General features: G+C 40.1%; 4 protein-coding genes and 1 long non-coding RNA gene across 9 annotated transcripts in view; 3 read left to right on the forward strand and 2 right to left on the reverse strand.

Annotated features, from left to right (window-relative positions):
* The window catches only part of GSTK1 (glutathione S-transferase kappa 1), a 6,200-nt gene extending 735 nt beyond the window's left edge, over positions 1-5,465 (forward strand). Inside the window, exons 2-8 of one of the 2 annotated variants that reach the window (XM_062593914.1) lie at positions 244-325; positions 1,136-1,264; positions 1,615-1,715; positions 2,138-2,173; positions 3,049-3,165; positions 3,653-3,746; positions 4,997-5,169. In XM_062593914.1, the coding sequence (XP_062449898.1) occupies positions 244-325; positions 1,136-1,264; positions 1,615-1,715; positions 2,138-2,173; positions 3,049-3,165; positions 3,653-3,746; positions 4,997-5,046 (609 nt within the window). In that variant the 3' untranslated portion in view covers positions 5,047-5,169. Of the gene's footprint in view, positions 1-243; positions 326-1,135; positions 1,265-1,614; positions 1,716-2,137; positions 2,174-3,048; positions 3,166-3,652; positions 3,747-4,996 lie in introns of both variants that reach the window. The other variant, XM_062593905.1, reaches the window with a different exon arrangement.
* A 12,582-nt stretch (positions 5,466-18,047) lies between these two features.
* On the reverse strand, positions 18,048-53,548 carry LOC134150221 (rap1 GTPase-activating protein 1-like). Its single transcript, XM_062593946.1, has 18 exons — positions 53,474-53,548; positions 52,978-53,013; positions 44,586-44,633; positions 43,383-43,421; positions 43,100-43,291; positions 35,422-35,525; positions 33,924-34,002; positions 33,558-33,611; positions 33,376-33,459; positions 33,032-33,132; positions 32,238-32,367; positions 31,824-31,979; positions 28,348-28,419; positions 27,935-28,021; positions 27,147-27,281; positions 22,074-22,220; positions 20,749-20,852; positions 18,048-18,357 (listed from the first exon to the last, which is right to left on the reverse strand). The coding sequence occupies exons 2-18, from the start codon at positions 52,993-52,995 to the stop codon at positions 18,237-18,239; spliced, it is 1,671 nt and encodes a 556-aa protein (XP_062449930.1). The 5' UTR covers positions 52,996-53,013; positions 53,474-53,548; the 3' UTR covers positions 18,048-18,236.
* Positions 53,549-57,849: 4,301 nt separating this feature from the next.
* On the reverse strand, positions 57,850-79,844 carry LOC134150228 (uncharacterized). Its single transcript, XR_009960616.1, has 3 exons — positions 79,729-79,844; positions 61,183-61,338; positions 57,850-57,944 (listed from the first exon to the last, which is right to left on the reverse strand). It is a non-coding gene; the product is annotated as an uncharacterized LOC134150228 (long non-coding RNA).
* On the forward strand, positions 75,610-77,662 carry TMEM139 (transmembrane protein 139). Its single transcript, XM_062571239.1, has 2 exons — positions 75,610-75,892; positions 77,254-77,662. The coding sequence occupies exons 1-2, from the start codon at positions 75,645-75,647 to the stop codon at positions 77,660-77,662; spliced, it is 657 nt and encodes a 218-aa protein (XP_062427223.1). The 5' UTR covers positions 75,610-75,644.
* A 200-nt stretch (positions 79,845-80,044) lies between the features above and the next one.
* Positions 80,045-95,431, forward strand: CASP2 (caspase 2). 4 transcript variants are annotated; one of them, XM_062571269.1, is made up of 11 exons: positions 80,045-80,113; positions 80,461-80,611; positions 83,644-83,811; positions 84,611-84,686; positions 86,154-86,242; positions 87,717-87,893; positions 88,063-88,191; positions 88,923-89,013; positions 92,587-92,736; positions 92,831-92,940; positions 93,560-95,431. In XM_062571269.1, the coding sequence occupies exons 2-11, from the start codon at positions 80,462-80,464 to the stop codon at positions 93,692-93,694; spliced, it is 1,275 nt and encodes a 424-aa protein (XP_062427253.1). In that variant the 5' UTR covers positions 80,045-80,113; position 80,461; the 3' UTR covers positions 93,695-95,431. The 4 variants fall into 4 exon arrangements, with proteins under 4 accessions (XP_062427253.1, XP_062427262.1, XP_062427244.1 ...); XM_062571278.1 differs by lacking the exons at positions 80,045-80,113; positions 93,560-95,431 and adding an exon at positions 89,119-89,198 and having other exon boundaries at positions 80,131-80,611; positions 92,831-92,919; XM_062571260.1 differs by lacking the exon at positions 80,045-80,113 and having other exon boundaries at positions 80,139-80,611; positions 88,929-89,013.
* Positions 95,432-120,333: the final 24,902 nt, after the last annotated feature.

The following is a 120,333-nucleotide window of genomic DNA, read 5'->3' on the forward strand; positions in this document are numbered from 1 at the left end:
GCCTGATCTTTTGCTTATTTTGCTCCTGCTCAGAGTTACATAGTCTTAAGTGTGGTCCTTTCAGTTTTCTGAGATCAGATTTCAGTGGCAGGCTCCAGAAAAGGAGTTTTAGTGCTATTACCAGTAAGATAATAAAGGGTTTTATTTGCAGTGTCCATTTCATGCCTTAGCTTATTTCCTGGTTGCATGCAGCTCTACAGACATCTCAGACTATCCATCTGTCCTTACTTTTCTTTGTTGCAGGTACTCTGCCGATACCAGCACATCTGGAACATTAACCTGCGTTTTCGTCCAGCTTTTCTTGGTGGCATAATGCAGGCAACTGGTAGGCATCATGGAGAGGTCAACTCTACAGGGAAGTACTTCTCTAGTAGGATACTGCTGTGCGAGAGCTCTCAGTGGATCCTACTGAGTGCAGGTCCTGCAAAGCCAGCTTTAAATGCAGTTTTGGCACTAATAACAAATTAACTATAGGATTGTGTAGTTAAGCAGTGGTTGAGAAATCAGCTACAAGGAATATGACACCATTAAAACTATACTGCCTCTAATTCTCATACTATTTGCAGCACGTACTGTCCATGCTGCAGTTCCTCAGTTCTAAAATAGGATAATAATAATTTGATATGTGATGTTTTTCTAGAAGTTTTTTGTTAGGTTCAAACCAAAATTAATTTATGGAACACTTTCAGTATAGGAGGGATCAAAGTATGTCATAACATAGCATATGTGACCCTGTTAGAACAGCTGACTCACTGAGATTTACAACTCATAAATCAGAAAATTAACAAGTCTAATTACACACAAACATGTGTAAATAAGCCTAGAGACTTAGAAGCATCTGTCTGAATCAACATAAATTCCTGACTGGATTGTACTTTAGTACCTGAACTTTGTACCTTAGTTAAAACTGATTCTGCTAATTGTTTATCTGAACATTGCAAAACCAAAATAAATTATGTTCAAACCATAGCATTAACTTTGGAAATCTGCACATTTCACTAAAACTATATGAAATTGCGGTCTTATGTTTGCATATGTTTGAGAAAGGTCTAATCTGTCCAGTGTTGTTTTGTCCAATATTGTTATAATAATAAAACTGAAATCTCCTGCTTATCACAGAACCTTTCTTTGAAAGGTAACAAGCCCCCAGCAATGTTGCCAAAGCGTGCTGAATATTTACTGAAGGATATAAAAAGGATGGGAAAGTATTACCAAGTCCCTGTACAAATTTCAGCAGATGACTTCCAACGTATCCTCAGTAAAGGTAAGTAAGAAATGCAGTTCAGCTGGTGATGTATGTTTCATCTGTAGTGCTTCTGGTTCAAACTCTCCATGAGAATAAAGATGAAGGTGAAGGTGGGCTTCTTCCTGTATTTGTGAGCACTATGAAATCTGTGCATTTTTAATCATAAAGGTAACTTCTGAACTGGGCAGATATGCTTGTGAGTAATACTAGCATAGAAGATACTGTGAATCAACATAAGCTCTACCTTTTCAGGACCCATTGCAGAGAAGATCATACTTTGTTTAAGTAGCATTTCTGCAGACTTCATCCATTTTTGCTGATCCCGTGCATTGTTTCAGTATGTTTCTCTGTCTTCTCACCAATCCCAGGCAGTCTTGGTGCCATGCGCTTTATCACAGCCATTGATATGACACAACCACAGTTTGTGGAAACCATATCTAGAGAGTTCTGGATACGTTTTTGGTCACAGGTCAGTCTCCTACAAAGCCAGCTTCTTGTTCCTTTGTCTGTCTGCGCTCCAGCCCTACTTCATGCAAATGTGCAGTATAAACAAGAGAAAGGAAATGTGTTTTAATGAAGTCATGGCAGGAAACTTAGGATGTTAGTGGTTTGGGATCCACTATGAGAAAAGAACTAACTTCTAGTCAGCTTAATTTGCAGTGTCTCTTGTTAGGTATGTATGGTGAGTCTTGTGTGAAGGCAGAAGGCAGTCCTGTGCCAGAAGGCACTTAATACATTTCTAGGTTATGTGATGTAAATTTTTTCTAAGAAGGTTTCTCCAGCAGGATCAACTAATCTTTCTATTTCTGTTTTCTTAGAAAATTTGCTTTCAAGTCCAGAATCAAGCTTTTATTCATAAATACTGAATTAATCACTTTCTTCTTTCATCAGCGTGAAGATATCAATCAGCCGGCAAGTATATTGGCTGTAAGTGTCTCCTTGTTAGTGCTTCTGCATTTGTTTGTTAAAGGATGGAAGGATAAAAATTTGTTAGTGGCCTGAATCAGTAATAGTACTTGTTTGCATTTTGGCAACAGAAAATATGGGTATTAACTGAAGGAAAAGCAATTGAGAAATAAGAATCTGAAAAAAGACCTGCATATCCAGAATTACTGGTCCATGTTGAATAAACAGTTTTTTAAAAAGGAAGAGGGGATGTCATTCACATAAATGGCATGGAAGTTAACATTCTTTGTGGGATACTTTATTAAAAACAGGTATTTGTAACTTAAAAGTGACCCAATATATTATATAGCTTTTTCTTTTGGCCACTTTATCTTATGCCTGTACTGCTGGTGTTACAGTCTCACAGGCGAGGGTAAAGAAGTACAGCAGTAGCACTAGCAATTGTTTAACCTCTAAGAGTTAGTCTCTTTCATAGAGCATCATTTGTATTTCCTCTGTGGCTACATTTGTCATACATACTATCCATTTTTATTTTGGCAGACTAGTACAGTAAAACTTTTTTTTTTTTCCAGAACAATCCTTTTTTACTAAGTTATGTGATAACTCCTTGGAACGGAGGCTAAACTCATTATTTAATTTTTCTATTTAAGAACTCCTGCAAAAAGTCTAGATTTGGGGGTTGGAAGAGTTAAAATATTATATTCTATCTACTTTCTGTCTGGGAGCTGATAAATGAAAAATGGGTTGGGAATGCAGCCAGAGAATTGTAGAAGTGCTTCCAGAGTGCCTTTAATTTTTTTTGTAATAGATTTTGAGTGATCAACACTGAAAATTAAATTAATTAGTCCACAGTAGAAACTAAAATACTTAGAATATTCTTAACTATGTCTTCTTAGGTTGCAAAACAGGCTGGGCTATCATCAGAGGAGGCCCAGAAGCTACTTGAAATGGTTTCATCCCCTGCAGTGAAGAACCGTCTGAAAGAGACAACAGAGGATGCAATAAAATACGGGGTGAGATGTTTTAGTGCCGTTTGGGATCACTGCTCTGCAGTCTTTCCCTGTTAAGAATACTGGTGATGAGGGTGATTATTAGAAAGCACTAAATAGACCATTTCTCTTAGTCTCTTTTGCTTTTTGAACATGTGAAAGCTAACTCGTTATTACTTATTGTATTGTAATTTGGGAATCAAAAGTTGACCCCCTTACCCATTCCTGTTGGATGACAAGGATGGGAGGCCTTACCCATTACAGGGCCAGTACCAAGAGACACCGTTTATCACTACTTGGGTTTAGTAGGTTGGGGTTTTGCTCAGTCATAAGGCTTTGGAAAGTCTTCTACTGTGTGATGACTACATTAGACTGGTGTTTTAAGAATGAAGAGGGGGAAAGGAAGGAAAAAAATCAGTATTTTTGGTTGTTATTCTGGAGGATTGGTCATGTATCTACAAAAACTTCTTTCATTATAACATTCTTTATTTCATCTCCACGGCATTGATAGGCATTTGGGATGCCTGCTATTGTGGCACATTTTAATGGGGAACAGCATCTCTTTTTTGGCTCTGATCGTTTAGAGCTGCTAGGAAGTGTTATAGGTGAGTGTACTTAAAACTTCACTTTGTTTCATGTTTTTGCCTTCATTTAATGAAATATGGAATACAGTTAAATGAAACACTCTTAATGTCTTTTAAATATTGACTTATGTTTATATCCTTCTTGTGGGGTAAAACTATTGAATGGAATGTCACACAGTTGTAGTGACCGAAGATGTAGTCCTCTTCTAGACATGTAGTAGCTTGAGTGGAGAACTCCTATTGGTATGTTTTAAGGCTTTGTTTTGTACATGTTATTTTCAAATAAACAATTTGTTACTGGGCATTAGATCTGGGCTCAGATTAAGACTATGGTTGATAATCCTCTACTTGTGGCTTTGTCAACTTAAATCTGTTCCTTCTTAATAAAAGCACATTATCATAAGTCCCCAGTTCATAATTATAATTATATAACTGTACAATTCCTGTATTGACTTTCCTTTTGGATGTGTATGTCCTTGTTTTCATTCTTCTGTTAAGAAAATCCAAATTTTTCATCTTTTAAGAGAATGTGAATGGGTTGTGATAACTAGTACAACTCTGTAACCCACTGTTACTTGAGTTAGAGGGAATTTGACAGTTGATTTCAGATTTGACAGCACTTGCAGACTAGGAAAGCAGCTATGAGAAAGAGTTACAAACATAACTAGTTCTGATGCATTGTTGAAAAGTTTCAGCAGAAAATTAAAATTAGTTTTAGGATTCACAGAAGGGGGATTTTTTTAGGCTTATTTTCTTTTCTGGATGGGTCTACAAAAATATTCTTGATGAAGATAGGAGTGAGGAAGATTCACTCCCCATCAGTCACTACCAGAGTCACTAATCCTAACTGAATTGTCATGACTCAATTTCTAGTCCCCACTCCAAACAGAGCAAGGACTTAAACAGATTTTCTTCTTGTTCCTCTATCTTACTCCTCAGCCTTCCACTCTTCCCCTCTTCATCTTCAGCCCTTCAGAAAAGGATCCTAGAAAGAACTGGCCTCCTCATCTACAGGGCGACAGACTTGCAGAATCTCTTATCAGTGACAGAGGAAAAAAATTCTTCTGTACAGCTCCAGTTGTGACTGGACAGAGAAAGATTTAGGAGATTGGCTGAAGAATTTCAAACACAATAAAAATCTATATCCCATCATCAGTAGTTACCCTTCAAAAGAGGAGTAAGAACAGTCATCCTGCTTCAAAAATGTGACTGCCCAATCACTTCTGTGTATTAAATTTTAACTTCCTCTTTTGTGCTGGTTTGTCTTGCAGGAGAAAAATGGCTGGGACCAGTTCCTTCACTTCCAAGCTCCAAGATGTGAAAAGGGAAAAAATATAAGGAGAAAAAAAAATATGTGTGTGTATGTAAACATATATAAAAAATGTTTATATACATATATTAAAAATGCATGTGTGTGTGTGTATAAAGTTTTCCTTACAGAACATCCCAGAGATGTCAATCTCTGTTGATCATTTGAATGTATACAATTTATGCATAGATGTATTTCTCTTCCTTAACTACTAATTTTAGTGTTCAGTCTCATCTCCAACTAAGAAACTTGAGGTTTGCCAATATTATACCTGTCTGGTTAGGTCTTTACAAACACCAGTATGCTTCTTTTCTCTCAGCAGATTTGTTGAACATTAATGATTTCTTACAGATTAAACATTCTTCCTCTTTGATTAGTTTTCCTTTCTGTTACTCTAAAAGCATGAGGATAAACTGTTGTTACAGCACTGAGATCTTGACTGTGTAGAGATTTCTTGTATCTTGATGCACATTCATATGTTCAGAAACAGACACAGACACACAGCCTAAGAGAGTTTGGTCATGTTCTCCTTTTAAGTCTAAGATTTATATAGATACTTCAAGCACAGAATAAGGCATTTATGCTTCCTCTGTAACATGACAATTGGAGGGGACACTAGAGAGAAAACTGTAAGAGGGACAAATCAATCCCAAAGGAGAATCTGAGTAGTTTATACATGTTGCACTGCAACGACTGACATCTGAAGTGACCTCCATGCATTCTCAGGGACCAGGCCCAGCCCTTGCATGGGGGCTTTTATTAATGCCAGGTTTACAGTAATGTCCTTGGAGGACACAGACAAATACCATGTATATTTAGTTGGTAATGGAAATAGACTGTGGTTTTCTTCCTCAAGGATGGTCGAATTGCTGCCTATCCAAAGGTGATTCTAGGATATGGCTATGGTGGACTTTGTAAGGAGAATTTAGTCCGTAGGGAGAAAGATAAGCAAACAATATAAGTAAAACCGAAACGCTTAATTTTTCACTTTCTGGCTACAGCAGTTAGTTCACACTGAAACAGCTTGAACCTGGCTCAGTACTAGTTGAATTGGAATGATACACTGCAACAAGTATGTATGAGGCTTCATTTCTCAGTGATTCCTGGCTGCCTTTGACACATCACTGGAGAAAGGAGAAGGACTAGCAGCATCTAGAATTCCTGTTTTGTTTCTTTCTCAACTTCAAGGTGAAGTATCTCCACACTTGCTCAATTGAACAACAAATCTTGGAACAAAGCAGCAAAAAATACCTATTTATTTCCTCCATGTTCTTGTAACAGTTCCTTACATCCCTTTCTGCTTTTATAGGCTGAAATATCCTATAATTTGAGAACTCCATTCTCTCTTCCACAAATGCATCCATTAGTCTCTGGGTAAATCCAGCCTGGAATTTAAGGAAATCTTTGTGAGGTATAAGAGGCTAAATTCAATTAGGAGTTGGAATGAGAGGAAAGTTGTATGTATTTGGATGCCATAAGTACAATTTCTTTGAATCCCTTTAAGTCATGTCAAGAATTTTTTGACTATTTTCCCTGAAATTTGCTGCAACTCAAATTGAGCCTCAAGACTAATTCTGAGGCTGTGATAAAAACTGACTGAGATAACATTTTTAGCCAGATCACCCCTATGACCACAGTCTCAGAAATGTTTGGAAAATACATTTGTGGAGGTAATGAACTGCGGTATGAATGTGAGCAAAGTGCAAAAAACAAATTAACCTCATAGTCAAAACCAGGATCTCGTGAAACTTCATTCTCTGAATCAGCTTGACTGAAAAATATTTCCCTTTGTGACAGAACTTGTTAATGGCAGATGGCTCAACTGGGATGGATTATGCATACTGATACATACTTCTCAAAATGGTCTTCAAGGCCCTCAGACCCATCTGAAATCAGGAGGAATGAAAACACTCAATGCCTTAGGTACTAAAATAATAACAAAATCAAAATTAGCTTCTTTCCTTAAATTGCTTATTATCTGTGATGACCGCTGTTAAGTGATGACAGTCTTTGCAGTTCTGCTGGTGAACATGCACATTGCTGCTAAGCTCATAACTTAAAACTGTGTATTTAGTGCCAGCAAAACTTGCCTGTTTGGGAGACAGATTTGAGCTAATTCTGTTTCTTCTTTAGGTAACCTTACTCCTGTGTTACAGCAGAGTACTGATTAAGAGCACAAGCTCTTGGCAGAGACCTTGCTGATTACCCATGGGAGTGCTAGCTGGCTGCTATCCTATCATTCTCAATGCGTATCTTCGGCATAGCAGGCATTTAAGTTGTCTCAGCACTGACTGCTAGCTTCCTTAACTGGCTTCCCTTTCTGATCTGGCAATGTCAGTCTACTGGAACACCAAAGGCAAGCACTATATGAGGAGTCCAACTGTTTATCTCACAGCTCTGAATGTCACCAGATGGCTGAGCATTATTTGAAAAACCATTAAGGACCTAATCAGTTGTGTCTTCTTTTACCAGGCACAGAGGTAAGTGCCATGCACTAGAAGGAACTGGCAGCTGTTTAGGATACAGTCTAATGTCTTCCAAAAAAATGATACCTCCTCTATCTACCTAATAGCAAACTGATTCCTGAGAGCCTTACATCACTTACATCACGGTAGCATGCTGTTTTGCATGCTGCCAAGCTGTCAAGCCAGAGAGAATAGTGGGCAGGGAGAGGAATTTTTGAGTTTAAAGAAACAACGCAAAGATGCAGGCAAAACTGGACTTAGAATCTAGGGAACAAACTTTGCAGACTGTGTTCCCCTTTGTCCTGTTGCAGACCTCTACAGCAGGTAGATACAGTCCCACTCCCTTCCTGGAAAAGTTGTCCAACTGAGCCAGAGAATTAGGTCCCACCATGACTGGAAGCATGCCAAGTGTAGAAATACGCACAAAGTCAGAAAATGAGCAAGAAAGAAAGTGTTATACTAAAAAGCCAAAACAACAGGAAGCAGAGGATAGGTATAGAGAACACAGTGATGGCATCTGAGCAAAGGAAACAGAACAATGGAAGAAAAAGAAGAGAGCAGAGCTGAGTATAGATTACTGCAGCTAGAGAGCTCTCAAGAAGGAATACCGTTCACTGAGAAGGAGCAGGCAACAATGAAAGGCAGAGTTTAGGTAGATTAAACAGGCCAAAGTCAGCTGGCCATGAAAAGTCATTTGGGGGAGAAGGAATAAGATTAACTGTATTTACTGTGAAGTTAAGTGTTCTTTTAATGATGGGCCAGAAGCCTGCTTCCACTCTGAACCACTAGCCTACAATTCTATGTCAGTTACTTGTGCTTCTTACCCAGTATGCACTGAAACAATCCTCCAGCGATGAGGGTTTTCGCACACAGCACAAAATGGAGACCTGCAGAAGAAGGCAGTTATTTAACCTTCCCCTGCAAGCACTTTCTTATGCTTTGAACCCTGAGCAGCAAAGCTTCCTAAATTAAGTACCTCTCTTTCTCTCCTATCCTTATCTCTGTGCAAATGAGAAGGAAAGATACTGTATTAAATCACTTTTTGGACTATGGTGCTGAGCATTTGCTTTGCTGCCTTTTCCTTTTTTGATGCAGCCAGTAACACTGCTGGAAGGAAGCAATCTGCTTCCTGGAAGGAAGCAAGCGGAAAACAATGAAGAGATAATCAGAAGATTATTGCAGGAGCAGCACAAATAATAGCTGTTTTGATCCCAACAGTGGCTTATCCAGTTACAGTAAATGTTACAGACAATGCAGTTTATCCATACCCAACTCAAATAATGCTATCTCGAGCTCCTTATCTTTCCAACCTGAAACACAAAGAAAATGACTACCTATCTTTCATTTAATACTAAAAATTACTGAATTTGGCCACTAGTTCCAGACCATGTTTCAATTCCACAGCTGTTCCGCTACAGCCTTCTATCTAAAGAAGCTATAGCTGTCTAACAATTAATAAAAGCATTCTCCAACTCTCCAAACATTTCCATCAGTCCCTTCTTCAATTTCTTTATCAGTCTACTGTTACACACAAAACCTAGTTTAAAATAATACAGCAGCTTCCTGCTGTAACATGTAATTAAGCTAAGAAAGGCCATTACTGGCTATTTATATGCAATGCGAATCCTTATGAATTTACTTTATCAAGCTGAATTAACCTTATGATCTCACACTATTTCTCTTCCCTCTCCTCACTCTGTTCCCTCTCCCAAGACTCTCACATCTAGCTCAGGGCTTAAGGAATTTGCCTAACATCACCTGTCAACACTGTGGTAGAAACAGGGATGAAACATACTGCAGACTTCAAAACGTAAAACCATTCTTTAGCTTTCTGTAATAATCTGCTTGTTTTCACCATGCACATTCCACAAGAAATTAGTATGATGTTCTTCAGATAACAGTCCTCTTCATTGCACAGTTCTGGTTTATTCTTAGGTGACTCTCCATCCTAAGTACTAAAGGTGGTTTAAAAGTATTAAATATTATCATTTTATAAATTAGATCATTTCTAGGAGTTGCATGCATAGCTGTAATGCAACAGTAAATCTGTATTACTACTCTTTTCTTCAAATCAAAGAGAGAAATGTGGAGAGAGATGAAGTTGAAGAGCTGTTACTGTTGAATGTGCAGAAGAAGCAAGTAAGAATGAATTTAATTGTACAGCTATCCCCCATTCAATCAGGAAAACTAAGGAGGCTGTAAAATTTAGTTAATAAGGGATTCCTGCAGTAAGAGGGTAAGCCAAGATGTTCTTGAAAGGAGCTTCTTCTTTTTGAACATTGCATGATCATACCAGTGTTTGTTAGGGGATAGATAAGATGAAGTCTTTCAGCAGTATTTCAAACGTAGACTTTCCCCCACTCCTAGCTTCATGACATAATTCAAAACTCGGAGGAAATGAAGAACAAAACTGGTAAATCACTGCGAGCAATACTTTGCACGACTGGAATGTCATCACGGATGGCTATGTGCTTTTTAGGAAAGACAGGCCAGGAAAGCGAGGTGGTGGAGTTGCTCTTTATGTGAGAGGGCAACTGGAATGTATCGAGCTCTGTCTAGGGGTGGATGAAGAATGAGTGGAGAACTTACAGGTGAGGATTAAAGGGCAGGCTGACATGGGTGACACTGTTGTGGGTGTTCACTACAGGCCACCTGATCAGGAAGAGGAAGTCAATGATGCAGTCTACAGAAAAACTCGGACAAGTGGAAGTAGCCTCACGATCACAGGCCCTGGTTCTCATCGGACACTTCAACCACCCTAATATCTGCTGGAAAGACAACTCAGCTAGGCACAAACAGTCCAGGAGGCTCCTGCAGAGCACTGATGATAACTTTTTGAAACAGGTGGAGGAGCCAACAAGGAGGGGGTATCCTCCTCATTGTCAGAATTCCTAGAAAAGGCCCCAATGTATCCTCAGAAAGGCTCAACACTGCTACCACATGTACCTCACACACACAATGACCCTTTTTTCCTTCCTTTCTCCCCCTTCATCTATTGCCAGAGAAACATTCCAAAAATTGCAGATGGTGAGATCGCCAAGTCTTACTACTGCAATCTACAAATGGCACTCAAGACTACTTCTCTATGGTCTCCTGATTAGGTGAGTTGATTCCATTTAGTTAGAAAAATATCTGCAATGTTTATTCCCTTTAACCACAGCTCTCCCAGCAAAAGTCAGAAGCCTAAGCACAAATCTACACGTTTGTTTGCATATCTTCATATACATCTTCATATATCTTCATATACACCTTTTAAGAAAACATCTCTGCATGGAAAACCTATGGATACATATGATAAAGCACTACATTACTAATCATGCAATGGTGCAGCTGTGCAGCTGCTTCACAATGCCAAGATACTGAGAAACCAGTGAAAGTTTTGATCTGTCAGTGTCAGACCACTGCCATTGACTATGGACTATCTGGCACTATTTTCTGGAAACAAAAGGAATGCAGAAAAGAAAATACTGTACAGGCAGTTAGAGAGAAACAGGAGAGAGAACTCAAGCCAATACAGTAAAAAGTCTAGAGTGGATCAGTGAGGTTAATCCCACTGTGCTTTATGTTAGGTAGGTAGGTAACAGTGGTAGGTTGATTTGTGGAAAGATCACAGCTGGATTAAACTATGGGCTATAGCAGCAGAGGCAAAATTGTAGGTGAAAACATCACTGCTTTATGTATGTGTCACTCACAACCATCCCAGTGCCTGGGAGCGCTCTGGGAGAAATGGAAGGCAAGGGAAACCAACATCACCCACAAGGTCAAGAAGGAGGTTAATACACTTACTGATGACATTAGACAACTTTAGACACACAAGCAAAAAAAGTTAGTTTGCATTTACATTAGTTTTCTGCTCCCATTGGTATTTCTCTGTTACAAGTAGACACAACCTGTCCACTTTTCTCCAGGAAAAATCACTCATATCTGCTTGGTCTCAGTGTTGTGGCTAGAAGAGTAGATAAAGCTCACATGTTTGTGATGGGGCTGTGGCCTGCTCTCCCATAGGACAATCCCAGACCTGTGGAAATGGCACCCTGAACAACGCCCTGGCGATACAGTGAAAATTCTCACACCACCAGACACCATGTAGATAACACTTGCATGGTGGCAATTCTCAATCCCTTCAAAAAGAGACCTTTCACAGTGTTGGACTTCCTGGTCTTTTAGTATTTATCACTGCTGCTCAAGAAGTGATGGCACTGAACATTTTCGCCTTGGCCTTTAACACAAGACTGAGGAAACTCATTCCCAACTTCTGCTTCTCAGTAGTAGCTCTTTAGCTGTTTTCTACCATAAAGGTTCCTGATATGCTGCATCTTTATATCACCCCATATAACACCTTTATCTCTCTCCCTCAAGACAAGCAGGCTCAGTGTACAGCTCCCTATTTCCTGATTATAGCCTAAGGTATGGCTGCCTTCTTCCCCTGCAGTATCAACAACTCCACTTCTTCCTCTTCTTCCAGAGTATCAGCCCCTTACATTCTCTTGTGCCTCCAAGCATATAAGCAGTCATGCTCTGTGAGGCTCCAGTTTTGCAGAACATCTCACAGTATCACATATTCTTTGCTATTGCTATGATACAGACAATTTTAAGCAGGATCCTGATGGCCAAATTTAATATCTCAAAGAGAGGGCTGCTACAGAGATTGAGACATCTAGCTCTGTTTTTCAAGTAAATTGTGTCCCCTTCTGAATCCTACTCCTAAAATTTTCCAGCACTCTCTTTTCCCACAATTCTATAAAGGTTTCAATTTTTCCAACCACTCTCTTTCTCACCAACCACACAAATCTCTTACCATCTTGGACTCCTCCAACTTGAGAAACTTTTAGCAACAAATACAAGTTCTGCCTTCCACAGATCCCAGTGACTTCCCAATCTCAGCTCAGTCTTTTCAATCATACTGTCCCAAAATATTACCCAGGCCCTCCAGGCTCAGATGCCCAGCATGAAATGTTTCAATCTAAAACAGTTCATTTTAACAAAATGAAAACACAACTCCAAACAGGGTCTGAGATCAGGATGGCTGACACAATCTCAGCAACAGACAGTGCAATAGTTCTACCGGCTACAAGACTAAGGAGAGATTATAGTAACTATAAGCATCTCTGCACTGTGAACAGGTCCAAGTTCATTTTAATCAAGTACTTTGACTATCACGAAAAGGCCAACTGTAGCAGCTGAACAGCTCAATGCAGATCAGCTCCCTGGTTACCCATACTGTATAATGTATTGAGCAGGGAGCACTGTTTCTGTTGTGGCTGCAGTAATGCCCATAACCAGACTCTATAGTTTATAAATGAGAATGGGTATATGGCACTGTAGTTATATCAGTAATCAATGCATCAAGATATATGCTCTCTGCAGAGACCTACAAACACATTACCTATCTACAATCAGCTGTAACTCCTTCAGTGTGTACAGCACTATTTATTCATTCTGCTGAAATACCTTTCTCCTCGCCTCATTCCCTTCCTTTTAAAGTTTGCATACTAACTTCTCTCCTCATTTCTCTGAACCTGTCATTTCTCTATGCTCTTCACATCCTCAGTATAGCATACAAAAGTTTTTGCCAAAAGGTTATGTAGCTCTACCTGTCGTGTTTCTAGATGCTTAAGTAAATGATTTTTTTTTTCTTTTTTACCTGGTAAGCTGGATGTAGTGGGTGTGCAGTCACTTTCATCCAGCCACATACTCTGAATCAATGGCCTTTGGAGGGCCCTCAAGAGAGCACGTCAGCTCCTGGAGAGGGCAAAAGACTTATTTTAATAATGCACTCTGTAAAATCAGGGAGGGTAATTGCTGTATGTTAGAGATCATGCATCCTCTCTGTCATTCTCCTCTTCCTCAGATGTTTCACCTTCCCTCAAACCACTACAACTGCTTACACTGGATGAAGAACATGAGAATGGCTGCATCACATAGTATCCTGAAGTTTTACTCGTGAGTATTCTGTGAAATGCAAGCATTCAACATCATCATGCTTATTGTTAGCATAGGCTCACACTTTTTATGACATAGCTTTATTACAAAGAAGTCAGAAACAATAAGAAGAAATTACTCATCCAGTTAAGTTTTCAACTAGGAAGAGAATTCAGGAGAACTAGCTCATGTTCCTTAATTTCTAGTATTTCATTTACTAGAAACACTCCTCGTTACTTCCATTCAGGGTAACTGTATGAAAGAACAACAGCCAAATTCTGATTAGCTGAATTTTTAATTTACAGACTTAAGTGTCTTATAGTAAGTCAAACCACTTACATTTAAGCACTTTACCTCTAGACTTTCCTTAAAATCTACAGATGCCTTCACTTTGGAGATCAAAGATTTTAGGGGCCTAAACACAATACAATCAGATTTAAAAATGGATATATAGGGTAGGCATTATCCAGTGTAGGCAACTGACTCCCACAACCACGAGCAACCATGTTTGCTCTTACATAAAACTCCAGGCAATGTAACAGTATTATAACGACGTTTTTCTATTCATGCACTCGTAAAGGGTAGCCACTGGGTTTCTGAGTAGTTATAACAGGAAGAGTCAGGAAGGCATATACACATTATACAGCATTACAGAATGGTTAATTAAGAAGAAAACAGAGAGAAGGAGAAACAAATTACCAATACTTGCATTATTTTGGAATGTCTCAGTGCCAAATTACTATGATCAAGTGCCAAACTCTTACAGAGGTAGGTCAGAACTCTCTTCCTGCTCACACACACAAACATCCCCATGTCAGAGTGCCCATCCTGGTGATTTTGCATGTGCCCAGTTGCCACTAGACTGGCTCTTGTAGGTCTGTTCCACTAGATTTTTAGCTCCTGCAGGGTGATTATGAAAGGAACATCCCAAGTGTTATATACGAAAACTGTATCGAATGACTTGATTATCAATCTCTCAGATGTCATGTACATCAAGGTAGTCTGCTGCATGTTTCATATCCACCAAGATAAGACCTTTAAGGTCAGCTTCCACCAGCTTAGAATTTGGGATCCACTGCTTGCAGCCAGCCAGGACAAAGAGCAGTCTATGAGGCTCATGTGCTTACATGGTACAAGGTACAATGTGTATGTCAGTGTAACATTTATGCTGAAATATTCACTGACTCTACAAGAGGTGAGTCAATAACAGAGATGAAGGGCTTAAAAATGCTAAGAAACCCTGAAAAGCTACGAGAGGCAAGAAAGATAAGACAATTTTAACATACTAAATATATTTATTTCTTCAGAAATACTGCAAAATATTGCCAGTCTTGACCTACAAGCAGTTATGAAACCTAAAGTCCCAGGCATATTACATGCCAGCATGCAACAGGGAGAACACTAAGGGCAGGGCCAATACAGGCCAAAGGTATTTCCTCAGGAGATTAGGAAATATATTTTGGAAGAAATGAAGGCCAGCATGCTTCTCCCTTAGCACAGCAAATCAGTAACATGAATTTAAGTGAACTGGGACCTAAATTTCAATGAAGTGTCCCCTTCTCAGCATCTTTCCTCAGCAGATTTTTCCATCCTCATTCTCTGCACTGCCCTTCTTGACCTACGTCATCCAAAAGCACTAGAGACAGAGAGGGCAAGGTGTTTTTCTGCTCCTGGCTTTTGTAGGCCAAGTTGTTCTCTTTTTGCTCATCTGAGGGGAGGAGAAGAGGAGCACTCAAGGTAGCCTCCTTCCCCAGTCATTAGTAGAAGTTGGCTCAGTGACTGCTGGTTGGGCATTGGGAAAGGCCTAGAGCCACAATGCTCCAATGGGAGCTGTCTGTCCATCTCCCTTTCCCAGGATTCCCACTCCAGGAACTGCCACATTACGTCGTGCCACTTGGTCTCTGCACAGTTCTTGAGGTCCTCTAAGTAAATTCATGCTCCTCTTAACCAGGGCTCTCTTTTCAACCCCAAAGTCTTGCCAGTATCTTCAGTGAGGTAATCAATGACTGAGTAGCATCCGGTCCACTCCTGATTGGATTGATGTCCCCACTCAGATGTGTCTGAGGAGGGAAAACATATACACAAAAGAAACATGTACTTTTCCTAAGATTTGGACATACACAGTACAGTGCTTGATTTTCAAATGCAACCCAGAAAGATATCTGGTCTTGAGGAATTTTAATACCTAGTTACCTAGGCTGGGTTCATTCTTTTGAGACTGTTCCTTGGGAAGAAGGATTATTTGGAGGGCTACCAGTAAAGTAGAGTAACTAAGAATAATAGTCCTTGCACATGGGAGAGAAGACAGGATTAGCCCAGGCAAAAAATGCAGTTTTGTAGATTGCAGGCTGATCACTGCAGAAGGGTTGTGTTGGAAATTAGCATGTGAGGAAGGGGAGTAAGTGCTAGTTTAACTCTACTGTATAACAATTTATCTGTTATTTGTGTTCCATTTGTATTTATTTCTACCTATGATCACAGCAGAACACAGATGAAGAATCAAGTCTGGAATCTGAAATGATTATTTAAGACAAGTAGTGACATGCTGGGCATTTTTGCAATAGAGAAATTTTCTGTGATGCTTGTTCCTGGAGAGAACCAGAAGTGGGTTGATGGACTATCAGGAATGGTATTTTCACTATGGATTGCCCAAATAACTCTAGAAAGAGCTAGAGTTCTTTAGCATTAGAAATATGTCTATATCATGATCCTGATTTGTGATTCTGCACTTAATGCACAGTAAATAGAGTGCTCCAGTAGAACTTTATGGAGCTCTGAGAGAAACTGCTGGAATGACACCCCTAATCTGTTCCGCCAATACTGTGCTAACACTGTTTTGGTGTAAATGGTCTGTTTTGTATGGTGAAATTACCTGTCTGTGATTACCTGTTCTGGATATGATGCAGAAGGTATAGTTGCAGTTGAGCTGGTCCCTGGCTCTGAAAGACTGGATAATCACAATTTTTGCAAAACTATATATTACACCCTTCTTTGTGAGCAAACTGTCCAGGAATGGGCTAACCCACCAGAACTGTGCACAGACATTTTCTGGGGTTTGTACAAGTGATTTTGAGTCCATGATTAAAAAAAGATGCAAAGAGAGAATCCCAGCGACAGAGGTACAGAAACTGCAGAATCAGAAAGACCATGTCTTACTTGCATAAACAATAGCCATGCAAGTATTGTTAATGAAAACCCATGATACGTTTGCTCTTCAAAAGAATGTGATACCAATTCGAAACAGCTCACCTGCCAGCTGATGAACACAGAATGAGAGTTGAGAAGTAGAGGAAGCCCACAATTAAATACAGAAATCAGGAACAGATACAAAGAGCTTCAGTTTTCCAAGACACGCACACATTCCATAATAGAGTAATCAGGATTGCCCCAGATATAAGATACTTTCTTACTAGGCAGAATTCTAGCTGATTATGATGACCTCAGCTACCTAATCAGAGCAAGAGTCCCTTGTATTTGCTAGTGAAGAACTTCTAGTTCTCTATCAAGACCCCAAGCAGGATGAGGGAAGGGATGTGGAATGATCTGGTAATGCTGAAAGGAGGGTATTGCTGATCAATCAGCAGTTCCGTGTCCTGCAGTCCTTCCTGTTCTTGGCTGACAACGCTAACATATCAAATGGTTTGCTTCTCCTAAGTATGCTTCCAACCTCCTCCTCACCAAAATTTTAGACTCCCATCCACCCCATCACAAAAAAATACTCACCAGAGCTCTGCACCTTGGCTGTGACAATAGTCTGGGCAGTCCCAGAGCATACAAGTGGATAGATGAAATTCTGCAGATAGTCACTAGCCTTTAATTCTTAAGGAGGACTGAGTCTAGCTGGAAAGAAGTCCCCTCCTTCACAGATCTGGCATCTAGAGCAACTACAGCCATAGAGGGGTGGCTCTAGAGCACCTCCTTGTTACAGCAGGCTCAGTCCTGCAGAAGGACATGGCCTAGTAGTAAGTGCTCAGGATCCCTTCTGCCACAGGTTGCATTTAAGTTTTTTTGAAAAAGTCTGATGTGCCAAGCTGTTCCAGAAAGTCAGCTGCAGGCTTGAATTTTGAGACAGGCTGCTCTGGCATCTTAGAAATGTAAATGTGTGGTTTCTCTAAAGTCCTAAAGTATCTAGATAGGATCACATCCTAGCAAATGGCCCGATAATACAGCTTATCAAAAACAAAGCTGTATTGCCACGGAGATGCGTTTTTCCAGTTTTTGACCACTAGAAAGTGAAGAGCTATTGTGCAGCCCACTTCATGAAGTGTATTGCAGGAGAACATTGAACGTGCAATGAGATGTTTTACAAATGAAACAGAGGTGAGACACATGAGACCATAATGCCTCCTGGAACACCTTGGCACAAGTGAACACAGGCTTGTTCAAGCCAGTTGAAAGCAGCAGCATGAATCCCACTTAAAGGGGCAGAACTTGAGTACAATCCAACATCCTAACACACCCTAGTCCAAAAACTCCAGAAAGATCCAAAATCATTCCAGAAGAAGCTACAAAGGAATCATACACACAAGCACTGATAATTGGACAGCTAGGGTGTGTGTATCCTGTTGGATACAAGCTAGCACGACAGGAATCAGGCCAGAATCACCTTTGAGCAGTCCCATTTTTCTTCACTGGCAGTATAAGAAAGCTGATTCTCTTACTTTCATGCTCTCAATAACAATGCCAGGGCCAGACATCTATTTTTTTAGATGTTGCACAATCTTAGTAGAGCCTCCAAGAGAACAAGATATGCAGCACACTTAAGTCAATGCCAGAGACAGCTAGCACCTTTCAAATATTATAATTATTTTCAACTTACTTGCTCTTCCTGCTGAGGAACTCCGGGGAGTTGGGATTAGATGATCCATCAGACTTCAGGTCAAAGAACGTTCCTGGACTGTCCAGCACCTCTTGTATCCTCTCTGCAGTGTCCCTACTGGAATGCAAGGAACACCACCTATCCCCCAAGGTCAGGGTTCACCACTATCTATTCTAACATTTCCCAAGAAGTCACAATATAAAGCTGTATCTCCTTGACAGGAGAAGAGGAAGCAAGCGCAGCTGTGTTGAACAGGGTAGACTGCCTAGATATGACCTGTTGAGAGCTATATAGTAGAACTGGCCAATTTCATGCTTCTTTTAAATTAATATAAAAGCCTAAATTAATTTCAATATTTTTATTTAATTCTTCAGCTTGTTCTCCCACCCATCCTATTTCATTGCTCATGAGAAGCTTTATGATTGGAGCGCTAATATATTTATTGCATAAAGAAAAAAGGATTTTCTGATTAACTGAAATCAGCAAACATTCCTTTTCAGGATGGTTACAGTACTTTTATTTGTACTGGTACTTGCAAAGATACTTTTGAAAAAAGCTGTCTGTGTGAGTACCTGAACAGTGAGGTATGTTTAATTAAGGACTGGGAAACTACTACTTCTTGCCTCAGTTTTTATTTTCATGGTATGTGGTTTCAGTGGTGCAGTTTACAGAGTTCCTTCTCCGTTTTTTGGCAAGTTGATCCTATTCTTCACATCACAGTTCATCACTCTCCCATTTGTGCTAATATAACTGTTTGTAGGGCTGAAAATGATCCTGATAAAAAACAATCCTGAAAATAAAAAACCTTGAAACTTCGACAACAAAAGAACAAGCAGGATGGACTGAAACGTGGGTCACCTCTGTCACCAAAGCCTACATATCATTAAACTACAACTTCAGGGTGAAGTCACATATGATACTGTGAGTTGACTGTTGCAAAACAAAGCCTGCTGGCTTTGTAAAAAAAAGTACGCTGTTGCTGGGTGTACTTTTCCATTAGTCCTGGTACTCATCAGACTTCTCCATGAGACAACTAAAGCAGAACGATAGTTCTTCTGTTATTAATAATCTGAATCAGCTTCATGGAGGGTACAACAGCATCTGAGCCATCATAAGGAACAGGGCAGGATTATGTAGTTAAAGAGATACCATAAGAAAGTATGATATTTGCTTTTCAGTAGCAGGGAACTGTTAGATCAGGCCACCTGCTAGTGAAACTGCACCTTCAAGAATCACCCAGAATGTTTCCTAGAAAACAAGAGAAGATAAAGCTCATCATTCCTCTTATCTAAGATTAAAAATAAGCAGAAGAAAAACTAAATAAACCCAACAGCTTTCCAATTCCCTCCTAGCTAAGAGCAGTGGAAATAAAAAAAATAAATAAATTAAGTCTTCTTTTTCCCCCTTGTTGTAGGAAGCTTTTACAAATTTCTGAAATGGATAGGGAATAACGTAGTATACAAAGTAATATATTGATAGTACACGAAATAATAGATTGAGAGTTATAGCTGCATAAGGTGCAAAACTAAGGTAAGCAATGAGTAACTGTGGCTACTGTGTTGGCTTAGACTGTTAAAGGGAAGTTATCTCAGAATATTTTTCTTCTCTCAAAAAATGTTTTAAATTATTTTTATTCAAGTAAGAATATAGGTACCTCATTAAGGAAAGGTCCAACATAATAAAGAACGAAAAGAAGGTGAAATGTAATAGGCAAAAATTCTTCCTGTTGTAAAATCATTGGTTTCTACAATAAAGATGATTTTTCTCCTTTTACACTCTTTCTTTAAGCTATTTTGTGGAATTCTGGGAACTAGAAAAACTGTATACTAAGTGCAGAGCACCCCCATGGCTTTTGAGATTCTGTGTACTCTTAAAAAGGTGTTGTATAAATAGATCTGAGAGGCACATTTATTCATTTAACCAAATAATCTCTGGTAACCAGTAGACAATTTTTGAATGCTTGTAGTTCAGTCAAATACACTTAATTACTCCTTGAACCTGTATGTTATCCCTTAATGAAAATTATTTCTTAAATCATCTGAACTCTTAAATGTTGGTCATTTTGAGTTAAAACTTTAGAAAAAGAAAAACCCTCTTTTTTAATATGAACGCAAACAAATAAAAAAGCACCCCTTCCTTCCTCAAATAAAAGCCTTTCTCTTATCTGTTACCTAAAATTGGTGAATGTAGAACAGGAGAACTAGGACTCTCGGATCATACTTGCAGTTTAAGAGTGTATATGAGTGATCTGACTATATTCCTGCACTCATCTCATCCTTTCTTCCTTAAATACTATCCTCCCCATTTCCAAATGTCCCTTCTTATTCTTTTTCTTTCCATGATTCTTCCACTTATCCATTAGCTGACAGGCATTTTTCCTATTCCAGTCATTTCTATTCGGTTCTCATTCCTACCGATTCCCGTTCTGTCTTTATACGAGCTCTTTTATCTCCCTTTTCTCATCTTCTCTTGTCTTTTCTCTCTGCCTCACCTTCCCATGGCTCATACCTTTTTTCCTCCTGTATGTTCTCAATGCCAATGGCACTACTTCGTCGGCCATGGAAGCGGCTGGCTCGAGTACGTGATGGGCTCCTACCAGGCATGGCGAAAGACTAGAAAAAAAGAAAAATGTGACAAAAAATTGCAAGAGCAAGTAGACAGGAAAAGACTCTGAAGAACTGGAAAAGTGTAAGAGAGAGTTTGTTATGTGGATCCCAGATCCTCTCCTTTACTCTGGCATGCTATAGCCCTGCCCAGCTCCACCAATGCAAGAAAGAATACTTTCTGTCAGTGAGAAAGAGAAGCAAAGTCATACAGAAATGGTAAGAGACAGAGAGATATAGAAAAAAAGGGAGAACAAGACAGACAGACAGTCAGTGTGTAGAGAAAGGGGATCAGGAAGAGAGGTATCCCCATATGAAGAGAGGAGAAGAAGCATCAGAAAGAGGCAGAGAAAACTAGAAGTTAAAGGGCAGAAGGAGGCAGCAAGCACATGTCATTACTATTCTGTAGCTCTGTCGTGAAGACATGAAGAACACATACAACTAATTAAACTGCCACCAAGAAATTCCCACACTGAAAAGCTTACTCAGAGATGCTCTTTTGAGTTTGCCTATATTGACATCACTAAGGCAGAGACTACAGTCAACTGGATGCAATTCAGCCAAGATGACCATACTTTCAACATCAGGAATAGGGATACTTTCCTGGAAAATACTTGTCATGGATTTATCATGTCCACACTGATCACATATCTTTAGTATCTCTATTAAACAGTACCCATAATTACTCACTTTTTTTCTCATCCCAAAGTCTATTTATTCTGCTATTTGTTCCCAACATGCAAATTCCATTTACAGTAAACAATGTCTTGAATAAACATTGTGCAGTTATTTATATTACAGATAAAAAATTTGACTGGTGAAATTGAAAAACAAAACAGTACTAGTATCCCAACATTCTTAGCTCTTGTCATTACACAAATACTGTATAACTCCAGTCAAACCACAGTGCATGATTTTTTTTAAGTTACGACATCTTGCAGGATCTAACCCAGGATAGCAGAGATAGATGTTTGATGTAAAGTCACATTTGCCTTTCTCTTCACGGTCTGCATCAATCTCAATTCTAATTTATGGATGAACTGGGGCTGGAGACAGGCATAGACAGAACAGATAGATTGCAACACATGCTGTCTAAAACCATTTGTGAAATGGAATGAGAACCAAAAGAGGTTCACAGAAAGAAAAACTAATAGGAAAACAGAAACAAAATGTATGGTGGATCCCAAAGGTATGCTGCATTCTTTCTTACAGTCCACCCTAATACCTTACCGCAGCAATGGCCTTAGGGCCCTCGGTGATACTCTGGCTGAGGGCAAGACCAGCTGTGCTTGGACGGTTGGGCAGCAAAGCTGGCTGCTGTTTTCTCATGGATATCCCCACTGTATCCAGGCTCTGGCTGCGGCCTCTGATCACTCGCTGAACAGAAAGGAGGCAGGGAAACAGACAAGCACAGATACAAGTATAGACATGCACACAGTAGGGCAGAATGAAAAACACCACAAAAAGGGTAGAAAGCTGAAACAGAACAACACCAGTACCGTAGAAATCCTAACTCCTAGAAGGCAGCATCCTAGATATTACCAATTTCTGGTCCTAGATGATTCATGAACCTCACTGCCAGGGAAGAACTCAAGTACATTCTCCGCTTTCACCTCCCTTGTCTTACTGCAACAAATAAAGATTCCCTACTAGTATCACAACTTTCTGGATAAGACAGCATCATCTGGAACAGTCCTGACTAGTATAGGCTACAAAAATCAAAATCAAACTCCTATCCGTGATTGCATGGCTCAATCTTGCACAAACTTGAGTGTTGTTCCCAGAGAGAAAGCAGCAATATCAAAATCTGCAGTATTTTAAAAAGTCATTTTCTGAGTTTATTTAGTCTTCTCCAGCCTGCTACAAAGGCCATCTGTGTACAATGACACGCAGATCACAGCATCTGCTAGAAGTCAGAAGAGCACATTTTGGAATAATTAAAGACAGACATGGAATGGGTATGAAATTTCTGGTCAACAGGAAAGGCAACATAGGCATTGTACGTATAAATTTACACCAGACCAAAGTATCCCAGCTCTGACTAAAGCTACGCAGATATGCAAATAGACTAGTTCCAGAGTCCTTAGCAAATCTAACCAGTCCACTAGACAAAGCACAAGGTTAGCTGAAATAACGCACATTTAACAGAGGCAGCAAACAAACACAGTAGTTTGGACAGCAGTTTCTGCAGAAGGGCGCAAAAGGCACCTTCATTTTCAGTCCTAGGAGTGTACACTTCCTCAGGTATAATCATGACATGCCACAGAGCACACTCCCCAGCAGCTGTTGGATTCACTGCATCAGCTGTCGACCCAGACAGACTCTCTGACAGCAGATGCAGCTCTACAGGTATCAGGCTGCAGGGAGTCCTTGGGGCCTCTCTGTGACGCCTGGGCTGACAGTCAGCTCACGTGTAGAAGGTGGGTTGTTGATGAGTTGTGTCATCAGGCAAAGCAGTTATGGGAGGAAGCCAGTAGGCTGCATAGCAGCCATGACGACGAGCAAGAGATATACAGGGTTTTCCTGGAGACCATATGGCTCCAGAAGTCCCAACCACCCACAGCAGTTGAGTTATTGGAGGACTGTGTGCCATGTGAAAAGGTACATCATAACACAGTGGGAGAAGGCTGGAAACTGATCGCTTCTTGTAGGAGGAGAAAGACAAGATCTTACTCCTCCTTAAGACCTGCAACTGGGGAACAGTTTTAGTGCCCTTCAGGCTGAGGTGGAGTGGGAAATGGCTTTACAGGAAGCAACTGGGCCAAAACACCCTGTACTTTTGTAGGAATACCTGGAAGAAGCTGTGAGTGATAGTTGGGGATGATTTCCTGCTGCAGGGGACAGAGGCACCTATCTGCTGACCTGACCTCTTGTCTTGAGAGGTTTGCTGCCTGCCAGGGACTCAAACATGATAAATCATGGAAAGACTGCCAAGGTTTGTCCACAAATCTGACTATTACCCTCTGCTGCTCTTCCATGTGGGCACTAATGATACCAAAAGCAAATTGGAAACCATCAAACAGGATTTCAGAGCTCTGGGCATGGTGGTTAAGCATCTGGGAGCTCAGATCATTTCCTCCTCCATCCTGCCACTGAGGGGAAAAGATGGGAGGAGGAGCAGATGGATTTTCCAAGTTAACAACTGGCTGCGCGACAGGTGTTGGCAACAGGGATACAGTTTCTATGACCATGCAACCCTGTCTGAAGATCAACAGCTGACAGGGAGAGATGGGATCCACCTCAGAGCAACTGGAACATATCGAACTCTGCCTAGGGGTGGATGACGAGCGAGTGGAGAGCTTATAGGTGAGGACAAAGGGCAGGCTGACATGGGGGACACTGTTGTGGGTGTTCACTACAGGCCACCTGGTCAGGAAGAGGAAGCCGATGAGGCCTTCTACAGACAGCTGGAAATAGCCTCATGATCATAGGCCCTCATTCTCATGGGGGGCTTCAACCGCCCTGATAGCTGCTGGAAAGACAGCACAGCTAGGCACAAATACTCCAAGAGGCTCCTGCAGAGCATCAATGATAACTTTTTGAAACAGGAGGTGGAGGAGCCTATGAGGTGGGGTGTCCTGCTGGACCTTCTCCTGACCAAGAAAGAAGGACTGTTTGGAAATGTGAAGGTTTGGGACAGCCTTGGCTGCAGTGAACATGAGATGGTGAAGTTCAGGATCTTGCATGCAGAAAGCAGGGCAATAAGTAGGATCGCAACCCTGGATTTCAGGAGAGCAGACTTTGGCCTCTTCAGGGAACTACTTGGAGGAATCCCATGGGTTAGGGGCCTACAAGGAAGAGGGTCCAAGAGAGCTGGTTAATATCCAAGGATCACTTCATCCAAGCTCCAGAGCAGTGCATCCCAAGGAGAAAGAACTCCAGCAAAGGGGGCAGGAGACCTGCATGGACGAACAAGGAGCTCCTGGCAAAACTCAGACAAAAAAAGAAAGTTCACAGAATGTGGAAGAGGGGACAGGTTACCTGGGAGGAACATAAGAACGTTGTCAGAGTATGCGACAACAGAGTATGCAGAGCAAGAGGAAGATTAGGGAAAATTTGGGCCCACTGCTGAATGGGGTGGGAGCCCTGGTAATGAAGGATCCAAAGAAGGAGGAGTTACTGAATGCCTTCTTTGCTTCAATCTTTGCTGCTAAGACTAGTCCACAGTATCCCAGAGCCTGGAGATGAGAGAGAAAGTCTGGAGAAAGGAGGAGATTCCCTTGGTCAAGGGGGATCGGGTTAATGATCTTTTGGGCATATCTGGGCCCTGATAGGATGCACCCATGAGTGCTGAGGGAGATGGTGGATATTGTTGCTAGGCCACTCTCCATCATCTGTGAAAGGTCATGCAGAAAAGGAGAGGTGCCTGAAGACTGGAAGGAAGCCAGTGTCACTCCAGTCTTCAAAAAGGGCAAGAAGGAGGACCCAGGGTACTACAGGCTGGTCAGCCTCACCTCCATCCCTGGAAAGAAAATGGAGCAGCTCATCCTAAATGTCATCTCCAAGCATATGGAGGAGAAGAAGGTGATCAGGAGTAGTCAGCATGCATTCACCAAGGGGAAATCCTGCTTAACCAATCTGATAGCCTTCTGTGATGGAATGACTCGCTGGGTAGATGAGGGGAGAGCAGTGGCTGTTGTCTCCCTTGACTTCAGCAAAGCTTTTGGCACTGTCTCCCATAACATTCTTAGAGGTAAGCACTTGGAGGAAGTGCAGGCTAGAGGAGTGGACTATGAGGTGGATTGAGAACTAGCTGAAAGGCAGAGCTCTGAGGGTTGTGCTCAGTGGCACAGAGTCCAGTTGGAGGCCTGTAGGTAGTGCTGTCCCCCAGGGGTCGGGACTGGGTCCCATCCTGTTCAAATTACTCATCAGTGACCTGGATGAGGGGACAGAGTGCCTTCTCAGCAAGTTTGCTGATGATACCAAGCTGAGAAGAGTGGCTGGTACAGTTGAGGGCTGTGCTGCCATTCAGAGGGACCTGGACAGGCTGGAGAGTTAGGCAGAGAGGAACCTCATGAGGTTCAACAGAGGCAGGTGCAGGGTCATGCATCTAGAGAGAAATAACACCATGCACCAGTACAGATTGGGTGTCGACCTGCTGGAAAGCCACTCTGCGCAGAAGGACCTAGGAGTTAACCACGAGCCAGCAACGTGCCCTTGTTACCAAGGAGGCCAAAGGTATCCTGGAGTGCACTAGGAAGAATGTTGCTAGCAGGTTGAGGGAGCTGATTGTCCACCTCTCCTCAGCCCTAGTGAGGAGGGCTACAAATACCTCAAGGGAAGCTCTGAAGGGAATGGGGTCAGACTCTTTTCAGTGGTGCCACGAGACAGGACAAGAGGCAACGGGCACAAACTGAGGTACAGGAAGTTCCACCTGAATATGAGGAAGAACTTCTTTACTGTGAGAGTGACAGAGCACTGGAACTGGTTGCCCAGACAGGTTGTGTAGTCTCTTTCTCTGGAGATACTCAAAACCTGCCTGGACGTGATCCTGTCTAACATGCTCTAGGTGACCCTGCTTGAGCAGAGAGGTTGGATTAGATGATCTCCAGAGGTCCCTTCCAACCTCAACCATTCTGTGATCATATTAAGACTCTGTACAGACAGATAACATGTTATACAAAAGAAACACAGAGATAGAACTGGGAACAGAAACTAGTCAGGCAATTGATGTAAGATCCTTCCTATCTAATCAGTTCAAAACTCATTTGCCTGCTTATGCACAAACTCCATCTTCTCACATCATATTACATTTGACTAAGTTCTGTCATCTAATCCTAATTTAAAAATATTCTCTAAACTAAATAATGAGAAATTAACTCTGTTTTTCAGAAGGAAAGCAAAATATCACAGTTTTCTAGACAGTATACTCCTATGTTTTACAAATAATCATTAGATGTAATTCTCGTAACTCCCAGTCATAAGGAATGAACTGAAAGAGATCTGCTGCTTCCTACTAGTTTTTACAATTCCTCTTGCAAGCAACCCACTCTTTTTTCTGTACATTAGTGAGTGAAACTCCACCTGATACTAGATACCAGCATGAAACAAAGAGTTTGATCCTTAGGGACAGTATGAGATGTTACACTGGACCAAGCTGTAACTCTTCAGAGATCAGAATAGGAATGTCTTTTCTTGAAGGATATGGTAAAGAACAAGGTGCTCTAAAGAAAGGCTGCTGTAGGGAAAGATGTCTTTTCTGTCTCACCCTAAGAATAGCTGCTTAGCAGGGTCAATATTCCTTGAAGGGACATACAGTGCGAGCAGCTGGCTAAGAAACTGCCACAATCCACCATCGCTCACCTTGAAATTCTCAAAGAAACCTCCACTGCCATTCTCCATCTTGTCATCCTCCCCTATGGGCAAGCCCATCATACTGCGGCTGCGAAGCTGCAGCTCCTCAAAAAGGCTCTCCAAGAGGGCACTCCGGGTTCTCTCCTGCACCAAGAGTGGAAATAAAAAAAAACAGCTACTGTTTTGGGATTGGGGTTTTTTTTTATGCTGTTTTCCCAATGTCTCGCATCTTCCCTTAAAAAAATAAATTAATTTAGACAATATGAAGTAGCTTCAGTTTTGTAGTTATAGTAATACTCAGTCCTTTTAAATTCTCTCTAATCAAGACATTTTTACAAGGCATAAAGGCCATAAAAGTTTTTTTAAAGATATGGAAACTGAGGCATAGGTTGAGGGCAGTTTTTTACAAGATCATCCATAAAGCAAGCAGCAGAGTTTGGAAGAAAATTTTGGTACCTTGAACCAAAGTAAATGGTATCAGTACACTCCCTCTAACAACACTGACTCTCACACTAATACACAATTACCTCCAGCAATATGTACAAATCACACTCCCACTCTTATTAAGGATTAAATCTTTACATTAGAATGTACCTGTTCATATCACGTCTGCTGTAAAATACTCATGCTGCTGTGCTGAGCACAACTACATTTAATCTTCCTTTCTTAAGAAACTCGAAAGAAGAAAGTAAAAAATGATACCCTACATTCTTAATTAAAGTTATACTCTATGTTCTTAATCTGGCAGTAGCATAGCTTTATCATTTTTAATATGAACAAACAGGCAACAAACCCACCTCTAATTTAGCAAATTTTTCTGATCGGTAGCAGCTATACTCAGCATTGATGAGCTTGGCCAGAAGGAATTCACGAAACTTCGCACTCTACAAGATAAGATGAAGGCTAGACTGGAGATGAAGACCAGACTGGAGATGAAGACCATAACATAGATCTCAGATGTGAAGAGCTCTGCCTTACTACTCTTTAGATCTCCAAAGTCATCTAGCCAGACTGAAAACAGTGATTCAGAATAAAAGTAATAAAAATAAATATTTATATAAAATATATAAAAATATAAACTAAAACATATATAAAAATAATAATGTAAAATGTATAAAATATATAGAGGTAAATAAATTTATATGATATACATATACCATATATATTCATATATATTTTTGCCATCTAACACCAGACCAGAGAAACAAACCTTTCTAAATATGGCTGGATTTGGAAGAGAGGGCCCAAAGAAGGGGACATCATCTCGGGCTGTGACTGAAACCTGAAAAAATATAAGAAAAAAATAAATCAGTGCCATAACATAAGTGAGACTTTCAAAGCTTCCCATAGCAATAAGAACTGGAAAGTACCTTGTCTTAGTCAAAAAATGTTGTTCATTTTTGATTCTAAAAGACTACATCTCAAAAATAACAGGTTAAAACAGTAAAGCAAAAAAAAGGCAGTGGCTGAGGGGAAAGGAGCAGCTGAACTCACAGCAGAAAAGAAGAAAGTTAATACTAAAAAGAATAAATTAGATAAAAAAGAGTAAAACCAGAAAATTAATAAAAGGTAGGAAGGCCTCCAAAGGAGAATTCATTAAAAAACAGTTTTTAATTGAAAATCAAAATCCTGTTTATTTGCACAGGAAAATGAAAGGAGCTAAGGGATGTTTAATACATTCCACCCTATATCTCCTATATGAGCACTCCTCCAGCTCCAAGTGGTAGTAACGCAGACAGTCAGAGTGTGAACATCATCAGAAGAAAAAGAAGAAAAACAGAGCCTTCACCTATACTGTATGGAGATAAGAAAATACCAGACAGAATAAAATCCATCATCCTCTACATGACTTTTTTGTCAAAACCTTGCCATTTTGCAAAAAGACTTCAATCTATTATGGTACTTCTGACCCTTCCTGAATCATTTACATATTTGACAAAGACAATGCAATTAGAAATACAGTATGATATCCACTGTAGATACCCAAAGAATATCTAATATGCTATCCATTATCTGTTCCTGGTCTCAGTAAATGGATGTGCTGACTTAGCTCTCAAGAATTCAGTTAGCTAAATGTGCACACTGTAATAGCAACAAAACCTAGCCAAGCCAATTAAGCTAACCAGTATATTGAGAATAAAAAAAGTAGATGATTCTATTTGGTCTGCAATATTTATCTCCACTAGAAGAAAGAAGAAGCTTCTGTCACTGAGGCTGTATTGACTTTTTATTTTTTGTGTGTGTGTGTGTGTCTGTGTGTGTGTGTGACAGAGACTCCTCACTGGAAACATACTCTATGCTGAAAGCAGTTCAGTGAGAACATCTCTCTGAACTAGATGTGTTAAGCAGACAAAGTCTTTTTGTCTTTCCCAGTAAGAGATAAACACTTCAGTGTTTTTCATTTTTTTTAATATGTTCCTACCTGACACATTCATGCCAAAAAAATAACCGTAATGAACTACTGGACATCATCAGGGTCCAGTAGCACTCTCAGTCCAGTGCATAGCCTATCTAGATTTCTGTACAGCTCTTCAGAGCATATACCTTTAAGTGGATGCAGCTATGTTACTCGACACAGAGAGCACCTAGAGTGTTTCACAGTTACAATTTTATCTTTGTGTTTGAGATGAAGCAATACCATTCTCTGCCATTTCATGCAATAGGGAACAGTGTCAAAGCAGTTTAACAGAGACTTCTTCAGAATAACACTGGAAATGTTCCAGAGCCAGAGGTATGGGTTTAATGGGGGAAAGAAGGAAAGAAGTCTTCGACTTTGTTCAAATTTCTCACATTGTAGGTAAGCTCCTCTAATTACAAGGTCTCCCTCTCTTTCCCAACAGATATTCACCAGTTAAAATCCTGTACCACACTTCTAATTTTCTGATTGCAAGAATTGATTCAAAATAATAAATACCATGAATATATCAATCTAACCATTGAACATCTAAGCTTAAAAACATGGAAAAGATGGGTAGGAAAAAAATCTTCCCAAACTGAAATCTCATCTGTACCAGAATGCTCTTAAGGCAGAATTAGTTCCCAAGCTCTAAAGGCTTGGGAAAAGCCTTTAGAGAAAACTCTGTATTGGTGCCAGCATCACAGTTGGGATTATTTCTTTTTTTATGAAATGATATAGGAAATCCTATTACAGTGAGGAAAACAATGCCATTGCAGATAGGCAAAGAGGAGACCAATAGTAGGAAGGGATAAGATAAAGGACAAGCTTCCCCAGCTCCTACTCTTTTAATAAAAGAAATCCACTGAATTTCTGCGCCCTACAAAATGGACTGTGAGAGAAGTCAAACCCCATGACCCTGATCATGATAATGCTATTACGTTGCTATAGACCTGGCTGCCAATAGTACAGGAACACTTGCAACTGGTAGTTTCACCTCCAGCACCCTATTTGGTGGAAGATGTGATAGGATCCTGTTCTAAATTTGCATATTCTTGGCATTCCATAGATCTAAAAGGTAGGACTCTCTACTCTTTATCATCACCAAAATAGAATTACCACACAATGTAAGACATAGGATTTTACTGCATTTTCTGCTTGCAGTCCAACCACTGTGCTTGAACTAGGTTTTTTTAAAGAAAGTATTCCATCTTGATTAAAATGGAAAATCCACCACAAAATCAAATTTTTAAACTTTCTGCTGTCTCAGGATGGTTGAAAGCTGAGTATAAAGCTATATAGATATTCATATAGTGTCCCGTGACAAAGAAAAAGCTATGGAAAGAGGCTGCAGACAGGAAACCTATGTTCTGTTAGGATTCCCTTCCAGTGGGGAGCCTTAACATGTAGCACATCCCTGCCAGATAGGCATGTGAAATAATCAGTTGAAGCTGGTTAGTTCCCACAGATCAGGTCAACCAGCTGTATTTGCCATGTGTAGTCTTAGGATGGGAAAGCTCTCAACACTGTGCTGTACAGCATGAACAATGCAGACATGACTGTCAGAAAGTGTCACTCACGTCAACTGAACAAGTTTCATTCAACATATAAAATACAAGCAAGACATATTCCTGAATCATTTGCTACTTATGTTCTTTGATATAAACACAATTTTTTAATCTAAATTTATCCGACTTGAATTCCCAAGCCTCAAGCTTTTGACATTTGTCAGCTATTTTGAAAAGCATACAAGTACATTCTAGTTTCACATGTAGATACTTACAGCTTGATCAAATCATTCTTTGACTTTCTCTATGCTAGGCCATAAGCAGTCCTGCATTCCCTTCAGTAAAATATCTGTCCTCCAAAATTTTAATCATTCTGAGCCTCACCTCTTAGCCTTCTTCAGCTTACCAATACCTTTACGAAATCCGAATACTCATCAAACATGAACACAGACTAAATAGTAGCAATTACACAAAACAGAGGACCTCTGCAAACCTAGAGAATAAAGAAAATAGCAGGAAGGAGATTCCTCATCAGAGATCAAAGAGTGAGTGAAGAGGAAGAAAAGTTGCTGGCAGCCACTATGTGGCTATGTTTATTGATAACAGATTTAATCTCACATATAATGTTCACTTTCACTGATAACGTTGATAACATTGACTGACATAGGAAGCAAAGCTGTTGGGATTACGGTTGGTTGAACTTGTACCTCTCCCAAAGGCTCAAGAACAGATTTCCACTTCAAGGATCAGTACTACTAAATCATCATTATTGGCGCCATTTACCTTGTAGAGAGTTTCCCCACTGGTACTGTGACTGAGCTGAATTACCACATAAGCATGTAAGAAATTAGAAGCAATCATATCAGGAACAAAAGGTGTGTTTTCATCCTGGAAGATGATGGCTACAATGTCATTCCCAATGTGACGCTTCCGCTGAAGCTGGAGAGAAAAAAAAAATAAAATGGGGATGAAGGGGAAAAAAAGCAGAACAGTAAGACAGGGCCTCCCTCCTCAAACATCTGTCTAGTATCTCCAGCCCATCCCATCTCCTCAATCAAAACTCTCATCTCTTCTTTTACCATTATTCCAGTTATAATTCCCAATATTTAAGCAGTCAAGCATTCTCCCCCTAACTAGCCCCTCATCAAATACCCCTCTCATCCACCCTGTTGAATTCCTCAGCTCTCCTTACAATACCTGCTGAGAATCTCCCTCAGTGAAAGGCAGCTTTGTAGACACATGAAACATGATCTCCTTGCCCCGGAAATTTGTATAGACCGATTCAGTGCCTGTTTGACCCCTAGTGACATCCAAGCCTCCCCGGAACCTGAATAAATCAATACCATGTGATAGGTTGGGCAGGACAGAGGTGAGAGAAATAAGAATGTGGAGAGAAGAAAGAAGATATCAGAAACACTAGCTCATATATCAATATTATCAAAGGTAATTTTTAAGAAATCAGTGATAGAGGGGCACCACATCTTCCCAAAATGAATGCACTGACTGAAGCTGCACTATGTTTCTGCTGATGAACTCCCTTGCTTACTAAAAACCGCAAAGTTAAACTAGGACTCCTTAGAGGAATTCCTTTCTTTGGCATTCTCGTGAGAAACAAAATTTGTATTTGAGAAATACAGCGTAAGAGAGAAATATAGATTGCCATACAGAAACAGACCAAAACTATGCACTGGTATTGTGAAACACAGTAACATTCACACAATGAAAATAAAATTCTTTGCTGATGCTGTGGGCCAGACTGAGATCCTATCAGACCTGTAAATGAAAACTACTAGCAGAGGTCTGAACTTCAACTGGCTCACAGAAAGGATGGTAGACCAAAGCATTCTGGGCTCCTGCACCTACACTGGGATTCCCAGAACACAGTACTTTCATGACAGTAGTGCTTTAACAGAGTTGCTCATTCAGAGATGAAGCCTCATAAGCAGTGTTCCCTAACTCATACTGACTTTTGAACTGTGCTGGTTACACACCCACGGAAATCTTGCAGCTGAATCCTGTCACCAAGGAAATCCAGGAACTCCAAGAAGCCTAGACTCTCTTCTGTGTTACTGAAGACTTCTTCTTCAGTTGTCTTCAAAAGGAAAGGAAAAGCAATACACAAACAGTACAAAGAATAGATAATGATTTCTACACAGTCCCAACAGCTTTGAGACCCTACACAAAGAAAATAATAAACGTAAGGCAAGCTTGTATCCTTTCTTTTTATGGAGCCTGTATTTTCCCCAGGATAACAGAGCTTGTTATCATGTCTAAGTTAAGCGACTGACTGTTTTGCCTCAAGTACCTCGGGATCTGGAGTAAAGAAGAAGATTACCTGTCCAGGTTTCTGGTAGATGACCCCAAATTTGAAGTTATTACTTATGACATGTTCATCAAATGCCACAATAAGCTGTGAAGCCTTAGGGAATGAAAGGGGGAAAAATGCAAATTATGAATTAATCTCATCAGCCAGCCCTTGGTGGTAAAGGGACATACAGACATAACAGCACATTATACCTTAGGATAGAGGACAGGAAAGAATCGTTCAACATTCACATCCTCACACAGTAGCTGCCGAGAAGAGAGGAAGAGAGAAGTTTTATCAAAGTGTGCTCTTGTCTGTTGCAGTCATGAGTATGGGGACATTGTTTAACAATTATTTGACAGGAGTCCTTTCAGGAGACAATTCTAAAGTAAAATTAGAAGAAGAGAAGAGAAGCTAAACAGAAGTATAAAAGGGAAATATTTGTCAGTACTGGTGGAGAATAGTAAAAAAGACAGAAATGGAAGGACACAGGTGTGACAATAGCTTGAAGGATAAAGGTTGGGAGAGGCAGAGACAGACTCATGCTGTAAGAGTGAACAGGAAAGCACAGATCTCACCTTTGCCATTTGGACAGCATTGGGAAACTCATTCAGACAGGAAATGGGGATGAGATCATGCCTGGTGCCAGTCCGAGTCCTGACACAAAACAAAAAAGAGGTTAGCGCAAACGTTGGAGGAGACCTAAGTAACTCTAGCTCTTTAAAGAAACACCTATCCTCAAAGCAACTAATTCCAGAGGATTAATTTTAAACCTAACATTTAAAACACTAAAAGGGGGAAGCATTTATGCTTCTTATTGCTCAAGATTAAAGAAATGCTTAGTCTATTGCTCCTTTGCCTTTGTGCTTTAATAAACATTTTGCACTTCTATTTTTTATATAAATCTGAATGTTGAAATACGATTAATGGATACAGTATTATGATGGATACACAAGACCATACAATGAGGGTTTGCAGTACTGCTAAAAGGTCTGGTAGATACAGCCTAGGTCAGTGTGTGTAAACAGGGAAGTAGAAACTGGTGTAGCGCTTTCCCAGAAAACTGATGGAGGAGTTTCCTTTCTCTATCCCTATATTAAAGGAGAGATCTGTTTCTAGAGGAAAAGATATATTTGGCTGTCATAGTCATCTTCCATCTATATAAACAAGCAATTGGAAGGGTGTCACATATAATAGGGTATTTTATCAATTTAATTAACATAATCAATACAGAAATTGTCTGGTGAAGAACAAGCGGGTATAAGATTTCTGGGCTCAAACTTCCCCTGGCATAGCTCACAGGCAGGCTGTCTGTGGGGTTTGTTTCTTTTTGATTTTTTTTTTAGAAGATTATTCTCTGCCTGGCACTCTTCTCTATCGACAATAGAGGAAAAACATCAGTGACTCTCTTGCAGCTGACTCCTACACAACCAAAAGTTTTCTGCTAATACTCGATGAGAGATTTAAGTAGCATAATTGCCTACTGGAAGTGCATCCAGCCAACAGGGTGCTAAAAAGCTTTTCTACAACATGCCTATACAAGACCATCTCTGCTCTTCCTGTAGTTTATTCAGCATCTCTCTCTGGGTAATGTCCCTCTGTGAAATAACCCCAAAGGTTATGGTATTCTGTAAACTGTCTTGGAAAGCTAATGAATGTTCCAGCTCATTGTCAGGTGAGCCTTCTTTTCGAGAACAAAGTATAAAGTTCAAAGTTAGGCCTGAGTTAGGCTGCCCTCTACTAGGGAATGTATCTTCTCCTCCTAGACAGTACTCACATGTCTCTAAGTTAACCAAATGAAGATAATTTAGGGTTTTTTTGAGGGAAGAGTACATATTTTTCTCACAGGAACTCTGAAGATGTGCCTGAAAACACCACTTCAGCTTCCTGAAGGGAACTGCTGAGAGATGCTCAGAATAGAAGGCAAGAAAAGAAAGCTTAAAGGTTATTTTGCAGTCTTCCCAAGGATAAAGACATTAGATCATGTAATTCACACTCATATCTATGGGAAGCGAGTTACTGGCAAGATGAGAGAGATAGCACAGTACCAAACACTTCAACAAAAGACATTGTTACCTCAGCAACAGTCGTAGGTTTTCCTGTTTCTCAATCTGTTCGTATTTCACAGAAAGTAACAGGTAGCCCAAGGATGTATCACTGGAGTAAAAGTTCTGGTGCTCCTGAAAATAGGAAGTCAAAATAGATTATTCTGAACATGCTTCCCAGAGAAGTTTACCAGATTTTTTGCATATTTTGCATATAAACTATCATTTAAATCTTTTAAGGGGCACTAGTACATGTCAATTTTTGGTCTCCAAACCAGGAAATAGAATAGAATGAGATTGGTATTGTACTTCTGAGTTACCAATGATGAGATATGGGGGTAAGAGTCCTTCTCAGTAAAGTAAAAGTCCAGCAACCAAACAAATCAACAAAATCTTGAAAGCAAAATCATCTCAGCTGCACTACAATAGACAGAATTATCAGTGCCTTCTTATGCCTTGGAACCATGAAAATCCAAAGAAAGCCATATTGCAATCTGCAGACAATACAATCAGGAATGTATCCACAGAGATCCTCAGCACAGAACAGAAAATAAAGGCTTTCTTTTGGTATCTTTTGCAGAGAAATCTTGAATGTTCCAAATCCCAGATGATGTACCTCAAGATATCTAGCTGGATTTCTCACTTGCTCTTCTGTCAGAAAAGAAACCCTGCCCACTCATTGAGATGTTAAAAACTCCTAGGGGATATACTGCACACACCTTAGTAAGCAACTTGATTCCCAAATTCCATTCGTAAACTATTTCATAGAGAAGAGTATCAAATGGCATCTTATTTGCTGATATACTTCCTAATGGTAGTGTTGTCTATCATCTGTTGACTTGAAAAGTATAATCAAAATAGTCCGCATATATCTCATATTGCTTAGATTCTGTTCTGATGCACACCAGTGGTTTTATGCTGTATAGCTGTAGGAATGAGCTTTACATCACTCTGATCAGTACATCTGATTCTTGTTTGTCACATATATTTATTAGTATCCCTGGAGTAATGCTTAGAAGAAATACACTCTAGTATACCTGAAGCCATACTTGGGAGAAAGAAACCATCTTCTCTGCCTTTGTGGCTTCCTTTGCTTTCAACTGTTCTTCCCTTGTACAGGTGGGTTCAGTCACTACCATTGACTTGTGTGACAGATCACATGGATTTCTGTGATTTAGATGCTGCAGCTAGGATCAGTTTGCACGTTTGCTGCTCTATACTTACACCTTGTCTTTTTCAGTACCCACTTCTTGAACCTATTTCAGCAGAAGATAGACTATACTAGCACTGGAACCATAAAACTTTTTCCCTGTAAGTCAGTAGCAGCGAGGATCTTGGTGTCTTTTTTCTATATTGAAGAGGAAAAGAGGACAATGATATCTCTAATACTTACAAGTGTTCAATAGCTTCACCTTTACATCCAAGTTCAGGGTAGTGACTGAAGTCTTAGTTATTCCTTTTCTTTACCAAATAAAGGATTGTTTTATTTCTCTTGATTTCAAAATACCTACTTCCATGTAGATACCAGAGTGTTCCACTAGTCCTATCACAGTTTCACAGCAGGTCAGAAGTACTACTAATTCAAAAATTTGCTTAGATTTTTCCACATCCAAAAGAGATTTTACCGATAAGTTGGGAGAGCTTGTGAGACACCCAAGACACAACAGATATTCTACTATATTTTTTAGGCAAAAAGGTGAGGAATGAATTATTAGAAGGCAAGTGTCTGCCTACTGCACAATGGCTCTTTCTGATCAAATGACACAATGCTCCCATTCAGTCCTTAATTAATTGTGTCCAGAGTATTCCTTTCACAGTTCATGCAATTCTGACTGTGCAACTGGGCACTCAGCTTACTGCCCCAGTGCACACCACTTCCATGTCATGTGCAAGCATGCATGTATGCTACCTATGATGCTTCCTCTGCATCTTGTAGAAAGCTACAAAAGCTGTGGAATTCATAAGTGCAAGGAGCAAAAAAAGAGTGTGCTCAATTACCAGGTTAAAGTCTGAAAACAAAGAAGCCCATAAACCAACGCTATCCATACGCTAAAGGAGATGCCTAAGACAGGCTCCATCATGAAAAGAGAAAAGGCAGAACTGTAAGGAGGTAAAAAGGAATAGGAGCCAAAGTCTTAGCTGCAGCTGAATGTCACACTGAGCTGCAAATACCAGAAAACAGAATGCCACACAATGAGACTTCTGAAAAGATTGCAGCAGGTCTGACTTACTGGGATCCCAGATGCTCAGGAGACTGAGTTATATCAGATCTGCAGCTGGCCATAGCCAGACAGAGCTGCAGAAAGGGGTGCAATCTTTATCTGGGGACCAGACACCAGTATTAATGGAAGTCTTAAAATAATCGATTTTTTTTTCACCTTTCAAGCTACTCTGGCTGCCTAGGTTTATCCTGAATGTAAGCCTGGGTTATAAACTGAGATCTGTGTAATTTTAAATATGAAAAAACCTGTAATTTCCTCCTTATGACTTTTTTTCCTCTGTGAAAACACATAGGGAGCAAAAGGCAAAGTTCTTCAACATACAACAGCATTTATCTCTGTCTGTCAGTGTTAAACAGAGATGAACCATCAAAAAGCTAAATAGTTTATATGGAAGATTGTAACTCAATGGTGACAAGATACCCTGAAGCCAAGATGACAATGTTGGTCAGAGTCATAAAAACAGTTTGTGCAACACCTAAGGTAGTCTGAAACAGTTCTGGATGTCAAATGGGATCTGTTAAAAGCAACTAAACATCTTTCATGAGGCCAAGAGAAACAATTGAGAAACAAGGCCAAGCTGAAACTGACATTTCGCTTGCAAAGTTATAAATTTATTAAGGTATCAGTCATATTCTCAGCTGCTTGTTTTTGTTGATGAAATAGAATTGTTTTGACTACACAGTAGGAGCAACTGCACTAGGGATGAACAAATTAAGACAAAAGTAAAGGAAGTCTGCCCCCTGGAACCTGGTAAGCTTCATCATTTCTTTTGACAATAGGAGCATATTAAGCCACAGAACATCAAAAGATCTTTATAGGATTCAAAATGAGTTCATTAGCCCATTCTCTTCCTTCAAGAGATCTAAACCGCCCCCCCCCCCCAAAAAAAAAAAAAAAAAAAAAAAAAAAACTTGGAGAAAACTTGGTAACCTTTGGTCGTCTGGTAGGTGACCAAATGATTATGTGAAGTTGAACAGGAAGACAAATACACTGGAACCTCCATATCAACAGTGGTAGATATCTAATAAACTTACAGTAATGGTTAGACAGCATCATTATTCCAGCAAGTTGTCACACTGTAAGGGTGTAAGGTGTGGTTTGCCAGTCAAATAACAAGTACCTAGAAACTGGCAAGTGCACATTGCACATTGCTGGCAAGTGCAGAACATACAACCACTAAGGCAGGGCTGGTACCAAAATAACACCTGATAAGGTTGTATCTGTTCAGGCCTTCCCTGCATCTCTGCTTGGAGAAAACTGAAAAAAAAAAGAATCTTGTGCTGATGTCAGCTTGTTATGACACGAAAACAGTAACAAGCTCCTAAACACATGCATTTGCATGCCAGAAAGAAATGATCCTAAATATGAGAAGCCCTGCAGTCTTGGCAGGTCAGAGAACATGTTTACTAGAAGTATAGACCAGCAGTAATGACAAGAAGTTACAGAAACCTTAAAATAGCAAAGGATATCTTTAAAATTACACCTATTCAATAAAGATGCCCTTTGAGTGCTTCCGTATATCCAGTAGTTTCCACCTTTTTCTCCTAGGTTAAGCGAGAATTTCCCACTAATAATTTAAGATGGAGTTTCTTGCCATTATTTTATTGGGCAGTTTTAATCTGAGTTAGTTCCCCAATACAGTTCACAGCATTGCAGCACTACTTTCAACTAGCTCAAAGAAAGCACAGCATAATGGAGAAATACATGACCACTTGTAAATTTAAGGCAGGAATGTCTTCCTTCACCAACTGTGCCAGCTTAAAGTGTTTATGAAACTGCATCCTAAGATTCTTAGACTGGCATTTCCATTGTGTACCATTACTAAAATTTTTCCTGCTTCAGGCTACCTCTCTCTACTATAGCCTTCAGAAGACAACTTACACAGTTAGTATTTTCTGCAGTATAACACATAAGCTGTTACAGTCATCTTCTTACAAGTAAAATGATTCTTACTGCGTAATCATCATATAACCAAACACAGACCATGAAACAGAAAAAAGGAACTGAGTTACAACTTCTATGTCTTAGCATTTTTTGTTTGTTTGTTTTGCACAGTCTGCTGTAAGAAGTTCTGTAAAAAAGGTCAAAAGAATTGTCTGGGTTTCAGTGATTCAGCATATGCATACCCACAACAAAAGTATGCATACAGACTACGGTTTTAATTTTGTAATACCAGCCATACTCTAATCTCTCCAGTCACTTAAAGGATATTTTTTAAACAACTGGCTGTGCCTCTCCCATCATATCGTCTTTATGGGCTCTTTTCTCAGACTAAAAAATGACCATAGTTATTCAGAACATGCAATAGCGCTTTTTTTTACCTTTCTGAAATAACCTTCCCAAGTTTTCAGCAAGAAGGGAACTCAGGCCATAGAGCATCAGAATCACTATGAAGTGAAGAAATAATTTCCTTGTAGAAAAGCTGGGAACTCTTTCCTTACCTAAGCCTTTCAGCCATGCATACTGCCATATTTACATAAACAGCTTCCATAGTCCAAGTCCACTCCAGTGAGTATCTGCAATTTTTCATACTCATGACATCTAGTAGAGTTTTCTGTGATGGAGACAGAAGTCCTGCTCACTTTGTTCTTTTGTGGTACAGGCTTGCTCACTGATTTGCATGTTTAATGAGACATACATTCATATTCTTTTCAACTAAGATTAATACCACTTCTTGCCAAAAAGTTCAGTCTACTTCTTTTTCAGTTGCTTGTATTTCTCAAGTGAAAAATAGTGCCACTTCTTTCCTATGCACAGATGCTGTGTAATATTCTTCCCTACAAACAGTGAGTGACAAACTATATTCTGTTCAAAGCTACAGAACATAACTTAATAATGACTCAGTGATTTCTTCACAGAATAGGCCAAAGTCAGCATTAGCGGACATTCAGTGTACTTTATCTTGCACAGTGCCTTAACCTCTGTAATGTTAAGAGTCTTCCATTTGCAGTTCTATAATGTGCCTTTCATATTTACCTCTGTAACCTTGCACCAAATTGCTGTGGCAAGTTTTTCCAAAGTTATTGTTGTTACCTTCTTCCCATGCTGCTGGTTTTGTACCGTTGTACTCATGTCTTGCACCTGCAAACCCCTCCACTCTCTTCTCAGCCCAGTGGCAGGACAAGAGGCAGTGGGCACAAAGTGAAATACAGAAAATTCCATCTGATTATAAGAAAACATTTTTTCACTGTAAGGGTGGTTGAACACTGGAATAGATTGCCCAGAGAGGTTGTGGAGCCTCCAACTTCAGAGATGTTCAAAACCTGACTAGACACTGTCCTGGGCAATCTTCTTTAGTTGACCCTGCTTGAGCACAGGTGTTGGACCAGATGATTTCCAGACGTCCTTTCCAACCACAGCTATTCTGTTATTCTGTAATATTGTTGTTCTATGAGGATTCCTATAAAAAGGAATTGATCCTGGTGTGAGAATGACCCTTTCTACTCTCTGCCTCTTTTTTATCAGTTGTTTGCAGTTTTTAGTCTAAATTAGAGGGAAAACAAGTTTTCATTATTCACGAACATTATTCATTACTGAATAATGAAGTCATTTAAATGGCCAGTAATGCTTACCAGTAATATGCATGCACAAAGTTAACAATCATTCAGCATTTAGCATTCAATACCTGCTCTTGATCAAAATGTATGCCAGTCAGCATTATTAGAATCACAGAATCGGTAAGGTTTGAGGGGATCTCTGGAGATCATCTAGTCCAACCCTCAAGCAAGTGGCCCATACAGGGACTGAACCCGCAATCTTGGCACTATTAGCACCACACTCTAACCAACTGAGCTAAACCTAGCAGCCTAAGTAACTTCTGCTGTTATAGTCAACGTTATATATCAACTACAGACCCCACAAATAAATATTTGTGCATGTAAAGCTTGTTTTAACACTGTGCAACAACTGGTGTCTGTTTACACCAAAAATATCTATCTATATCTGATATCGTCATTCAACTCAAAAGAGTCTCTGACAAAAGAGGACCTGATGGACTTGATATTTTGAAAGGTGGGAGGAGAATTCTGGTAAGCTGCAACCGAAAAGCAGTGTTACATTTGCACTAAGATTTCCGGGCCTAGATTGGTTAATTTATGTTGGAAGAATGAAGGAAGAATGTTTTGTTCACTGCTGTAGAAAAGGAAGAATATAGGAGGAAAAAGTAGTTCTGTAGTACTCAACCACAGATGGTTATACTGCTAGTTATTTAATACTCTTCATTAGGACACTTTGCAAACTATATAGACTCTGATGAAAAGGGAAGTCCTGGATCTTCACTTCGAAGAAGCAATGATGTCAGCCAGCAGTGAATTCTACAATCAGACCAAAAATCATATCCCAATTTAACTTGCATGTCGCTACCTCTAGAAACCTATAGGCTCAATCTTAAATTTACTATGACAGAGAAATAATTACAGTTGGCATACTGAAGGCTTCCAGAATGTCCCAGGACAATGTCTATTAACAGGCTGTACAGCAGACCTGTCAGTCCTGAGAGGAAGCCTTTGGAAACAGTACTTAATATTTACTGATAAACAATATTAACATTGGTCTGCTTCTAGTGTTACATACTACATAAGATCATTCAGACAAATCTGACTACTGCCAAACAGGTCTCTAGCACAGCTGCCCAAAACTCCAACTCTTCCTAGTTTTTAACTTTTCAAGCAGTCACAGAGACAGCTCACTGAATAAGCTGTAGCATGAGTGCATCTGCCATGATTTCTTATCTCCTTATGCCATGAACTGAGTCTCAGAACAGATGGTGGTTTTTGTTCTTAAGTGTTCTTGATGATTACTATGATCTCGAGATTCAATCTGGGAATCAACTATTTCCCTAAAAAGGCCAATGCAGATGGACATATGTTCATGTTCTGAGGCCAAGCTCTCTTTCCTTACCTGTCAAACTGGATTTTTTTTAAGTCATGGAACAGTTAGCACCAAACTGACCTAAATGAAACTCCTATAAAGCCCATTCTTTATTTCTCTCACTGACATTCTCTGGTGACCAGAACTGCCTGGTCACCATGCTTGCTGCTTATCTACAGTGACGAAAATGAATCACTTTGCTCACTACTGAGGGCTTTGCACTGTTAGTGCCAAAGGTTTTGATCTCAGTCCCCTCTAAAAAATAATAGCATACCCATTTCCAGTATTATTACACTTTTTTCTCTTCATGCTCTCAAAGTTGGTATAAGTCCACAAGCCTCCAGAGAGCCTTTTAACTGAATATAAGCTTTTTCTAGGAGAAATATTTCTCTCCTGTTACTACACAGAACTACATACGGGTAACAAGGCAACAGAACCAACTTAACATACTACTGGCCATGTAGTAGAATGCACCTTATTTACATTATTTCCGACCACTATAAGAGGAAATGAGATGGAGTGGCTTTGCAGTTATTCCTAAATCCATCAGGAAGAACTTGAGGTACATTTTAGCCTCGAGGCTGAGTGTGCAGAGAAGGCTCTGGAGGTCACCCTTACCTTCCCCAGGAAATGCCTGCGGTAGAGCTTGGCTGTAGGGTCACTCTCCAGCTTCACTTTACCACTCCAAGAAAATGGTACTTCAGACAGAGCTGGATTCAAGCTAGAGAGGCTGTGGCTGGTCCCTTCAATCCAGTAGCCCCCAAACTGGGGTAAGATAATGAGAGGGTATGGCCACCCTTTCTGTAACACCTGTTGAGGAGGACAGAGAACATGATGTTCTCTTAACCTGAAAGCCCAATAAAGCCCAAGGTAAAAACAGAGAAAAGCAGTCTTAACTCACCTCATGAATGCTGGGATAAGGAATATATTCCTCTTCTGTCTGAAATCATAATAGACCATTAGCAAAAATATGAGAGATCTTTTAAATGCCATGCTCCCATGATAATCCAAACCGGGTTCCCTGCTAGGGCTTCAAGCCCTAGCCCATCCTTAGAATTTTACCTTAGAATTCTAGATAGACTCCATTTCCCAGGTCCCAGCATTATAATACAGAAGTTTCAGAACAATAAACTCAGAAGCCCACCTCCTTCGTCAAAACAACACAAAATATAGGCATGCAAAATGAGGTAGACAGCTGAACTGCAGATATGAATGTGCAAATTACACTGTGTGAGGAGTGACAGCCTCCCTTCCTTCTTTCCATGTAATGTTAGACTGCTGCTGTTCTTCTGCACAGAGGAACAGTTTACAGAGAGAGATGACAGTAGGATGGTAGAAACAGTATTATATTTACAGTCAGCTCAAGGATGTGTCATCCTAAAGCTAGACCTATGGTGTACAACTGAGCAGTGCTGAGGCATTTTTGCAAGATTAGGAGGAATATCTGAGCCATTTAGGCCAATTTATCTCCTGTTAGCTATATTCCCATGACCATAGAGTGTACTAGCTATTCTGTCAGTCTGAAGTTATATAACCCTCTTAATTCCTACTGCAGCTTTTTTTTTTTTTTTTTTTTTTTAAGGTCATTCCAAAATTACATTCAAGGTGAAGTTTGATTTTAAAATTACTGGACCACAGCAGAGAAACTGAAGGATGGGAGAGGAAGAGTTGCAAATTTAAAGATGGAAATCTATTCTTCCCAATGCTGAGGGAAGCAGACCAGCCTTCCAGTAGTTTCCATCTGAGTCCTCAAGCAGCCTACTGAAATAAATGCAATGTGGTTTCATAAATATTACTAAAGTTCTTAAACTGAAAAAAAATTAAGAAAAAATGTATTCAAAACTAAGACTGTTAATAATATCAAACAGATTTATTGGAACCACTTAAATTTGAAAAGGGGAAGCTCTTATTCCATTTCAGCTATTTGTTTCATGCTCTTGTATAGCACCTCCCACAGCTTAAGAAAAATATAGATAGATAGATATGTATTCTTGAGCTGTATGTAGGCTCTCTGTTTACTCTAATAAGAAAACACAGGGCAAGACAGGTCAGTAATTATCTGTCATTCTCAGTAACTTAGGTTGCAATAATGATCTAGCCTGACCTTGAGAGGAGCTGGTAGGGAACATCTTTGCTCATCCAGTCGGCTCCCCTGGAAACAGAAAGTCATAGACAGTAAATCTGTTTTCTTAGCATATCTGTTTCCCTTACCCTCTGCACCATATCCTCAAGCTGTGTGTTTTGACCCTCTCTGTAATATTTTATTTTATGCAAGTTTGGAAGTGAGGGATAAGTGGGAGGAGTAAAATTGGAACTTGACCAGTCCCCTAATTCGGGATTAAAACTGAGCCAACTATACATCCCTTAAAAAGCAGCATTTCTGGTCAGAAATCAAAAGTAATCTACCAAATTGATTCTCTTATTTAATTCTCTTTTAGCTTTGAGGAGCAACAAATTAAAAAAAAAAAACTCCCATTCTATTTAGCAAAAACAAGGTTATGGAAAAATGAGAAAGCTTATTAAAAGAAACTAAAAAAAAGCTAAACCTTTACAAAATAATCAGGAGCCTAACCTTAACGGAGGCTCAGAACAAATGCATAACACCTTCAAGAAAGCGCTTTGAAAGACAAAAATAAAATCAGTATGGCTAAACTGCAGGATAAGGAAGATTATTAGATGCATGACTTCAAAAGTCTGAAGTTCTGTCCAAACACAGAAAACAGAAATAACAACAAATTGTAGAAAATTAAAAAAAAAATGCAATAAAGTAGGTGAGTAACAATTCGCAGCTGACATAAAAAAAAAAAACAGTAAAAAAGTCTTTTTCTTAAACACATCAGGAGAAAGAAGCCTGTCAAAGTCTACAGGGACAACATAGGATCAAGATATAAAAGTAGACCACAGAGAAGGCTACCCAAAAAACTAAAAGAATATTTTCATTTGTGTTTTCAACAGAGGAACCTGAACAAATACCAGCTTAGGACTCTTCTTCATAGGGAGACATCAGATCTTTCTCAAATTGAAATGTCAGTATAAAAGGCAACAGACAGCACTGACAAAATGAAAAGCAACAAATTACTAGGGCTTGATGGGTTGCAAAATTAACGTGGAATAGAGGCTGACAAGTGAACTTAGCAGAGGTAGTGTAGAGTAGATCTTTAGTGGAGGTAGTAGTTTCTGCCACTTTGTATTTGGGCAGACATAAAGGTGAGAAAATGGAGTGCATGAAGCACAAGTGCAAGTAGATGCTTTGTTGGTGCAATCTGGAGTTTTACTTGTTAACCTAGTGTGTTGGGGTCATGAGGGAGGCTAGGTTCTGAAATAAAGTAACAGCTCTCATGGGCAAGAAAGTGCTATGCTTTACCAAAATAAGATTGAAGCAGGAGTGATATGCAGGTTCAAAGCGCTCTCCACCTTCTGGAAGAAACTGCGAAATGTTCATGGACCAACTTCTATGAACTGGGGGACTTTTACAGATGAAAACAGAGGTTGGGAAACTGCAATGCTGCAAGACCTCTCCTCTTCCCTGGCATTTATGACATATCTGATGACTGAAAAAGCTTCCTGTTCCAAAGCAGGTTCTAGCAGAAGATCAGTTTCTCAGAGAGGCCTGAGGGAAAACTTCCTGGGCCGATATAAAGGAGGTCCTGCTAGTATCAGAGCCTTTACAGAAAGCAGAGGAAGGAGCATGTCAATACACTCCTTGTTAAGACTGCCTGCACTGCTAAGGAGCTCCTGTTATGGAAATGGAAGATATGGGCCAATACCTACCAACCCCTCCTCTGGAGTGAGGCTCAAGTTACTAGGAAAGATCTAATGTAGTAATGTCAAAGCATGGACAGAACAACTAGTTGATGATCACTGTCATTCCTCAAAAGGGAGAAGTATCAACACAGCAGTCTCACCTGTCTCATCTTCCTAGTTTGGTTCAGTTTGGCTTGCAACTACTCTTGTAACAATGGACTCCCCTTCAAAATTACAGGAATGCAGTCAGAGTATGTAGAGATGCTGCGAGGAAGGCTAAGGCCCAGTTGGAACTGAATCTTGCAAGGGATGTTAAGGACAACAAGAAGGGCTTCTTCAAATACATCAGCAGCAAGAGGAGGACTGGCAAAAATGTGGGCCCACTACTGAATGGGGTGGGGGACCTGGTGACAAAGGCTACAGAGAAAACAGGATTACTGAATGCCTTCTTTGCTTCAGTCTTCACTGCTAAGGGCAGCTCTCAAGAATCCCAGAGCCTGGATGTGAGGAAGAAAGTCTGGAGAAGGGAAGACTTTCCTTTGGTTGAGGAGGATAGGATTAGAGACCTTCTGCGCAGGCTAGACATCCACTAATCCATGGGCCCAGACAGGATGCACCAACGAGTACCAAGGGAGCTGGCGGATGTTGCTGCCAGGCTGCTCTCCATCATCTTTGAAAGGTCATGGAGAACTGGAGAGGTGCCTGAGAACTGGAAGAAAGCCAGTGTCACTCCAGTCTTCAAAAAGGGCAAGGAGAATCTAGGAAATTACAGGCTGATTAGTCTCACCTCCATCCCTGTGACGGAAAGGTGAAGGAACAGCTCATTCTGGATGTCATCTCCAAGTATATAGAGGAAAAGGAGGGGATCAGGAGTAGCCAGCATGGATTCACCAAGGGGAAATCATGCTTAACCAATCTGATAGCCTTCTATGATAGAATGACTGGCTGGGTAGATGAGGGGAGAGCAGTGGACGTTGTGTACCTTGACTTCAGCAAAGCTTTTGACACCGTCTCCCATAACATCCTCCTACATAAGCTCAGGAAGTGTACATTAGATGAGTGGACACTGAGGTGGATTGAGAACTGGCTGAATGGCAGAGCTCAGACAGTTGTCATCAGTGGCGTGGAGTCCAGTTGGTGGCCTGTGGCTAGAGGAGTTCCCCAGGGCTCAGTACTGGGTCCCATCCTGTTCAAATTACTCATCAATGACTTGGACGAAGGGACAGAGTGCCGATCATACCAAGTTGGAAGTAGTGGTTGATACACCAGAGGGCTATGCTGCCATTCAGAGACACCTGGACAGGCGGGAGGGCTGGACAGAGAGGAACCTCCTGAGGTTCAACAAGGGCAAGTGCAGAGTCCTGCACCTGGGGAAAAATAACCCTAGGCACCAGTACAAGCTGGGGGCTGACCTTTTGGAGAGCAGCTCCGCAGAGAAGGACCTGGGAGTGCTGGTGGATGACAAGTTGACTATGAGCCAGCAATGTGCCCTTGTGGCCAAGAAGACCAATGGTATCCTTGGGTGCATTATGAAGACTGTTGCCAGCAGGTCGAGGGAGGTGATCCTGCCCCTCTACTCAGCCCTGGTGAGGCCTCATCTCAAGTACTGTGTCCAGTTCTGGGCTCCCCACTACAAGAGAGACATGGAGGTACTGCAGAGAGTCCAGCTTAGGGCTACAAAGATGATCAGAGGGCTGGAGCATCTGCCCCATGAGGAACGGCTGTGAGAGCTGGACCTCTTCAGCCTGGGGAAGAGAAGACTGAGGGGGGATTTTATCAGTGTGTACAAGTACCTGAAGGGAGGGTGTCAAGGGGATGGGGACAAACTCTTTTCAGTTGTGCCATGTGACAGGACAAGAGGCAATGGGCAGAAATTGAAGCACAGTTCCACTTTAAGGGGTGGAGTAATTTCTTCACTGTGAGAGTGACAAAGCACTGGAACAGGTTGCCCAGAGAGGTTGTGGAGTCTCCTTCTCTGGAGATATTCAAGGCCCACCTGGATGCAACCCTGTCTAACATGCTCTAGGTGACCCTGCTGAGCAGGGAGGTTGGACTAGATGATCTCCAGAGGTCCTTTCCAACCTTAGTGATTCTATGATTCTATGATTCACAAATTCCCTGGGTAGGTAGTTTAATAGATACAGCATCAATCCTGGAATTTGATATCCCCAGGGTCTTGTACAGGGGAACCATTTGGTCTGAGCAGAATGAAAGAATGCACAGCAGACAGAAAGGTGTCCAGACACTCAGTGGGCTCCAATAAGGAATAATGATATGGTAACACGGACGGCATTTATGGCATAGCTTCACTTCCAATGTTAATCAGCTTATTTCTTCTACACATCAGAGAAGAAAAGATCCGTTCAGAAAGGTCCTCAGTATGGAAAGGCTAGTGTTTTCACAGGATTAGAGACTGTCAAGCACTCTTAGCTAGTGCTAGGGAGAGGCCTATATAAAAGGCAGGACCAGAGTGTTGCTCCCATAACACAGGTAACAGGGATGATAGCAACAGTCGCAGTAGTTTGTGCAGCAGTTTCCAAGTTCTGCTTAGATCTTCTGAGGACTTTGCTGGAGATTGTTGGGGTATTCCTGGAAACCCTCTGAGGAACTAGAGGGAGCCTGCTGCTGAGAGGTAAGGAAAGCCAGGTAAGGACAGCTGCAGGGGGGCTTAACTTCTCTTGAGAAGCTCTAGCAGCTGCTAATAAGTTCTGTCGGTTGTTCGGACCTTTGTTTCAGCTAAACTCTGATTAAGAAGGGCCATTAAAAAATGGAAACTATAATGATGGTGAAGGCTGGAAGCTGGTGCCTTTTGGTATGGGAAGGTCTCCTGCACGGTCAAAAAACTTGAAACTTCAGAATAGGTTCACTCCTCATGCAGCTGACAAGGAGCTGGGAACATTTTCAAATAGAGTACCTCTGCCAGCTGAGTCTCAGTCATCCATGAGCACCAGGAGGAAGCTGTGAGTATTAGTAGTGGAAGACTCCCTGCTGCGGGGAACAGAGACCCCCATCTGCTGACCTCACCTGCTATCTAGGGAAATTTGCTGCTTGCCAGGGGCTTGCGTGAATGATGTTGCGGAGAAGCTGCCAAAGCTTGTCTGGTCCTCAACCTCTGTTGCTCTTCCATGTGGTCACTAAAACCACTGCCAGGAGAGTCCTGGAAAGTATCAAATATGACTACATACTCTTGGGGTAACGATCGAGGGCATGGGGATCCAGGTGGTAGTCTCCTCAATCCTGATGGTGAGAGGGAAGGGACTGAGGTGGACTAGAAGAATCCTGTGGGCCAACAACTGGTTGCACAGTTGGGATGACAACAGAGTTCTGGTTTCTGCAACCATGGGATCCTTTTCAAGAACCAAAAACAGCTTGGTAGAGATAGAACCCACCTAACAAAATGGGAAAAAGTATCTTTGCCAACAAGAATGACAGAGGTGAGAGAGAATGACCAATGGGCAAGAAAGGAAGCAGTGGACAAGGCTGGCAAGCAAGCAGTCTGCAGTGATGTAAGCAGAAGGGATCTCCTGATGAACAAAACAGGGCTGAAGTGAACTGTTTGCAAGTAAATAAGGAAGTGCCTATGGGATGACATTTATAGGGAAAGCCCTCATGTCTAGGAAGACAGCATGCTGGGTTGCCTCTCTGAAGTGCTTGTACACTAATGCATATACCATGGAGAACAGTAGGAATGAGAAGTCTGTGTGCATTTACAGGGCTATGATCTCATTGGGATCATAGAGACATGGTGGGACAGTTCACACAACTGGAATGCTGCACTGGAAGGATACAGGCTCTTTAGGAAGGACAGGCTGGGAAAGTGAGGAAGGGGAGCTTCCCTTTAAGGAGGCCAATGGTATACTGGATTGTATTAGGAAGAATATTGCCAGCAGGTCAAGGAGGTAAGCTGTCTCCTCTACTCAGCACTGGAGAGGCCACATGTGCAATACTGCCTCTAGTTCCAGGCTCCACAGTACAAGAGTCACGTGGAAGTACTGAGGTGAGTCCAGCAAAGGGCCACTAAGATGATTAAGGGACTAGAGCACCTCTCATATACAAAATGGTCGAGAGAGCTAAGACTGTTTAGCCTGGAGAAGACTCAGGGGGAATCGTACCAATATATATAAATACCTGAGGGGAGAGCATAAGGAAGACAGAGCCAGACTCTTCTCCATTGTGCCCAGCGATAGGACAAGAGGCAATGGGCACAGACTGAAACCCAGGAAATTCTATCTGAACTTAAGGAAAAACTTTTTTTACTGCGAGCATGAAAAGTACTGGAACAGCTTGCCCAGAGAGGTTCTGGAGCCTCCATCCTTAGAGATGTTTAAAGGCCATCTGGACACAGTCCTGTGCAATCCGTTCTGTGTGTCTCTGCTTGAGCAGAGGGATTGGACTTGGTGATCTCCAGAGGTCCCCTGCAACCCCAACTATTCTGGGATTCTGTGACTACTTCAAAACAGGTAAGTCGTATATAAAACAAGAAAGAAACATGAAGATGACCGTGAGAAAAAAGACTGAAGGCATGTTAAGACTGTCATTAATGGCAGAATAGAGGGAGCGAACGTCACATCATAAAAGACGAAGGCAAGTATTTTGAAGAGGGATTAGCTATGCAAGTATGTGAAGGTCTCAACATCCCATTTTAGTGGCTGAAATAAGGGATTTTTTTGTTTGTTTCTTTTTCTCCTGCTTTTCAATCATCTGAACTGCAAAGCAATCTAGGAACAACTTATTCCTAAGTATCCTTAATAGATTTATTTATTATATTCTGTGTATACAGACATATTGAAGTCAATAGAGCCAGTAGCACATCTATTTCAAATAATGATTATTAAGCTTGAAAAAAGGCTTTGCTCTCAAACCTCATGGAATGGTTTCAGTTTAACATGAGAACACAACTTTACCCATTAATTCATCACATATGATGCAAAATAGCTAGGTTAATTTTCATTCAAACAATGATACTCCAGTAAGATTGTGCAAATACTCAAAAACTAATTCTATCCTGTGTCTTTGTTATTTTACAGGATTCTGAGTAATGTTCAAATCTCTTGCTGTGCTTTTTACTCACATGATTGCTTATGAAAATCTCATATTCAGTTTTCAAGAATGATTCAATAAATCTAAAGCAGAGTTGGAGTCAAATGGAAGGAAAGGGAGAGTAAAAAAATAAAGAATAAAAAAATAATTTAAAAAAATCTGGGGAAGGGAACATTTCTCTGGAAAACACCTCTACCCTTCCTCCAAAAAAAAGCTGGCCCATGAGTAAGCAGCAGTTACTACTTTTCCTAGTGCAACTCAGGCGACAAAACAAGCTAGACTGGACACATACCATATAGCCTTAATAATGGGCAACTTAGAAACCAATATAGATGTGAAATTAGGTGGTCTGTATGCCAGAAATTCTTACCAGTTCCCTCTTTTAAATTTATCTCTCTCTAACACAAGAGGTCTAAATATAGTGAGAGATACAGTTTTCATATGACGAGGTGGGAGCTGAGAAATACTGAGAATCTTACAGCAGACCATTCATCCCCTAAAGGACATCTGCTAGTGTTCCTTTTCAATCATCTACAGATTTCAAAAGGCCTGTAAGAAAGTATTACCATACCTTTCAATATGGCTTGAACTGAGCAAGCAGCTCTGTACTTTCAAGCTTATTTTCTAACACAGAATTAAATGACCCAGGCATTCCTATAAAGTACATTCTTCTATAGCACTGAAAACAGATCTCAAAGTGTTCGGGTGTCAGTACAAACAATAGATACACTGAATGTATTGAAGGAGACATACCTTCAGCCCTTCCTCCTCCTACTTCTCCTTCCTAGTCTGCAAAATAGTACCTCAGTCTCATATCTCTATCTGTAGCCAGTATTTTGCTGCTACCTTGCACCTCCTCACCTTTACGTCTCATCTCAATCTTGCATTTTCTCCATATCCATAATTTAGCCACTCAAATTCCAGAATCTGAAGGTATTTAGAAAGGTAACTCTTCACTGTGATAAAGGGTAGGAGTTATGTACCTCACTTGAAGAGGCCAAAGCTAATCCTAGTATTTTAAAGAAAATGCATCAGTCAGAGAAAATAATATTGGCACCATGTAAGGATGCTCTGAGAAGAGGCCATCTGAAAAACATAGTTTTAACTATTTTACATTAAATATGCAGCACAGTACTATTATATTCACATCTACTATTTTAGTAGAGGAGGGGGATTTTTTTTCTGGTTTTCCTTATTTCAATTTTACCATGTAGTAGATAAAACTGCATGTGTGTATTTTCATACAACAACTAAGCCAGATCATTTACTTGAGACAGTTAAAGATTAGGTCCACAGTAGTTACTTATCAGACTATTTGGTCTTGCTAAATGCAGTTATGCTAGCATCCCATTAATCATCTGTCATCAACACCTGCTTGCTACCCTGCAGTAGTTCTTGAAGAACACTCCAGATACACCTTAATGCAACTTTAATTTTCTCTCAGAATTGTACTTCAGCAAAAATCAGACAGATTATAAGATTTTGTGTCTTTTCCTTCTACCATACTGGTTGAAAAATAAATATAGGGAAATGCTCTTGAAAACCCACTTAAGATAGAGTATTGGAGGTTGGGCCTAGCAGAGCTAAATATGCTGCAAGCCCAAAGTAAAGGATATTGGGGGGGAAGTGATCAGCCTAGAATAGGAACTGGTGACTGACTGGCTACAAAAAATTAATAGATCTCAGAGTCTGACAGAATAACTGCTCCTTACCTGCATTCTTTCAATCATCTCAAATAAGTCCACAGTCTGCGAAGAGAGAAAGGTAACAAGGAAAATAATTTAATATTTGCAGGAGCAAAAGCTATCTTCTGTGGTAACCTAAATACTGATGGAGCCAACAGCTTCTACGTTTTGGCATAGAAACTATTTTCTTGCTGAAGGCAAGACAGAATCTTTCTTCCTGAACTGATGACATGGTCAATACAAACACCTAAATTTTCATCTTGTCTTGTAAAAGCTTGACCTGGAACCTGATAGGGCATGTCCCAAGAATTTTTCTTTGAATTGGTCAAAAACCAAAGAATGGTTTGATACAATATAATATAAGAAAGGACTATGTTAACAAGTTTAGGATTCTCACACAGAAGTTGGTAACAGTAGCTGTAACACATACAAACATAGAAACTTGCCTTCCTTTACCTCTGATCTGTACAACAGTTAAAGGCACATTCCTACCCTGAACCAAAGGAATGTGAACTGCGTTTACCTTGCTGGGAACACCAAGAGTGAGAGCAGATGGAATGTCTTCGGTCAGAGAGTCTACAACATCACTGGTGCAGCAGACTCCCTCATTAGACCTCCTGTAAGGGACAGAGTCAGAAACGGGTGGAAGGAAGGGGAGAAGAAAAACTTAACTCTTGAAGAACTCAAGATGCCAACACTTGCCTGCAGTGCCTTTCCTGCCTTCTGCTGTCTTCTGCTCACTTGCTCTATCCCCAGATCATTTCTTGGCTATGAGGAAGCTGTCACTCCCATCACCTCAACCAAGCTGGAGATATGGATGGCTCACAGATCACCTACTATATGCAAATGTCCTGCATATATCCCCCAAAAACTCCTGGCCCCTAAGTCTTTTTCTCTGCTCACATGTATTATTTTCCTCACACTCATGGTTCAAGTGCTAAATGATCTTTTCTGCCAAGTTACTACTCTAACATAGATTTACAGTAGAAGAAAGGCAGGTCTCACATGAAGCTTTGGCACCAGATGGGGAGGAACGCCAGCAGTGAGGGAGATGGTGATAGGACCACTCTTAAATTAGGTCCAAATGCCAAAATTCTACTATAAATTGCCAGTTCCTTGAAATTTCCACCCATCTCAAAGCCAAATAGTATTAACAGAGCTAAAAGTTCTGAAATGCTACTGAAATCAGAACCTAAAGGACAGACACAGTAGCTACAGTTGGATATTAGTCTTCAAGACAGGAACATAACAGACTTTGTGCTAGGACAGAGACACATACTGCAGGAGAGAATCAGGCACACATTTGTGTTACCACTGCCGATAAAGCCAGTGTACACATTAGATGGGCTTCTGTCTGCACATCTTCTATTGAAAACATATTATTATTTTGGCCACTACTGAAACAGCACATTGTGTGTATACAAACAACAGCAGCCCTCATTTAATTTCACTGAAGATAAAACAAAAAGTAACTCAATCAATATACTGTACTTTAAGAAATATTTGTTAAACTACAATATAGACACTATCAGTGCTAGCTGAAGCTCTTCCACTGTGAGCTGATAAATTCCATATCATTCACAATTTTTACTAAATGACACAGTTGGGTTGCAAGTCTGTCATTTCACAACTAAGATCATGTAGGCAAGGATCATAAAGAGCCAGGGTGGGGAGCAAACCCCAGACTTCTAACATAAGAGACAAAATTTACTCACTTTGTAAAGCAATCATGAATATAGCACATTCAAAACTCAATGCCTCTGAAATCAGTTCTAACATAGGAGGCTTGATGTTATCCTCTGGTTGACAGATAAAATATGCAGGGCTCTTACTGCTTCCATGCTAAGAGATTAGTATCTGTAGGTGGTGAAGGCTCATGATTTGAAACCAATGGCTACATTCTCTGTTGCATGGAAGTCTAATGTATTTTCTATAATCATGAGACTACACTTTATTACAACCTCCAAGAATTTCCATGTCCACCAATGCTCTGACAATTCACAATTTATTTTGAATTATGCAGCCCATCTGCACCACATAACTGGTATACAGGCTGGTTTCTACAGAGAATAACATAATGCTTCTATTTCACAATTTTATTTTAAAACTAAAGTGAAAGACATCAGTGTTACACATCTAAAGGTTAAATACATAATGCATATGGGAGGAAAGATGAATCAGTCAGTCTAAATAGCCTTAAATGAATACTGGCATAGTTAGATAGCAAATGTATTTATAAATGGGTGTGAAAGTTATACCAACATTTGTTTTATTTATTAGTTTTATTCATTTAGTTGGAGCATGTTTGGGTCAAACAGGATAAATATATGCCCAAAGCTTTATGTGAAATATTTTCATTGCTTGTGTCAGAAAACCGAAGGCTGTGTTCTGTGGGCTCTAAACAGGCAAGAACTTTATTCAATAAACTCTCTTTTTCAGAAACTAACCATTTCCAGAGAAGTGTAACAACACCTCTTTCGTGCAACTGGATGCCCTGGGGCCTTGTTGCATGCTACAGTGTTTTTCTTTTCCATGCCCCTGGTTTGAATCTTGAATCATTCAGTAGAGAGTAAAATCCATATGCACATCACGGCAATTTGGCAACTCCTGTTTTAGGTGAGTGTGGACAATCCTGCCCCATCCTCTTGCCATAAATTCACCTCTATGCTTCCGACTGACCACAGGTCTTCATGCAGCAACTGCTCCTTATTGTTCAATCCTAGCATAGTCCTCCTGCCGTAAGGACTAGTGTAGATGCCAGTATCACTTGCCCCATTATATATTTAGAGATTCTGTCAATTCTGTAATTATCCCAGGTCAGTAATGTGCAGAGGAACTTTAAAAAGACAGAAGAATGTTTTAGATTTTATCTTTTACAAAAAAAAGTCACAATTTTAGGGCTTTTGTAACTATTGCTTGAAAGGTCATTGGTGAATTTCAAACTTCCGGAGTTGCCTGCACTTGAATCCCCAACAAAAGCTAATGTTTAATTATAATATATAAATCTCACATTCAGAAAGTAAAATACCATTCTTTGGCGAAAAAAACAAACAAAAAAACTCCATAGTTCTCCAGATTGAGAGAAGGAGATATATATGTCAAAATATATTTGCTGATGCTTTATTTTTATGAAAAGGCAACTAAGGAAAGTAGAGGTCATGGAAAAGACTTAAAGATTGTTTTTATTCTCATCAACCACAGCATTCGTTTTAAGCATGTATCCTAACTAAAAGTGGGCACTTCTGTTCCATTCCTAAAGATTCCTCTCTCAATTCTGTAATGGTGAGAGAAGCAACCCTTGCAGATCTCTACATCTCCATTGTTAATGCCCTGTACTCCTGTCCTGCAGCATCCCCAGCAAAGTCAGTCCTCTGAGTTCCGCACAGCTCTGTAAGTCATTCCTAGACACTTGTAGCTGAGCCAGTTCAATAGCAAAGACTCTACAAATACGTGTTCTGAGAAAACTAAAAATTGGCTTTGACAGATTTCATAAATCATTTCATTCATCTTTCTTAAGTATTCCAGAGATTTGTTGCACTTTGAAGAGACAAGTGTTCCAAATTCTTGTATAATTATTTTCCTGAAAGTTCATAGGAAAGTAGGTATATAGCCATTATTGGCCACCTTTTCTAATCTACAAGTCTTCCAGCAGAAGAAAAAAAATACTAAATAACTTGCAACTAATTGTGAGACTACAGTCAGTACAATAGCTGTGGTCCCAATCTTATGAGTGATTCTTGCAATGAGGCACCAATGTGTTCTTAGAACCATTCACTAGAAGGGATAGCCCATTCAAAAGAACTGAAAGCTATCCAAAGGTAGTTTTTAAACAAGAAAAACAGGCCTCACATGCTCATATGAACATTTTTGGGTAGTGACTTTCCTTGAGTGACAGTTTCTGTTTCACTCCTATGTTTTGCCCTTAGACTTACTCCACCAAATAAGATTTTTAGGTATTCAGTGAAGACAGCTAAAAACATGACACTAATGACTTTACTCTAATAAGTACTCGTATGTGGGTAGAAGTTATGGCATTTTATTTTGCTCTGAGTCGCACACAGTTCCTAAAATCAAGAAAAGGAACTAGCAGGGCAGAACTAGGAAAAGGAAGTAACTATTATAGATGAAACACCATTCTTTTCTGGCTTGTCCCAAACTTTTCTGCTCATAGACTCTGACTTCAAGTTAGAAATTTCACTTCCAATAGCACTCCTGTTTTCTGACTGGTAGAGAGCTACTTCCCCTAGCTTGAGAACCATTGCTCCAACTGCTGTGGTCAGTCTTTTCTCTTTGATCAGGATTTCCTCTGTCCCTTCTTGTATTTATGAAAAAGATGAGAAGGTTATCAAAAAAGTCTAGATTAATCTGCTCAGTTCATACCCTTAATCTTGTACTCCACAACAGGGTTCTCTCCTGCATGACAGGAAAAAGGAGAACTCCTGAGGGAAATGAACCTCTTCACAAATCCTTACTTTTATCTCCTAAAAAGTCCTAATAAGATCATTTGTTTTCTTCCTATGAGTTGGGGGCGGAGGAAATAAAACAACTGTTGTTTACTCCGCTTCCTTTCAGAAATACTAGCACCCCCACCAGCCCTCTCTCCCACTCACCATCTTAGAACCACAGAAAGATTTGGGTGGGAAGGGACCTGTGGAGGTCTTTAGTCCAATACTCTGCTCAGAGCAGGCTTCTCATTCCCCTCCTTTTCACACATCCTAGAAGAGCTCTTCTTCCTGCTCCTACAATAAGACTGGCATCAGTTGAAGGTACTCACTTCAGCATTCCACCTTGAAATATTTTAAGCCATTCCCCCAACCTGTGCCCAGGCTGAAGGGAGGAAATGCATAGTGCAAGGCACCTGATGGACGGCCAGCCCAGTACCAGTACATACCCTCTGTAGGCTCCAACACAGAAACTGTGCTTTCGGGAAAACATGCTGGACTTCTCTGTTGAAGGCAGCTCCTGGCTCTTCTCCTTGGATGCCTCCTCTCCTCCTGTTTCAGCATGCAGAAAGGCACAGGCTCCCTCCTTGGTCCCTTCAAAGATCAGTCCCTCTCTCCCTCCCCTTCCCAAGCTGTGCTTCAAATGAGAGAGACTGCTAAGAGCTGGGACTGCGCCTGAACAGCATGGGCAGGAAGCTCCTAGGGAGACAGATAATGAGAGACGGAAAGACAGAAGAGGAGACAGAGGCATTGAGAGATGGGGAAGTTACTGCTCTCTCTCCTCACCAGGGAAGGTTGATTCCCCTACATTCCCCTTTCTCGGTGGCTCATAGGACATGGGATAGCCTGCAGGAGGTCTTTGCTGGAACAGGAGAGTCACAGAAGGCTGACTCCAGATCTCCAAGTGGGGGTAACAGAAAGGGTCTCCAAGATGGACAGCAGAGGGGCCACTTATTCAACTCTGCTGTAGAGTAAGATCTATCCCTCCTGTAACATAGCTGGCTGCTCTAACATGTAACCTATTCTCTAGGGAAGCTCAAATTTTGAGGGGCAGAAATCCTTTAACCACATGTATTTGCTTTTATGTATGGACAGACTGACTGTCATTCCTGACAAAAACTGAGAATAACAACACTATCCTTAATGACAAATGTATGCATGTAGTTGGGTTTTCATGAGAATATAGAGATCTTCCAGACACATTTCTTCTGTGATCCCTGATTTTATTCCACAAGATGATATGATGTTACCTCTCTACACTAAGACCTGTAAAGGCAGCAGCTACAAACAGTAAGCCTCACATCCGGTTTGTTCTAACTTAGCAAGGGATGGTAGGAAACAAAGAATGAGAGATCAAATTCAGAATCCAGAATTTGAAAGAGATAGTAAGGAGGAGTGAAAGCAGAAAGATCAGACAGAAAATATGGAATATTTGATATAGGTGGGCAAAAAGAAAAATAAGAGAAAGCAGTTAAAACAACCTCTTGTCAATAAGACTGCAGTAATTTTGTTCTGATGCTTCCTAGAAATTCTAGTTATGCAAGACCTGGACAAAAAGTATCATGGGGGTTTCAGGTATGGGTGGGTGGGAAAAGAGACTACAAAGAATTAAAGTACAGGACAACTTGGAATAAAATAAGAAAGGATCAGCTTGCTGGTTTTAGGAACTTGGAGGAAGGACAGCTGTTTCTATCTCTTCTTGTTTATTTGGTTTTTTTCAGTGGATCTGATCCTGGGGGATGGGTTCTCCCATACAGTCCATCTCCTTCCTAGAAACCCTGCGCCTTCCACACCCTTCCAGGGCACTGCATACACAGTAGCTGCTCTATGTACAAGCAGTTTTTATTCATTCAGCTGAACCTCTGAGTAGGAAAAGAGAAGTGACTGGGCTAGAGCAGAGCATCAAGCTTGCTACTTCTCTGCATCTAGGCAGGAGGAAGAGACATTAGCTTCTGCTGCTAGGGAGGGCTGCCAGGAATAACTGTTGCCCTCCCCCATCCCAAGGTCATTATCAGCACCAATAAGCTTGTGTACTGTAAAAGCAAAATATATAGTGTCCCTCGTCCTTTTGCCATTCTCCACAGCTTGCCACAATGGACAAGTGCCTATTAGATTCACATATGCAAGAGCTGGGCCTGTTGAGCCTGGGGAAGAGAAGACTGAGGGAGGATCTTATCAATGTCTATAGGAATTTAAAGGGAGGATGTCAAGGGGACTAGAGGCAATGGGCACAAACTGAAACAGAGAAAGTTCCACCTGAATATGAGATGTCACTGTGAGAGTGACAGAGCAGTGGAACTGGTTGCCAGAGAGGTTGTAGAGTCTCCTTCTCTGGAGATATTCAAAACCTGCCTGGACATGATCCTGTCTAACATGCTCTAGGTGACCCTGCTTGAGCAGGAAAGTTGGACTAGATGATCACCAGAGGTCCCTTCCAACATTACCCATTCTGTGTGTTTCTGTGATAATAAAACCAGACCTGGGCTCACTTTTCATGCAACTATTTCATAACTTTACGTAATCTCCTGTGCAATTCCAGTTATGTACATAGCCCTCAAGATCCTCAAGCAAAACAGCAAATAATTATCAAATATCCCAATTACTGTTTCTAGCAGCCTATGAATAAATCACTTCCACATATAAGTAAATCACAAACACTCTCTTCCCTGCTTGTTCTGTAACTTATAATCAAGCTAACAATTGCTACTGTTCATACCTAGTAGAGCAGTATCAGTTAATATACATGTTTAATTGTATTAATAGGTAGACTTAGTTCATACTTGCATTCTTGTATGATTAATTTGCCTATTTAAAGTCTCATATTAGAATCCATATATTTGTATATATTTGTGTGAATCATTATGCCTTTTGCAGTTATCGTCTGTTTGAGGAACTGGCATACAAGTTTCTGTTCTTCTAGGTATCCCTTCAGATATGTTAACAGATGTATTTAAGTAATTTGTATCTATATCTTTTGCAATATATTTTCCCTTTTTAAAGTTTTTTTTTAATTTATTTTTACAACTGCATTAGCATTTTCTCTTGTCCATATAGGAAAAGTGTCAATTTACTCTAGCACAGAAATCAAGCTCTGCACTTTTATCAATTATTTAAGTCATTGTAGGGACATCAGAATCTCTACAGAAGCCATGTACTGCCACATAAAAACAACATACCCTTCAATGGTAAACTCTTCAGGGTAGAAACTGTCTTTTTTATGCAAGATTTATACAAGATTACACTCAGTTATCACAAGCTCACAGATGTACTCACAAATAGAAACATACATGATTTCACATCAGCTATTCTCACAGAAGTATGTACACAGCTTCTAAAATAGTACTAAGTGTGCACAGACAGCACATCCCACTGCCCATCTGGGGTCATCATTTTATGCCAAAAGTTGAGAGAATCAGAGTGGGACAGAATCCTTAGAGTCTAGACAGACCCTCTATCATATCCCTCCAGCTCTCCAGTTTGTCTTATTTCCTACAAGAACATCTACTCTCCCCTACTGCACAGGCACACACACACTCTCTCTCTCTAAATGTTTCTTTGCACAATGCAGTACAGCACAATGTTTTTTTAAAAGCATGCAGATGCTTTCCCTGCTGAGGCTGAAATTGCCCCAAGGTCCATCCATTACACAATGCCCAGTAAGCAGTAGATTGCTCTCAATCCCCCCCAGCTGTCTCTGCCCCAATTCCTTCTAGATGCAAAATATATTAATTTATTAATTGGTATCACAAGAAGGAAGAGCATAAAAACAAATAATTTGTTCATCCCCTACCTGAGCAATGATCTCTCATCCCCAGCTGGTGAGCAGATGGAGGCAGGGAATCCAGCTGCTCCCACATGCACTCTCCTTTCCTTGCACTATCAATTATTCACATAGGTTGCAGTGTCCTCCCTCTTCCTCGCTCCATTTCTCTTCCACTGCCCCCACCTGCAGATAAATGGAGAGTGAGCAGGTTGGTGGAGTCATGCTTGAAACTAGAGATCATTGTCGATACTGAGGAGTCAGCCTGTGGAGCATCTGTGCTCTTAAGCAGAGGTGACTGGTCCTAGGGGAAGAGGACAGACTGGCAGCTCCATAGGTGGAGCACAAGCAGCTCTGTACTCCCACACAGTGCTCTCTGCACTTCTAATCCCAGACCTGCAGGGATGACCTTTAGAAATGAGAGGATTTTCATAGGGAGGCACATTTCTATAGCCCACTTAAGCATAGAGTTATCTGGTGACAGTGAACTGAGTAAGGTTAATTCATGTGTATAGATCAGAGGAGGAAGAGAAAGTGGCAGATCTGAAAAATCTGATCAACACTAAACTGTTTACTTAGTACTAACTTACTCCCATAGCAAATGCACTGAAAGAAAATAATGTGAAGGGATATGATGATACAATACATTATTAGTTATGAGTAGAACCTGTGGATTGGAAAGATTGTTCAGTCATGATTTTTGTGTATAATCAAATAATTTTTTATGTTGCATCAGTGTTAGGCAATGTTAAAATGAGCTCTGTCAGACTTAAATGAGGCAGTTTAAAGCATTTTGCCTCTGCAGAGGGCTATTATCTACAGTGGAGTGAGTGTTCTAAATCTTCCTCAGAGCAAAGTTAGGTTTAATCCCCCAGGTTAAATTAAGAATTCCACTTTGCACTTAAGTCAACTCATTCTAGCCCCATCAGTCTGATAGGAGAATTTTCTACTATGTCATTTTATAGGCCACAACAATTTCTTCTCTTAAATACTTCCCACGGCTATGGCCACAGCAGAAGCACCACAGAGACAAAAGAAATAGAATACTAGTGTACTCAAACAGCAGGTTGTTAATGGCTTCCCGGGACTGTATAACCTTTCCCATATTTCAAACAAATAACTGCTGGAATTTGACCAGAAGTAACAAAGGGTTTCTTCAAATTAGATCAAAAAGAAAGGGTATATTAAAAATTTTTGGTATTGCAACTCCAGTTGCAAGCAAGCCTACTTTTAATACGGCACTGCAATTGTTTGCAACTGTAACTGTTTTTAATTATATTCTTGTTTTCAAATCTTCAGGAATCACTTTATTTACCTTTTCTCCACAGTTATGCAGGCTGGAAATATTTTATTAGACTAGCACCTTTTTTGTTTTCACACAAGCATAGGAACCAAAAAGTTGAATAAATGCAGTGATTTCCTCTGGATCTGTTTTGTGGTCTTATATTGCATCTAAGATGATGTGAATTCTAAACAAATCTCTTGGAGCACTTACAAGATTCCTCTCTTATGCTGAATCTTCAGTGACGTTCACTCTGCAACTTTTCCCTCAGGGCACTTAACAGCAACTTCTTTTCCCAGTTGGATATTTTTATGAAGTCTACAGGAACATAATTCTCTGGAACAGGGTATTCATGTATGTCTATAAATAATCTAGAAGAATTTGTCTCTATATAACACACAGAATCACAGAATGGTTGAGGTTGGAACAGACCTCTGGAGATCTCCAACCTCCCTGCTCAAGCAGGGTCACCTAGAGCATGTTAGACAGAATCATGTCCACGCAGGTTTTGAATATCTCCAAAGAAGAAGACTGCACAACCTGTCTGGGCAACCAGTTCCACTGCTCTGTCACTCTCACAGTAAAGAAGTTCTTCCTCATATTCAGGTGGAACTTCCTGTGCCTCAGTTTGTGCACATTGCTTCTTCTCCTGTTGCTGGGCACCACCGAAAAGAATACATCCCCATCCTCTTGATATCCTCCCTTAAGGTGTTTGTAGATATTAATAAGAACCCCCCTGCCTTCTCTTCTCCAGGCTCAACAGGCCCAGCTCTCACAGCCTTTCCTCATAGGGCAGATGCTTCAGTCCTCTAATCATCTTCATAGCCCTACGCTGGACTCTCCGCAGTAGTTCCACATCACTTTTGTACTGGGCGGCCCAGAACTGGACACAGTACTCCAGATGTGGTCTCACTAGGGCTGAGGAGAGGTGGACGATCAGCTCCCTCAACGTGCTAGCAACATTCTTCCTAATGCACTCTAGGATACCATTGGTCTTCTCGGTAACAAGGGCACATTGCTGGCTCATGGTTAACTTGCTGTCCACCAAAACTCCTAGGTCCTTCTCTGTAGAGCTGCTTTCCAGCAGGTCGACACCCAATCTGTACTGGTGCATGGTGTTATTTCTCTCTAGATGCATGACCCTGCACCTGCCTCTGTTGAATCTCAGGAGGTTCCTCTCTGCCTAACTCTCCAGCCTGTCCAGGTCCCTCTGAATGGCAGCACAGCCCTCAACTGTACCAGCCACTCTTCTCAGCTTGGTATCATCAGCAAACTTGCTGAGAAGGCACTCTGTCCCCTCACCCAGGTCATTGATGAAGAAGTTGAACAGGACTGCACCCAATGCTGAGCCCTGGGGGACAGCACTACCTACAGGCCTCCAAGTGGACTCTGTGCCACTGAGCACAACCCTCAGAGCTCTGCGTTTTAGCCAGTTCTCAATCCACTTCACTGTCCGCTCATCTAACCCACACTTCCTAAGCTTACCTATGAGGATGTTACATGAGATAATGTCGAAAGCCTTGCTGAAGTTAAGGGATACAACATCCACTGCTCTCCTCTCATCTACCCAGACAGTCATTCCATCATAGAAGGCTATCAGATTGGTTAAGCAGGATTTCCCCTTGGTGAATGCATGCTGGCTACTCCTGATCAACTTCTTTTCCTCCATATGCTTGGAGATGACATTCAGGATGAGCTGTTCCATCAGTTTTCCAGGGATGGAGGCGAGCCTGACTGGCCTGTAATTGCCTGGGTCCTCCTTCTTGCCCTTTCTGAAGACTGGCTTTCTTCCAGTCCTCAGGCACCTCTCCTTTTCTGCATGACTTTTCAAAGATGATGGAGAGTGGCCTAAAACTAGATGGCCTAGCAACAATATCCACCAGCTCCCTCAGCACTCATGGGTGCATCCCACTAGGACTGCATCTGATAAGTAATTCATATAAACACTTCATGTTTCCTTGGCATCTTTATTTGAAGATATGCTTTCGAGAACAACACATTATTCAGATTGGTCCCTATTATTAGCCCCATTCCACAGATGGAGCTGCTGGCACAGAGAGATTAACTCCTGCTGTCACCTAGTAAACCAGCAGGAGGGTTAGGAAAAGGAAACAGAACTCAGAGTCTGTTAATACAGTTCCACAAACAGCTTTAGCTGATTGCATACTACATTGACATTGATGGTGACAGTCCCATTCTGATCAGCCAGCTGTTCAGGTAACATCCTAATGCTAGTACTGGTGCAAGGGAGAGGATTGGAATGAATAGCCAGGGACAACAACAAGAAATGGTAGGACTTCTGGTTTTGGAAACAACAGTATTTCAAATTAGTGAAACTATTGCAACTATATTGCAGCTCCTACTTTGCCTTAGCCTGTTTTCAGGCTTTGACCTGTGTGGCCTGCTAGTAGAATTCAGTAATAGAAAAACTTATTAATTAACATGTTAATAGAGTATAAGTTGGAGGGAATTTTGGCAGTATAACTCTGGATATTTTGCAGTGGGGGAAACACTGCAAGTCATTAGAATAAGGACAGACTGAGGAGTACACAGCCAAAAATATGGGCATTTTCTGGGTTAGGTCAGGAAGTTAAACAGTTTGCAAGAATAGAATAGTATTTAAAAAATGGGAATTTAAAAAAATCCATTAAAATGGGAACAACAGCAGCCAACAGAACAACAAACAAAACAATCACAAAGATAGGGTGCACAAGCAACATTTTTGTGCTACTTATGCACCCACAAGTTTCCAAAATGGCAACAGGACTGCTGTGAAATGTGTAAATAAAATGATATACAGTGGGGGGAGGAAGGCAAGTCAGACCTGGAGAGATGTAGTGTGAGTGAGGACAACAGGAAGAATGCCTGGATGGAAAGGGAATCAGAAAAGCCAGATTTTTTTTCAGAATTAGGGACAAAATCTCTCTTAATTCCTCTTTGCAGAAATAAACTGAACCAGTTGGATTATTTCCCCCAAATTTCTATCAGCCTGAAACTCTGAAGCTTTCAGAGATTTTTTCTTATTCTGAAAGAGCTGGAAGGTGTTAAATGAACTTGTAATACAAACAGCTGGTACAGCAGCCTCTGCCAGGCAACCTCAAGCTACAGAATTCCTGGAGATATTACATCACTCGTCCAGCCCCCTCTTTCTTGTTAGAAATCCTCTTGTTTTGGCAGGTCTCTGGGAAATGAGAAAAATGAAGCTGGTCCTTTAAATGCAGAATCAGCGGCTTATTAGTGTGAACAGCACGATCCACTGCAGTGTTTGAGCTGGCTGGAAGCAGGGAACATCCACAAACTACTGTACCTTAAAACATTAGAGGAATCCAATGTGGCATATATCCCAAGGTATAGAGGTTCACTAATAAATACACGTGAGGGGAGGTCATAGTGCAAATTTCTTAGATGCCATCAACACCTGAAATGTTGTGAAATTATGTGTTTCAGTGAAACATTTCTGTTATTTTTTCTCATTGAGGAAGGCCATAAAAGAGCTCATTTAAGATCTAAGTCCTACTTGCAAAGCACAAAGTAAGAGTTAGTCTGCATTCTAAAAAACTTGCTCTCCAAGAGACATGTGAGGAACTAAGGGAGTTGCTTCAGGTCACACAAGAAATGCTTGCAGCAACTGGAAATTTAGACAAAAATCATAAAATACTAAATGCCTTTCCTAGTTACATTGTTACTTACATAAATTAAGACAGTAAACAAACAATATGCAGACTGTTCACAACTACATCACGGTAATTTAGTCAGAAAGCACCCACAATGATAGGCCATCAGGACACAGGCAAAGATGGTTCATGTAGTGCATTAGGAGATAAAAATCATGACTCAGCTATCTGTTTGAGCGCTAACAAAGACACAAAGAATAAGGAGAGTCCAGTAGTATAACACTACTTAGAACATAACAGGGAAGAGTTGGTATTTGCTTTGATAAATACGCAGCATAGATAGTGTCTTAAAAAGAATCACTTCACGATATACAGCAAGAAAACATCTACCACTTAGTAGGAACTATATACTAACTCTGAACACCCAGAATTCTATTAATTAAGAATTTATTTGGGGTATTTTTCACTTACAGGAATGGCAAAACATGTCTCTTACCATGTTTGTTTAGTATATATTACAAGATGACATTGTACTGGTTCACCTGTGTGTGCTGTAAAGCATATGTTTACATATATTAATATAGTAAGTAATATACTCTGGCTGTCAGCACTGCAGAAAAAAACTACATCTATCGCTTAAAGTTTACTTGTTGCAGAGAAGAGCTTCCAAAACTTTCTGGAGTGCTATGAAACATCTCACAAATACGTATTTCCATATTAAACTTAACTGACAGAACAACTACGTAAAAATTAGTCTGATGACCAGTTTGTTATGCACTTCACTGACTCAGATAGTACTATTAGGATGTCTGAGCACCACTGGAAAATTAGTCTGCATACAGCAATATGAACAGTAAGAATTCAGTATAATCCTCAGACTGCAGTGAGCTGAACTGCTAAAAAAGAAAAACCAATACTTTACTGACTGAAGTGAAATCTGCATGGGATAAAAAGTATCCAGTCATTCTCAGACAGGAAGTGACCACATGGCTGGACTAGGGAACATCCAGCAATTTCTAAAGTGCTGTAAACTGTGCATCTGAAATAAAGAACACCAGCAGTGCCAGGGTGGCACATAAAGCCGAGATTAGGGAAAACCTAACGATCTTCTAACTGCAAATAGAGCTGCACAGACTAAAATAAAAGGAAAGGAGAGTAAGCTGTTTTCCTCCTTTTCGAAGAATATTAAGAATTAAATACCTTTGTGGAACGAACAGCAGAACTGTGAAAGTGGAACTCTATCAAAATGAGGAAAGTTAGATTTACAGAGACAGCAAACATTTATATTGTGCTAGTGCTCAAACCCCAGCTGGCTTGACTAAACTCCGAAAACTCCAGAAGAACCAAAGCTAAACCAGAAATTTTAGGAAAAATAGTTACAACCACCAATTACTTTCTCATCTTGAAGAACTTTGCACAGGCACGTCAAACATGAGGAATCAACTAACCACAGCCTCTTTCTTTATAACATCAGTTATTAAATTTGTAACCCCAACACAGTAATTTATTTTTTGGACTCATCCAAAGACACACATCCAATGTTGATATGGGGAATATCAGATTTTATTTTTCATCTTTTTCTGTATGTTTTTCCAGTGGTTCTACTTCAAATGTCTCTTGTCAATTTGCCACACAAACCTCTTTACTACAGCAATTTCCAGTCAAAACCTTTCCATTTAGACTGCCGCAGTTCAGAGCTTTGCTTTTGCCTTTATTTTGAGTGGAAACATGTTTATAGATCCTACATCTATTGTCAGATCTACCTGTTTAAACACAACCTAGAAGAAAAATATTCAAGTCTGTAAATTTAAATAAAGTTCTGTCCTTCTACACTTGAAATGCTGCTCTGTGCTTTGCCACATTTACTTGAGGCTCTGAACACCTTAGGCCTTGGAACACATGCCTAGGAACACGCTGCATTCTGCACTGCATTTGCTATAAAGTATAGTACTCTAAGAATGATCAGTGCCAATAACTGCAGTGTCCTCTTTCTCTTCAAAGCATAGCTCACCAATAAACTAATTAAGTGAGCCCTTTGCCTGGTAATGAACCACTCCTTCCCCCTCCATGCTATTTACTGAAAGAATTTGTGTAAAGTACAGTACTTTACAATAGGAATGTAAGAAATACTTTACTGGATCAGACCACAAATTCATATAGTCTGCTTCCAACAATGGCTATAGGAGATGCCATTTAGGAAGAGAGCACAAACCTGATCACTTTCAATATTCTAGTCTCTACTTAGACTTTCCCAGCATACAAGTATTTGGAATGTTAGCACTTACATACCTGCCCAGTCCTTTTAGTATCTGTTTATGGACTTGTCAGCTATAGAACTACTGGCGCAAATTTCCTGAAAGTTTTTATTTAATTTGCTTAAAGCATTAATAATCTCTGTAAATATACTGAATATTTATTAAGAACGTTACACCAACAAAATGGTTTGTATGGTCTAAGTCTACTCAGGCCATTTTGCTCTCATGCTCAGCTTTTCTGTATAGATGTTTCCATTTACAAGCAAACTTACTATGGCATATAGCCACTCTAAAAATGCTTCAACGGAGACATCATGGATCCCACCAGCTAAAGAGAACAATGACAAATTCCAGCTCAAGAAGTTACCTTCTGTAACAATAATTTCAACCTCTTTCTTCTCCTCATATGCTTATTATTTTTCATTACACTCTTATTTAATATTGCAGTGAGTGAGTTGTATACGGCTGTATATATGTATACAGTGCAAGGAAGCTGTATTTTAACATTGGGTGGTAATTCCCAAATATTCCAGATGCAGTTCCACTAGCAGAACTATCTAATGCTATTGAAAAGGAAAGGGCTTGTTTCTTCTTCCTTCTCGAGTAAGTTCACAGGCCATGACATCCTTTCTTCTTTCTTGTAGCCAGCCAAGTGCTTCTGGCATGTTTCCATGACTGATAATTTACTAATCCAGCAAAAAATAGCTTTTTTTATTATTGTTTGCTTGGTTATTTGTATGCCTTGTTAGCAACTCAGAGCATGTCAGGGAGGGCTACAGTGAAACCAGTCCTGGCAATATAAACAGCAGGAACACGTGGCTAGGGCCATGGAGGAAAAGAGACACAGGAACTCTGTGAAAATTAAATGTTAATTTATCTCACTGCATCTCATATTCTTCAGCTGAAAAGTTCATTATTTTGCAATAGTGAAATTATGTCTGAAAATGAGTGCAAAAGCTACTCTCTAACAATGAATGCCAACTGTTCTACAGTAGAGCAGCTCTATATAGATCTTATTCTTTCTTATTTCCAGAGTCACCTCATACAGCTTAATATGATAGCAAATGATCTTCCTGTGTTCTTTTACCTATTCTCAATCAATTTCCTATTTTCTTCTTGAAAACACTTCTTTCTTCTCACTTCCTCTTTCCATAACACTAGGTTGGAACCACATAATGTTCAATCAGTGGAATCACTATTTCATTCTTTCACCATATTCTAGCTGTAGAATCTTAACTGCCCTCGTCCTTCTTAAGTTGCAGTCCATCAATTTCTCTCCTTCTCCTTCACATTAAGAATGCTAAATTAGTGCCAAAAGTTACTCTAGTCATTCCATTCAGTAGCATTACAGTCAGACTGAATTCCTTCAAAAGAGTGCACACTGCCATCTTATGCCCCATATGCAGTAACATTCAATTTTTCATCGTTAGAGCTGCTGAATCTTCAGAGACCCTAGACAATTACAGAAAGTCCTCCGAAAAAAGTAAACAATATAGACCAGACTGGGCTCTGTCATTACACAAAACCAGATGAAGAAAGTTTTTCCAAAGCTAATGAAATCTGTCTTAAAGCTGTTACTCCAAGGGGACTTTGAATTAAAAAGAAGAGGAAGTTTCCAGCCTTAACTTTCTTTTTTGCACAGAAAAAGCTAAAAATGAGTCATAACTGAATTTTAAGGGCTGAGAAAGGAGATCAAAAACCCCAAATTCATTGTCTTGGTAAATGATTGTTACTCTTCTGCCATGAGAATTAAGGAGGTACTATTTCCTTACTTTTAAACACTTAAGAACTATACATGAGTAGGTAGCCCTGAAAACTCTTCTCACCTTAAACATGACTCTCCACTTTTAGACAAGAGAAATCTATTAGTTCTGCACAACACAACAAGCATTTCTGACTCAACCATTTCTGCAGTCTCTTTAGATTTATGCTTTTCAGGTATCCTTGAGACAGTTGAGGAACTAGCAGCTGCAGTAGAAGCTCTCCATGCAATATCAGTCCTCCTGTGAACACATCTCAACCCAAGTCACTGTAGGTTGGAAGACAGCCATGCCAACAAAACACTAGACAGTGTACTATACACTGTCTATATTATAACTCTTACAGGGTGTCCTATGAGAATTGAAATGGACTAGAAGAAATAAAGACTTTGCCAGCTACCAAGAAACATAAGAACATTCAACTCTGGCAGCTCAAGAATAACTGAAGTTCCCAAAATTACACACCTTCTTTGAACATATGAGCACAGGCATAATTCTTTGGGGTTTTGCCTCTTCATTCTCAGGGAATTAGACTGACCACGAAAATATCAGCGTGTAAGTCACACAGACACAACATAATCATGCTCCTTATCCTGAGCTGTCTCAGCAGAAAAAGTAAAGTCATATTTCACCAAGGGGATTCAGCAGAACCTCAGAAATGAAAGCAGAGGTAGACAGAGATAGAAAAAGGTGATTCAGTAGCACTTTGTTCCCAGTATTTGCTAAGCCTCAGAAATTGCTTCGGGACAAGGCTATGGGGAAGAATATGCTTAGTGATTACAGAGATTAATGGTGCCATGGAATCTACGTCACAAGCCCTTGGGAATAAAGCAAGCTTCTCTGCATACCAAGTTGATAAGAGAGTTTAATGTATGTAGTTAGTTAGCAGTCTGGGCAGGAGGTAGGACAGATAGTGAGATGAAACAGGGGAAAGGTGAAATGCTTCTCAGAGACTAAACAAAAAACGAAGATCGACAATAAGATATAGGAGGAAAGAATGAGGGACAAAGAAAATCTGTGGTCTTGACTACAGAAATCTGCTGTGTTAACCACACTATGCTTTAACAATAGAGAACAAAGGTTTCTAGAAAATCTACTGCACATGAAAGGAGACAGTTTTTAGAAGATAGTACAAATTCTCCTTGACTTCTACTCCTTGTTTCATGAACATTACATATAATACCTGTCAGGCCTTTCCCAGTTGACCCATCCAGACCCCTCTGTGTTCTCAACATCTTCGTATTTCCACACACTGTAAGCAATGACAATCTGAACTAGACTGTGGACACAATCTAAATTTTTTGTTTGTTAGTCTGCCATTTTGGAGTCATTCAGAAATGCAAAGAGGCTCCAGATAGAAGCACTATGTGCTAGAAATCGTATTATTGTAGTTAGTTTGTAGACGTTCATAGCACTTTGCATCTTCAGATCCAGAAGGCACTTAGTATCACCTACATAAACATGTTCAACCAGTGCATTCACCGTTGCATTACAAAGTATCATTCTTGTAAATGCATAAAAATTTACATAGATTCAGCCCAGTCATCCATGTAATTCCATGGGTAAAATATCCAGCAGTTACTGATTACACTGAAACACAGGAAACACAAGTGACAATATATGCAAGCAACAGAGATAACTATTATTTCTAACCATTTTCACGCTCAGTCATATGTCCGAAACATTTCCAAAATGTGCAAAGTGCATCAAAACTACTACACATATTTTGAGCACAATCTATTTCTTTTTATCTACCCTCAAATCTAATAGTCTTTGCAATCACAGTTTTCCACCAACTAATGAAGCTAGTTCCACCCTTCTAACTTTCTCTTAAATTAGGAAGAAAGTCTAGCCTCAATCAGCTTTTTATGTGCCTAGTCCCCATTGCAGAATCTACAGACAAGACTGAAGTGCCTAGGTTCCCTGAACATTGCCTGAGGAAGGAAAAGTACTGCAAAATCAGATTTGACAACAGTCAGCGTACCACAGCTGGGAGTTGCCTAAAGTCATGAAGCTGAGCCAACAATCCCTAATGTAATTAAAAGAACACGCTGAGGATGAGGTGGGTCTTGAATTCTACCTTTCTGTCACAAGTTAGTGTTTACTCAGCTAAAAAGGAAAAACTTATTTCTACTAGAATGGTTTGCGCTAAACTGATCAAACAGCCCTCACTGCAGCCCTAAAGGATATTACTGCTCTCTCCCCCTTCCCCTCCACCACATTAGCTATGCATTCACACTGCTTCCTTTGAATGGGATCTAGTAGTTAGACGATCCTTTAGCATCAGAATCAGCCCACTAAACTGGCAAAAGATTATCTCTGGAAAAATGTAAAGTCTTTCCCGCCAACTTAGTTTGTAGAACTGGCTCAGCAAGGGATCAGTGGAGCACCAGAATCACTGCAAGGGAAAGGACAGGATTTGACAGCTTGGAGCAGAGGGAAGAAGGAGTAAAGACTGTTAGACTCCACAGCAGTAATCTATTAGACTGATTCAGCTGCCTTGTCAAATCACACTTTAAATCACTACTTTAAAAAGTGGGAACTATTTTCTTTTAAAATAGTTCTTTTGATAGTGAAGCTCTTTTATTACAATAGCTCAGTACACAGAACACTTAACCATGTTCTGAAGTGTATTTTAATTCCCCTTTCAACCCAACAGAATGTAAAAATTCATCTTGTATCTCTAAAGAATAGTCCTAATAACTACCAGCTTATCAGCTACCCCTGGTTGGAAGGAAGTTGCTCTTAATATTGTGGCATCCAGACTCCACAAATCAATCATGCTTTCTGTGCAGAAAAACCATGAAAACATTTTGTCACATCTTCCCCAGCAGTCAAAATGTTTTCAAAGCTACACAGCCCCACACTAGAAAGAGCTGTAAGAAACAGATCATTTTTCCCATTTATGGTCTCACAAAAGGACATGCTACATACCAGACACCTTACTTTTTTCCTCTCTACACTGATGTTAAGTCCGAAATTTTCAAAAGAATTCTTGAATAGGTAACAGTCAGGTTGCACTGTAAGACTGAGAGGTGCAAGTCCTTTATATGTCAGCAGTCAAAAAGGCAATCATAGGCAAAAAACATTAGGAATATGAAAATATCGAAAAGTCTAGGTTTGGAGACCATGTAGTCCAACTGTCTACTGAAAGTAGGACCTTAGATTAGGTTATCCAGGGCCTTGTCGAGTTGAGTCTTGAACATTTCCAGCAACGGTGATTCCATCACTTCTCTAGGCGAGTAATTACAATATTTAACTGTTTTCATATTGCAGATTTTATTTCCTATACACAGAGAGTTTGCCTTCATTGCTTCTCAAGGATACTGCTGACTCCTGTTCAGCCTGCGGTTCACCAGGACCACCAGATCATTTTCAGTAGAGCTGCAGAACAGTCAGTGAGACCCCAATCTGCACAGTTACTTAGAATTATTTTGTCCATGCATGACTATAGACTTTACATTTACCTTTATTAAACCTTCATACAATTCTTGTTGGTCCAATCTTTCAGCCTGAAATTTATTAATAATCTGTTAACAATCTTCATGCTACAGATAAACATGAGCTGCAGCCAGCTCTTAGAGTTAATTAACACTCATTGTTTGAGAACTTCCGGTGATTTTCAGTCACATACCAAAGGTTCAGATGAGCTATAGACTTCAAGAATATTTCAATATCTGTCCTGTTGCTTATCTGTATTTCTCATTCTCAGATATATCTGAGAGCAAAAAGAATTTTAATCCAGCCCTCTGCAAAATAGTAACCTATTGCCTCCTTTTCTCCTTGTTTGTAATATCAAAAAGGGCATAAAGCAACATCTGACATGCATCAGCCAATCAGAACAGAAAAAAGTATACATTTATATTTTACAGAGCTCATAAATAGACTTATATTGTGGCCATGTGACGTGGGCTGGGCCTGCAGTCCTTCCTGCTTTGTGAGGCAGAGATCAAGATTCTTCTGCGGTGCACGGACAATTTTCAGGACAGTTGCTCTCATTAAAGGAAAGCAGACCAAGCAAATCTTAAACAGGTAAGCACTCCCTGACTGTTCACTCTGCCCTTTTTCTCTAATCAGTTTCTTGCTTTCATGGGATGGACATGCAAATTGAAAAGCTGAAGAAAGAGAAGGTATGTGAAAGTGTTTTGCATTCCGAATCTGGAAAAATGAGGTTCTAGTTTCCCATGCAAAACTAGTGCAACAGGATCTTCCTGTGGTATTGTACTTTCCCATATTCAGTAGTTTCCAGCTTTTACTTTTAAAAGAAATCTTTCTTGTCTCCCTATAGGAAAAGTCAAAAGAAGGAAGGGAGAGGGTTTTTTTATTGGCACCTCGTCCTAAGGGGAAGAAGTAGGGACAAAAGGGCTTTCACACTTCCCTGTGATGAAGAGAGAAGTCAAAACATGATTGTTCCTACCTACCAAAATCTCTCTCTGGTGAGTCTATGCTGAAAACTGACAGTAAAAAAAAAAGGATAGCAAAAAGGTAATGTACTCAGAAAGAATGTATCTTTCTGTATATAGCACGTAAATATATATATTTATGTATTTTTGCTGTACAACAAGAGAATGCATTTAGTGTGCAATAGAGCAGAATGTAATATGGAATTATATAAACTATTTTTGTTTGGAGATGTATATTCACAAAAAAAAATCTGTTGTGTTATGCTCTTTTCCCTCAAAGGGATCTTCATCAACAATGGTATTTATACATATGTTAGTATAATACATGCAAGATGACTCCTTAATTCTGCTAATTCTTGAACACTATAGATCACTGGTATTCATTCCATGATGACTGTTGTCTCTTTCACAGAGATGGGATTTTGAATGAGGGGCAGGAGGAGTCTGTCAGCTAACAAGGGCTGAGATGTTCAAGAACAGAATGATGGGAAGCAGCACATCAACAGAAAAAAAATACTGAACATACAGCCAGATAGTTATACATACATTTTTTCAAAAACAGACACAATCCAGCTACATCTGGAACATAATGTTATTGTTGTATTGCTACAACAATTGTTAGCCCTCCAAATCACCTGGGCAGAGTGACCCATTAATAGTGCTACCTTTCTTCCACGATCTGAGCCATTAAGTGAATGTTCTTTATGGAATGCAAAAATGTTGTAGAATGAACCTTCTAAATTTATTCTGCTTTACCTTTTATGGTAACATTAAACCTGCACCCCACACTTCTCTCAGTTCTGTTTAGTGACTGTACTTTTTCAGATAAGCCTGACAATAAATGCTTGTGATCTATTTATGCCTTTATGTCTTACAACTGCAAGTCCAAGAATTCCCATTATTTAATATGCATTCCTATAGCAAATTCTAAGGACAATACATATTTACACTGGCATGTATTTACACCCAGATTTTCCAGGCTTATTATGTATCTATATATCTGTGTGTTCTCATGATGGTATGTACTTAAGTATATATGTTCTTATTTTTATGACCAAAATAGGAACATCTTTGTATCTTCACGTTTTGTGCTGAAAAATTATTCTGTCTTCCACAGATGTCTGTCCCCTTAGCCACCCATCTGTCCTCCATTGCCTGCTACCACCATCCATACTACCATGTGGTTAGAGTCACACTGGAAGAATATCCGCCAAACCTTGCTGCTTCTTTTCACTGCTGCTCTTCTCACTGGAGTCACCATGCTAGCCATTTCATCTAATATCAATCCAGTAGGCTATTTCTTCCTAGGTGTAGGAGGAGTGTGTCTGATCGGCTATTTGTTCAGTGTGTTTATTGAGTGCTACCTGAAGCATCAGCGCGTACATGATACAAATGAAAGATCTCCTAATGGACAGAGCCAAGCAGGGTAAGAAGCAACCCCTGTTATTCTTTACTTCAGCTTACTCTTCTTACATAAGACTACTTTACATATTGTTTTGCTGCCCTTTCCCCAAAGAACCAGACGCAAATTCCATTTCAGAGTACAGAAGTTCATTTTAGGGTATTTTTTTTCTTCGTTATCCTGGTAGCGCTTGGATAGTGTTTATGTAACTGTGTCACAGCGCTTGCATAGTGTTTATGTCACTGATCTCCTATATTTTGTCCAATATCAACTGTCTTCCCCTTGGGAACAGACTATTTCCAAGATTAAACAGATCCAGCCCCACTTTATCTTCCCTTGAGTAACTGAGTCTTGCCCAACAATGAGTCAGACAAGGAAAAAGGAAAAATTGCTGAGGTAATACTCAGTTTTAGCTAGTTTACTTTTATAAGCCTTATTTCCAAAGCAACCATTCCTTGGCAAATCTTTACAAAGGAACCTGTAAGTGAGTGCGTTTCCATTCTTAAAAACCCACCTTGACACTGACAGGTCCTGATTTTGAGAGGTTCTGAACACGCCTGAATTCTTTTGGCTTTATCTATGTTTTTCAGGTACTCAATACTATGCAGTTCAACCTCAATTTGCCTACTGTAGTTAAAGAGCTTAACTTTATTTGCATCTTTGCTCGCCCATCTGTATAATCAAGGATAATCATTATCCACATCCATAAACTGCTCAACATTCTCAAATAGAAGTTTTTGTATGAGGGCAAAAATGTTACTACGTGTTTACTGTTAGAAATAATAGATAAAAATAAGTTTCATAGTGCATTAGATAAGAAAACTCATATCTATCTACTAGACCCAAAAAGGGAAATATGTCTCTAAAGTAACATTTTTCTCTGCAGACATTTTTAACACAGAATGGAAAGTCCTTATTTAAACTAAACAAAAATACATACTTTTCTCCACTTATATTCTTAAAAATGGATGAATATTGGTCTAATGTATTAAAATAGAGAAAAGGAAAATCTTGTTTTCCTTCTGAGAAATAACACTTAGTAATTCTTGGGAATAAGTTTTAACTAGAGGCAGATTTTAAATGAGGGGATATTAAGCCAAGCCTAGGGCACTGGATTGAACAGTCTGGGTTATCACTTGTTCTGCTAAGGGTAGGAACATAAACTCAAATAAGCCATTCTCCAGAACAGGAAGCAAGACTTAAGTTCGCTGGACCACTGAGCTGATCCAACAACAGAATATCATATATCAGACCACATGAGATAACAAGTCTTATCTATAGTTTGTAGCACAGCCCCTGTTTTACATTATCCAGACTCCCTACCTATGCATAAAATAAACAATAAAATAACCAGTTTAACCGGCATTCCTCTCTTTTGTGCATAGGGTGAATGCTGCCTATGAAGCACCTACCTATGAGGAGGTGATGACTACATCAGCTCCAGCAATATGGACAATTGCATCCAACCCAGGCACAGTACCCTCACCACTGAATGAGCCTCCACCTTACAATGTTGCTATTGAATCACCTGCCCAAGAAGAGACTGTGGTAGAGACTCTCAGGGTCTCAGCACTATCAAGCACATGGTGTACTTCTGAGACAGACAGAGGCTCCAGGATGTATTTTCAGCTGGTGCAGCCCCCGAGGTTGCAGCGGTTTGTTTCAGACATCCATGAAGTGAAAGGTATTGAAGACAGGTTTGAGCCACTGGAGCCACTCACTCCACCACCTGCTTATGAAAATGCCATCAGTGATGAGATCTTTGAAAATGCTTTCCAGCCTTCAATATTATGATTAATTCCACCTTCTATGAACGCAGGATGAAACCCTCACCACAATGCAGGCTGCACCTCGAGGGTGCTCATGCCCAACAGAGTAGAAGTTTGTCTTGCCATTCTTCAAATCAGAGCTGAACTACAAACATAGCTTCTGATTTCACTAGAATCTTCACGCATGCTTAAAACAATACCACAGTGCTTTGTCCTGGCAGAAGATATGGAAAATCACTAGGAAAAAAAAGGTGTGTGATATACAGCAGCAATTCTGAGCCTGAGGACACACCTGTTTGGAGGAGGAGAGTGAATCATGGGAAGAGATAAGGTTGCCAAAGGACTGCTGAAGAACTGTGGGATGTAGCCAGGACAAGCTGGCTTGGAAAGGACAGGAACAGAAACATCAATAAGCAGAAATAATAGCAGTTTTTCTCATGTAAGAGAAGTCAACAATGGGACACACACCCTCTGCCTAGACCACCAGTCTTCCCAATTTTACAGGTGGAAGTATGTCTCTATTGTACTACAGGCCATCACAGATCATTCTAGATACTTTATTGTCATCACAGCTGATGTGTTTGCATAAAAATGTCAATGTTGCTCAAGTTCCCAGTAACAAATTTGTGTGTAGATGGTTTTGTTTGAAAAGACTCAGTACCTGTACCAAGGCCAAGTGAAGACTACAGCAGAGAGCACCTGGGAATAACAATCAAGAAGCACATGTGATTTGTCATGACGGCTTTGGTCTGAAGCCAGGTCCTAACTCTTATTGACTAGTGATGTTACACTGTTTTTTTTTAAATAGCTGAGTCAAACTGAAGTGTTAGAGTTGAAGTGTTCTGTAGTATTCAAAGAGACATTCAAATTTGGTGAATGTCCAAATAAAAACAGGAAATACGGAAGTTCAAATTTCCTTATATAAGAGAGCAGCAATCATTGCAGCTTTGAAATACTGTGAAAAAAAGATGAGGCAAGAGAGAACAGCAACAAGCTTGTGGTTAAGTGCAGCCATTCAGTAGCACATACAGAGCATCCAAATATCCAAAACAGCATAAATTCTTATTGAAGTTATCCATGAAAAGTTTCTGAATGGCTTTGATTCAGCAAGCTGACATAACAATTGACTGACATTTTGTCTTATATGACCCCATTGTTTTTAATTCATATCAGGAACAATAAAGCCATGCATTAGGAGCAAATACATTATTTCCAATTGCTTTAGTCTATAGTTCAAAAGAAAATTACTTTGTATGTTTATTTATAATAAACAGCATCATTAATGGCAGATATTAAAAATATCTGATGGTATCACCACTTTTTCCTTCTGTCAGAAACACAGAATCACAACTAACAGCTGCTTGTGTTCTGCTTATTTGATAACCTTGGTTTAGAAAAAGAAGAGGAATCCTATTTCTAAATCTACAGCTGAATCACTTTAGTATCATTAATGACAAAGCAGCTATGTTATCTCTGTCATTAAAGTATTATGAGAGTAAAAAACTGCTGAGAGATGTGATTTTTTTTAAGGCTAATTACTTCCTGTATGCTTCAGAATAAACCCTCTCACTCCACTATCAGCAAAACCAAAAGAATAGATCACAACTAACAGTTAAGGGTAGCAATGTACCACAAGGGAAGAGATTTATGGTCTAGGTTGGGCTTTCCAGGATCAGTCTGGCTGCAACAAATTCTGAGAACGCAGGAAGAAAAACAGGCAACTAGTAGAGATAACTAGCCAAAAGAAAGGGAAAAGATATCTCCAGTTATGATCAACAGAATTTTTTCTTCAGCATTTGAGAAGGTTATTTAAGCATTTCAACTTGTGTTAAATCTTAGCATGCACCAAGATAAAACAGTCTGTCTGACATCTTACATGGCAAGAGCTAAAAATTTGTTTCCATTAAAAGAATGCTTGTTTTTCCCTTTCTCTTCAACTGTACTCTACATATCCCTTTCCTCCTCTTATTTACTCAGTAACACTGAAGCCCTTTTTTTTTGATTTCATCTGATTTCTGCCTAACAAAATTTGTTCAACAACTCCAAAAAATACAGAAATCAGAGAAGCGGTATGTTTGCAAAGCAGCATACCTGTTAATTCTATATGCACGCAGAACCCCTTCTACTAATCTTCTGATGTGCAGAAATGCAACGGCGGGGAGCGGCAAGACGACGCCCGCCCGAGGCGCGCGGACAGGGCAAGCGGAGGCACCCGCCAGCCTCGCCTCCAACGGCCGCCGCCGCCACCCCGCGGACGCAGGAGCGCCAAAACCTCCCTCTCCCCCCGCCCAACGCCTCGCGCACGCGCACACGGACACGGACGACCAAGCCGGTGGCGGCTGCCGCGTTTCGTTCCGCGCTTGCGCAGGACGGGGCTCCGACGCAGGCGCGCGGCGCGACCACGTGACTCCAGGAAGCGGGTCCTGCGGTTTGAATCCCCGGGGCCGCCGAGAAGGAGCGCGAGCGCGCGCGGGAGGTGAGTGGCGGGAGGGACGGCCGCGCGCGCAGCCGTTTGTGCCCGCCGGTACCTGGCGGCGCGGCGCGGCGCCGAGGTGACTTGCCACGGCCTGCGGCGAGAGGTGGGCGCAGGGCTTGTGCGGCCTCGGCAGCTGGCGAGGGGAGGTGCGCCGTTCCCTGCGGCAGCGGCGGCGATCCCCGTGGTGCGGCCGGCCGAGGCCTCTTCCGCCCATTGTCGGGCGCCTCCGGTCCTTCGGCGATGGCGGCTGCCCGCGGAGACAGGCTTTTCGCTTCTGAGCAGAAAGTTGGGCCGGATGGGGTGGCTCTTGCGGTGCAGTTTCGTTTTGGTCTTCCCTCCTTTACCAGGATGCTGGGAGCGTGCGGCATGCAGAGATGTCACCAGGAAGCGTTAAAGAAGAACCGGGTGATGCTGGCCAAGCAGCTAGTTTTAAAAGAATTAATGGAGCATATGATAGAGAAGGACATCATCACCACCGAGATGATGGAAATGATACAGGTATGCAGATCGTGCTCGACTACACTGCTGGTTCTATTCCCAGTTAAGCTCAGGGTCATTCTTGGAAGTGGCAACATGGTAAAACTCATGTAGGTAAAACCTGCATGTTTTAATCTCATTACATTTGGAGAATGTCCACAGCAGCAAGGAGCGTGTTTGCAACACATAGGAGGATTGTATGCCTCTCTTGGCAATATGATTATAGTCTGAGATCTACTAAATTGCTGAACTGCATGGGGGCCTGTAGTTGTGACAGGCTGCACTTGTCTGGTAGTCTGTTTTAGTCCTTAGTTGTCATTTTACACTTCTGTTTTTTTTCATATGTAAAAGAGGAATAATACCTATTTCTAAAAGAATCTATGAGGAAAAGGAAACAAATATATTATAGCCAGCTTGTTGTGGCACTTAAGCTACTTTTACATGAAGAATGTATATTTCATGTGTGTTTTGTAAGTTGCCAGAAGAATTTTTGAAGAAAGCGAGGAAATAATTTCCCGATGAATTTTGACTTGGTATGTGTCAAGAGATAGTACAAAATTTCTCGTGTGACATGTTGAGGATACCTGCCAAGGCAGTTTTCCCTGAAATAGTTCCAATCCCTAGTGAAAGAAGATAAAGATACAGCAAGATAGTGAAGAGCAGAGAATGAATCAAGAACTGATGACTTAATGGGTGATCTGAAGAAATGTTCTGTTATTGGCCTGAGGTCAGTCACTGAAAGAGAAACCCTCTTGAAGCAGGGGCAGTGCCAGAAGAAATAATGTTTTGAGGAAAATGCTGCTGTAGTTAATAAGGTTTAAACTGAGAAAGAGAGGAAGAGGACTGAGCATCTTGCCCTCCAGGTATACTTAGATAAAAGAGGATGCACCAGCACTTTAGATAGTGCAAAAGAGGAAGGTGTTATGATGGAGAAGTCAGATAAGTGGAACATCTTTATGGGCAAATTGCATATATTACTATGTATACTCATAAGAAGTAGCTTAAATATATTTGAATAGCAGCAGCAGTCTGAGCAAGAAAATAGAATAACTCAGACTACTGATACAGAATATAAAGCTGGAAGTAACAGATAACAAACTTGTGTGGGGGGGAGGTGGAAAAGAGGAGAACAATGACAGTTGGAACAGTAGTAATGCAAAATGTATATTGCACTAGAATGACAGAAATGAAGGTAGACATGGCAGGATAGTACTGATGATAAGTGCAATAGATGAATAAAAAAGAAATAACATGAATAAAAAATGCTTGCTTGAGTCAAAAAAAAAAGTTGTATTATCTTCTTTCATTCTTCAAGTGTAGTTCTGTGAATTTCTTATAATCTCCTGCACACTGTATCAAATGAGATCAAAGATCTTAGGAATATTGTTAAGAGGAACCATTCCGAAAAATGTATTGTGACACTAATGGTGGACCTCGGTGGAAATAGGAAGAGACAAATGCCACTGTTTGATAACAGAGTGTAAATTTTCCTGGATGTTGTAACTGACTAGTTCTCTGTATCCTTCCCCCAAACAAATAGTCATGGAATTAAGATGATCTGCATGATTTTTTGTGACATAAATAATCTTACCTTAAAAATCTATCAGTTGGACAGGTCATGTATTTTTTCCATTTGTATCAAATGGAAGAATAAATAAATTAGTTCTGTACAAGTCTACCTTCTTTAAATGAAGTACCCTAAGAAAAGTGAAAGAAACTGAGGAGCTCAGGAAGCTGAAAAAAGCCTGGAATATCTTGAAATATGAGCTGCTAAACCAATCCTGAATCTGTATTAAAAGTAAGAGAAAGGTGGGAGAGGAGGAAACTGTTGGAAGAGTAACTAAAGAGCAGATGATTGAACTGGATGAAGAGTTCATAAGGCATGTGAAGAGTAAGAGCTTATATATGTAGGCTGGAGAAGAATTAATAAATAGAAGCAGCTTTGATGCCCAAAGAAGAAATGGAGAGAGAGTAAGCATGAGCATTAGACCAACATGATTTATAATGTCCTTCTAAACAATATGATGGAACAAAAGCCAAACTATTAAGATCAAGCTTGATAAATTTTGTAAAAGGGACTGTGTGATGTAAAATCTTCTGTAGCAGCGGTTTACATATCAAACTTGAGGCTTTCTATGAGCCTATGTTCTTGTCATTGCTAGTGTTTTAAGTACTGTTATCATTGATTCTGTGTAACTTATCAACCATTTCTTATCCTCACTAAAAGAGAGATCTTGGATTTAAGCCACATTATTAATGACTGCAGTTGTCAGCATTATTGCGTTGGTTAACTGAAAAGTGTAGGATGAATTCCATGGGAGTGAAAAAACATACTTTTTGGTACACAGTATTTTAGTACAGTGTTTCATTATATGTTGGATTTCACAGAAATGACTACTATTTCATAAATTGCACAATTTTACAGAGAGAGAGAGAGAGAGAGAGATGGATATCTATATAGATGTACCTATCTATATATAAATACAGATCTATATATATAGATATAGGTCTGTTTTACATATATATATATATATGTATATATATATATATATATATATATATGAAGTGGATATTTTATATATATAAAAATGTGTGTGTGTGTATATCAGTGTTGATTGTTACTGTTTATTGAAGAGTACTATAAATTGCTTTATTCCTCTAACACCCTATACATGTGTAGTATCTTTTTGGAATTAACTGCATAAAACAAATATTTTACTTCACTTTATACTTTATGTGGGATTTTTTGTGAGTGCAGGAGACCATAAACAAGCTGGGCAGTAGCAGAAAATGTGGTTTGGGACTAGTTTAGGATAGTTTAGAGATGAGAGGAAGTTACACTGCGTGTGGTCATGTATGAATTGCTGTCTTACTTTGTTGTCATATACTCTTCTCCCTTGAGCTAACATGAACAGTGGAATGGAATGAACTAGGAAAGACTATTAAAAGGCATCTGGCACAGCTAAGTGCAGTGATGGAACATTTACTTGAAGAAAAAAGATTTGTGCTGGGGGTGTCTGTGAACGTAGATTCTGTTTCTTCTCTGGATCTAGGCCAAGTCTGGGAGCTTCAGCCAAAATGTGGAATTCCTCAATTTGCTGCCCAAGAGAGGCCCTAATGCCTTCTCAGCCTTCTGTGAAGCTCTAAGAGAAACCAAACAGCAGCATCTGGAGGAAATGATCTTGAAGACAGAATTTGACCTGCGCAATGGGGATTCAAGGGTACAACAACTTTAAAAATAAAAGGATGGGCTGCATTTGGGTTTGGGTACGAGCACAAAGGGATGGGTTTTGAATGTTAGAAGAACTGAGTGTGTACAAAGGACAGAGTGGGTTTTATTAGCAAATTGAAACTTCCAATAGCCTGAGGATAAAAAAGAGTGGAGAAGGAATTGGGGAGGAAGAAAGTTTTCCCATATTCTTACTGATATCGCCAAGAACCTGAAAGTCAGAAAGAAAATGGTTTCTAAAATCTTTCAATTTATGTGTTGAAAGATTATTTGAGTAGAAAGTTACTAGTCTGGATGAAAGGAATAATTTTTTTAAAAATTCAGCATTCTCAGTGCATTGACAAAGATGGGAACTTGTAGTAAGCATGTTTCATACTAAGGAAGATTAGATTTTTTTGAGCAGAGAAGTTCCCTTATGAAAAATGTAGGCTTTCTCAAACTACTTTTTCTCCTTTTTTTAAATTGCATGTTTCTATGCAAACAGGATGAAATTTTGATAGCAACCCAAAAGAAAAGAACCATTAGATAGATCAAGTTTTGGCAAAAGGTTCTGTGATAAAGTACTGCTACTGTGGGTAGCAGTAAAGCAAAAAAAGGAAGGAATTTTGCATTGAAAAAAAATAGTACAGCTCTCTTGTCATAATCCATTTCATTCTATGTGTACTTTTGAAGTCATTTATATATGTGTGTAAATGTCTGTCTGTCTGTTCTATGATACTTACACCTTTGTGCCATGGAAAAAATAGAAGACTTTTACTAATGATTTTGTGGATTTATTGGATCTATTGCAGCTGGAACACTGTTATGGATCATATCTTACATTCCCTGTCTATGAATCATGTAATTCAAAGAGACCACGCTGGACTGGTGAGTCATACATGACAGTATGAATGTTTGACTGGCTTTTTGTTTGTTTGCCTACTATGTTCTTAAAACTCTGTCATATCTCAGTTATAGAAGCAAACTTGCCACCGCTTTTTGCTCATCCTCGTAATCAAAACTTGTCAATGAATTCAGTATACTATGAACTATTCAGTATACTATATACTATGAAGGCAGAATTAGGCAAGAAAATGATAGTAGAAGAGGAGAATGGGAGAGAGAACCTATCAGTTTGTAGTCAGTTTCATTTATGTATCCTTATAGGAAACTTCGTTGCATAAGCAGGACATGTGAAATTCCACGGTAAAATTTCATACTTTCAAAGTCTTTCTTCTTTCTTTAAGATTTGTAAGAAACAGTGGCTAACCTAGGTAGAACTAGAAGTGTAGAATGATTAATACTGGTTTCTAGCAGTGTCTTGTAATTTAGTTATGCTTCCTTCTTAGCGTATAAGTTTAAGAAGGCATTATGTTTGTTACATGGGCCCAAAACAGATTTCTGCAACTTTGAGTGCAGCAAATAAGCGTTTTGTTTTGTTTTGTTTTTTGTTTTTTTTTTTGTTTGTTTGTTTGTTTGTTTGTTTTTTGAGCAGCCATTTGTGACTTAGGTCAAGGAACTAGTTGTTGGAACATGTCACCTTGGTAGTCGTTATGTTGTCTCTGGTAATATTTGGAGTACTTATGTTCCCTAATCACTTCTTTAACTGGATGGTAGTTACAGGCAGCTCTTTCTGGTATTAAAGAACAAAAGACTGGGTTTTAAAGGGTTTTTTTCTTTTTTTTATGTGCAAAGATTCTTTTTTTTAAGAGCAGATGTTCCTCCAACAGAAAGAGCTATGTTTCCAAAGGCTGCAAAAGGGTTTCAGTGGAGATCAGGAATGTTATTAGCTCAGTTCTTCAGGCCAGAAGAATGAATGTTTGCAAGTGCAAATTAATTGGTTCTCATTACCTCATCTGCTTCTATTCAAAGACAGATGAACTAAAAACATCTAGTATGATCACATATATGGGTATTCAGCATAAAACAAGAAGTGAAGTTGTATCCAGTGAGAATGGAAGCTCTTTCTATAAAAGAAAAAACACTATTTTGTCTGAATATTTCTAGTAATAGTCAACCTCACTATGAGGGGGATGGGATAGAGTAGAAAACAGAAAAGTGCTGAACTGTAATTTTAGATGTGAATACTGTTTGCATAACCTGTGCAACTAAACCACAAACAAGACAGCAAATTAAAAATAATAAAAAAAAATTAAGTATACCATTTCAGTAGTCTTGCTTTTTCTGTTAAGTTTCATTGTGTGCCTGTAGTCCCTGATCAAGCAAAATTTTTAGAGATGTGAATAGTAAAAGCATGTGCTTAAGATTTTGTAGCTTAGGACTTTAATGTAGAGGCTTTGCAGTTAGATTTTTTTTTATTGTTTTTATTAATATGCATGTTACATATGGAACCAGTGGAACGTTCCTGGGATAATGGAGATGGTCCCCCAATTCCTCCAGTGAAGCACTGCACTCCAGAATTCTATCGAGATCACCAGCACTTGGTAGGTACTGGATAGACTAAATCTCCTCAAGGTGTAGGGTGTTTGGATATATCAACTGAAACAACACTACTTATTACTTGTGTGGAAGCATATGCTTCACTGGGATGAGGATTAGTGTTGTGCCATCTGTGTAACCGAGGTGTTACCAGTCATGTTCCAGTTGATGTAGTTCTCATTTCTAAGTGTCAAGAAATTTTCAAAAGCACTGTAACTATACAAATCTGGGCCTCTGTTTTTTATTTATGAAGAACTCTGAAATGTCTGTTTGTAAGCTGCCTATATTATTGCCTCACGTTTAGCTATCTGTAGCCTTACCTACTTTCTCACTTTCTTCTGTGTGCTGACATACTCTGCAAATGACTGTGAAATATTAAGACTGTGTTTCAGCTTGCTGTCACAGTCTTGGCTGTTTTAACTGCCAGCTGGTTTAGGAAGAATCTCTCCTTAGATGCAAGAAGCAGATCAGAATTCTATGCTGTACCTGGTAGAACAACCTGAATCCTCTTCTGTAGGTATTGTGTAGATAGTGTAATTTATGTTTATTCTGTTTGTAAGGCATAGATTATGGCAAAGTGGGCATAAGGAAGGTGAATCATTTTGTGTAGCAGGGCAGATTCTTCTAGTAGAGATACACAATGTGTTAACACTTAATGCTTCTATCACAGATCATACGTGCAGCAAAACAGACTTTTTTAACTGTCTTTTGGGGAGACCTAACTTGGGGCACCAATGTGGGCCCAACTTGGCTATTTTTACATCTTCTGTGATTACACCCTGTTTGGTATCCTCTTTCAGTATTAAATTTCATTTGCAATTGAAGGCAATGTTAATAACCAATTTAATATCAGTTTACTCTTGTTAGAGTGGAAGGGACAAGGAGGAAACTGAGTTAAGACACCCTCCTTAAGTTAGTTTTTTCTCTATTAATATTTTTTGCCAACTTCATAACTCTCAGAATCCGTGATTGATGGTCTCTTGCTGTTGCAATTGCACTCATGTTATTTTACATTTTTACCTGCTCTGAACAGCAATCAAGAAATGTTATCTAAAATTTACGTAATGTCTTAAAGTTGTTGATGAGTATGACCAAAATATGTGAGGTCATGCTGAGAGTGTGTTTGGAGGAAGAAATGTTAGCAAGATCTAACAATCTGAAATGTAAAATCTATGTTTCTTTTAAGAGGGGAAATAAGGCAAGCTATTACAACAGCTTAATAATGCAACTTTACAGGGACATCAGCTGCAGAGAGTTGCAGAAGGAGTTGCCTTAGAAAGCTTTGCAATATAAACATTTGATATATTAAAAAAAATACAAAATTTGATCTCTGCTGCTTTTTTGCCTTCTTAAATTAGAAATCTTACTCATTTTCAGTTAACAAGCAGGTGTGCAGGGATTGCTATTCTACTCTGAAACTGTATTATTTCTTTGTGCAGGCTAAATTTACCTATATTAAACCTTCTTTGTTCTTTTCAGGCATATAAACTGATATCAGAGCCACGAGGCTTAGCACTTATTCTTAGCAATATGCATTTCAGTGGCGAGAAGGACTTGGAGTACCGCTCAGGGGGAGATGTGGACTGTACTGCACTGGAGATGCTTTTTAAGCATCTTGGGTACCAAGTCACTGTCTTTCATGATCAAACTGCACAGGCAAGTGGGAGATTGCTTACTTCACAACAGATGTCTCTTGTGCTGTAAATTTGGTGCATTTGTTGGGTTTGTTCTGTAACAGGCAGGCCATTTTTATTTGTCCTTGTACATTCACCCATTTTCCCTGTATAATCTGGGAAGCATTAAACTCTTTTTTTCTCTCTTCCAGGAGATGCAGGATGCATTGCAGAGATTCTCTAAGCTACCAGATCATCAGGATGTGGATTCCTGCATTATAGCCTTACTTTCCCATGGTGTGGAGGGTGGGGTTTATGGCATTGATGGGAAACTACTACAGGTATATTCCTGTGACTTGTGCTCTAGATTCCTCTAAGACATAGAGAGGAAAAAATAGGAAGGGAAGTGGTGAGAAGATTGAGGATCTACTTTTTTAAAAAGGGAGAAAAAAGGGTATTTGGGAAGCAAAGTGTGGGAGTGTGGTGAGAGGTCTATGAGATAAGGAGTGGTGCAGAAGTAGGGCAGATAGGAGGCAATTAGTTCTCTCTTCCCGTACAAATACTAGTGTGCATCAAATGAAACTAATAGGAGTAAGGCTGAAAATGAACAAAAGGAGATGTTTGTCAAATAGTGAATAGTTGACCTGAGAAACTTCTTTCAAAAAGATATTAAGAATACAAAATACTTATATGGGTTCAAGAGGGGACTGGAAATCTTTATAGGTGATACTGAAAATTATGAAATACGTAGAAACTTCATTCAACTCAAAGTTCCTGAGCTAAAAATGTTTAGAGGCTGGGACGGACAGTGTTAGAGTGATCTGTTTGGTGTAATTGCCATGCTTTTATACTCTTTCCTGGGTATTTGTTTATGGCTACTGTCATACACAGGATACTGAGCTGAGCTGACCTGTGGTCTGACCAGAGTGAGCTTAGAGAGGAATTAAATAAGTGAAATAAAGGGGAAAATATCAAGAGTAGTGAAGAAATAACCAAAATACAATGAAGTGAGCCATTTAGGTTGCAGTTCAAAGAAGACTGCAGTGAAGAATACTTAACTTTCTTCTCTTAGTTGCAGGAGGCCTTCCGGCTCTTTGATAATGCAAACTGTCCAAATCTCCAGAATAAGCCCAAAATGTTCTTTATTCAGGCCTGCCGGGGAGGTGAGTGTCCAGATACTAGAAGCTGTGTACTTGGCATGCCAATGAGGTTCATTTGTACACATACACACCCTCACATTCAACTTGCTGTCGACTCTCCTCTTTCAGGAGAAAAGCTTCTCTCAGGTGTAAGTGGAACCCATATTCACCTCCCTCTGCCTTGCTGCTGCCACTGCATCTGTTGCTCTGTAAGTGTCTTTCACTCTGCTTGAGGTGTGTGCCTTGACTTGCAGACCCCAGAGCACTTTAGTAATGGAAAGCCCTATCATATTCCAGATCATATACTGAAGCTTTTGCTATGCCTGCAATAGAGGTAGTGAGACATAATGTGTTCTAATTACAGCACAGCATGGAGTGGTACATTAGAACTGAAATCTTGTCTGAGGTCCTGTCTTTCTCTTGTTCCTAGATATGTTGCATCTCCTGTGGCGGTGTTTCTTGAGTTGGCTGCAAGTCTTTTTCCCATCCCCTGCGCCCTTTCCTGCTCTCTCAGCCTTCAGCTGACCTTTCCTTATGCCCTTTTTCACATACTATTGCAATGACAGAATTCTTTCCCTAATTCTCATAGACTTGTGACTTTTCCACTCTTCGTGTTTCTATTGTTTTTTTTATCATTTCTACTAATTATTATGCTCCTTTTGTAGCTAAATATGGTGTGTAACTAGTTTTCAGATCTGCTAATGACTAAATTTTTCCCTGAAATGTTTGCACTTTTTGAGCATTGCTGTGAAACTGCAGATACTCCAAAGAGAAGTTGTGTCATGGAAAACTTTTTTTTTCTCTTGTGATAGGGAAGCCTGGAGTATCCTTTTCAGTGTATATGCTTTTCCCCCTTCTCTTCCCTTGTTCCTTGCAATTTCCTCCCTTCTTTTTCGTTTTTAGCTGAGCTTTATGTTTTGTCCTTTACCCAAGTGCACATTTCATTCAACTGTTATCTACACAGGTTTAAATTCTCATGCGGAAGAATTCTAATCTCTGCAATAAAAATATTTTAGGTATCAATAAAAATACTTGATCTTACAGCATTTGGAGATATTTTAATAGGTGTGTTTGCAGTATGAATTTAATGTGATCGTTTTCCTGATATTATTTAACCGTCAGATATTCTTGAAGAGAAGTGAATGTACACTCTCCTATCAGTGTGGAAATAAGTGTAATAAGTCAGTATTGGCAGCTTATCTAATTGTTTATTTGACTATAATGGTACCACAGTTGTTCTGTCCACATAATCAAAATAGACTTCGCCTTCCTTTTCCCAAGATTTCAGTTAGGAAAGAGTAAGAAGCTTTCTATACAAAATGCTGTGGACTGGGATATTGCAATAAGTAAATGACTGAGACTTGAGCAACTGAAAGGGAAAGATCTTTTAACTTAAAAAATAAACTGCTTTTTATTAACCTGTCTTGTAAACTTTCACTAATAGTTGGAAGGTAAAGCGACTTGTGAACTAATTGAGCTGCCAGCAAAAATGTGTAGTTTCTCTAGTTAGCATTCAAAGGTTAGACTAACCAATACTGCTTTCTTAAAAAAATCATATTTAAAAGTCTATGGAAGTACCCTGAGAGATTTTAGATTAGTTATGAATATCTCAATCCCGTTCACATTAGCTAGAACCATTTGAAACAAAATGGAAATGCATAGGTTATTCTTTCTTCCTAAATATATGTAAAATACTTGTCTCTCTTTTATTAATAACATATTCAAAAATTTAGATAAAGAAGAGCTGGTACAGCCTACTTAATTTTCAAAAAGCCTTTTTCCAGAGTCTGCTAAAGAATTAAAGTTGTCCACTTACTGCAATAGGTTAAAAATTAGTGGCAACAGAAGGCAATGGAAAAAGAATAGTCAGATTTCACTTAATTTCAGAGGCTTTAAAGCTGGTTAGCTGCTGGGTTTAATATAGTAGTTAATTCAAAAAAGTGAAGAACTGTGGCAAATGATGGCAGATGTGAAATTGGCAATTATTTAAATCAAATAGGGCAAGAAGGGTCTGTGTGAAGAACTTCAGGGAAATACAGACAGGCTGGATCAGTTTGGATGCCAGTTATTGGTGATGTAAATTAGAGGCTAAGCATGCAGAAGATTAATTTGATAGCATTAATTGTTTACACTTTTCAGTTAATGTCAGCAAGTGGACTGAGATAGTGTTTGAAGACAAATCCATAACGGCTTCTACTTTGAAGCTTTGATCAAAAACACTTTACACTTTATGGGATGATGACTGTATGGGTAATATAGTTTCTTTATAAAATTACCTGTGTTGTCTTATCTGAAATAATGTACATTATGAACAGTACTCTAAATGTTTAAGAAGATATAGAACTAAAAAGACTTGGAGAGATGTGAGAAAAATCATGAAAAAAAACGTGTGGTGAAAACTCCTTAAAGAGAGGATGAAAGTATTCATTAAATGCTGAGCTGTAGCACCTTAATTGTAGGCTAAATCTAGCCTGTAAGATAATCACATTGCTCTCACTCCTTTATTTTGGTGGAAAAGAAGAATGACCTTGCTGCCCTATGAACTAACCATCTCCTGTGCACAATTATGAACTTCCACCAGCATCTCTGCTTATATGTGGAAAGAGCAGTTAGAAACATATTTCTTAGGCACAACCTAGCAATTAAAACCTAGAGCCATCCTAACCAGAAGGCCTCTGAAGTGGACACTTAATACTTTTTAAACCTAAAATCTGGTTCATGCTGTTAGGAAGAAAGGAGAATAAGAGATTTTCATCTTATAACACAAGAGGAGAAGGACAAAATCATATAGAAAGTCTGTAAAAGGTATTCCTAATGTAATTCATTTTTATTGCAACATACTTGGACTGTTACTGCAACCAAGCACTTGAGAATATCCAGTACTATCATATAAATCTAACAAGTGCTGGAAAGAACGTTAAATGTTCCCCAGGTTTTAAACTAATATCCACATGTGCTAGGGATCTCTATCTTTAGTGTTTGCAGTCAAATGATTTTGCATTTTCGTGTTGCAGAATTTATGCTTCTCATTGAAGCAAGTGATATTATAGTCAAGATTTTGAACTGGATGAGTTATATGGTCCTTATTTTTTGATTTTTTTCTTGTATGTATACCTTAGAGACTAAACGTATAGTTCTCATTTGAGTTCAGTAATAAGTTGGTAGTTAGCATTGCAAACTAGACTAGACATTTTTGCAATTTCTATGATATCAGTAGTGGGAAAGAGAAACTTCTAGGGCTAGGCATCATCCTTCCATGCTTCATGAAGAACAACCAAAAACTTTTGCTTTGTTGATTACCCCTCAGTCTTCATAGGAAGGGAGGGAACGAAAATCCAGTAAGCGTGTAGACTAACAGTCACCAGGCTGAACAGTTTTAGCACTTGTTACTATCCCCACTAGTTTGTGCAGAAGAACTTGCAGATAAGTTTTTAAAACAGTTGAAAAAGCTGTTCGTGAAAAAGCTGACTGCTTTACAACAGTTGTGGGATTGCTGGCCAGGACTCAAAACTAATGATGCAATACAAGAAAATTACGTCCTAGAATTTAGAATAATTTCTCCTTTTCCTTTTTTTCCCCTCCCGCTCCTTGTTCTAGATGAGACAGACCGGGGAGTGGATCAAAGAGATGGGAAAGAACGGTCAGATTCCCCAGGCTGTGAGGAAAGTGATGCAAACAAGGAAGAAAACCTCAAGCTGCGTCTGCCTACACGCTCTGATATGATCTGTGGATATGCTTGTCTGAAAGGTACTAGGGAGAGGCCCTAGTTCTTGGGGCCTACGGAGGTTGTGTTTGTCTGTCTTTTCACAGGAACCCTATCATATACACTGTTTATTCTCAGGCACTGCTGCCATGCGAAACACCAAGCGTGGATCCTGGTATATCGAGGCTCTCACCTCTGTATTTGCAGAGGACTCCCAAGACACTCATGTAGCTGACATGTTGGTGAAGGTGAGCTAGAGTATCTTTTCTGTCTCACATTTACCAGGTTTCTGAAGAGCCTTCCATTGCTTCAACTTGATAGGATTAATCTACTCTTAAAGCAAGTGTTCTTGTCCTATTCTTTGCAAAGTAATTACTTTCTACTCCATTAATATACAGAGAATTTCCTGTCATGGTTATTGTTAGCAATTAGGTAGAATTAAGGGTATGGTTCCACAGAAGTTTTATCAAAGTAAAAAAATAGTGTGTTTCTTTGACTCCTCTTGTACTTGTGTGACTGCCTGGTCAATTTATGAGGAGAATTAATCTGACTTTAAAGGAATCACTATTCTTGTATAGCGATAATTTTATTTTTCAGTTGAGTTTGTTCCCTGAACTGAGTCACTATATAGCTGCACAAGCACTTGGACTAATGTAAGGGAAAGGATGGGATTATGGGGGGAAGTCTGCTCTGGAAATGCACCCTAGCACTGAATCCTTCCTGTAGTTTAGAAAGGCAGTGTACAGAGGACTATTTGATAAGTCAAATAAAATAACTTAGGAGTAATTTATGAGTAAGACAAGTAATAACACTTTCCTTAATTCTCTTTTATTAATCCTTCCAGTAATTTTTTTCTCTCACATTTAGGTGAATAGACAGATCAAACAGAGAGAAGGTTATGCCCCAGGAACAGAATTCCATCGCTGTAAGGAAATGTCAGAATACTGTAGCACACTCTGTCGAGACCTTTACCTGTTTCCTGGCTATCTGGCACAAAATTAATCCTGCCAATTCTATTGGAAGAGTTATACTGCCAAAGCTGAACTCTCAGTATGGATATGTTTCTCTTCTTATGGGCTTTGATGTCAGATACCCAAGCAAGGAATACTTGTTTATGTTTGGCCAGGCCAGTTATTGAAGTCTTTTTCTAAAATAATATGGCAACTGTTGGTAATTGATTCAATTCAGGGTTTATAGTTCTGATGTCCTGACCTATTCCAAAAGTATAGGTGTTGATGAACATATCAGAACTGGAACTGGGAAGAAGTGGCAACATTCTTCGGAAGGAGATGTAAGAGCATTTGTAAGCAATATGAATAATCAGTTTCCTTTTTTGCATTCATACAGATTTTTGGAAAAGTCTTTCTGAAATGAAAATTATTCATGATTTGTTATTTATGCTTTTATGTCAACATTTTAAAGGAATTTTTGCCTGGTTCTTCATGCAGCACAATCAGATCCTGTGCACATTAGAAAAGGACTCCCTTGTGAAAGAGAATTCTCCTTTCTGAAGCATTATTGTTTCAGTACTTGACACTTCACAATTCATCACTTAATGTCTAATTTTGCACATACTCTTTCTATAACCAAGTTATTGTGATTCTCCACAAGACATCCCAGGCTAGCAGGAAAATAAATGAAGATACAGGACTCCCAGTGTGCAGGAGTGGGTCTCCGTAAACTGCCCCAGAAGTAGTTTTGAATCTAGAAATTCTAGATTAGCTCGCCTTAGTCCCAAATGTGAGCAACTGTGTAGAGTATCACGTTGATAAATTAGTTTGCCTTTGTAGCTAAATGTCACAGTAAATACAACATTCGGATGCTTCATCAACTTCTCAGCAGTCTATAAATTGCACTATATGACTGAAACCCCACAAGACAGAAGAATCTCATCTTTTGTTTGTTTAATCAACAAAATTATTCAAGGCAGCTCTTTACATTCTAAGCATATTGCTTGGATTATTCATCAATACAGTTTGTTTCCCTTTCATTTAAAAAGGGAAGAGTTTCACATTATAATTACTCTTATTCTGTGAATTTTCTTCTTTCAGTCATGATCATTTAAAGCTGTTTGTTTAGCTAATATTGTTTGCAAAGTGTCACTATAACTGGTCAATCAGAAATGCAGTAGCATATTCCATCACTTCTTTTGGAATTTTCCTATGCGTTCTCTTCATATTGTAATTTACCCCGTTTCCTGTTTCAATTGCTGCCATGTAATGTGATAAGGGAGATGGGCACTGTTCTGTGTAGCCTAAATCCTAATGTACTGGATTACATACTGACTATGATCTGTATACTTGAGTCTCTGTCTCTATTCTGTCACAGTAGGTTGACAGTTCCTGCCTTGTTCTTTTTATGTCAGTGTGGCTTTTTTGAATATATGTTTCAAGATAGAATTATGAATAGGAATCACAATGGGATGCAGGTTATCTTGCACACATGTGATAAGCAGATCTAGGATCATACTTGCCAATAGATGCCTTACTCTAATGTTAAGATACAAATTTAGGGGTGTTGTTTCTCCCTGGAATATAAACATTTTCTGTCTGAGTGCTTCTCCTTTGAAATGGTGCGATACTGTACAGATATGTGTATTGATAAAGTACTCCACTCTGATGGATTACCTTTCTGTAGGATTGCATCAAGTTGCATTATCACTGCCACTTTTTTATATATTTTTGTATACCTATATTTTACTGCCTTGAGGTGTCAAAATAAAGAACTTTGATTAATCTATACAGTATCTTCCATTTGGACAACTATATCTCTGCACAGAGATGGAACTTCTGTATAAGGACAATTTTGCATAATTTCTTGAGATAGTGTCTTTCAGAGTTCATGGTTATTTGTTTATTTTGTTACATAGTACTTTGTGGCATGCCTATTTTCACAGAACACATACATCCTTGCAACAGTGCTCAGTGAGGAAGGAATGTGTGTTCATGTGTACACAATACCTGGGGTCCTGTAAAATCTTGAATTTATTCATTTTTCATATTCAAATTTTCATATTTATTAGTGTATCTTTCCAGGAAAATGTGATTAAATCCCAATTGATTATACTGAGTAAGTAGACATTAAAAGTGCGTTAATTATTCTCTGCTTTCATATACTTGTTTCTGTAAAAAGAGTATCTTTATTCCAGATATTAGTCTCTTTCTCTTGAGTGAGTGTCAAGAAGCAAATAGGCAAAATACATGTACCCTAGTGTTGTAGGAGGGAAACAAAAAAAGAAAAGAAATTTTGAACACTACCAGGCAGCAGATAATTGGGTTTGTGTGTATGTGTAGGTGAATGTCTGAAACTGAACTTTTGAACTCTCAAGCAGAAGCTTGCTACTTACTAGCTATAACCAGTTTGGGCTGGTTGTAAATTTTTATTATACCCGATACACCTAAGTAAAAGTTAATAGATTAAAAAAGAAACATGAGACAGAGCCATGAATCAGGAGACTGACCATATGTTGTGCTTCTCCACATGAACTGTTTAGATTGGGAAAACAGGGGGCTTGGTGTTCAGGAAGAAGAGCTGATGCTGAAAACAAAGATTCCTGAAAAAAAAAAAATAAGGGGTCATGGAAAGAGGAAGGGGGCCCAGAAAGAAGGTGAAGATTCTAGATGGTGGAAAGATCGTGGAAGTGGGGGAAGATCCAGGAGGTCAGAGAGCTGCACAGAGATGAATTTGAGGGGATACCCAGGGACCTTGGCTAGTAATGCCTGAGACAGCTAACTGCAGCACAGAACCAACACTGCTTTCTGTGCCACTTCCGTTGATCAGAAGTAATCTCCCTGCTGGGAAGAGAGGTCAAGACCTAGGGAGCGTAGCACTGAGGGGAAGCCAAGGGTAAAAGCTCTAATCTTGTTAATTCTTAAACAAACTCCAGTATCCAGATCCAGTGTGTGTTGTCACTTACTCTGTGGCACCTAGAAGATGCTTTATTCTGAGCTCTGTGTTTATGGAAAGAGATATATTTGTATTTCAGTAATACCAAATGGTCGTACAAAAAATATAGTAACTGTAGAATAATGGAATCACATCTACCTGTGCAGAAAGTTTTTGTAGTAGTATAGAAGATAAACAAGATGTTTTCATTTTTAGAGAAATAAGCTTTAAACTACCAGCATAGTTTAATGAACCACTTAAACAGGTGGGGTAGCAAGAAAGTATTGACCAGGTTAAATTTTGGCTTAAAAATCAAAAAGTTCTGTTTTGTTTTGTGGAAAGGGGAGTGAAATTAGTGAATGGAACTGGTTTTAAACAAGATATTTTAGAAATCCAAGTTGAATGAAAATCACTGTGTTAGTGGAATGATTCAGTAAATAAGACTGTAGTAATTTCAAATTGGTTTTGTTTCCCCATTTGTCCATATAAAAAGTGATAGATACTTAAAGGATTTCACTTTGTAAAAATAGGCATTGATCTTTTTTAAAAAAAATAAGATGTACAGAATGGCATTGAAAGAAAGCAGGCTTGCAAAAACATCAAAAGATTTGTTTGACAGTCTATAAAACATCTTATAAAATAAAATTTATGCCTAGCTGAGATTCCTGCTGTACACTGTTGACATGTTGCAGGCAGCAGTGTATTGCCATATTCTTGTCATAGGAGTATGAGAAAATTCTTCACTACGTCACATTATTAAATTACTAAGCTTAATGAAATACAAGAAGAGAAAATATTGTCTATGTGTATAGAAAAAAAGTTTCTTTTAAAGGGGAAGAATAGTACAAGAATTTCCAGAGCAGTTATACTCAACCATTAGGCATTATCAGCCTTGGTCATCTTTGGCTTCATGAGGAACACTTGTAATACTATTGGCCTACTGTTGTGACTATTGCCATTTTGTCTTGTGGTTGCCTCCTGTAAAGCATCAATATTCTCTTGTTGCTGTTCATCTGCTTTGACGCCTTGTTTATGGTCACTTAAAGTGTCCTGGCTATTTTTGAATTGATTCTTGTGCTTGTGTACACAAATTCTTAAGAGGCCACCTCCTATGTAATTCACTCCATCTTTCAAAGAATTTAGAGTTACATTCACATTTCTCTACTTTGCAAAAAGTAACAGGAATCCTTGCTTTTTAGACTTGACTTTTTTTTCTCTTGTAACTTCTAAAAGTTATGATCTTAAGCTGCAAAATAAGCACAGTTCTAATTAGACAGTAACACTTCTGTAGAAACTATACTTTGACAAAGATGAATATCTTGTGGTATTGCAAAAGTATCTAGATTTTGATTTGTTAAATGTTCAGGTTGTTAGCAAAAATACACAAACTAGCATGCCATTGGGACTCAGATGATCCTAAACTGGATGGAGTTTCTTGGAAAGTGCACAAAACAGAAATGACGTAAAAGATTTGGGGACAAAGGTCACACTAAGCATAGACTTAACATTTCTAAATTGAATTCGTGCAGAAATAATCCAAACTTATTTAATGAGAGGGAACAACATGGGAAGCTATGATGTTGCCCTAAGTAGCTGTCTACTTTACCTAGATATATAGATTTCCCTGATAGAAAAGCTTTACAGATAACAGAGGGGAAAAACAGCAGGTTTTCTGAAAAGAGCTGTAGCCTGTATTAACTGCTGTGCTGCCACAGAGTTCTGTGCTTGCTGCTGTCTCAGGATATAGGGGATAATAGCTACCCCTCAGCTGAGTAGCAGTTACCACCACTGCTTACCTTTCTCAAGGCAGTAGTCCAGAGCAGCACTTTCCACCCTTTCTGCTGTCTCTGCCCTCTTAGTTCCTCCTTGCTTTTCTTGTGGCAAAGGCCCAAGAGATACAAGAAAGGCAGGAGGAAATATCCATACCTTATCCCCTTATTGACATTCCAGAATCCTTGAAATCCCATAACTCCTTCCAGACTATGTTATTAAGCAACTTTGGACTAGTTTTAGCTATAACAATTTGGGTATATTCAGCACTATTATTTTGTTGTTTTCCACTTCCATATTTTAATGTGATCTCTAATCAGATTATGTGTGTATGTATATACATACATACACACACACACACACATATGAATACATATATATATATATATATATATATAAATATATATATATATATAAAACCACAGAAGGAAAATAGAACTTTTCACACCAGTTCTAAGGAATGAGAGGACATGTATTTAGATGCTTACTATATGTATTCTTTGGGAGGCTCTGTATATCACTAAGAATGTTTAGAAACTTAAAACTCACTTACTTTGAGGATGATGGGGAAAAAATTAGAAGGAAAATTGAAATAACATTCTGTAGGAGTTGAAACATATACAGCTTGGCTGAGTGCTGGTTATGCCATTGGATGAAGATTTGAGAAGGTACAAACACTGGGAAGAAGAGGATTTTGCTATGGTGAAGTATCGTGCCAGGAGAACCAGAAATAATGATCAGAACTATGTAATACTTGAGACAAATTAGTTAAATGTGAGGATACCATGTACTTTAAATAAAGAATAGCCTTCCAAGATTTTTTGGAGAGATCTTGCCCTCTCAGATATTGACACTTCACAAAGTTGTCCCTGAAAAAGGTGGTAGTAAATAATTCTTCTCAAGTTGCAAGAAGGTTCTCTCATCTCTGATTTTGGCCATTCTTGATTTCCACCCCGTTCATCCCTAGTCTCTCTGTCATCAACCCCCTTTCTCTCTGTGGTCCCACTCTTGACCACTTCCAAATGCAGTGAAGAGTTGTACTGCCTGAGAAATGGGAGGGAAACCTCACCACCTGTTAATTTACTGAGCTGTCCTTGTGCCAGGGCAGCAGAGAGTTATTAAAGCAGGGAAACGGCTGCTGTGTCCAAGCACAGATTGAACAGGAGGGGGCAGGGAGTCTCTGGTTACACTCTCCCTCTCCGTGTTTCCCTGGCCTGTAACCTTCCTTCTCAGGGTGCTCTGTGGGCTTTTATCTGAAGCTTTGCGTCTGCTTCACTCCATGATTTTGCAGAGGGGACCAGAAGGGAAGACATTGCCCTGAACAACCCCTGCCCCGCAAGACATTGGTTCTGGAGATATGACTGGGGATGCCTCTCCAACAAAAACATTCCGATACCAACAAACTCTGGTGAGTAAAATACCTGCAGGAGGACAGATTGTTTGTTACAGGACAACTGTTCCCTTTTCTCCTTAAGGAGCTAAACAACTTACTTCCTTGCAAATATCTTTCCCTAATTTGTTTTAGGAAGAATTTGTGACAGTTCTGTCTGAGCAGATGACCCAGTACTCAAGGACAGTACATTCCTCTCAAAGAGAGAAATTAGGGCATATTCTCTTTTTCTCAGTATGAAAATGGGTATAGTCCCTAATCCCCAAGGGTAACAAATTTACATCACTGAGTTCTCTGAACCAGAAAGAAAAAATGCTGGAGAGACTCAGGGCTGAGCTGATACCTAGTCTGCAGAGCTGTATGGAAATGTGGTTGCAGTTTGTGAGCTGATTTCCTTTTTTCAGACTGCCACAGATAATCTGGACTCTTGTTCTTCCTTTCTTCCTAGACCTGCAGTGCCCTCTGTCTCTTAGGTCCTAAAACCCTCCACTGCCCTTAGGGCTCCCAAAACAGCTAGTTAAAATTCTGCCATGCTAGGTTTTAATGAGTGCCCTGAGGTCATTACTCTGTCTTGAGAGCACAGACTATATTGGCCTATGACATGTTTGGGGCACATCTGAGAGGGGTTCTGCACTGCTTTGTTTTGTAGGAATTTAGATGGAGACTGGTGCCCCAGTTTCTGGTTCAAGTGCCTTAAGCAATTATTGCCAACTGGGAGAATCTCTTCATGACTCCTCAGACTTCTCTGGACAAGCTGAGGTGGCAGTTTGCACTGTATCTCAGAAACCAATTCCTTTGATATTTGAAATGAGAATTAGCATCATCGCCTCCAGTTTAACTAAGAAATAGCATGAATAGAGTCCTGGTCTCTAAAAATCAATGATGGTAGTCTATTTCTACTTGAGCATGCAAAGTTTTAGTAGCAATGTATAGAGAGACAAATAAGACTGTAGTAGGGCCGATGAGAGTAACATTTCATCTTTGAGTTAATACAAAGAAAGATAGAGACCCTCTTTATATAAGACAGAAAAACTGGTTTATGCAGGAGATTGAATAGTTGCCTGTGGGAAAAGCAGGCTGAATCCAAGACCAAGATAGTACCTTTCAATCCAGCATTGTCTACTCTTAAGTCTTGCTCTTGTGTTTGACCTACTGCCTTATACTTGAATGAAGAATTTTCTAATTTTTAGTGTCACCCTAGAACTCTTCATGACTGAAAGCTTGATTTCAAATCCTGTCATATAACCGATATAAATTTCTTTGAGCTCCATGAAGGCACACCACAAGGACCCACCACCTTGCTATTCCAGCTCAGTAGTATTTTAATAGAATTTCTGTTAATCATGGATAAACCCAAAACTTTTAGTTCTTTAACAGAAGAGAAGCAAAGGTTCTATTTTCAAAGACTATGCCTAAAAATATAGAAAAATACCAGTAAGTTTGTCAAATTATTCCTCCCTGCAATCCTGTATTCTATTTCTTACTCCAGTGTCTATTTGAATAATCAGTGGTTGCATTAGACAGAGTTAAGTACTGTTCTTACAGTGAAGTAGCATAGCTTCAGGAACTTGGGCGTAGGGAGTGATATCCTCCCCACAGAACCTGATAGCAAAGGCATTCTCCAAGGATATGGGAATGGGATTTAAAACCCTGGGAAAAGCGGGAAACTGAATTCAAGTCACACACATTCCAGGTAGGCCTTATGATCAGGAGGCAACTATGCTACCACCTATTTCATTAAACAGGTGGCTATAAATTTAGACATTCTTTGCAAATGATCATATATTTATTTCCCTGGGGATCGCAAAGAAACAGCTAGTTAGTGGGTCAATGCCAGCTAGATGCTGAATTGTGAACCTTGATGAAGGATAAAGAACACTCCTCTGCATTTCTCAGATCAGGAAGAAATGAGGAACAGTTATAAGGATTAAGTAGCAGGTGAACAGGGAACTGTAATTCTGAATGCAAGTGCCTCAAGTGGATCTCAGACAGCAGCAGAGGGCATATCATCACTGCTAAACTAATGCTACAAACACTAGTTTTCTTACATAAAGCAGTCACGTTCAAAATGTCTGTCTGAATCCATATTCATGGACAGCTGACACAGCCACTCTGCTCCTCTCTTCTGTTTTTTGAAGTGACACTATTTAGCTTCTTTCCTTTTTGTTGGGTAACATAAGTATTCTATTAGAAGCTTTAATACTGGAAGTTGTCATGTAGCAATGCAAGTGGATTTTTTCCCTTCAAAATAATTAGAATGATCTGATAAGAGATCCTGAAATGAGAAAAAGACCCTGTGGGCATTATAGCCTGCAAGTCAAAGAGAGAGGGTAAGTCATCTCCTGGCTTTGAGAAGACTGTAGGAATTATTCCTATTTTTCTCTGTTTTAGAAAATCTATGGCAGTGTCACAATCCAGTAATTAAGTCACATATGAATCCTTTATTCCTTGGGATGAAGAGAGATGGTAGATTGGGTGGTTGCTGGCCAGCCTTTTAGGCCATGAATCATCTACATAAGAGTGCTGACAAGTCAATTGGCCACTTCCTGTCCTTTCAGCCTTTCTGTCCTTAAAAGCATCTCTGCTTGATTCTGTAAAGTATCCCTTTTAATCCATTCCTCTCCTCCTGGCTCATTCTTTTAGCCATTTTTCTCCCAGATTCTCTTTTAGCCTTTTCTTTTCCAGGTTCTCACTACTTCTTTGTGACTTCCTCTTTTACCATTTTCTTATTATTCACCCGTAACTTTCTCCTACATTTGTCTTCTGTTGTATCTCCTCAATTTGTTTCTCTGCTGTTCTTGCTCTCAGTATATATGAAGCCAAGTGTTAGGTTTCACAGCTGTGTTTTTCTCTGTGCCCTCCTCACATCACTGCCATTGGATTCTGTTCTAAAAATATGCCATGTGACTCTTTCCCTGTGCTGTCCCAAGGCAGTGGGGGGATTCTCCACAGCTCCCCTCCTCTTTTTCTTTTTGAAGATTGTTGTCAGTCATACACAAAGTAATGTTAGAAGGGAGACCTGGGGAACCGAGGTCATGGGAAAGATCACTTGTGCAGAATCCTATTGCTAATTCCAAAGCTGGGGAGGACAAAACAGGCAGTCAAATACAGGGCCAAGCACTACAGGGCAGGTAGTAGGCAGTGCCAATAGAAAAGAGAGAAAGAAAGACTTCAGTTTCCTTCTCTCTGGTTGAAAGTGGAATATTTAGGAATATCATCTACTGCTATTAGGGAACAATTTTTAGCTTCTCACATTCAGCCTTTGGAGAATAGGGAATCGCATCCTGTACATTTGTGGTACTCACACAAGTGAGTGCAGTGAGGGCAGCAGTGAGGGCAGCCTCTACCGAAACTAACAGAGGGGAAAAGAAGAGGTCTATTGCCCCTCTTATCAAAAATCAGACTGGAATCTAATACTTACTGAAGTTAAAGGCTTCTCCCCTATTCAGTCTGCCCTGTACTTCCCCTTGGTTCAGCATCTACTGCTGCAGTTCTGAAGGCATGTTTGAAGGTCTGCATTCTCTTCTCTCTACACTTCCTACTACCAGTATCACAAGAGCTAATACCTTGCCTTGACAGAAAGTCAGTGCAAAAATCAGATCTTGTCTTGGCTACATGATATAAATGTCTAAGGAGTTCAGAGGTATTCCCCTACAATGTACATATACCATTGTTACTCTCCTTGTAACTGTCAGTCAGTCCCTGGGCAAAGAGAACTCCTGTTTTTGTGCTGTGGGACTGTGTCTTGATTCCTCATAATCAAAGCAATATATCAGTTTCAGAATTCCTGAAAGGAGCAGAATGTTTTCAGTGCTACCATGCCTCCCAGGAGAATGGCAGGGGACTAGAAAAATGAGAACAGGATTAGGAATCAGCTTTTTCTCAAAATACCGTGTCTTTTAAGTTTCTAGTAAGGTGGAATGCACATGGCATCTGTTGATTCTGGATTAGGGGCAGATTAAAGGGTGATTTAAACTTAGATTTTCTCTACATCACCAGCCCCTACAGACAAATCATTTTATAGCTGTCCTGTCTACCATCTTCACAAAGAAATCCTTCACATAGGATTACATAAGAATCTCTCCCACCAAACAACAAAAAAGTACTCTGTCTGTCACCACTTGGGAGAGATGTACAGAGCTGCCCTATCTGCTTAAAGATAGGCATTTAAAGGCGTGAGATTAGGACATTTTCACAAATTTTACTGTGGCTGTAAATTCTGCTGTAAGATCTGGCAGCTACTGGAAGAATTTCTTATTCCCAGGTTATATTGCCAACAGACCTGCTCTTTTCAATCCCATGTAGCCCCACTGGTCACGACCTGCACAGCAGTGGTACCGCTGCTCCAGGAGGGGCAGCAGGCTCGTGGGGACAGCCAGAAAAGCAGGTTTTTGCCCATTTCCAGCCTCACTCAGGAACTGGATTCTGCCATGAAAGGGACTGGAACTGTCCAATTTAACATATTATATCCAACACTGCAATGATCTCGGGTGCAAAGTGGAGATCCCACACTCCGGGAGCTAGCTAAAGAGCAGGTCTACTGTCTCTCAGCACTGCAGTTATCTCTTCTGGAGAAAGCTTTCACAGTAAGAACACCTTGAAACTTCAGTGAGATTGCTCAGCTACATGTTCTATGCTTACAACACCATACAACTGAAGCTTTTTGAAGAATTGTACAGGCTTCCAGGTCAAGCAAGTAGGTGGTTTGGGCTGGCAGGATGCTGATCAGTCCTAACTCTTGGCATGGATCTTGTCCTGGAAAAAGCAAAAAAACTTGCTTGTGGGTAAATGGCAAAAAGGGACTTGGCATACATGTTTGAAATCTAAAGCAGAGTAGCTGAATGTGTTATTACAAGGATCCTTTTGAATGTTCACTAACTTAAAGGAGACCGTAAAAGACTAAGGACTCCAGGTATAGCATGGCTGCAAGCAGTAAGTGTTTATTACTCTTAGATTAATTTCTCAGCCTAATTCACTATAGCCAGGTAGCTAGATCTTATTCTATGCGTGCTTCAGGTTTGTCACTATGTTGCTGTCTTACGGATCTTGATCGCTCATTGCCCCATCATTCACGGCAGAATTGTAGTGCAGCTGTCCCCTTTTCAACATTATGGGATCTTGTGGTCAGTCCAGTTGTCCAGAGCAGGATCCACACCATACAGGATAGCATTAATCTTACATAGTTCCCCTGTTGTTCCCCCTGAAAGCAGCAGTTTAAACCAATCACAAGCCAAATTGTCTTTTTATCCAATTAGGTTCCATTGTTCTCTTACACTTTTTGTTTCTATTCTTATCACTATATTCCCACAGGCCTCTACCAGAGTTGAGCATTTCTGCAGTGTCATTTTGTTTTATTATCACTATATTCCCACACAGCCCTGTAGCATGATACCTCAGGTCATAGACACTCCAGGTGATTGCCACCTGACAGGATGCTCTAGCATATCCTGCTGTAGTCAGAGCTGTGCTGTCCACGAGTCCCACTCTTGCCTGCAGGCCTGTTAGAGCTGAATGCTATAAACCTTGTTATGTGGACAAAGAAAGTACCTTGTTGCTTTGGCAGCTGATACTTGTGTACTAATTTGGCAGTATAGCAAATTAAGTTATCAGAGACAAACTTATGGTGGGGAAGGAAAGATCGCTTGTAGTAGCATTCCTCGTATTTCAGAAAGTTAGATCTGTTGCTAGTAAGACTGTCAACAATAGTGTAAGAGGAGAAACTGGGATGCAAAGATTACTGCCCAAACTGTACAGCAGGTGGCATGCAAGGTATGAGAAATAATGCATCAATACAGAAATAAGTAGAAAATACAAAATTTCCAAGGAACACTTTGTTATTGTTATGAATCTACACAAATCACAGCAAACAACCTAGATGCAATCTAGGTTGAAAGCTTGATGTAATCACCTCAGAAAAATAAGATATTTTGTTAATCTTTCCTTTAGTGAAGTAGCAGGAAGTTGCTGCTGAAGCTGCTGCTATTAACATTGATAAATGCTTCCACATACCTACATGATACAGTACTATTTTTGTTAACTTATCGTTTACAGAGGGAGGAAAGGCATAGGTTATTAATGTTATAGGCTAGGTATCTTATCTGAATCTGCTCACTTGAAGTGTTTTCATTTACTGTTAAATGACTTTAGAACTACCCAAGGAACATGTTGCTAGTTCTCTGCAAGAGAGTATGACTTACAATGACATAATACGCCTTTGTATTTTTATAATGATACTTGTATCTGCATTGAACATACAATAATGAAGAGATTGCTCAGAAGTTGTTACTACAACCCACACTTCAACCATTGGATGCTAGTAAGGATACACCCGAGTTAAAGGATTTGTTCATAGTACTAAAATTGAACTATCTATATCTGTACAGCAGATTGCTGCCTCTGGGTGAGGAAGTTGAATCTCATGTGCACTTAAAGGAAAACAGTAAAGCTGTTGTGATTGACAGCTGTCTGTTTCCAAAAAATATTTGTCAGAGGTCATGGATCAAGCACATTTGTCTATCAGCATTGAGAGTAGATTCTAAAATGTCGTAAGAATACACAGCCGCTTCACAGTATTCATTACCTGCTTACAAAAATCTGCAGAGCACTTTATCTTTTCAAAGAAGCACATCACCTGCAGCTCCGAAAATCCTGACAAATTACAGGTAGTGTGTCATTTTGAGGATTGATGATGTATGTAAATCTTATTATTAATTATGCTGCAGAAGCCTGGTGTTTAAGGATATTACCCCACAGACACTGAAGTCTGTTTCACACTGAAGTTATGCCAAGTAGTCTTAATTGTCCATAGCCTAGTATATGCATTCTTTGATCCTGTGTAAACTATTATAGTCTTTATGAATGAGACTTGGAGCTGCCCAAAGATTAAGAAGTATTTGATTGTTGAAAATAAATGATTTCTTTTAACAGCTGCAAAAAAATGGTGAATCATTCTTTAATCTAGAATCTAGGTTGGCATCAGGCTAGATATAGATCACAGTCCTGTGGAGAGACTTCACTAAAGTACTCAAAGGAATAGCAGTGCAAGTCACCTATGGTCAACAACATTATTGCCTTCTAAATGTGACAGAGTATATATTTTTATTTCCTCATCTCTGACAAACTATCTGAACTACCTTTATTTTTACAAGATGCACAAAAACTGACACTTGCTTCTGTTACAGAAGAGCAAATTAAAACTGTTGGCTAGCATCCAAATTGCAAGAAGTTGTGACCTGAACAGAACACATTGGCCAAGCAGTCTAACATCTTGAGTGCATTCTGCTAACTTAATAATGGAGACAGCACCTCATACTAAGCAAATCAGCCCAGTAATCTGTCACTAAGCACTGCCACCAACAAACACCTAGAAAAAATATAAATGGGACAAATCTACATTGATAGTTCTTGAGAATTCTACCTCTGCCTGCAGTTTGCTGTGGTTCGTGGTCTTCTTAAATCAGAGGAAATATTTTTTTATAATGAATCAGTGAATTTTCCTCCTCCAGGAGGAAACAACTACTAAGCTTTTGATATGGAAAACCATATAGACTTTATGAATCTGCAACATCCTATGGCAAAGAAGTCCATAGTTTAACTGAATATTTTCTGATCAACAAACATTTTTTTGTTCTGAACTCACTATCTACCTCCTTATTTACAGCAGAAATATGAACACACCTTCTCATTTCACTTTATCACTTCTGATTTTTTTTCATGTCTGGCCCCTCTCACCCTTTCCAACCTGAAGAGTTCTAATCTACTTGGTTGTTACTCATATAAAAGCTATTCCATAATTCTAATCATCCTCTGAAACTCTTCCAGTTCTATTATGTTCTTCTGGAGATTGAGGGAAACAGAACTGCAATTATCCAAGATGTAGATGCGGCATGTGTTGAGTTTTCTTCTTCTTTTCTTCCTTTTCTTCCTTCTTAACCCATGTTTCAAAAGAAATACTGACCCATTATCATGAACGGTCAGTTCAACCTCAAGACTTCATTCTTAAATAGTAAGAGTCAGCTGAAATAGTAATACTTAGCCAGTTCTTGTGTATGCAAAGCTAGAACATCTGTTCCCCAGTCATCACTATGCATTTATCTAGATTGAGTTTCATCTGTCAACCTTTCTAAGCTCCTTATCCAGGTCTTCAGTCAGCTTTTGTTTTTAATACTCCCAATAACTTACCAACAAACTGCCAGCCCTTTCCCAGATCAGAAAGATCTTTGATATTACATTCCTGGCATCAAGTTTATTTTCAGCGGAGGACAGTGCACTGAATATACAGTACTTTCAGTTCCAATTCCATATGGAATTAGGCATGGTGAAAAACTCATTGCAATTCATTGGTAGCCCACAAACTCTCTAAGCCATAGAGTAAAAGAACTGCAGGCTCACCCAAGCTTTGCAGGGTTGATAAAAGCAAATGTGAGATTAGACACATCTCTGCTATGCAACATAATAGTGATAGAAGAAACAGGCAGGGTGGTAGAGAGGTTTTATTCCAGTGGTACATAGACACATAAACATCTTTCTGTTTGGGAAGGTTAAGTAAGGCCTCAGTAAAGATCTCCTCTTGCCTAAGCATGTGTTTTAATGTTTCATTTGAGGGTGTACATTACAGTTGAGATAATCTGTTGACTGCCAAATGCAACAGCTTCTTACTTAATGTTGCTTCCCTAACTTGTGATTATCTCATTCAGAGTACAGCACTGAAAAGTTATGCACATAAAGACATGCTTTTTTCACTCATTTACCTTCCAGAATCCTAAGGCCAGACATACCAGAGCTGATGAAAGCATGAGAATGTGACTGTCTTTTCTTTATGTGGCTCACAACTGAGTCAGCTGTGAAGGTTCAGTGCAACACAGAAAATTCTTGAATTATTGTGTGTTCTCCCCTCTTTAACCCAGCCTCTTCTCTATCTTTCATAAGTGATCTGAGCTATTCTTACTTCTATGACTCCCTACAAAGTCCTCTTTTTCTTTTCTCACTGCCCTCATACCAAGGGATAAAACACTAGACTTGAGACTTTATTTGGAAAACAGGAATAAGTGCAAATAGGAAATTCAAAGGTTGATACATCACTGGCTTTTGATAAGGCAAGTGTGCAGTGTGACAGGTAACCTGTTCCATCTAGGGCTGTGGTGGAATGTACTATTCAAACCAGCCTGGATATGATCCTGTGCAAAATGCTTCAGGTGACCCTATTTGAGCAGAAGAGTTGGACTAGATGATCTCCAGAGGTCCCTTCCAAACTCAATCATTCTGTGATTCTGTGATTCTATGACTAGCACCAATCACTCCATGCCCACACAGAGAGAAAGTCAGAGCATCTGCAAGAGGTAGGCCTTCCCCACTCTATCTGTCACTATGCATTCAGTTCTACTCTTGAGCTCCCCATGTCACATTTATTCTTTACTGTTACTGTTCTGTAACTCGGGAAACTGCTCCATTGTTGTGTAGGCTATAGAGCTATCCAAAGGAATAAATGGGTCAAGGAAGAAGAACCCTTAAAGCACAAATCCCAACAGTTTGAACTTGTGAAGTAGTATCCCAAAGACTCCACTGGGTCAGCATTAGTGAGCCTGGACCCCCTCCTTACCCCAGCACTATCTTGGGGAACAGAGATATGGGCTGATGTGAACCTCAGGGATAGGACAAGCATTGAATTGACCTCTTTGATCTAAAATTGCCAGTCCTGACAAAGAAGGGGAAGGAATTTATATATCCTCCATTGATAGCAAGAGATTCACTGAGCACAGTTTGCTCATCATTTTTTGATGTGCCGTTTCTTCTATCCTCATTGATTTTATATGCTATTCAGCCACCTAACTTTTGATCCCTTAGAAAACCTGATATTCTTATAGCGAGTATGTAGTATAGTGTATCCTAAAATCGCTTAAAATTAAAGCACCCTTAGATATTCTGGCACACCCTTTCCAAGTCCTTTCCCAAGGGTTTTTTGACTCTTTCACAATATCTGTTTTTTTTTTTTTACTTCCAGCACAATCCCTGATTGTGAGTCTAGTTTTCCCCCTCCTCATCACCACCGCAGATCAATGTGTTTGGCTCTGTAGTAAACAGATCTTTTCTAAAGAAAAATGAGCAATTACCAACTGATGAACATTTTGCTATGGAATCTGGAGGGTTGTGGGACTGACATAGGTGATGCAATAACAGTACAACTGCTAACTGTTTCTGCTTTTCAGAGTGAAGTTTTAGAATACATCTAATATGATATAATGGCAGATAGCTACTGAAGGAGCTTATTTTCTTCCATCTGTCTTTGGGTATGCTTGGGTGTATTGCCTCTGTCATGTTGGATCTCATGACCGTGGAATTGCATGGTAGATTGGCTCAGATTATTGATCGAGTAGAATCTAACCCATCAAAATAATTAATTTTCTATCAACCCAGTTTGCTTACCATACATGATTGCTCAATTCCCATGCCAGGAATAGAAGATTATTTGGTAATACAACTTCTTGCCATGGAATATTGTAAAAAAGTGACTTTGAATAGGATAGATGGACATCAACTATCAAAATCAGGCTGCTGATGCTGAGCATCAAGAAGCTATGAGCACATTTGTGAACTGAAAAGGTAGGGGAAGCTAAACAGTCAAATAAGAAATAGAAAACAATTTGCATTTACAGGAGGCTTGGAGGTTACTGAAGGATGCCACCTTAGTATCCAAAGAAAAGAGGTCCACACAGAAAGCCTTCAACATGTCTCATGTCTGCTCCAGATCCATAAGAAGATTGCTATCCTCTACTAGGATGTATACAATGTGTTTCCTGGCATCCTCTTTTTTTCCACGATGTAGAGAAAATAAGTGCTATGATCTGTTTCCCAAAGGAGCTGGATAAATGACTAGATAAAAGCATTCTGGCACAAGCAAATTTACAAATCCTAGAGCTCATCCCACTTCTCCCAACATTCACTGCAGAGTAATGGCTCACAAAGACAGGCAAGCACCCATTCAGCTGCAAAACCTCCTGTTACAGCTGCCCTGTTCCACATCCTTCTGCTGGCAGCTGCCTTCGTATGTAGCTGTAGCAAGAAAGCCAGGTGCACCTAGCTATTTCCCACAGCCTTTGGCCTATGGGATGGATCCTTGTCCTTCCCTACTATGGCCGTGTTGAAATGCCAGTAGCCAATTAGAAATGACAGCAGCCCTCACAGAGAACAGACGGCTGTCTGGGAAGGACAACAGTCTAGCATCAAAGACCTGGGCTGTGAAATATTCCACTGTGAAATGCAGATGCAGTGTAGCCAGGTGTGCCTGGTCTCTTCCATTTGGAAGTAGGTGAAAGAAACTCTGTTGTCTATTGGAGCTGGCAACAGGTGTCCATCAGGGAGAGCTGATCTCCCATATCCCTGGTGGTATCTGCCTCTTATTTCCAGTGCAGCCTTGTGGTCCAGGGTAGAAGTATAAATCACAGCTCAGGCCAGACACTCCTGAGGGCTGCTGGGGAAGGCGTCTGACAAAAATCATATTGTAGATCTGATATCAGACACAGATATTAAAGAAGTTAGTGGACTTCCAAGCAGATCTAAAGGTACAGCAGTTGATCTAGCACAACCTTCATCTTCTTCAGTGTCTGAAACTACAAATTAAGAGAGCACACGGTTGTAATAACCCATGTGGCAAATTCAATGTGAAACTGTATAGATAGATATGTCTAGTCTTGCCACAAAGAACAAGCTACAGTTCCTGCTCTGCCATTTCTTTTAATGCCTTTACATAAACACACTCTCATTCATTCTCTGTGCAAAGCAATGTAATATTTTGGTCACAAATTTGTACAAGTTTGCTACTCTAACAGAGATTACCATTAAGCAGCTAAAGTAGACCACATTTTCCCCCTGCATCAGTTAATCTTGACAACTGGATTCACAAAGGTCTCCTGAAAGAAAACACTAAAGAATTCCTTTGCCAAAAGGAAGGAGAGTACCCAGCCCCTGCAGAGACCTACCCTGCTCAAAGTTTACTAAAGTGGCGTGTGATTGGCTAGGAAGTCACAGGCCAAGGCTTGAGAAGGAGCTCCATGAAGCTAGGATTTGGAGGGGGCTGCCCTCCTGTAGGACTCACCTGAGGTAGGAGATAGTGGTATGATCTGGGTGTTCTACCCTGTGTGCCAGGCAAGTATTGTGAGATTGCCCCAGTCCTCTCTCAGCCTCAGGCCCATCACCCCCTGACAAAGAATACACAGGAAGGACTCTACAGTGATGGAGCAGTGATGGCTGGAATACAGCAGCCCTGACTCACAGGACTCTGTTAAGCTTGAAGGAGCACTCTATAGCAGTACACAGCTGCTGGACCCCACCAAGCAGCAGTTGAAACTGAATGCCTTCAGGGTTCCTTTCAGATAGTTGTTATCTCTGCTGTTAAGCACTTTTTCCAGGTTGGGCAACCAGGAGGAGAAGGAGGACAAATGACAGACTGTCCCTGTACGGTCCTAGATCAGATAGAGTTTGTGAAAGATGCTCTGGATTGGGATCATGTGGCTGTAGCCTGGGTATATCACATAAGCCAGCGCAAATCTTAGCCACAGTTAGGTGGCTTTTGCTAGGATCTGTGCTAAGGAGTGATACTCAGCAGCAGTTCCTCGGTTTGCAGAAGACCTGCTTTTTTTGGCAGGAGAGCTATCATGGCCATCTGGCACGAAAGGCAAAGCTCTTCACCCCTGAGAGGCTCAACCTGGCAGTGCCTGGAGTTTTGTTCTGGGCGTGTGGTGGAGTGATTCTGAGATCTCAGCCACAGTGAGCAGGAGCTCCAGTGAGTGCTGGTCAGCCATGCTGACCACTGGGTACTTTTTACTTTTGCCTGGCAAATACAGAAATCAATGTTATCCAAAGAGAAGTGGGCTGCAGAGAGGGCCCTTGTTCTTTCTTGCATCACTCTGGATCCACATAAGCTAGTTCTGTCCTTTGCCAGGATGCAAACCATATGTTTTTGTCACCCCTCTTCTTCTCAAGACATGGAAGAAGCAAGTGCCATGATCCATGTCCCCGAGGAGCTGGATCTGCAATCACACAAAGGTGTCCTGCATCTGGTGTTCTTCCAGTGCTTGCCTGGCTTCATGTAGCACCCACTGAATTTCTGGGAAAGCTGCCTCTCCAGCTCCAGAACATCCTGTCTATTCTGCCATGTCCCTTCAATGGCTTGACGACTTTATGTAGTTGCAGCAAAAGAGCCTGGCCTGCAGCTTCCTACTCTACCTTCCAGCACCACTGGGCTGAGGGAAAGGCATGCATGTTCTCTCACCTTTTGACCCAGAACTCCTGAGAGGTTGCTAGAAAGTCCATATTCTCTAACAGGCTGTTGTTAAAACGTCATCCTTTAGGAGGTGGTGCCCCATCCTTTAGGAGGTGGTGCTGACTGCCATGGATGGTAACATAAGAACAATAATCTTGAAACATGTTGTGGTGTGAAACAAATGCCATTCAGCCAAGAGTGGAATTCAGCCAAGGAACTTACTGGGCAATGGTAGTGGTGGTGCCTGTGGTAGCAGCAGTGCTGTGCACCAGCAGGAACTGTTGCCAGATCTGTGGGCCCCACGGTACAGAGCATGATTCTGCCCCATGGGTCCCTTTCCCTCCCTGATGGGCCTCCGTCTTCACTGATGAAGATGAGGTTGTAATCTGCTGTGGCGGGGGTCAGCTGCATCCTCTTCCCAGAGCAAAGAGTCTCCAGCAGGTGGCACAGCTTGTCCCTCAGCATGATGGGGCTGAGGAGCTTTCAGATTGGTGTAAGCCCACAGTGTTTGCAGTGCCCCAGGGTCTCCAGACTGGAGCATTTCTGTCATTCTCTCAGTAAAGATCCCCAGCAGAGCGCAGCCAGCACATTTTGGTCTGACTCCTCCCTTGATGCAAGGGCAAGCAGCAGAGGGAGGTGCGCACCCCTTCTGGAGACTGGAGGGAGCTAAAGGACAATGGTCACCTCTAAAGGTTGTTTCATGCTGGGGAATATGTGCTTGGGGCAGCAGGGAAAATCATAGGGTGGGTTTAGGGGTAGAGGTTTTGGTGGCTGTGATACTGAGCTATGGCACCACCCTCACAGACCCAGGGCATGGGTGATTAGGGCGGGGTTGGTGACTCTGTGCTAGTAGCTGAACCTGGTGAGCTCAGCCCCTGCAGTCTCACTGCTGGCAGGTCTTTGGCACATTACCTGGTCGCTTGTGGAGTTGCAGTGCTGTGTCTAGTGGGGACGGCCCAGGCACCACTGGCGGCCTCCTGGGAGTGGGAACAGTTTCTCCCTCGGTGCCCTGGACATCTGGAGGGAGCCAAAAGCATCCTGGGAGCTGCACTGGGGTCACTGGCATGGAAAGAAGCGGGTTGATGAGGAAGCAGGAGCAGGGGACTGCCTGAGGTCACCCTGACAACCCGGATGGGGGCCGGATAGCTGTTAGGGGGAGCATCAGGAAAGCTCCAAATATCCCTTGCAGAGATGTGAATGTACAAGAAGATTCCTGATGTGGAATGATAAGGGACTTAGCAGCTCCCCATGCCCTATGCTGGCAGCAGCACATGAATGGGACTTCATTGGCAGCGGGGGAGGATGTGATGGCAGGAGGCATCCTTTGCAGCCCTGCAGGAGAGGGCTGATGGGGAATACCAGCTTCCCCAGGGCAAACAAGGGGAGGATGATGAGGAGAGAAGCATTGTGAAGGACTGTGAAACAGAAGTTAGCACCATGTGAATACCTCTGTCCTGTACGGGCTTGAGTAGAATGGGAATGCCCAGTGAGAGTCCCTTTCTTACTGCATCCCAGATAGTCGTCTGTGTTGCCTGGAAGAAGTCTGCTAAGACTTGGAGGCCATTCTGCTGACAATAGAGTTCCACCTTAGCCACTTGACGTCATCCTGGCAGTTGTGCAGCCTACCACATGGGTTATGGGGGAAAAAGGGACTGGAATGTCCCTTGGATTAGGACCCTTGGATTCAGGATTGCAACCCAGTACTCCAATCTGGATGCACTTGCTATATGTACTTTTACCTTTGTCCCTACACTTTTCTATTAGTCAAAATAGGAGTGTGATAGGGAGGGAGTCCAGTGAATACCATGCTGTCTCTCACTATCATCTTTGTATCAGTTGCCAGTGATAGCAGTAAAGGTTATCACCACAGGGGAACTGCTTTGGCCTTGTTTGTGATGGATTTATTATTCCAGCTGACGAGAGAACTACATTTTTTCTCTGATTGTGCTACGCGTTATCGCTGGTCATACTACTACTGGGGAGTGTGTTATGGGAAACAGGGAACAGAGCAAGAGACTACAAGACCCCTGGTGTGCAGGGGGATTAGGTGTCCTTGTACGTATACCTGTATTTGGTTGGGGGAAGGAGAAAGAAATGAGAAGCTTAGCCAGAACTGTAAAATATCTATTAGCATAAGTGTTGGTAAATGAAGATTTTTAAAAAAACCCTTAATGGTAGTGATAACATGTCTGTGCTACTGCTTTCATATTGATTGATATTATTTATCTCATGTAGCTGAGACAGGAAAGAACACACTAATACAGTCAGAGCAACTGGTACATGGCATTCATGGGGTCCACCTGAGTAGGATTTTATAGCATTTGCTCTAGTGATACAATTTGAGCGGCAAAACTCTGAAACGTAGGCAAGACCTAAGTGTTACTAAGAGAAGGTTCATGGATGCTTATGCCTGTGCAGTGATCAGAAACCCTCTTCTCATTTGTAGGTGTACCACTGTCTTTCCTAGTGTTCACATGGCAGTGTATCAGATGGATTAGGGAGCTAAGCTGGCCAAAAATGATTTTTTTTTTTTGTTGCTGCATCAAGCTTCTTGATCATTACTCACAGGACCTCAGAAGAATAAAGTGGGAATGTCTTTTTCAACCAGCCTGTTCCTTAGGTCCCTTAAGCCAGTAATGTAATCACCCTCTCAGAGAGACCAACAGATCTTAGGGCCTCCAAGAAGTGTATTTTCAAGCCTTTGAAAACTTAACATACTCCTGCAAAATGAAACAATTGCTTCTCTCCCTGTATACTTCTATCCCAGCCATGTCCTGCTGGAGATGATGTCTTCACACTCCCAAGGCCCCTCTTTTTCCCAGCCCCTAGCTCACGCATCCCCCTAACATGCTCTTAAAACTTTTTCTTTTCACCTCTGTCCAGATCATTTTACTTTGTAAATCAGTCCTCCACCTATACTTTTCAGCTATTATCACATTTTTTCTTGGTTAGACATGGCATACCCAGGAGGCAGTATTCTTCTCTTGCAAGTTCAATGTGAAATGAAGAACACGGACCAGCCCTGTTCTGTACAGCTCAGCAGTCCATTTTCTTCCCACCCTTACGATGTCAGGTCATGCTGTTTCCACTACTGCAATTGCATGATTGACAGATTGAAAATGCAACTATTAATTTTAGCTGTGCAACAAGCAATCTGCAGAGAAAGGGGAGAAAAGAATGAATCGTCTACAGACCGTGGGCTACCTACCACTTCACAAGGATGGCTTTAGCTGAGAACAAACTACAGGGCATAATGCAGATGGCCTAATAGGGAATATTCACCATTTCAAATAAGAGTTCATCATCTGAGTACATAGAAAAAGACTAATTGCCCCAAGAGGCTGTAGATTCTCCATCCTGGAATAACTACAAATTCCAACCTTGGATGCATCCCTAATGAGTTTGATCACTAGAGATGAAGCTGCATTTCCTAGACATTCCTTAGCCTCTTCTACTACAAATGGCTTCAAGCTGATTATATCATTAATGCTTGTGATGCTACCTTCTTCTCCTAGAAAATAATCACAGCTCCACTGAGCACACTTCAAACAGCTCATTGAGTGTTTATTAGTCCTTTCTGATTTGAGCAGCATTTGGATGCCTAATACAGCATTGAAAAGCTTTCCAGATTGTAAGCAAGAAACAATCTAGTTTTATTCTTTATCTCTTCTTTTTGCTTTACTTTTTGATACTTGTATACACACTGAACCTATTTTATTTGTTCTTGTTTTATTCAGAGACAAAGAGGGCAGATCAGGTCTTACCCTCCCCAGTAAGACAGTGATGGTCACTTCTTCCTTTAGAGAGCTATTGAGCATAGGCAAGGAACAGATGATTTAATGGGGACCACAGGGTGCTGTAACAGAGAAGATAGAGGGTTGTAATTTAAGAGGAGGGGCAGCTGTAGGGGAGGAGCCATCCAATCCTTTGAGATGGTGAAAACAATTTCTCAGGCAATGGAGGGTGAGTGCAAAATTTTAATAGCTCAGAAGGTCATTGAGTTAATTGCAACCAAACTGGGCCTGGAAGCAAGATTGTATCCTGCAAGGTCACAGTGGGTGAAGAATGTGTATGAACTATGTACTTATTCCTTCACTGCCTGACTTAGACACTTTGAGCATTATTTGTTTAAAAAATCAATTATTTTTGTTTTTATTCTAATAAAAATTACTCTTTTTAGAGGTTAAAAGTCTGTTGATCTTTTCTGAAGAGCTCTCAGGGAGATCTAGGCAGATTCACCTTAAAGGTTCTGGATGACATGGAATCCACTCATAAACCCTAATTTTGCTGTCTGCTCTTTCATTTATTTTTTTGTACCTTGTTCTGGCTGCTGGGCTTGTTAAAGTTCTCTCTGCTTGTTCTTTTTGCTATCAGTTCCAAACTGTGGCCATACTACAATGTAAGATAAGACAACCTCAAATTAACTAGTGATCTAACTTACGTACTAGCATCTACACAGATACGGCTTTTTTGATTTTATTTGGGGGTGAATCTGCACAGTGCTCTATGTAGACCATGAGAGTTGAGTTCTTTCTGGGACATAAACCTGTTCCTTTAAAACTCACTTGTTTTTTGCTACAATCTGTAAAAAAGAATGTCATATCATAATCTGTTCAAGTTTCCTTCTAGGCTCATCTACTCTATCTACTTTAATGGCTCCTTTGTGTCCTTTTTTTTTCCTGTTAGTGTTTCTCTGCTTTCAGTTCTGAGATCTACTTTTTCCCCTTCCAGCTCTCTTGTGATAACATCATAATTTCCCAATTTGAGTTACAAAAGCTAAGGATTCTCTGAATCTGCCCTGTTTCTGTCAATTTTCCTCTATTCAATCTATCAAAAATCCCCTTAAATATCTTCGTATTATCTTCTGCTTTCTCCATGAGAGCCCTTAAACTTTCTAGACTTTCTTTCTAGTCTTCACCATGAAGTCTACTCATCTGTTAAGATATCTTTAAGAGTTCTCTATTATCATTTCTCCCTAATCAGTTTTGTTCACAACGTCCTGCTGCACAGCTTAAATTTCTCACTACTGTGAGAAACCTTTCTGTTTCCTTACTGTTCAAACCTTTGTCCATGCTCTGTTTCTTCATTCACTATAAAAGCTCTGCCTGTCTCCTTCCCTCCAACTAACTCTTTTCAAAGCATTCTTTCTTACCAAACCTCTGATCACATCCTATAGCTCTTTGAGGCCTCATTGGGTACCTTGCCTCATAAAATGTCCTATTAAAGCTCATTTTCTGATCTACAAGATATTGCTTTATCTTAGGGCCGTTGAAGTCTTTTTCCTGCCTTCACACGTTTTTTTTGTTCCATCCTTATCTATTGCTCGAGGTGAAGTACACTTGCTGTGGCATCTTCCTGTCCTGCATTATATCTCCTTCCATGTTCTCTTTGCCTATTATTGCTTCTGTCTTTATCCCTTATTGCCTCCTTTAGTCACCCTTCTCTTTCTCCTTTTCTCCTTTCTTCTCAAAACTCCTTTTTCTCCCTTCATTTTTACAGTTTCCTTTGTCTCTCTTATATTATCTCCATTACAATTTTATGGAATTCTTGGACTGAGTTCTCTGAAGCATGGAATGTAATTTATTCTTTATTTATAAATTACTCCTTCCGATCTTTATGTGTCGTTCTGAGTAATAATAACTCTGCCTCCACAAATTCAACTCATGTCAATTTAGGGCAGTAAAGGAATCTTATAATTTCTGTGTATGTAGAATTGATGTTGACTGTTAAACAGATATTAGGTTTCATTCTAGAGAATTCTGCAGTCTAGTAGTGGGCCATGAGGTCTGTATACAGTGAGGCCATAAAGTGCTCTAGATCTTTCAGGATGAAGCTGCTAGAGTAACATAAAAAGAGCTAGTATAAACAGAAGATTTGGAAATTAGTATGTTGTCTGATAATTGTGTGGGAAAGGCACAGGGGACAATATTAACCTTGTCCCCCTTGATTAATAGCACTGTGATTTCAGGTGATAAATCTCCCTGGTGCAGGACTATGAGAGAAGTGCTGATATTCAACGTCAGCCTGTATCTCCCTCTCACTCAATCATTTTTTTATCTCCCCCCACCCCCTCATACTATCAGAATTTTCACTATATAGGCAGTAGGATGGGGAGGATCGGGACTATATTTCTGCATTCTGAAAGACATTCAGGAAAAGAGAATAGAGGCAGAAAGAGACAGGGAGACAAGGCAAAAGGGTAAGACCTGAGACAAAACTGAGAAAAGGAGGGAGAAAGATAAGATGGCTGACTGGAGAAGAGACCTATCTGGGGTGAGACTTCTATCTTCTATTCCTTTCTTCTTCTCATTTAAGACCTACTTTGGGCTGTAGTTGGAGTTTCATGCATCATGAAGGTGTCCTGCTTAAAGGAGACACAATGGAGATGGCACTTTGGTGTCCCTCTAGGGACTGTAATATATGAAGAATGAACTACTATACAAGCAGGTGCAATACCTTTCCTCTTGTGTGCTGTGGGGCAATCTAGAAACTGTCATACTGAGGCCTTTGCATCTTTTGTAAGCTCTTTCAAGATGTTTAGGTGTACCTATGGGGTTGTGAAAAGTCTTGTCTACAGGGGGTCGATGTCTGTGACTAGTACAAAGATGATTATTACATCTTCCTCTATCTTTCACAGACATCTAAAATGAGACTTTTGTACTGCTCTCCTGAGTCCTTTGATAACCTCCCAAGCACTAGCAGTACCACCTTGCTATGTCCTGCCAGAAGGGTAGTGCTAAATCTGGGTAGCAGAAAGGAGGCAGGGCAGAGAGTAGGATAGATGGGCAATAGAAAAGATATATAGAGAGAAATTATAGCAGGAAATTACAGAAAACATGAAAGGGGAGGTCTAAAAGCATTTGTGTAGCCATAGTGCAGAAAGGCAGATCTTTGTGGTTGTGCTTAAGATTCTCTGTGCTTTGGGGACTTCGTTGGTCTGGAAACATGGATAAGACAATAGGTAGAGCCAGAGCAGTACTCTTGATTAGACCAGCTGGGGCAGCTGGATAAAGTAGACAAGCTGTTGCCCCTGCAAGTTCTACTTTGAGTCTGAAATAGAAGTAGCATTGTTCAAAGCTAAATACAAGTTGAGAGTAGTTGCTTTCAACTTAACTGGGTTAGTATCAGTAAGACTCTCTGTGACAGAAGGTTGTTGCTATCTCCTGGAATAGAGAGGATGTTAACAGCACCAGGAGAGCTGATAAAGTGCTTACCTTTAGGCAAAAGAGAGGAAGGGATGATTTATAATCTATGGAACATGGTAATATTAGTGTGCAGAAGATAAATAATAACATGTCATAAAGTAAATAGCTCTACAGATAGCATATATTTTGTTCG

Source organism: Rhea pennata, chromosome 1 (assembly GCF_028389875.1).
Source record: "Rhea pennata isolate bPtePen1 chromosome 1, bPtePen1.pri, whole genome shotgun sequence".
Classification (NCBI taxonomy): domain Eukaryota; kingdom Metazoa; phylum Chordata; class Aves; order Rheiformes; family Rheidae; genus Rhea; species Rhea pennata.

Bases quoted from the DNA above. Each gene is read 5' to 3' on its own strand.
- LOC134150221 (XM_062593946.1), bottom strand. The intron at 43,422-44,585 runs GTCAGGCTAGAT...TTATGATTTCAG, and splicing joins CCCTACCAGCTCCTCTCAAG to ACAGAAGAGGAATATATTCC. The intron at 22,221-27,146 runs GTGAGCGATGGT...CTTTCTGTTCAG, and splicing joins GTTTCTTTGAGAATTTCAAG to CGAGTGATCAGAGGCCGCAG.
- TMEM139 (XM_062571239.1), top strand. From the start codon at position 75,645: ATGTGGTTAGAGTCACACTGGAAGAATATCCGCCAAACCTTGCTGCTT. The intron at 75,893-77,253 runs GTAAGAAGCAAC...TTTTGTGCATAG, and splicing joins AATGGACAGAGCCAAGCAGG to GGTGAATGCTGCCTATGAAG.
- CASP2 (XM_062571251.1), top strand. From the start codon at position 80,354: ATGGCGGCTGCCCGCGGAGACAGGCTTTTCGCTTCTGAGCAGAAAGTT. The intron at 84,687-86,153 runs GTGAGTCATACA...ATATGGAACCAG, and splicing joins AAAGAGACCACGCTGGACTG to TGGAACGTTCCTGGGATAAT. The intron at 88,192-88,922 runs GTATATTCCTGT...TTCTTCTCTTAG, and splicing joins TTGATGGGAAACTACTACAG to TTGCAGGAGGCCTTCCGGCT.